Source organism: Balearica regulorum, chromosome 7 (assembly GCF_011004875.1).
Source record: "Balearica regulorum gibbericeps isolate bBalReg1 chromosome 7, bBalReg1.pri, whole genome shotgun sequence".
NCBI classification, from domain to species: Eukaryota; Metazoa; Chordata; class Aves; order Gruiformes; family Gruidae; genus Balearica; species Balearica regulorum.
The window spans coordinates 32,241,415-32,363,310 of NC_046190.1; the positions used below are offsets into that span (position 1 = coordinate 32,241,415).

Consider the following 121,896-nt stretch of genomic DNA (forward strand, 5'->3'; position numbering starts at 1 on the left):
TGGGCAAATTTTCCAGCAGTATGCATTGCCTTTCAGGTAATTGCTTATTTACGAGAACCAGAAACAGAGAAAATATTGCATACATCTCCATGAAACCAGTCACAGAAGTCTCTCCGTTGACTTCAGTTAACTTGGTCTTAAACTTAAACAGTGTTGGATGCATTTCTGTGCAGAGGACAGGATTCTCTGCCTGTCTTGAAGCCCTGAAGATTAGCATTTCAGCATGTTTTGCATGCTTTCCAATTCAGGACTGCTGAAGCAAGTGAATACACTCACCTAGAAATTTTCAAAACCATTTTCAGCTTTGGATTGAAATATTTTGGTCTCATTTTTTTCAGCTAAAAACTAATAATTGAAAGGTATTTGCACAGGTGGCCACCTTTCCTCAGGGGAACAGAAATGGGAAATTACCTGTGCAGCAAATGAAGAGGGGGCAATGTTAGCAGTCAGGTGGAGGTCTGATTTGGTCAGTTTTCAGGCAAGGCTGTAAGTCAGGAAAGTCTACACGGCACCTGCCCCTTATAACAGTGTTGGCTCCAGCAGCAGATGTGGTATCTCGCTTTTCCAAGTTATAACTTCACCCACACATTTTTCAAAGTGAGTAAACTCAAGTATTTTTATTGACGTAATACATGAGATAATGGTCTGAGAAATCCAGTATGCTATTGAAAGATGACTGTTATTGAAGATCCTGGCTGTTCAACTAGACACTTTTCAGAAATGAATCGTGAAACTGCTCATCCCCTGCCCCTTTATTCTTTAAGTGCCCATTGATTGAGACTACGATATGCATCCTCAAGCACAAAGGGTTAATTACTGTATACCACTATTACTTAAAATAATTCCAGTAGAAAAGGCAGCTGTAATAGCTTATTGTGTACTTACTTTCAAGAAGTCTGAGCACATTTTCTTTAGAAACCATAGCAATTTTAATGTTCCTGGCAAACAAAGAAATAATTACCCTTGCAGTCATTGGAATCAATGATGTGCACATGATGAAAAAAACAACTAGAAAGAAAAGTATCCATTTCAGCCTACTTAGACTGCAACAAATTCCCCAAACTCAAGGTATCGTCAATTTTAGCAATAAAAGTTGATAATCCTGTCTCTCACTCCCTCTTTCTAATTTTATTCATTCTTTGGTAAAATATAGCTAAAATTTCTGTGAAAAAGCAAGGCCTTATAAGTACATACAGGCATTTTAAAAGCCGCCTCTCTATATATTCTGTGAGTCAGAGACAGGTAAAGGAAGCTAGAAAAACAGAGAAAATAGAGGAAAACTTAAAGGCTGAAGTCTTCTGAAATAAGCCTCTCCACAGCACCTTTGATAAAAATGTTCATTGCTGGGTAGCTTGGAAAGCATTCCTGCTTGTTCACAGAAACAAGAAACCGCCTTAAATGTGGGATTAATTCTAAGGAAGTTCACAAATCTCACTGAGAAGTTCAGAGAAGACAGGGACAGACTGTCCCTGTGGTAGGACAAATGCTTGCACAAGTCTGGAAAGCAACGGTAATAATCACGGTAACAAATAATAATCATTCCAGGTTTTTCTTGGTTTTATTCTCTTGTTCCACAAACTCAGAAATGCTAGAGAAAGTGTTTAGCTCTTCATTAATTCATTTGCAGTGATTCCTCCAGCCAAATCACAAAATACCTACTGAGGTGACAGAGAATATGTGTCTCCCATGGAAATGCCAACAGCACAGAACTATGACCTCAGCAGAGAGAACTTGGTATGTACTACTGAACTTCAATGGAAAATCAGGCTGCTACTACTGCAAACCTGCTGTTCAGCCAATGTCTCTCCCTGATGAGTATTTCCCCTGGTTTTACCTCAGATGACCTTTTTTACTGAGGATGAAGAACAATCATTCTCCCATGTTAGCAAAAAGTGCCCGGCTTAATACTGATATGCAATAAGAAATTGCTCCTCGGTCCTAACAGGATCAGGTGGCAGTGAGCGTCAAATATGCTTTGCTCATATACAAGGTCAATGGTCAAGCAGACTGTTACCTCTGAAGTCACTGGTAAGTTCAAATCCAACACATACGCAGAATTTTTTATACAAAGGAGAGAATGGGCTTGAAGAAGTCAACACCAGTAAGAATAAAAATAATTTCTTTTCTTGAGGGAAGATATTGTGTGTAAATGATCTCCCTTGTACAATTAAACCTTTTTTTTCCTCAGCATGCTAATGTAAAAGGACGGACAACCTAACAAAATGGTTAGCAGAGGGAGTGGGAAATAATACAGCTTATTGTATTTCAGATTAGCTATGCTTTCACGGAAAAGACTGCTCCAGCATGCTGAACAAAACACTATTCCCTTGTGAGTTAGATAAGAGAAATTACCTTCTCAGGTTTTAATTTTAAACTTAAATTTACGAAACACTAGTCCATGCTCCATTAAAGATAGCATTTGCCAGTATAGCCAGCAAAGCAGGCATGCTTACAAGCTTTCAGAAGCATATTTTTTAAAGGAGAAAAATCATTGGAGTCAGCCTTTTCCATTGTTCACGCAGTTCTCCATTTGGCAACACTCCAAAAAAGAACTGGCATAAGAACCCGTACAATCTGTTCTCCTTAAATCAGACAGAGGATTGGTTTTTTTCTTATTCTTCAGTATATAAGGACTTTTTGCAAGGGGAAGGGACAAAGTGGAAGTCCGAGTGCTTTGCTTCTTTTCCCTTTTTTAAATGTTTTTTATTTTTTTTAAAATATCATCCAGATATAACCATAGATCAGATCAAAGACCTGCCCTGTCCAATAGCCCAACACAGCCTGTCTGATAGTGGAGTACATCACAGAACAACTACATGGGCAGGACAAATGTGGTGTTACTTCCCCAAAATTCCCTTTCAGTGTCCAACAAATGGCAGTTCAGAGATTTCTGGAGCCAGAAGCATTGTCTTAACATGTACAAGTACACAGTGGATTTGTCCCATTGCTCTTCTGAACTCATGTAAACTTTCAGCATTCAGAACATTCTGCATGTTGTGTGATCAACTACTGATTTTTGTCAGTGCTGAACTGACCACCTGCTGATTTCATTTGATATCCCTTAATTCTTGTATTGGAGGAGAACAAAAAGTGACAAACTGTTCCCTATTTCTCCTCTCCATTATATTCTCTCTCAGCCACCTCATTTCTAAGCTGAAGAATCTTTCTCTATATCACTGATTGTACAGAACTATCAAGACCTCCTTAACATCCTCCTATGTATCTTTTCCAGTTATGCCCAGAAGCCTATTTCAATGTTGAGGAGAGAGAACCAGGAATAGGCACAGTATTCTGGATAGTTTGAATTTGCACTATTTCTTTCATAATATACCTAGCATATTATTTGCTTTTTAGGATAGTACTGAGAATTGAGCTAATAGTTTCACCATACCATCCAGCAGGATGCTAAAATATGATTCCTAATTGGAAACAGACATCTCAGCAGCCATCATTTTATATGTACAGATAGGATTTTTTTTTTCTCTTATGTGCATCACTTTACATTTATCTACACAGAGTTTCATCTGCCATTTCTTTCACTCAGTGACTTCAGCTCATAAGATTTCTCTTCAATTCTTTGCAGTTGGCCTTTGTCATTAATAACTTGACATTCTTAGGACTGTCAATAAACTGTCACATCTCTATTCACTCCATTGTCAAGATTATTTTGATCATGACCGTTTTCAAGATTGTATGTCGAACAGCACTGACTTAAATACAAACTTCTCTCTAATGTCACCAATACTTCTCCACACTTTGAAACCTGGATCATCCATTTCTATGTTCTTTCCACTTTTTAACCAATTATTTATCCATGCAAGGACATGCAACTCAGTGGGCATCTTCATTCCTTGAAATCCTTTCAGTGAAGGATAACTAAAGGATAACTAGCACCTTTTCAATCTTAAGGTAATCTGCATCATTGGGATTGCCCTTAACCACTTCCTTTTTGGCTACTCAAAAAAAAATTGACAGATTTGTGAGGCATAACTCACAAAAATTACGCTAACTCTTCTGCCTTGTCAATCCATTTCTGCAGAGTGAAGTCCTTTAGAGCCTTGTCAGTGTTTCTCCTGGTCACAGGGTCGATGTTGATGTGCATTGATACAGGTTCAGTTTGTTCATGAGACCCCAACTAAAGAGCCACAAAACTAGGAAAGAAAACACTGCAAGCACTTAAAGGGGAAAAAAAAAAAAAAAAAGAAACAGCAATTACAGAGACTTCCAAATAAGATACCCTATTGATTTACTTTTTTTTCTTTGTTTTTTCTTTCTACTATAGCTTAAACCCAGCTCCACTTTTATGTATGACACTTTCATTAGTCATGACAAGTCTTTGATCTTAACTGATAGACAAAGACATAGAATAGCAGAGTATTGAAAGGATCCAGTTGGCTTTCCTGTAGTAGTGGAGATGACATTTGTCCCTGTATTACCATAGAAACTGAGTCGTCAATAATAGTACTTGCAAATAATATCTCATCCAAACACACTGTATGCTACCAACAATCAGTATTTTCAAAGTATCTGACAATGATCATCATGCTGGACAATTTCACAGGAACAAGAGGTTGGAGGAATTTACTCTTCCAAGATTGATACTTTAATGAGCACAGCCAAAATTACCTATTTATCTGCAAATGCGTGTTTCTGAAATGCACCTAGAAATTATCTCTATATTTTAATGACATGATTAAGCAGCCTCAGTTCACTAGTACTTGCTCACAAGTCTTTGATGAAATGTTTAAAGAATGTTTAGAGACGTTGTTCTTCTCTTAACTATTGTAGTAGCATGGAAGTGGAACTGTGCAAGTAGTTAATTTTATTTATTTTGCCATTAGTTTTAAATTATTTAACTGGTTAAGGATGATGCACCTTATTATCTCCCCAAGCAATACAACTCCAGTTAAAGATTACATAAAACGGTATCTACTTCAAGACACCACAGAGAATGCACAGAATAGATTGCTTGTGTCTCCATATAATTACTGCTTAGATTTTTAACTCAATACATAACTCAATGTATTCATGCCTGCATATCAAAATTCAGAGAATTAGACAGTCCCAGGCAAGATATATGGTTTTTGGGTTTTTTCTGAGGTACAATAGCAGCCAGATAAGGAACTCTGAAAAACTGATTGTTCTTCTTTCCCCCAAATACCAGACAGAACATCTGAAGTCCCAGTAAAGTTTTCCAATTTCCTTTAAATGTTATGTCTCTCGCTTTTATCCACTTCTGAAAAATTCCCTCAATGTTTAAAATATCGCTCATCTTTTTAATAGAAACAACTCAAAGATTCATATAAACTGTTGCAGAAGAGTCTTTGCAAAATAGATGCTGGAGAGCAAGCGAGCCACTGGTAACAGTCTTATTTCAATGGCTTAGAGTTTAGGCGCAGGTTTCAACATATCTTACCAGGTTAGTCAAATCACCTCATCTTACAGTTTGGGTTGCTGGACTGATACAGCTGCAAGGCACTTACCTTCTCTGTATCAGGGTAGGAATGGTAGACTTCGGCAACAGCACAACACAGGCATTTGCTAAACAAATGTATGTCTGAGCTACAGTCGTTAGTAAAGGTATGTCTCTAGCTTAGCTTAACCGGCTTTGTAAGTGAATCGAGACAAACCAAATTAAAGTTCAGTTAATTATGTCTGATAGCCTCCACAAAAGGATTAATGTGAAGTAACTATTCTACTCCAGAAGATAATTCAGACTATTTCCTTTTGCTTGTGTCCTCCCCACATGAAGAAGCCATTTATAAATCAATCACCCTATCCCCCACTCAGCTGAACTTTTAAGACTATGTGGTTTAGAAACACCAATAATTCCATCAACTCCAATAATCCAACCTATGTGCTTAAAGGTATTCACGTCTACATTAACTAAATTAGGCCTTATGCATATTTTACATACCTTTCTCCTCTCCTTGGCAACAGGAATTTCTACATTTATACTCAAATTAGAGTAAGGTAGCAATGCTGTGTATTTAAGTGTTCCACTCTAGGAACCACTATTCACATCTTGTATTATTACCAGCATACTCAAAAACCTGTCTTTTTAAGAGAAATGCTCTAGTCAAAACAGAAATTATGGTTTCATGCAGAGATTACCAAGGGATATCCTTTGGTCCATGTTGTGAGACAGTCCGATCAGACCCTTGCAGCCTTCCCTTCCAGCCTCAAATCTCCAGGAAATCCCTGGAGTTGTTACAATCACAAATTTCAATTTAAATAAGCAGCAGAACTTATGGCAGCTGCTGCCCAGTAAGGATATAGCCTTTCTTAAGCTCTTCCATTAATAAAATCTGTTAGAAACCAGACAAAGCAAGCATGTGCACTTTGTGCAACATCAAATTAGAAGTACCAAAATGTCTTCAGCTCCTTTTGGGTTTGCTTTTGCAAAGCTGGAGAACAAAGTCTGTCAAATGTTCATACCTTTAAAATGTATCTACTCAATGAGGAGTGTGAACCCAGAAAAAATTCTAGATGTCAGAAGATCAGGTTTTTAATGAAAGAGAAATCAATCTGTCCAAACCCTACTGGAAGACATTGTTTTTAACAGTCCTGTGACACATGGTAGTACTTTAACGGATCTTCCAGTTGCCTGTGTGTCCAACCAGTCTGACTTCCTAAGCTTTTAATCATCAGTCCATCTGACCGGATTGGTACTCATCCTACATCGACAGCCCTTGGACTCCCCTGGAGCCTGAGTGTCTGAAGGCACAGGCTGAAGTTGCAGCTGTAACACTAGTATACTGTGAAACCATCTGTGCAGTCTCACAGCAACTGTTCATCTAAATGTCTTCAAAATGCAACACTGATGAGTCTTTTCGCTTCTGCTCAGTAGGTGATAAGAGGGCATTTTACCCCAAGCTGTGGCCCAGATGTATTGGACACTAAATGCATTACTTTTATTTTTATTTCATTTTAAAGCGAGAATTAATAAAAACTACCCTTTGAATGGCTCAGCTCAATTGTCTGTTAGCTGCCATGGCAGTTGCTATGTGGCTGCTGCTAGTCACTCCCTGACACTAAGCTACTACAGGCTCATTCATAAACCTCCAAGGAATCTTCAGGCCACAGGTCACTGCTTATTTTAAGAGTGAATTTTCTGTCTCCATTGGAAAATGCCTGTATTGTTCCCTACCACCTCTTCTTCCCTCTGTCCCTCCCAGCTTCCCAAGCTGACCTTGTTAATGCCCCATCTGGAAAAAAGAAAGTTTTCACAGGAAGTCACTGTTTCACTAACTGACATATCTGTTCTCTCCTGATATTGCCTGAAAAAATTTATTCTCATGTACATACTTATCTTCCTATTGCATGTAATTCTGTGTCTGAGTGGTTAATGCAAGTGTAATGATGCCAATTTCCAGCTTGTCAGAGTGATACAGGTCAGTGGCTCTCCTATTTCTCCTCTTTACTGAGCTGACTGTTATAAACTCACCCTAGAGATGGTTAAGCTGGAGGAGAGCAAAGGTAAACCAGGCAGCAACTAAACCAGAAACTATGGAGAGCAGAAAGAGCTGGGAAGGCTGGCAAAGCAGTTCACATCATCACAAGCAGGTGATTGGTTGCACAGTGAGACTCCATGTTATGAAATATTTTATTCATTTACTTTCACTCCACTTACTGTTCCTTCTTACTCTAAACCTCAGAGTTTGCTCTGCTTCCTTGGTTTTCCTTTTAAGTGTGGAGCAGAAGGTGAGAAAGCAGTATATTGTTATTGTAACAAGATGAGTTATCTATCTGAACACTAGAAATTTGCAGTTTAAGCACCAGCAAAAGGATGTTTTGTGTAGTTTCAGACTTTCTTCTCTGTCTAGAAAGGCAGTAGACCCTCCAGAGGAGTGTTTTGCCAGAGCTGGGCAGTAATGCCAACAAAATTGGGCTACAGGGGTATAAGGAATAGCAAGTTTGTAGAGTTCAATGGCATGTGGAAAACCTCCAGGGAGCATTTACCTCATTTACAAGATGTTTACCAACACCTCATGGAGCTTAGAAACAGTCAGCATCATGGCTCCAACAACAGAGGTAATTTTCAGTGCAGAGATGAACCACCATTGGCCAGCGCACAGACTGAAAGGTGGATATATAAGGTAAGAGCTCAGATTGAGCGCTGGCAGCCACGGAGAATTCCAACTACAGCCTAGTACTCATCTGTCAACAGCTTAATGGCAACTACCTGTTCCAGATAAGAACAACCCATACAGCTAGCTGAAGAAACATCTCTTTTTACAACCAACCTGTGTAGACAGGCTGTCTTGCACTCCCCTGCCAGAGATGGATGAAGAGAGTTGAGGCAGAGCATTAGAGCTTTTTTTTTTTCTCTTCTTTCTCTCAACCGTCTCAGGAGTCTTTCTTTCAAAGGATTCCAAGGAATTCCCTCTGTAGATGAAACCCAGTGCTCTCTGACAAAAATCAAGCAAATCGTACTTGTACTGAAGATAGAAGATAGACACAGCAAGTCACTGCAATTCCACACAAGGGGCCGAGTATGTGTAACTGATGTATCAGGAAAAGTCAGTAGGTTTTTGGAAGTGACTTGGAACAGAACTCAAGACTACATAAACAACGCAGACTCAGATAATTTCCCTTAACCTAGTAAATCTTTTCCACAAGAGAGAGCACAAATGTACACAGTGAATCAGAATGTGCCAAGTAAATTGCATTTGTTTTCCTCAGATTAAGACAGCAAAGGAATATTTAGTGGACCCTGGGTTAATCCAATGCCTGAGTGCAGGTTTATTGGCCAAGTCACTTTGGTTCTCCTGGATCCCAGAAGACCTTTGAGTCTGCTCCCTTTCCAGTATCTAGAAAGGCATCATGATGCCATTTCACAATTCATGGAAAGAAATGTATTTTCCTCCTCTCGTAATCTTGTAAGGTCCAAACAATTATACCTGATGTCAGAATTTAACCACAGGTCTGACAAAACCAGCTAGTCTCAAAGACACAAACACCTTAAGATAACAATCTGTTTACAATTCCTGTTCCGATTTAACACATATGTTTTGCATTTCCCCACGTGGAGTACAATGCCACAGCAAAAAAGTGTGTCTCAAAATATTTGACTTTAGGAATTGGAAACCTGCCACATTTTAATTTGCACTAAGAGAAGGAACAGCAAGATAACATCTAGCATGTTTGAGCAATTTTGGAAGATGCAGTAACTAAGGAGATCTTTGGACTTTAGTCAGACATGAGAGTCTGGAAGCATAAGCAATGATCATGTTTTTGAAGCTGAAGGGTTTGACTTTCATTCCCCACTGTTGGTAAAATACTGCTTTACGACAGACAATGTGTTAGAAAAGGCAACTCAGATACCTGTAGGGACTACAGGGACACAGAGTAGCATAATCAGGTCAAGTGTGAGAAGTTCTCTCCCTTTCTGGAGTGACGAATGGGATTGCAGCCCTTGTTTTGGGATAGGCTCAAGGTTCTAAGGTCCCAAAAGTTATTCGGCCTGAGAGAAAGTTCAGAGATGTCACTCAGGCGCTCCTACCCTGGCCCAAAAGACAAAGTAGACCAATACAGTTCCTTTGTCTGCTGCTACCACTTCTAGAACTTTGCAAGAAAAGAACATGCCCCATCTGTGTTCACTTACAGAAACAACAGAAATCACTACAGATGGCAAAGACAAGATGCCCCAAACTACCAAGGAACATAGATACATAGATAAGTAAACCTCAATGCCCTCTACCTAGCACCCACCTTTGTCAAAAGATGCATTGCCATATTTTTTCTGAGCTTGCAGCCTCATCCAAGACACTGACTGGGAGAATACATAAAAACACCTAATAGTTTCCTTCAAAACCAACAAAAATCCTGTTAACACTCACATAAAGTGGCCAGTAGACAGCCAAAATCAGAGCACAGTAGCTGTATCGTGCTTTCTTGGATAAGCCTGTAAGAATGGGGGCAACATTACAGACAAGATCACTAAAAGCAAAGTGCTAGGCACTCTGGCCCTTGGCCAACAGCACAAGTAATAGGCCATGGTCTACTGCAAAACGATTAGGTTAAGTTTTATGAAGGACGACTGTCCCAGAGCCAAGCCTTTCCCACCCTAAGAAGAGAGAAGGAGAATATACAACAGCTACAGTAACTCTGGGGAAAGTGACACTGTGCTAATGGGTTTTGCTGAATTCAAATGAAATGGCAGGATAAATCTGCTGAAAGAAAAGTTATTCTACTCTGTGCTGATAAGGGCTTGGTGATTTAAATGCTCATCAGAAGAAGAACCACTGAGGTCTTGAATTGACTGTTTGGAAATAAGTTGAGGAAGCTGTGATTTACAGAGATCCCCAAATTTGCCTCTCTAGGGTTTGTTTTTCTGTTTTGGTGGTTTGCTATTTTGGGCTGGGGTGGTTTTTGTTTGCTTGGTTGGTTTTGGGTTGCCTTCTTTTTTTAAAGCTAGTAGGAATTTAGTTTTATTAGTTATGATAAAATAATGGTTTGGGCTTTTTTTTTAAAAAAAAATCTGATAACTATGTGACTGGTTTTTTGTTTGTGTCTTTGACTATGTTTATCTTTTGCCTCCAAAACAACAACAGCCATACATTATACTTTACACAGCCTTGTCTTGCAACCTAGTATTTATAGCATTTATATCCTAACCTTTTATACCAGCAAGTGTTGAACTGTCTCTCTACCCTTTACTTGACTATATCAGATGCAGTGAGAACAGGGTGGATCCCAGAGGTATTATATGCTCAGTAAAAAAAAAAATAAAAATCACAGCCTTTTTATATGTCACTGGTCTTATTTCACATCTCATGTCACATGCAATGATTTGTGCATTTCTTTTTTTTTTGATCTAAAACTGCCTAAAGTCAACCCACTGATGTTCCTCCCCACCATCAGATAATTCTAGTCTAATGGGTCTGATGCACAGAGCATATCTGTTGCGCACATTGATGTTCTTCACAGGGAATAATGGTTTCTATGAGGTTAGTTTTCTGCCAGTTTAGCTCTTGGAACCGAGCACCACTGCACACGTAGGATAGGATATCACCTAGGAGAAGGAAGGAGGGGAAAGCAGGTAACTATTCATTAGACTGTGTCATCAATCTGCATCTCTCAACAGCTTGACTAGAGACAGAGGGTTTCAGGAAGACTCCACTGTACTTCCTGAAGGGACCTGGTCACTGAAACTTCAGCTTTGCACTGTTGTGGCTCAGAACGCCACCTTCCTTCTGTTTGATGTGTCACAGTCATCAATGAAAGACAGCAAAGCGGCCAGAGAGCTGCTCTGAAAAGCACAGATACTTTGGTGGTATGACCTTGCTTATCAGTAGAACTTAATAGACAGACTGTAACTGCCTGATTCCAAATGCCGCTTGCACTAGCAGGAATGGGAAATAAATGGGATCTGACAGTCTCATCAGATTACATTTGCACATAAGGCTTGGTAGTAGAGATAACTCAGTGGGGTTTTCTTTTAAACTACATATGAACTTTGATTAAGTAAATGAAAAAAAAAAAAGTAAATCTTAAATCTAAGCGTCTCTAAAAGCAAGCTGGGAAATGGTTGACACTAGGAGCCACCAAATAGGGTCACTGTTGCTAATGCATTAGCAGACAAAGCACCAGTGACTGAAGTTGTCATCATAAAACATTTCTTAAAGCCATTTGCACAATGAAAGCACTAGGTAGTGTTTTATAGAGCTTGGGTTTCTCCCTGTTCTCATGAATCATGGAATGGCTGCCATTTCAGGAAACCATTCCAAAATGGTTTACTCTGAGTAAAGCCAGGCTATGACCAGCACAATTTTCTTCCTTCTGTATTTCTCTTTTCTATTCTTCCTTCTCACTCATTGCTTTACCTCTTGTTATAAGAAAATCACATTTTATGTTTTATTATTGTAGATGTTACCTTCAAAAACTGCTAGATGATGCTAGAATATATACATATGCAATACTATGCTAATACAGTGGTTTAGGCTACAATCCTTGTCCCTAGGTTGTCTTCTGATGCAATCACCTTTGTGACCGCTTGTTGTATATAAGCCAGAAAGCTGCGTCCAGGATAGCAGAGTCTTATTTCCTCATACTCTGGGGCAGGGGGGAGGCGCACACAAGGACTGAGCTATAATCACATCAGGGCCTGGGTCAATGAGATGAACTGACCCATACGCTACTCAGTGAGAGCATGCAGGCCACAATTCACACGCAAGCATGCAACTGTATGAGTTCTATACTCCCAAGTGCAAGCCATCCTGCATAAAAAGAGCATCTTCCAGACACCGTTGTGTTCTTTCTCAATGCAAATATTCTTGGAAGAAGAAAAAAAGAGGAGGAAGCAGGAGAAAGGAAAAAGCCCAAACAAACAACAAAACAACAGAAAAAAAAATCTATTCCAAAGCAGGTCTACAGCAAAAGAGAATTTTGTCAACAGATACCCAACTTGTCTGTGAGTTATGTTACCACTCTAACTGATGTTGGTGACTTTGGAGTGGTTTGTGTGGGGAGGTCTAAACATGATATATCATAAATATATGTGATTATGAGAGAGACAGTTAAAAAGAAATACTGGAACACACAGACTCACTCTGGAGCAGTTGGGATTACACAGTATAGACTTTGTCCATAATCTACCAGAGCTTTTATATGAAAAAAAACCCCAAACCACAACATTTAAAAATGATATTAATATACTTGACTCTTAACACTAATGGGTAAGCATGTGGACACTGAGGGAAAAGAAAGCCCCAAGCAGACTAAGCCCAGCTTTAATTACTGTTAATCTGCAGAGACATTCACATCAGAAATATCACGCTGGCATTTTGCTGTTTACCAGCTGCAGATCAAGCTCTGTAACATTTAATCTTTGTAAGTACTTGCCCTTTGAAAACCTTGCTTTCCCTCATCTTTCTCTCAACAAATCACCTCCTCTGCTCATACTGCACAGCAGTTTCTGCCAGCCTCTCCCTGACTAGTCCCCCACAGAGAGCTGAGGAGCTCTCTCCTTCCTAAGACATCTCCCCCCTTTCTACTTTTTCCATCCCGGGGTCTCACACCAGTGTTGGTGATATCAGCTTTACCTGGACAAATGAGAACCCTGGGAGGCCAGAGCAGTCATGGACACAGTCCTAGTGGTAGGCACTATGTCTGGAAAACGACGAGAATTTGCCCAGCAGAATTGTGTAACTGTCATTAAAGATAAAGTGCCCAAAGAGCTGTTGAGATCAAAGCAACATGTGGACCAGCTTAGAAGCACACAAGCCACTTCAGAAAATCTAGAGCTACTTTGTTCCTAGATAAAGGCAAAGATAGCACCACCTTACTTTAATAAACCTACATGTAATCAGATGGCAAGCACCAATGACCACACAGGAACAATGTTTATCCTTTAGGCTAGCAACATCAGAGAAGGCCAATACCTCTTCACATTCAATTTTGCCAAGCTACTGTGTCCAATAAGTTTTAGGATAAATTGATTTGTTTTCAGCTTCTTATCTATGGGAGAATCACACAAATATAAGAGCTGTTCAACAGAAAATTTCAGAACACCAAGTGCCCCTGAAATCTTTCAGAATAAAAAGTAAAATAAGAACAAAATTATAAAGCTAATTCACTTCTCAGAAATAGAAGTCTTGGTTAATTGTGCAAGATTAATCCCTTTTCTCCAGGAAAGTAAGCCTGTCATCACATACATCCTATCTCTTATGCTCTTCCGGACTCATAAGTAACTGGACCTACCTCCAGAAGAGCACTAGAAGTTTCAGTTATGCTTCATGCTTTCCAAGACCAAAACTACACGGAACCATTTTCACTTGACCTCTCCTTTTCCAACATGCTATTTTTACATTTTTGAAGAAACCACATATAATCATGATAAAAACATCTATTAATACCTATTTCTATAGGTATTTCAACTCAAGACTTTTAGTAAAAGGCTGTGTGACATTTCCAAGGAAGAAAATCACTGGCATTAGATTTATCAACTTCATTTTGTACTTTCAACATGAAGTATAAGAGAAGATCTTAATTTCCTGGGAAAAAAGAAATAAAAATCATTGTTGCCCTGCTGCTACTTAGACTGAGATGAGCATTTATTCTTCGCACTAAACACAAACAAATTGAATGGGGAGAAAAAGCCCTTAAGATTAGCACATTTTATCAAAAAACACAATTGCCAGCAGAACTTCTGATCAAAAAGCATGTCAGAAGCATAACACCTTTATTAGCTTTATTGACACTGACATTATTATCTGCAAAACACCAATTAAGAAAGATTTTAATTATTTTTTCCTCTGTTAAAAAAAATAAAATCCATTTGTTCAAACAAGTCAAATTGAGGATTCAGGTCTTTCTTTAGCAAAGCATTCAAGCACATTTCCAGCTACTGCTCTTTACCTATAATTGTTTTTGCAGTAATGCTGTGTCAGCACATACCAGGCAATGTCTATTTCCCATAGCTCCTTTTTAGATAAATGGCTGTACTCTGAGAGAAAAGCTCCTTTTAAATACAGCAGAGAGCACCTAAGTACCAATAAACCATCCAAATTCGGATAACTACAGCCTCTGAATGGTCAACAGAACTTTCCAGAGACGATGAATCCCCAGGTCAAACAGCTGATGAACTCAGCACTTCATTATCTGCTTTTCCAAATCACTAACCAGACCAGCAGAGGAAGTGGCAGCTAGTACAAGAAAATCAAGCTCATCTGGCACTCATCAAACAAAGGCTCCATTATTCCCAAACCAGTCTTCATATGAGGTTAATTCAGCTTTAATGTCAACACATTCATATTTCACTCGTTTCGGTCAATTTGGCCTGATATATATTGTTAACTCTATGTCAGCTAAGCACAACTTCTCTTGCTCCCACACATCTGCACACCCTGTGGCTATGCTTTTATCCAGGTGATTAAAAGTAAAAAATTAATTTTGCCACACCTGAGTGTCTCCATCCTGTTCCACTCTATTCCTCCTTGCAGGTTCTCTTAGTAAAAGTGTAATGTGGATTAAACAGCAATACTAGGCTGTAAACATTACGCTCTGCTAGGCCCTACCTTATGCTCAGGCTCTGCTGGCTCAGAAGTTTACTGCCTTGTAGAAGACAGGGTACTCACTCCATTGCACACAGCAGCTCTCTCCACAAAGCTCTCTAGAACCTCACCGTGAGCTGGGGGATGCTGACTCGCAGGGAGGCGAGAACTGGCTATATCACATGGCACCAGGAGTAGCTGCTTATCAAGGATGCTTGTCCCAGGAGCTCTGGAGCTCGTCAGAGACTGGCATGGCCTTGTGCAAAGCAGCAGTTTCCTTGTCTGCAGAAACACATCAGGAGTCCTACTGAGTTTGGAACCCTCCTCTTCCCCCATCCCATTTTTAACAGCAACTTCCCACTGTCTTTTCCTGAAGGTCCCTGGCAGACCCAATGGTAAGAATTACTTTTTATTGTGCAATATGTAACCATGGGTCTTTCAAGTATCTAACAAAAACTGAAATATCCAAACATGAAGTCTGGCTCCCTTTTGTTTTCCTGTGTGGAAACAGCATGTACTTTTCCCCACTGACAGTATTAAAAAGACTAGTCAAGAAAGAACATCACATATTTTAACTAAAACTGTCTTACTCCAGTGCTCTAGCCACAAATGTGCTTACTGTTTTATTGCTATACCTTATCTTGCTGACAGAAGTTTCCATAACAGCCATAGGATACAAAATGGGAAATATATGCTCCGAATGGCAGCGGTTCCTAAAGGGTTACTGAAAGGCCTAATCATTGCCTTCAAGTAATGACTTGGAAATAAAAGCCTGACCCATAGAAGGCTCTGGGAGTCTCCAAGGCTGGGAGAACACGTGCAGAGAAAACAGGGATATAGATACAGAGAGGAAGGGAAGGCTGAAAGCTGCTCAGAGTGACAAGGAATAGTCTCCCTTGCACAGGAGAGAGGTCCCACGGACGCTCTGCGCTACCCCAAGAGGACGGGCCTGAATTACTGCAGTAGTCCTTACCCACCAAAGGAGAAGAAGTGTCTGGAGGCGCACAGGCAGTAACCAGGAGAGCTGCAGACTGGAGAGGGGCCCAAATCCAGACGTACGCAGTCCTCTGGCCTGTGCAGCCCTTTAGTTCTGAGAGGGAGGTACCACGCACAGTACTGGCATTGGCTTAATTCAGACGTGTCACATCAGGGGTGCCAAAGAAAAGCACTAACTTACCATAATGACCCCCTGCCACACACACAGCTATTCCCTCTCACTTGGGAAAGGTAAGAGAACTCACCGATACAGAAATAAATTTGACAGTAACCTTGAGAGTTGGGGAAATTCTTTTGCTTGCCTAATGTCTACAGAGGGACTTGTTGCACTGGGATTTCATGTAATCCAGCTGTTTGCTACTTAAACAAAAAATAATCTTAGAGACCTCAGACTTTGAGTCCCCTTGCAATTACAAAAGTGATTGTGTTTGAATAGGTGGCTTTCTCCTTCACTGCTCTGCTTCTCTCCACTCTGGTGACTTCTGCAGGAAAATCATCTTTTGGACATCACGGTTAGCTGCTCGAGGAGTTATTGGATTGTCAGAAACTCAGTATCTCAGCCTTACTGCTAGTACTAGTAAGGGGAGAAGAGCAATGGACTGCTGCAAAGACGGGCTCTTGTTTAGATACCTTTGAGAGCCCTTATGCACACTGGAAAAACCCCTATCAGCACTCATAACTAGGAGTCACTTAAACTTTAACTATTTCAAGGAATCACACTCCATGATCTGTTGGATTGCCACTGTAGAAACCATTAATGAAGACGGCGTAAGAAATAATAATTTACACTTGCATGTCCGCAAACCCAAGTCCTCAATGTGTTCTACAACTGTTAATGAAAAATACGTGAAAGACAAGGTGTTGTGTTTAAATATTAATGTGATTAATGTTAAAGTCCTTCCCAGTACAGAAATGTCATGGAGGGAAGATGACACCATCAAAACTGAATAGAGAGTGGGAAATAATACCTGGGGTAACAGAACGCACTTCTCTTCTTTTACAAGTGTTACTTGCCTAGTTTCACTTTAAACAGGAGCCAAAGGTATGAAGCTGTTATAATTTCATGCAAGCTTGCAAAGTTGAGCGTCCTTATAAAAAGAGCAATTCTACACATACTTTAAGCACAAAGCAGCACAATAATTAAATGAGTAATTACCTTCCCACTTTTAATCTGTCATGCAATTAAACTTAATTAAACATTCTCTATACTTCACTAATCTTATACAAACAGAAGAAGGCAAGAAGGGTGTGGTAAAGAAAGGGCATTTGGCATAAGGTTGAGGCCACTATTCTGCCTATAATAAAAAAAAAAAAATAACATTGAGCAGGCAGCACTTGATTCTCATGTAATTGCCTTGTTCCTAGGCAGAATATAGCCTGGCCTGAGCTAAAGACAAACAATAGACTGAGACAATACAATACCATTTAATTTTATGTAGCATTCTTATATGTAACATTGCAAAACGCTCTTCAGAAGAGAATTTCAAGGAAAGGAAAATGCTGGCATTTTAGAGCAGAGGGAGTGAAGAATTCCATACAGAAAGGCCATTGCAAATATAGAACAAAATCTTTAATGTAGACATAAGTCCAAGGTTTCTCTTTTCCCCAGCAGAGGAACATTTGCAGAGAAAGAAGAGAGGAAGGGCCAAAATAAGACATGGGCATTTTGTTGACAGGGAGACAGACAGCTGTGGTGGAAGAACAATTGTGAACTTGATACTACCCTGGTCTGCAATTCAAATGAGCTCTGTAAGGGCACAGCCCACATACTTCTGCTAATTATTTATTCATTCACAGACAGGCTGTATCACATATACTGTCTCTACCTGCATGTTACTGTTACGTGATAAAATTAAGACAAAAATAAGTCCTCTCGAATAACAAGAATTCTCTCCTCCATCACTCTAAGGCAAAAGCCAAAGAAAAGTACCAAAACAGGTACATCTAGCAGCAAAGCCTGACCACACCCACTCTGTAAATAGAATGTTTGTTAAGTCCAGGTGCCCTCAGATTCTGGCCCACCCTCATACCTACATGTGTGCATGTGCCTTTTTTCCTCTTTTTCTCCACTTCTCTTCTACTGAGTCCCAGTTCTGAGTACTATAGAAGCACTCTGATAACATCTCAGTCAAAAGTATCTGGGAACATCAGTTTTGCTGTTTTCCACCCTCATTTCTTCTAGCATCCCAAGAAGTTCCACAGAATCGAAACCTGTCATTAATATTAGCAGAGGGGACTTAAACATGGCTTGAGCCCATCAGCACAATGATGGGACAAAAGCAGGATGCTTGAAGATCAATTGCTGTTATCAAACTATGTTAAGTGTCATTATGAAACCAATGCGGGGGGGGGGGGGGGGGGGGGAGAGGAGAGTACCAATACTGAGCAGCATTCCAAAACACTGAGGGTAACCGAGTGCTGAGAAGCCTGAAAAATACTGTGCTACACACCCATCCCTGCTGCCCCATACAAAGATAACTTTTTATTTATTTGCCATTGTGTGATGATAAACCAAAAGTGTGGTTAAAATGTATCAAGTAAAATTTAAAATTATGTTTGTTTCTCATTCTACCTCCCCACACCAAATAAAAAATTATAGTTTGATAAAGTCTAAAATACAAATTGTCATCTGCATATTTGGACAGGAAAAGCTCAGGGAGAACATGAAGCAAATGTTACTACAGTGTGTTCCCCCATCATGAAAATCTAAATAAATATGCAAAAGTGAAATATTTTCATCTGTTCCTCTCAGTATCAACTTTAGTTCAAATCACAAGTAAGGGTATTTTCAGGACATCTAACAGCCAGAGTCTGTTTGCAGCGTCCCAACACACCACCTGTATTGCCTATGCATTTCAAAGACACATCCCATGGAAAAAGAGCACTACTAAACAAGGAAAGTTACATTAGAGCAACAGAGCTCTGAAAGTCTTTGAAACAACTCCTAAACACCCAGGATTTATCTCATTCCACTTTCAAAGTATCAAATTATTTCCTAATAACAATTCCTAACATTGCAAGTAAAAAAAAAAAATCACAAATTTAAAAAAAACTGGTAGAAAAAGGTTTCTGATCTACCAACCAGTAGAGCCTCAAGTGATTTCATTTCTCTCTGGAAGACAATACTGTTTCTTATGCACTGTAGGCCAAAATAAGTAAACAAACATCCTGAAAAACAGAGGGGCAGCATTTAGGAAAAGACTGTTATGGCTACTCTGTGCTTGCTTGCAAACAAGAATGACAGCCCAGGGCACATTGCTTTTGGCTGCTCTGACCCTGCTGTCAGTCCTGCGTGCGATCAGAGGTAGGCAGTGCCATGCAGCCCCTGCCAGGCACACAGCTGACAGGGCCATTCCTCCAGCTCCCTTGCTGCATGGCTGATTTAGAAGCTGAGGCCACTGGATCCAGCCCCAGCTGCTGCACAACTGCAGGGAGCCTTCAGGAGCCTCCAGCCTCAGGGGTTTAACCCCACCTGGGAAGTTCCAAAGGACATTTTATTTCCTGTCTGGGACATTGTATCATTTTGTTAATGGACTGGAAGTCAACAACCCTCTATAGCTGCCAGCGTTAAGTGCTGTGTGATTTCAATTTTGAATCAACAATATAGAAATGGTATTCAAGTTATGGTTTCTGCTTTATAATCCATTGCCTCACCCATACCAGCACGTCCAAAAAGAAATGCCAGCAGACCAGAACTTGCCCACAACTAATGTGCCCTTTGTTTACCAGGATTTAGACTCTGGTTTGGAATTACTGGTTTTCACCTTTTTTCCCCTGCTTGTTTTGTTTCCACATTTTTCTGTTAGATTTGGTAATATTACCTTAACTCCTCCTGCTGCTTTCTGACACGGACGCAGCACAGGTCCTTCAGCCCCGCGAGTGTAACTATCATCTGCTACTGAGGAACTTTGTTCAGATGGACAGCTTCCATGTTACCTTATCTGCAGGAGCAAAGGAAATAGTCACATGAAACTACCTGGTAAACAGGAATCCAAACACAGCACACCTCTGCCCTGCCTCAAGGCAGTGCTATGGCAAAGCATGGCCAACTAACCCATGCCATCCTGCATTGCTTGTCATACCCATCCCAACTCATTTAAACTTAGTTTCAGCATATCCAGAAAAGATGCCAAAGAGATAGCTTCCCTGATGCAATTTCCTTTTTGCGTGGTTTCCACGAGGGTCCTGACATTTTCCTGCCTATCTGCAAACATCAGAAAATCTACTCTCCTTCTGGACTTACAGTGTGAAATGAGGTTGAGGCACAGCCAGCACAGGGTTGCGTTTAATGCTGCGGGGGCTGCCACAGGGATGGGTTTAACTCTATTGGGGGTGGTTGTCTCTTGCTGGTAGGGGCTAAAAGTATGGTGGGATTTTTATTTGCTGGGTTTCAGGGAGTACATTGATTTATATCAGCAAACTTTGCACGACCACTAAAATACTTACACAATGAACAGTTGGAGCCTGCTCACCCTAGACAGCAGCGTGCCTCCCTCTCTGCAACAGCTGTTTCCCCAGGATTGCTCAGAAGGTATAAGCAGGTTTTGTTAAAGATACCTGCGTTTTTCATCAATTGTGCTTTTCATACTGGTTCTCCAAAAGGCACAGGAACTATCAGTGTGTGGTTAGGTTGTACAGCACAACCATGGGAAAGCTAGAAGCAAAAAAATATAGAAATAGTTAGCTCGGGAAGAATCTAGAGCTCCTCTAGTGCAACCTCCCACTCAGTGCAAGGTCCTTTAAGGTCAGGTTAGTTAGCTGAGTTTGCTCTCAGGATAACCTATTCCTATACTTCACCACCCTTATGACTGATTTTTCTTTCTTAATAGCTAATGAGAATTTTCCTTGTTGCAATTTGTCTCTGATGCCTCTCATCTTGTCATTAAATGCCTCCAGGAAGATATTGACTCTGTCTTTTGTACACTCTCCCTGCCATTAGATTGCAATACAATCTTCTCGTAGCCTTCTCTTCTCCAGGCTGGAAAAACCCAGCTCTCAGCCTCTCCTGCTCCAGCCACCAACCAGCTTGACGGAAACTGTGGGCAGATGCTGCAATTTACCTCTGAGGAATACTGAATCTGTTAACAGAGCAGGATCTCTGTGAGGCTTTGCTCACTCTTTGCTGAGTATCCCTCATAGACTTTTAATCTCAAAACTTTTCTTAAGACTCCCCAGCTTTTAGATAACAGAGCCTTAGCTTCTTATGGAAAAACTCTGTGCTTCTGGGCTGAGATCATAGCAAGACAGACCAGAAGTGAAACAACCCACGTTGTCACTTCCACCTTTAGCGTGTAACTGCCATTCCACCACGGTCTTGTCTCTAATGTGTGTCTCTTTCATTGCACATGTAGGCAAGCCCTTGGACTGTGCTGTCCTTGTGACAGCTCAGACAACCTCAGCTCCAATTACTAGCTGAAGAGCTACAATAATACGCTACCTAGCTTACACTGGAAAACCACTATGACTTCACAATTAATAACTGCACTAAACATTAAGTGAGAAAATGCACAGACATGTATATTCCCTGCTTGAAACAGTTTCCCTGCCATATTAACATGTAGAACAACAGAGTAATAACAACTCCTTCTGGCTTCACTCTGATGGAGTGACATGTGCATAAGTTGCTCTCACAATTTTTGTTACTGCAATAATAAATACAAACCTGAAAGTGAGAAATTAAAAAAAATCCACTCAACTGAGACTACTTCTTGGCAATCAATACACTCTGAATGACCTAAAAAGTTGTGGTATATAAGAGGTAGTGTCACAGTTTAGCCCCAGCCAGCAACTAAGTACCACGTGGCAGCTTTCTCACTCCTTCCCACCATGGCAGGATGGGGAGTGGAATGGGAAGAAAAAGCTGAAACTCATATGCTGGGATAAGGACAGTTTAATAGGGCAGCAAAGGAAGAGGAAAATAACAACAACAATACTAATAAAAGAATATACAAAGCGGGTGATACATAATGCAATTGCTCACCACCCAGAACCTGACACCCAGCCCATCCCCGAGCAGCAATTCCCCCTTCACCACCCAGCTCCCCACCTTATATACTGAGCATGATATCATATAGTATGGAATATCCCTTTTGGTAGTTTGGGTCAGCTGTTCTGGCTGTGTCCCCTCCCAGCTTCTTGGGAAAATTAACTGTATCCCAGCTGAAAACTAGAACAGGTAGTCAAGTCCCACTGTCCATCTTCCTTTAAACACTGATCTTCATAACTGCTCTTCAATTGGAAGTGCTCGCTTCCATCACTGATGCTGCTCAGCTCCACTCTCTTTCCCCAAAAGGGAAGGAAGAGTGAACAGACTGAGGCAGCCTTTGACTACACACTTTCACTTACAAGGCAGTTCTTAACATTGCCTCTCTGAAGTCTCCTCTAAGCTGATGTGAGACGATTCAGGAGCATATGAGGCAAGACTACAGTAAGAGACAGAAAGCTAACCTCAGGCACAGAGCAGTTGCACAGCCAAAAGAAACTCACAAAGCAAATAGAGGCCACTGCTGAATGCGCGTTAGATGCCCACATGCTTTAACAGGACATGTGAGCTGAAAGCTGTTTCAGGAAAGACACAATAAGGAAATGCTGAAGATCCAACTCAAGGCAAAGAAAGAACATTTTTTGGGAAGCTTCCAACAAAAAGCTGTAGACAAACAAAACTCCTTCATGCCTCCTATGGCCACTGGGATGTTAAGTGACTGTTCTCTCCACTTGCTGTAGGAGCGTGGGCATCTGTGGACAATGAGTACTCATTAACATAGATTCATTAAGTTGGAATTAAGGACATTGTTCATCACAGCAGCATAAATGCCAAAGAGTGAGAGAAATCGTGCATTAGGCAGCATTTGTACTGATCAGAAAGGCAGGTTTAAGCTGCAAACAACTGTCCAAGAAAGGATTGGCACAAGTCATAGGTCAAAGCTGCAGATGGACCCAAGTCTCATACAGCAAAGCAGATTCATTACTGACCCAGGCTCAGTTCTTAATCACGACAGTAATCTAAAGGTGGTAAGTTTGGTGTATCACAGTTCTAATCCTTTACAGCAGCCACTCCACAGTTAAGATTTAAATTCAAGAGAATGGTCCAAAATGCTGGTAAGGCTTTTGTTCAGTTGGCAGCTTTTCATAATCTAAAACTAATCAGCAAGCCTGGATCCCTGAGGATAATTTGGTCAGTTTAGTTTACAGAAACAAAACTCAGGGAAAACAGAGGGCTCTGGTTGAGGACTAACCTCTGGAGAAGGGAAAGAAGATCTATGCATCCAAAGCCATTTCAGAGATGCGTCTGACAATGCCCGTATGTGCTGTCAGCCCTGACACACGGTCCTGCCATAACAACGGTGGCGGCAGCTAAGAGCATGGTAACAGGCACTTCCTGGACTGGGGAATGGCCAATTTATGCCACAGTATCTTGCACCACATCCAGGACTAAATAGTAGAGACAAGTAAGAAGCATATATTTGCAGCTCACACAGAAAGTAAGTTATACCAAGCTGTTCTACAGGGTGATGCAATGATAATGGCTGAGTTGTAAAGCACTGCCATCTTGTCTGGTTGGCTGCTCAGCCTGAAGTCCCTCAACTCCCTCCCACGGAAATGAAATAAAAATTTATTCTTGTGAACAGAAGCTTGCTGTTAAGGGGTAGTTAGTTGAATACAAAAAATGAATTTTTCCTGTTTCAACACTTTAACCTTGTTCGGGCATATTACTTTGACATATGATTAAATCTCTAGCTTGTTTGTACCCACAATTGATCTACATGAAACCTAAGAACAGCAACAACACATTTTTTCTTTTAAGAAATGTGCATGATTGATAGAGGGAAAAAAGCTACTATCTCTTGTCTTATCATCCTTTATAAAAGTCCTCATGATTTCAGGATGGCAACATATATTCAACCTACTCCGCTGGTAATATATCTGAAAATGTCTGAGTTGTGGTCCAGAAATACTGCTAACTTTATATCAGGTAGTAACTAAAGTGGCTCAGCATCCTCCTCCTCCTCTAATTGTTCCCACATTTGTGAGCATATAACATCTTCCCTCCATTAAGTTCTGTGAAGTCCATGAACAGAATGAACTGTATACACATTAAAAATATACCATCAAGTAAGAAGGAACAAGCTTCTAGCACTTGTTTTCACTCCAGGACTGAGAACAATAATGAAAACAAAACACAGACATCACTGGAAATAACCAAGTATTCAAAATCCAAAAGGAAATCAGTGAGTAGCTTTCAGAGATGAGAAGGTCATACAGTGTCAATCGCAAGAAGTGAACTGTCAAAACGGAACTGACCACTGATGAATCTCACACAAACATAAAAAAATTCATAACAACAAGCACAGGGAAAATCCTATAAACGTTTACTAAGCACTTTGCAGACTGCTTTGATTACCTTACGTTGATAAGTACACCTCAACACAGGTTTAACTTAGTTATATTGTAATTAAGCTGTCCAAAGCAGCCTCTGAAATGGACATCTATTAACTCTTTCAATAGTCTAATTAGGATTGCAAAACAAGGCATGCATCACAATGTAATAGAAGTCTCAGTCAGCTAAAAGCAGTAGCTGGCTGAAAACTGAGATGGTGTTACTTTTTTTTTTAAAAACACAACTTAGACAAATCCCCCAGCAAGCATTGCAACCTGTAATCTTAGGGTAATTCTTTTAAAAACAGTAATTTAAAATATTTAGAGATACAAATTCTTCAGTGAAGTCATCTGTCTTGCTTGACCCTGTCACATAAATTCTGAGTGGATCTCTCCAAGTGCTTCTGCAATCAAGTTACTCCATTCTAATGAGGTAGGGATTTAGCTTGTAAACGTTGTTCTCCTAGAAAACTTCTCTTCTACCTTATACCAAGAAACAGCCTCTCTGCCATTTGTCCAGTAGCTGAGGTCTCTCCAGCTCACTTTGTATTTGGCTAAGACACTTTTCAATTAGAAAACCAAGCTGAAAGCAAATCTGTATTCAGTTGTTTTCAAAAGTAGAGATCAAAGATTGCCCAAAAAGTAGTTGCTAGGACTACATCTGCCTGGATCAACTTGTGTTAATACTATCTCTTCCCACAGCAATTGCACCAATGCTGGCTCTGCAGATTTGCTGCTTTCAGTAGCACGATGAATGATGGCCATGCTGATACATTAGTACCACAGAGGCGCTTAAGGAAAGGCACAGGAGACAGGCAGTTTGTGTACTAAACACACTGCCACCGTTGCTCCTACTGTGCACAGCCACAATCCTGCAACACCACATAGCTGGAATTTAACTTCCCTTGACCTCTTCAGGTTTTCAAGTTCAGGATTTAGCTGCTTAGCTCCATTAGGAACAGCAGGAAGCGAGCAGTTAAAATCCCTAAAAAGGCTTTGAAAGGTACTTGAGAAGTGTTCCAGTGCTTCTGTCCAATTCAGCAACTGGTGGGAGGGAAGGGAGGCTGAGGAATGCTGGAGCAGTTAGAGTAGGAAAGGAGACAGGAGGAATACAAGAGCAAAGTTTGGCTGTTACAAACCCAGCAGCTCACAAAAGACCTTGAGGAAGAGTCTAGCAGCTCCCCTTCATGCTTAATCACATAGAGCCCTATTCTAGTGCTAAGCCTCCCAGATGTGGGAAAAGGTATTGAAACTTCCAAAGCTGCAGTTTATTCTGTTCTTCAAAGTCAAATCGATCTGGGGGTTTTGCCAGCTTTTTGCCCACCGCATCATGCATTTCTACACTTGGCCTGTGAAACTGCCTAAGCAGCTACCAAAGCAGGGAGTACCCTCCCAAACATCCCTGGCAGGAAATCAACAGCTGGGAGTCCTGCAACGTGTGTCTTGGCTAAGAACCTTCTGGGTTCTTGTTTCCCAGGGCCAGCCAAGAGCAGGGAGGAATGACTCCCAATACAACACTTTTTAAGTCCCAGAGAGGTGACGTGCCATTTCAACAATGTCTTTAGATACAGACGTGTCTCTACACTCCTGGGCAATGCCTACATTCTTCCTCTCACTACCTTAGAGCCTCATTTGTCTCTAGTCAGTATACTTCAATTGTTTTCTTAACCTATTTATAGATTACTTCCCCTGATCGATGTAGACTTCTGGATGCCAGGAACAATCTTTACGATTTTGCATTGAAGGACAAATTCAGGTTCATTGCTGTAGAAGCAGGTTCCCAGAAAGATAAGAGAGAACCATGTATGCTCTTGCAAAGATGGGCAGTTATTCTCTCAGTTGTTCAAGGACCTGCTGAGAAGGTCACTAATGATTCCCAACAACATAGTAGCAATTGGAACCAGCAAGCTGCAGGACCTACAGACATGAGAATGTTTGCCTCTGTTGCAAGAGGGGAAGAAAAATACCAAAATATGCAAAATAAGACACAAGTTTCATGGTCATTTTATAGCAAAAAACTTCTTATGAGGTTTTGGGTTTTGTTTTGGGTTTGTTTTTTTTTTTTTTTTTCCCCCACAGTGATTTCTAAAGTCTAGTTCAACCATGAGTGCAAGGAGACAGACATCTTTTTGATGAAAGAAGTTCTGGGATAAGGACTCCACACAGTTTTTCTGCCAACTTTGTCAGGAGGATTGTAACAGGTTTTTGAAAGCAAATAATCACTCTGAGATATAACAGACACCATGGACCTGTTTAGTCAGGGCAGCAACAGTTTAAAATACATCTGCACTTCTGAATCAAATGGCAAGTTTTCTGTCTAAATGAAGAACAGTGGGACAGTAATCAACACAAACTGCTAACGGCAACAAGTCTGGCCTCCTCTGAAAAAATAGTTCAAACCACTCCACTCTGTACTAAGGGGACTGGACAGGAAGAGACTATCCAAACGACAAACAGAAAGAGGCCTGATGGAACGCATTTTCCCAGCCATGCAACAGAGAACACCTCTGTAAAAGACATACATAGATCATGGTTAGTAACATCAAAAAGCATTTTCACTTCAATGCTTTTATCACACAAACAAAACAGTTTTGTGCTTTACAAAAAGAGGGAGGATCTCTGGTTAAGGCAATTATTGTCCCTGTGAAAGAGCAGATTCACCTGAAGTACAGGAAACAAATTCATACGTGTTGACCTAACAGCTGTGCAAGCCAAAGGAAGTACAGTCCTAGAACTTTGCTTAGAGTACAGATAAAGGAAGTTCAGTCAAAAGGGCAGAATTCGAAATTGAAGACCTAAGCAGCACTGCCTCAATAAATATACAAAGCACTCATTTTGCCCTAATACCACTGGTGCAGATGTCACTGATCAGAACCCATTTACATATGTTTGTTAAACACAAATTGTGCAACTAAAAGCAAATCCCTGTTTGATCAGTAATAAACAGAAATCACACCCCACTCCCACAAAATTGCCAGCAAGCACAATACACACAGTGACTAGACCAAGGAGTTTATGAGGCAGTCCAAGGATTTGCTGACGTATGTCACTAAGTAAGCCTAGCTCAGCACAGGCCGACAGGCTGTAGGCAAGGGATGATTCCCTCCACCACTTCCCCAGGTATCAGATGACAGTAATATTCCTTCACAGTGCAGTGGGCTACTCACAAAAAAACAGAGGTGTGGGGAACCTGTAAGCTACATTTGATCTCTCTCCAGATTTACTCTTGCACAGCCTTTTCCATAAAGGTCTGCAAGGAGCAGGATCTGGAATTTCTGTCCCCAGTGATAACCAGCCATAGTAGTTGCTCCTCCCAGTTCATAGCTCCTGCAGATATTGCAAGACAAGGGACAACACAATGTTCTGCAGTCTTCAGCTTCTGCCCAATGAACGTACACCAGTGCCGACCAGGGGACTAAACAACAGTAGGTGTACATGCTTGTTAGATATTACCAGTTTTTAGCATAAAGCTTCTAATGACTAGTAGAGGTCAACCAAAACTACCTGGTCATCTGGCTGTTGCTAAGGATACAAGTAGAAACAGGTATTCCTAAGAGAATTTCACTTTGTATGTTATTCTAATTCATAAGCAAATCAATATCTTGATGTTCCTAGTTTTTCTTAGTTTCAACATCCTGATGTCACTTCAAAATACCTTTTCTCTTTGTCTGATGATAACACCTTCCACATACTTGTACAAGTTTACCCTTGGCTCCAGTGGTGGGTTGACCCTGGCTGGGGGCCAGGTGCCCACCAGAGCCGCTCTATCACTCCTCTCCTTCTCTAGACAGGGGAGAAAAGTACAACGAAAAGCTTATGGGTTGAGATAAGGACAGGGAGAGATCATTCACCAATTATCGTCACGAGCAAAACAGACTGAACTGAGAGAGGGAATTCATCTAATTTATTACTAGGCAAAACAGAGTAGAGGAATGAGAAATAAAACCAAATCTTAAAACACCTCCCCCCACCCCTCCCATCTTCCCAGGCTCAACTTCACTCCCGGCTTCAACCTCGGCCCCCCCCCCCCCCCAGCAGCACAGGGGGACAGGGAATGGGGGTTACGGTCAGTTCATCACGCGGTGTTTCTGCCGCTTCTGCATCCTCAGGGGGAGGACTCCTCTCATCGTTCCCCTGCTCCAGCGTGGGGTCCCTCTCATGGGAGACAGTCCTTCATGAACTTCTCCAACATGAGTCTCTCCCACGGGCTACAGTCCTTCACAAACTGCTCCAGTGTGGTCTCTTCCACGGGGTGCAGACCTTCAGGAGCTCTGGCGTGGGGTACTCCACAGGCTGCAGGTGGAATCTCTACACCCCCTCATCCTTCCTCCCTGGGCTGCAGGGGGACAGCCTGCTTCACCATGGTCTTCACCACAGGCTGCAGGGGGATCTCTGCTCCGGTGCCTGGAGCACCTCCTGCCCCTCCTTCTGCACTGACCTTGGTGTCTGCAGAGTTTCTTACATCTTCTCACTCCTCTCTCCGGCTGCAAAAACGCTCTGTAACTGTTTTTCTCTTTCTTAAATATGTTATCACAGAGGCGCTGATTGGCTTGGCCTTGGCCAGCGGCGGGTCCGCCTTGGAGCCGGCTGGCATTGGCTCTGTCAGACACAGGGGAAGCTTCTAGCAGCTTCTCACAGAAGCCACCCCTGTAGCCCCCCCACTACCAAAACCTTGCCACGCAAACCCAACACACTCCTTTCAGTGTTACACACATATATCCCTTTGAGAACGTGCACATGCACACACTCGCCCCCACTTCATACTCCTGTCCCCTCAAATCTATTTAATCAGTATATTCTCACGCAGGTATACAGTAGCTTCCCAGAAGTGCTTGCAGGATCCTGGCCCCAATCTCTGGTATGGCTCTGTCCTTCAAGGCCTGCTCAACTTTGTTTCCATTCTCTGAACTACTTCCAATTTACTCACTACAACCTAACAGTGAAAAAGGGGGGCTTTGGCTCTGCTTCAGATGTAGTTCTCTGAGAGCCAGTACACTTGACACTACCTGTAGAAGGATAACATAATACTGCTATTGGCATTGACCAGACTGTACAGAAAAATAACTGCAGCACTGATTCTGCAGCCTTCCTGATACTTGGTTCTGAAGCTCTGCAAATACATTCCAAGATGACACTCTTGCAACAAGCTCCATATAAAGCCCAGGAGGCAGCCAGTAATTTCATATTCTGCACAAGGGTTGAAAAGCGTGAGGTAAATGAGACCTGAACTCTCAGTATTAACAAAGGGCTGAATTTTGTTCAGTGAGACTAGCCTTAGAGTATCTCCACACCAGAGGAAAAAAAAGTGTGAGATCACTTAGCAGACTACACAGGCAACCAAACACAGCAGTTTGCTAATTCTGAGTGCTCTGCATTGCAGTATTAATGAGGGGAGGAAGTTACTGGGTTTATTTTAATTATTATTTTAGTAGGCTTTTCTCATTGCCAAGTAAATATATATATGTATTTAAATCAATGATTCCCTCCCCTCCACAAATGCATAGGTTCTTATATCACCAGAGTGGCAAATCTCAGATACTCACAGGTAAAGTGAAAGATCTAGGATCATTCAACATACTTAATGAGTTTAGGTTTTTCTCCCCTGATTAGACACGGAGAGTATGTCGAACAGAGCTGCAAAGCTTGGCTGGTTGCAAAGACTGACATGACATAGGGTCATGTAAAGCTCTGACCTACAGAAGTTGTAAAAGGAAACTAGCTGCTTCACTGTGTAAATCTTCACCATCAAAACAGAGCTCAAATTGACAAGTTCCAGTTGATTTCCCTCCCTGGTCTCCCTTAATTACAAAGTCTTTTAATTACTACATACACATGAGGGGTGGAACCAACTTAGCTGCTCCTCCAAGATTTAATTACCAAGCTCACGCCAACAGTGACCCAGCTTGGCCCAGCACAAAGAGCGCCCTACTCTCACAGATTTCTGTTCGCTAACATGGCCTGTCTCCAACACAGCACCATCTTGCTGATGCACTCAACCCAGGAAAGCAATTACTGGTGGAAGCGGAGAGAAGATCTATCTGCCTTTTCCTCTTCCCATTCGAGCAAGAGACAGGCACAGCTGTTCAGTCACACAACTAGAGCGCTGCAGATGGCAAGGAAAATCTTTGCAACCTTCTGCACAGGCAACGTCCATGTTGATTCTCTCCCCCACTTCTCAGATTCTTTCCTTGTAACTCCCCCAAAAGGTGGGGTACGACGTTCAAAAGACTCTTGAATGACTCGTGTATGAGCCTGACCCAACAGCATGCTTTTTCCCTCCTGAAATACACACATGGCTGGTGTGTGAAATGGACTTGGGCAAGAACAGAGACACTGGATGATAGCTCAGTACCCTGAAAGCGGTTACATTTGGGAGGGTGCCACAGAGGAACCCATGCCACCTCCAGGCCAGCAGCCATTTTGCTACAGGTGATCGTGCCTAGAGCCCTGAGGTAGAATTAGTAGCCCTGGTGGGTCCAGCTGCCCTGACTCAATACACAGCCTATAAAACTGCTAAGTAGTGGAGGAAGGAGACCACCTCAGTCCACATCAAACATAACAATGAACCCAGAAACAATGCAAATAATTTCATTTTCATCTTTACAGCATGCTCTTGCACACCCTGCACTCCACAAGACCAGAGCGCAGTAACAACCCGCAAACAAAAGGTAGGGAATAATATCGATTGAAAAAACAAGCCAACACTGCTCAGCCCCTCTGAACAGCGCATCCAGTCCAACTGCAGTTCTGTTGAGAAAATACTGCTCTGCAAATGTTCAAAATGAGCTTCAGGTCGCAGCTTTATGGGTCTCAAATTGCAACACGATAAACAGCATGTACAGAAGCCACCACAGTCTATCAGGAAGGATATTGAGAGCTTCTGGCAGAGGAACTTCAGCAAACACTTAGACTGAATTTATGATCTGATCCTTCAGTTCTCTCCTCCAGATATGACTAACTCTTGGCTTCTTCACACAAGCTGTACTCATTCGTGAGTACGGCTTTTGGAAAAGACAGAAGGGAACTCAACTGAACACCAACCCAAAACTCTCAATTGCTGTTTTACTTAATGTTTTCTATTAATTCTTTTAAAAAAAAAAGTTAGCCTCATGCATAAGAAAGGAGAAGAACGAGCATTAAAGGCTGCTAAAAGAATAATTCACAGCTGTGAACAGAGAACAATAAACAAACTGGAGACGTGTTCAGCCACCACCTCCCAGAGCTGAGCAGAATTAAAAACCAATTAAAAACCACACACCTGTCTCCTAATCATTCAAATGGGAAGTGAAAGACAATCATAGGGCAAAACTTGTCAGGAAAAAGCAGGTCTTCCTGGACAACCTTTTATGGCTGATCATGTAGCAATTAACTTACAAATAAAACAACCCAAAAGTCACTATAAACCATTGGTTATGGTTTAACAAAGCAACATACCCCCCCTCCTCATTGATCATCTCAGCACAGTTAGCATTTGATTCATGAAGCTGTGCCTCAGGTTGCCAAGAACAGAGCTGCTCCTTAATTAATAATAATGAGCACTAGCTCAAGAGCCTCACACTTATCAGACCCCAAAGGAGCACCAGATGAAGCAGGAATCTCAGTGGGCAACTTTTATTCAGCCAGAAGCAGAAGCACAAAGATAGTCTTTACAAAAGATGCATTAATCATCTTTGATGTTCATCCATATTATCACCAGCATTGTCAAAAATAACACCTTTTGGGGGTTTAGTAAAGCATTGGGTACCACAGCCCATAAAACTACCTGAAAATGAATTCGTCCATAAGTTTAACAGCCACAACTCGGTAATAAGCTATCAGACAGTAGTGAACAAGATTACTGCAGCTGAGAAATAAATCGCATTTGTTTTTCTGTGGCAGAATCTGTGGAAATGAGGGAAAAAAATGAGGCCATTGCATGAACAAATAACATGACACAAAAACATTTAAACAGAAATACAGAGTGAAAGGCCTCTGCGTGCTTACATTAGACAGGAATCATTCTGCCTTCTGGTTGAGGAGACCCAGCAGCAGCTATATTGCACACCAGATCACCTGTTTGCAGAATTAAATCTACTAAAGCACAGGTGGCTGATGCCAGGTCAGAATTTTTGTCTCCAGCTCCATCCCCAGAAAAACACCAGCAAAAATTCCAGGTCTGCCACCGAGCCAGAGTCAGCAGTTTGTTTGGCTCAAAGCGCTGGCGCCCAAACAGGGAAAAGTAACATCTTTTGATCAGGGCACTCATGTTGGTAAGCTCTTCAAGAGTCTGTAAGGTCATATTTAGTTGGTGGTGAAATAAATACAAGCATCACCTGAATGATCGATGCTGTTAAAGGAAACTGAACTGGCTTCCATGGAACATCTGAAGCACCAGGACAAGAAAATGAAAACCATTTTCTTTTTCAGAGCTGAGCAACCTTTCTTTCATTCCTATTATTTACGGGGAAAGTAACAGCCGTTTGAAAGTACCAAGAAACCTTTTGTACCTTTCAAACCCCACAGGAACCACACCCACGGTAGGTAACACACACCGCGAATCCTTTGCAAGAATCCGGTTGTCCTAGCCCGGCTCGACACCAGGCGCCAAGCGGCACACACCGGCAGGCTGCGGGCCTGCGGCAGTTCTTCCAGGAGCCCCCAGGGGCACCGGCAGCCGTTTACCTGCGGCCCTCCCCACACGGCGGAGATCCTTGGGCTGTGGGAGCAAGTTTCCAATAATCCCTGACACTGGTACAGCTGGGCATGTTCAGCATCATGAGACTCATTAGGTTAATTGTAACAGGTGGCCATTGCAACCAACAGAGCCAGAGCACCAGCGTGCATCCAACATGAGCTTACAACTGCTGAACAAAGAAATAAGGAAGTCCGCAGGACACGACACCTGGATAAATCGCCAGAGATTTCCATGTACCTTCCATCACGGTGGGAGGTCACCTTAGCTTTGAGATACAGAGAATGAACTTCTAAACATGCAGGAGAAAGCCCAGAAAAACCCAAGAAACCCAAACCAACGAGATAAAGCACATCTGAATAAATGGTCCATTGTGGGAAACGGTCTGTTTGACCCATGGCCCTTACCTTCCAGCAAAAGAAAAGGAAAAGAGCAGCACAGCTCTGCACACAGCCATCAGCAGCCGGGCCAGCTGATTTGGGTTCAGGGCTGCAGGTTTCTAGCAGAGCTCACTCAGGCTCCCCGCCATGGCAGCAGGCTCAGCTGCAGCCACTCGGAACACAGGCAAGAGCCAGAGGTGTGATGGGAGATCATGCATGTTTTAATGCAGCAAAATAAAGGAAGAAAACAGAGGTGGAAACCTTATCAAAGCTGCAGCTTTAAAGAGACTTATAAATGGCTAACTTAAAATTAATTCAGACAGTGTTTGTTTCATTTCTCTACCAAACCACCCAAACCCCAGAGCTGAGGAGAATTAATTATTCCCCTACCTTTGATGGCAGAGGCTGACAATATGGCTTTAGACAGCAAGGAGACATCTCTGGGGAGGAGACCCAGGGCTGAAAAGTGTTTTCCTTGGTTCCACTAGTAAGAGGTTAATTCACTGTCAGTCTGCACTCTGCTGTTGAAAGACTCGTGTCCTCTGTAGTTACATGATGAAAAGAAACTCAGTAATGCCCATGGCTCACTATGGAAGAGAGGAATAAGGAAGCACTTACCAAAAATCAAGTAAATAAGTTCCAAGACCAAATGTAATCTAGGACTGACAGGAAAAGCAAGTGAAATGACATGGAGATCAAAAGTTAGGTTAAGAAAATTGTCTGTAGATCGCTTCAAAAAAGAGAGGAGGGGAAAAGATTCACAACACTAAGTTACTGGGCTGATACTGTTGCATATAATTACAAATAAAAGGAATCCACAGGTGCAAACGGCTAGGGGCACTGCAGAGATGCATGGCAGGTGAGAGTCTGTGTACACATATGAAAACATCCTATGGGGAAAAAGGCAAAGGATAAAAGTAGTATGGTCATGTCTGCAGAGCCGCAGAATCCCAGCTGTTTCACCCCACTGTTTTCCCAACTAAACAGGACAGATCGGTCCGTAGCGGAACTGGAAATGTCAAAGGAGAAGCAATAACTTTCTGGAAATGGGATCAAAATACTTCAGTAGATAGAACTGAAGCTTTTCTTCCAGACCCTGTACCAGTATCACTGAGTATGATACCACTGGAAAGACTGAAAAAATTAAAATGAATCTACCATCTCCCATTTTATCTTTTGTTGGAAAATATATACACACAGCCATCTTCCAGCTTGGCTAGGTATGCTGTGCATCCATGTTCTTCCTTTAAAAGTTCAGAAATATTAGTTCCTGCGGGCTCTGCCCTGTTGTCTGTGATTCCTTTTGCAAGGGCGGAGAGATAGAAACATTTATTTACGAGAGACATGTATGCCGGAACATGATGTGGTCAGCAGGTGCCTCAACTAGCACCAACCTGAGCTGATTTATTTTTTTTAGCTACCATGCACTGTCATTTAGATGGGACGGGCACAGTTATAAAATAGTTGTTCTGCTTCTGATCTTGAAGTTACTGGAGTCTCAGGCAAGTCTGCGCTGTATTCTGCTGCACGGCAAACACGCTGATTGCATGGCCAGTTCTTCCTCCAAGAGATTTTACAGGATTTGATGTTACAGCTTTCTTATACAGCTTCAGCAATGCAGCTCCCTTCCAGCCTGCAACAGCAACTTGCAAACCTTTCATAATGGCGTAAGTCAGCACTACCTTCCTGTTCCTCATGCGTAAGTGGGATCCACCAACAATAACTCATACTATAGCATCCGTGGAACGTAGGAGAAAAAGCCATCATTACTTTTAAAAAAAGACCAAAACACTCCCTCTGCTGGATTCAGCCTGAAAAAATGAGTTATTCTTCAGTAATGGTGCAAAGCACCACTATCCTGAGAAGATGTCACAGATCTAGCAATAGAAACCACGTTTGTTGAGTACCATGTTGTATTTCTACAGAGCTTACACCCCAGGCACAAAGCATACTGTTAAAATTAACGTACATTGTCAGTTAAGAGTGATTTGTTTGCTATTGGGCAAAATAAGAATACCAGTTTTTCAGAGAAGAGGCCATGGGAAAATTTCTGAATAAGCACTAAAAAGCAAAACGTTGTATGAGAATGTGGTCACAGGCTAATATGGACTCAATTTACTTGAGGGTTCAAAGGAAAATTTTCAAACTGTTGCATTTTAGGAGTCATTAAGAACCTTTTCCTTGTGTACTGGAATAGAACATTAGAAAAAAAATGGTTTTCCAAGGTTTCCCTGAGCTACACATCAAACAAACAAGCGAGTCTCAACATAAAGCCCCAGGTCTAATACATGACTGATTTAATTCCCCGAAAAATTGCTTGCTTGTATCTATCCTAATTCAGAGCAGTAACATGTAATTCGTAAATTCTTCTAACCTTAATTCACACTCGCACTACTTGTAGGAGTGTTATCTTTAAATTAATACGATCACAACAGGCCTCATGTTTCATAAAAATAAAATCCACGTAATTAAGTTTTGTCCCCGAGTTTGTTCCACATTAAATATTCTCCCAGGATTTCAGTGCATTCTCAGTGGTAAGCAAATTAAACCCAAGTTCTTAAACACGTTTATATGTAAAACCCACCTCCTCTGCAGAATGGAAGGCTTGCTGCAGCACGGCTGCTCACTAGCCAAGTCCTAACAAATCAACAGATGACCGAGAGCACTGGGAAATGAAATATGGTAGTGTAAGCATGCAACACAAGGGATAGCTTCCACTGCTGAAGGTCTGAGGAGGAAGTGTTACCTACTGGATACTAAATTCAAGGAACCTCAGGAATTTTTTTTTTTTTTTTTTTTTTTTAAAAGATGTAACACAAGTATGCTCAAGAAATCAGGCTCATTTAAAGCACACTGAAAACTGAGGACTCCATAGCAATTCAATTAAATAATGCTGATTATTTAGTCCATGCTATATAGAGTTTATGCACAATTAGACAGGAAAGAAAACACATACATTCTCCTTGAGTAATTTTCCAAAAGTGACCACCAGCACAGCAAATTGTTGCAGTATAGTGAAGAGAACACTTCTTCCCAGGCAGGAGGGATTGTCTCTGCAGGATTTGTGCACTGAAAAAGCAGTTAAAAATTTCTACAAGGGCTTGGAGCTGCAAACACATTTGCATATTTAGTCTTTATCTCCCATATCCCTCGTGGATTTTCAACCTAAGCAGTCAGTGAGCTGAATGATAAATACAGCCGGCTGAAACTAGACAAGCCTGTCACAGAGACCGAGCAGGGAAAACAACTAAATTCTTCTCGCTCGAGTTACACGGATGCTTCGGTTGAGGTTATCGATGCCTGTTGTACTTCCTTCACCTCCGAAGAGACGATTGTTTCTTTCAACTGAGCGATGTTGCTCCCGCTCGCTGAAAATAAGAAGTCGGTATCGCTTAGTTTGGGGCTGGCCCATGACAGCAGCCAGGACAGCGTGCGGAGAAGGCCGGTCTGTACCCTGGTCAGAAAGACACAGCCCCACCTCTGCCTCGGCGGGGGTTTGGAACCCGGAGGAGCGGGCCCCAAGACACAGCCCCACCTCTGCCTCGGCGGGGGTTTGGAACCCGGAGGAGCGGGCCCCAAGACACAGCCCCACCTCTGCCTCGGCGGGGGTTTGGAACCCGGAGGAGCGGGCCCCGGAGCCGTGCGGCCCTGCGGCCGCTTGCCTTGCACTGCCCTCTGCTGCTGCCAGCAGCCAGAGCCCGCCGGCTGCGGCCCTGGGCGGCCCCGAGGAAGGGCAGCGGCAGGAGATTCTGCTTGCGGAACAGATGAAAATGTGACTTCTATTTACAGCTGATCTGAAGAGGAAAAGGAGGTAGATGGAAGCATTTAGCCATGGTTCCCCCCCAGATAAAGCGTATCATCTTGCTTGATTTTATCCACCTGCTTTCTATGCATTTACAAAGGAAATAATAATGCTTAATTCTTGTCCTTTTCTGTCAATAGAGCTCCAAGGGCTTTACCGAGAAAGCTCATACTATTAGACCTTGTTGTTTACCCTGCAGACACTAAAACACGTTTGCTAAAGCCTGTGCAACTGATACTTGGTTTAGAACAGTTAGCACAATGTAGTGACCCATGGCTTTACTTAGAGTAACAGCTAAAACCCCCTTCGAAACATTTATCCTGTGACCATTAGTGTATTTCTAATGCCCCTCCTCAAATTTCTCAGTTTGTACCTACACTAGTCACACTCTGGGATAAGAGTCTAGGAAACATACAAAACACAGGTGATGCAGTGTTCTGTGTCAGAGATTAATACTGTAACATGAAAATAACCTCCATGACCCTTTTTCTCCTTTAAAAGAAATACAAATGTATGAAATTAGACAATATTACATAACAGAATAACAACTGTCAAAGATAATCCCTTGAGAAAATTAACACCCACAAAGCAGCTCAAAAGTAACTGTCATTAGAAGTATATTTGAAAGGAAATATGTATTTTGCATATATTTTTCAGCACCCTGCATGTCCCAGAAATGCCACACGCAGAGCTTTCAACAGCCGTTAATATAATATACGTAGATAGACCTGTACTAATTCTTTTGAAACAAGAAATTGAATGCCAGCATAAAATGCACAGGAGCATTATTAGCAGAGAGCTTGTATATCATTAAGCTTCCCTGCACGGTAATACCAAATCTGCAAGAGCTTATAAGCATATGGTTTGAACATCATAGACTTTCTAGAAACATAAGTTCAGATCCTGGCAGGATCAACTCAGCTTGACAACCTTCTGCTGTGTATCTTGCAGCAATAACTGCTTCGCGACTACTGTCTGATACAACATCTCACACAAAAAGGGCTCTCGCCTGTGACTGGGGGCTTCTAGGTTGCTGCCATAGTACAAAACAAACAACACAAAACACACCAACAACCCACAGAAATTACAGAGCAGCACTTGAGAGGGTTTACAAGCCAGGACTGAACTCAGAGAGTCACCTGTACTAGTTTGAATAACACAGCAGCTGGTTGCTTAAGTCACTTTGCCAAAAGTTGAGTGGAATTATACTCTTTTTTTTTTGTCCCACAGACTCACAACTTTTTGGATAAACACAATATACACCTTTGGAATCCCCTAGGAAGATGGGGACACAGGTTCCTACTACACCATGATACTGTTAGGGATACATATTCCCAGGATAACTTCCCTACAGGACATCAGAGAACTTGTCCACTGTGCTGAATGTAACTTAGAGAGAAACTATTCCCTTTCTTTTACACTTAATGAATTCCTGCAAATAACTGCTGTGGAACCCTAATAAGATGGAAATTCACTGGATCTGGTAGTGATAAAATAAATAGTACCAATAAAGTCTATGAAACTTGCCCTGCAAATAATTAAGATTTTTTTTTTTTTTTTTCAACTGAGCTTTGTGCATAGCTCAGGCTTTTGAAGACTCCTAAGCAGGCAAACACAGGGAGATTAATATAATATTCAAGAAAATACAGGAGGATTTGTTTCCTCAAGGGAATTTTTATCATGCTGTCAGCACAGAATCTTGCAAGTCTTGACTTTGCTAATACCAGTATTATGATATTATTCTCATTTTATATATGAGGAAACTAAGGCACAGAGATAAAGTTAGCATGGGATAATTAGTACAGTTTGTCAAACAGTATTAAATCAATTAAAATGGACTAAAGAATTGTAGGAATTGCTGGACTTTTATATTACCAAGCACTGAAATCTATCAAAGTGATCCAAGTCTTTAAATGCTCATAGGTTTTATATACATACACTTACATAGCTCAATTAGAGGTATCGACCATCTCTAGACTTACCACTGTTTGTGCACAAAAGCTATTCTATACTGATGATCATAAGGAAATAAGAGAAATTTACACAGGCTCATTTTCAAGGGTGCTTCTCTTTCTAACTGTAGCACCCAAAATAATGATGCATCAGGTCTCTTCAGAATAAAATCTAAACAATTGTTTTGATTGGAGAGGTATTAAGGGGACCCCATTAGGTCAGAATGTGAAGCTTCATTGAAATCTAAGTGTTTCTCCCAAATTGCTGCATTTCTATGGAATTTTCTGAAAAAAAGAAAACAAGCAAGTAAGTAACTGTTGGAGTGTCCCATCTCCTTAACTGTTTTTAAATGCCTGCCAGTTTGGGCTATTTTAGAGGCTTGCATCATAACACACTTTAAAAGCCAACCTCTGTCATGAAATGCTTTCAATAACTGAAGTGATTTTTCAGAGCCTGTGATGGAGAGAAGCATTTTCTTTAAACAGCTTTTTCAGATTTTGCTCTGCTTTGGAATAACCAAATTCAAAATAATTCTTAAAACAGTTTCTGTTCTGTAAGGCACTTCTGCCTTTAGCTTCACACTAAGACTCCCACTATATTCAGTGAGGACTTTGAGCAAGCACACAGAACCACCCCATGTATTGGACTAGACCTGAGGACTCTTACTGCTTGTGGTTTCACAGAAAATAACTAGAACTCCTAACAGAAAAGCCCCCTCTTGCCTTTTATACTGGCCGATTAGCATTAAATACTTGAATAACTCATTTTTAGAGCTGTGGCATTTATGTTCAGTGTGCTCCGCTAAAAGGCAATTCTCATTTGAAAGAGCAGCTAATACTCATAACTTAGGGAAAGCCGCAACCGCATGAATCTGGCTGACGTCGTGCACGCTTTTCAGTATTGGATGGGTCTAACTAGTTCAGCTGCATCCAGTCGCGCTCATAAAAATAAAGCATTCCTGTTCAAGGTGCCAAGGGTGTTGATTCTGGGTTGCAAAAGAAAGGAAAAGTCAGAAATTTCTCATCATCGAACACCTTCTCCTCACGTGTGGCGTCCTGCCCAATGCCAGTAGAGCAGATCTCTTCCAGCATCAGGAGACCATTGCTGTCAGTCCTGCTGGCAGACCGTAGCTCATTGCTGCCACAAGGCCTTTGCCTCTGGATGGGAGAGGGCAGGGAAGACAGGGCAGCTGTGAATTACAGCTTTTAGGAACACTATTTACACAGTCATTGCGTCAGCCTTTTAACATCTGATGATCACACCGATAGGATTAGACACGACTGCAACACAGTCTTGTCCATCGAGTAACAAAGAGCTCACTTACCCGGCGGAACTACAAGGCAGGAGGATCCGCAATATGTAACTACCTTTTTGGGCCTCAGTTGAGAAGGTACCCAAAACATGTGTTTGAAGCTCAAAATAAAACCTTAGGTTAAGGATTACAAGGGTCTGTTTTTAAATGGTCTTACTTCAAACTACACGATTCTCCCTTTACCGATCCCCAAATTTCGATGTAAATTTCAAACTTGAACTTCCATCTACTGAAACAGGTCAGATGAAATTAGTGGAGCAGATTACCTTTTCTCTCAAGAATAATAAACTGTTCAAACAATGGGCAAAATACTGATATACAACTGGGAGCTTTTTATGAATGTTTACATGTATGCATACATTGCATCAATTTGGACTCCTGTGGGGAAATAACTTTCTCAAATTAATGTCTTATGATAATAATTTTAATTAGTTAATTACAAAAGAAAACTCTGTGACATACTCTTCTCTCCTCAACTGTGCCTTAGAGGTGAGATAACATACCTTTAAAAAGCAGCCATGTCAGTCCTTGTTCATCTGGAGAGTACATTAAAATGTTTAGCTTTTCTATGTGTCTTTTTTTTTTTTTTCCTTTTCTTTATTCTTTAGCAGAAAGTCTCATGCTAAAAGCCTACAAGTCTGTTGGAGAAAGACAGTTCCATGGGAAATCATGAGCATAAGCATAATCTACTCCTCCCCAAAATTCCCTGTCTACAATTCTATAATTCTGCACAGTCTATGACTTAAACATACATGAAGTGAACAGTCAGGAGAAATAGGTACTTATTAGAATTATGACTTTTATTTTTATTCACTAGAGCAACATTGAGGAAAGAATTTTTACATACAGGTTTTTAAATCAACTTTACAAGCAAATTCCAATATACAGTATTTACTCTGGCCTGGGTTAAAAAACAAAAACAACGAAGCAGATAGTAAGGGTACCTCTTGTTTCAGCTAGTATTGAATTTAAGACTTCACTGACACTGGAATTATATTGTTTTTATTGTGGTGCTTTTACAATTAAGTAGGCAGTGAGCAGCTTTACCACAACAGTGACTGAATTTTCCTTGACAGCATAGTTGTAAGATTACTATACTGAGACCTACCACCAGGATCATGTATTAAATCCACTCTGCTCAGCAAAAGCCACTGTAACGAGATAAGGAATAGCTACGGAAGCCCAATGCAAGAACAGATTTCCATTTGTATGGCAAGAAAAATGTCCATATTAAGAGGATTATGTGCTGTGCAAAACCAGAAATACTTCCCCCCAACATGCAACCTACCGAGTATGACACTTTAGAATGTGCATATGGTTGTGACATGCAAACAAAGGAAATCACGCAAGTGGTCTTCAGTTTTCTAGCATCGTTACAACAAATCAGCATTTAGATCAAGGATGAAATCAATTTTACTGACCTATGATGCAGTCTAGTTGCTACGTCTAGTCTTGCTGCTACGAGACTTAAGTTGAGGAACCCATTTGTTTTGGAACTACATGAAAAATTCTGGGCCATTTTGGATTTTCAGGGCCTTTGTGATTATTTTGAGAAAGCCTAAGAGATAATATTGCACTTCTTGTCTCAAACAAAAACATATGCTGGGAACATTATTTTTGAAGGGCTATGCTAGTCCTGGGGAAGTTTTGCCATCGGCCTTGATTGGCAGTGGGAAGCGCTAGCTTCAGGGAAGGGGAAGGTAATCATCTGGCTGCATCATCAGTGTTAAGATTCCACAGTTAAATTAAAGTCATTGCACAACAAAAACTCAGTACACTATATGAATATTTTTAAACATGCTAGAGTGCATATCGATTCTGTGAAAGGGATGTGAAGATACCTTGGAAACGGCAACACTCGCAGGGAAATTAGTTTCAAACAAAAGCCACACACAGCAGGAGGCATCTAGATTATTTTAGGCACAACTCCAAGCAATAAAGCTCATTTAAAGTGCAATTCTGGTTTTTTTGTGTTTATTCACTTGTTAAAATGCGTAATTGCCTCTGTACACACATACTGAACAGTAGTTTAATACTTTTGTGAATATTGCACAAAAGAATGAGAAATCAAAAAACAAAAAAATGGCAATAAACCAGTTTTAGAAACCTAAAGAAACCCTGAAGATATCAAATCCTTTAATTTACGCATTTAGGATAATCTGCACCAGTACTAATGATATATCCGCACCTTCCATAAGGTAGCTACGTTACCTGAAAATACTTACTTTAATCCCATTTGACAAGCTCTACACAGCGCCCTCTTATCCATCTCCCCCCCAACCCCTGTCCTTCACTGAAGCGAAGTTCCAAAACTTCACTACTTCTCTTCCAGTTGCCCATCTACTGACAGGCTTTGCTCATACTCTGGACTTACTATACATGCAACAGAACCTTCCCTGGCAAAGTCTGAAGAGCCAAAACACGTAGTTGTCTTTAGAGGGATGCGAGGTTAGCAGCTGAATACAAATACAACTCAGGCTAGCATCTGTCTCATCTGTGATCAAATCCTGCCGTCTCCAGCTCAATGCCTCACTAATCTGTCAGAACAAAATGGGGAAATGCTATAACAAATAATATAATCTACTTATGCTTCTTTAACACAGAAAAAAAACCCAAACTACCATAGAATATATTTTTGTTCTTCTGGGAAAAAAAAAAACTAAAAACTATCTTCATTTTTATGAAAACCCTGATCATCTCTTTGCTTCATTCCTTAATTTTCAGTAAAGGTGCAGATAGATATCTATCTATACTTTTAAATGTAAACATAAACATTTTAACATTACTAAATCAGGCTGGTGATATCTCCAGAATAAGAAGCAAAAGAACTCATGGTGAAATATCTCTGTCAATAGCATTAAGTGTCAATCATCTTTTTACAGAAAATAATTTACAACTAAAAATAACATCAGCTTCTCTTCAAGGAAAATAAACTTAAAAAACACACCTTCCATAGAAATCTATATGGACCAGAAAACAAACCAGGAATCTGATCATTCCCTCAACAGTTTTTAAACTCCTGAGAAACAGTTAGCTCCCAGGAGCTAGTTTTGGGGAATATAAAAAGACAGCTTTATTTTCTTATCAAAAGCAAATACTTATACCGAAGGCCATCTAATTCAATGCTTTTCAAGGAAAGAAAGAATTTTTCCTGGAGAATAATTGTTACAGCAGTCTTGAACTGTAGATATTTTGATCCTGTATCAACTGTAACAATTAACATTACCCTTGTTACTTCTTGCTTACATTGTCTCCGCCCCAGTTAACAGGAAATCCTGCAGGTCTCTCAGTGCAGATTGATATAAGCAGTTTGGAAATAAAACCTCTCCCCTGCCCATTTTACCCGCAAGCTTTTCAATTTTCCACTTCATTGTCAGTTAAAAGAATTTACAGTGCGACAAATCCAAAAAAACTTTCTTGGATTTTAATTATGTACTGAGAAATTCAGGTGAAATAATTATGTTTTTTTCTTTCTCCCATCCAAATAAGGTATCCATCAGGATAGTCCTAGTTAAATGGTTTATATTACAGAGGTTGATTATTGAACTTTTTTATGAAATGTCTATACCTATTCACTTTAATTCTCCCAAAGAAAATACTGTAATATGCCAATGTCCTATAGCCAAAGCCTAGAACAAACTATTACTATGTTTCATTTTACTGACATTATTTGCTGTTCAGGAACAGATCTTGAGCTAAGTTATTTTAACAGCCTTCTGCTGATAATTTTAAAATCAATTCAAGAACAGAAAAAAAACACAATTTGAAACATCCAAGAGACAGTGACGGGAAAGAAGGAAAGAACTGGAGATGGGACATAGCATTAAGTTTCTGGAAAGCTTCACTGGATATGCATATACTGAACTCACAGCACACGTGTCGTGGTCCCACAGTTGCACCATGATGGGCATGTATTTCCAGACCACTTTCAGAAAAAATACTTCTCCTAGACAGCAGAAAAATGTTGGGTTTTTTTCTTCTTCTTTATTTCCTCAAAAAGCTCCTTCCCAGTTATTATGTACTTCTTTAGAAATTACAAAAACAAAATTTACAAAAAAAACCAAAACCAAAATAAACATCTCTGAAAAACTCTTAAGAGTACCAGCTCTGGATTAGGACATAACAGGATTGCTCAAAGCAAATAAGTGGGGTTATTTTTTTTAAAATAGGTTTTAATACAAGTTTTATTCTGTAAAATAGTTTCAAATCCTTACATATATGGCGAAGTTTGTGCAAAATTTCAAGTCAGGTACTTTAGAGTCTTTCCATATTAAACAGAAATCAATAAATACAAGTAGTACAATAAAAGTTAAAAAATATTAATTAAAATGCATGTTGTGCAACCTCAACATAGGTGTTATGGACCCCTTACTCCCAGAGGCTCCCTACTTACCAATTCATAAGAGCCTGTATTGGAAGGTTTTGCACAAGTATCCTTAGCACTGCGTTTCAAGAATCTACCCGGTAACGTGTCTATTCAACACAATAAAAACATACCACAATCTTTTAAGAAATGATGATGTTTAAGAGAGAAGATTCATTTCACCCTGTGAAATCTGCTTATTGTCTGTGAACAGTGAAAATGAGATAAATAAAGAACAGAGCAACTTCAGATTACAGCAAAACAAAACAACACAACCCACCCAACCCATTAGATTAAATAACATTAAATATGTCAGTCTTGAGATAATGATAAATACAAGGATTTTTGCATAGGCCTCTGGAATACAGAGTCAGAAATATGGCCAATAAAACATCAGCTAGTAAGTCTAATTTTCCACCACTCTAACCTAACGAGTACTCAGAAGCAAGAAGTTAAACTGAATGATAATTTCATTGTCTACTAACTCAAATCAACAGAGGTAAGAAGTGATTTCTGTTGTCCTGAAACACATAGTGCAGCGTTCTGGTATTTGTGGTCACAATAGACTTCAGTATTTGCTTAATTACTAAGAACACTGGGCAATACAATCTTTAATACAGATCTACAATACCATAAAACACTCTCAAGAGAAGCTGCACAGCTCATAACACGAGCCTCAGAACAAAACAGGATGGAGTATGCAAATATTAAAGAAAGACACTATTTTTAATATTCACTCAGGATTTGCAGGCTGTAGGTGAAGCAGCCTCAAAGGCAGTCAATACATAGGAAGTAGTTTAATGTATGGCATCGTTCAATGAGATGTAGGTATGTTCTCAATGTGTCTTTGGTTTAGGGAGGCGGGAATGCCTATTAGAGGGCAAACTATCCGCAGCATGCAAACCGGTATTCTGTGTTTGCACATTTTCCTTTCTCTGTACCAGTGGCTTTGGGATGTTAGTCTTCAAACAGGTGTTTTGAGGCTCTGCAGATACGGGTGTGGATTTCTGACTGCTCATTTGCTTAGATTTAACAAAGGACATAGTTGGCGGGCGAAGTTTAGATACTTTCTGACTCTGTTTACCCTTTAGGTTATCCTGACCAGGTGTTGACTGTAGCTGAGTCGAACCACTTGGTGGTAGAAGCTCAGGTTCCTTGGAAGCAGCAGAATGATTTGCAGATCGTGCGACAACGGCCATCGTAGGAGGCACTAAAGCATTTGGGGGCTTTGCGATTCTTAAAGTCTTTGGCCGCGAAGCCTGGTTTGTGAACGAGGGTTGACCTTTCACAGCTAATTCAGTCTGCACCGCTCTAGCATCAGCTCCTGTAGAGGTCTGAAAACAGGACCGAGACGGTAATGTTCCTTCTTTATTACTAGCCACCTCTCCAGGGTCTTCAGTATTTTTATTTTTCAAATTTTCCAAATATGATGCATTCTCATCTTTTATGTTTAACTGTATGCTCCTTAAAGTGTTTACATCATTCAGGCTATTTGTGAGAGAGACATTTGCAGCATTTTGATTCTGATGATTGCTATTTTCATGCAGACCATGTTTAGGATATTCACTGTGGGCCTCGATATGTGGTATTTTTATTAGTTTTCCCTGGGCGAGGTCTGTGGAACTGGGAAGGCTGCTGGAAGGCTGTAGTACTTGAGGCTGTTAAAGAGAAAAGAATACAATCACCTATTAGGCAAAGAAAACACCAGGTAACATTCTGAATCCAGTGTGCACTGACTGGATGCTTGATAAGGGCTGTATATCTGGTTTTTTAAAAATCAAAACTTTGACTTTGGCAAAACAGGATGGTTCATGGGACAAATGTGACTTGTAGCTTAAGTGGAAAAAATTATACTAGCACCAAGATACACAACAACATAAAGACAAAAAAGAAACTTATTAGCTTAAAGAAACATGAAAAAGGCATGGTTGATGGTTTCACCTAAATCTGCAGGACAGCATAAGAATGGCACACGAGTACTGATCAATTCTGATTCAAGTGCTTAATCAACAACTGCAACTGCTATCAGACTGTATCCATCTTTTAATTTCTATTCACTGCATACTCAAGTTAACTATCCCAAACCTTTTATCAGTGTTCTATACTGTACAGGCAGGAAAGGAGTTTAATGGACCACATGAATTTACAGTGCGTTTTCCTCACCTTACTCAGGTCAGGAAATTTGGTACAGGTATGTTGTAATTAGGCTACTGACTATACTTAGGTAACCCTCATCTTGAGCGGATTTCAAATGGGCCAATAAAGAAACCATCTTCAACAAAGCAGTACAACAGAGTACATGTGAAGCTAAAGATCATACAGTACTACACTGATAATCAAGGGATAAAGATAACTTAATGAAGACTTTACATTTTATCAGAAGATACAATCTGATCAGATATGCATCAGACAAGACAACTGCTGGTACCTCTTCTGGGTCATTTCTATTTTCTCTTTGCTCTTCCCTGAAAAAGACTTTAAAGGTTAATGTGTGTGCTAGCTTCAGACACATCCTAGACCTGCAACGTGTATACAGATCTTGGAAGAACTATTAAAAATTCTGCAATTCATGGCAAAATCCAAAACCTATTAAAACTTAAACTACAGTTTTAGCAAGATTCAGGTTTGGCTGATTTTCTCATTTTCTTCATAAAGGAGGGGAACTGAACTACTATGAGCTAGTCTTGTCCCCAAACTACTTGAATTCTTACCAACTGATAGATTGCACATACATAGTAAACAGGCTTACAGTATTTGTTTACTAGTGAAACATAGTCAGTAAAAAAAGAAGCAATGTTTGTCTTTAAGGGATTTGACTAAAAAATGTCACTTCAGTCACTCAAATTATTCACAACTTCTAAATGAGAAAGGCAATTATTTGTCTGGTCTTCTAGCTGCTCTTAGAATTAGCAGGAAGAACGTAATGATAGCTGTGCGTGCCAAAGTCCTTTTACATTTCTACGATGATAGCACGTCTCAGGATTCTTTAAGCTTTTTTTGATCCTTTGATCTTTTCCCTGGCAGGATTACTACTGAATACTGAAGCCTCAAAATTCTTAATCAAGAAAAAAAAAATAATGGTAATGAGAGAAATATCAAGGTTTCTCAATCAAATTTTTATTTACTAGCAGTTTATCCCTTTGGAATATACCAGTTCTACCTATAAGCAAAGGCAATATCTAAGCTGGACCAGTGATGTTAGCAAGTGATAGACAGGTAAGTACAAATATGTTGAGCAGTCTGAATATGATTGTTTTGAAAAGAGGGAAGAGGAGCAGAAGAAAAAAAAAAAGAAAAAAGACTTCAAAATGGTGTCAAACAAGTACCAAAACATTATTCCTTACGTGACCAAAACTAGCTTAACTTTGTGCATCCTTCTTAAGCAATCCTACAGGGAGGAAGTACTAAACACAATTAATAATTCATTACATTGAGAGAGTTACAGCTTAAAAAAATGAATCCTCCAGATATTTTTGTCATTTTTCAGTGTTTATGTAGTGGGTTACAGAAGTCATTATCCTTCCAGCTTAGGAGCTGACAGATAGATGTTAGCCAAAGTGATTTGAAACCTCACCTCCAAAACCAAAACTGCTAAAAATGAGTGCAGAAACCAATGCACTAGAATACCTGATTCCTATACAAATACTTCAACAAATAATTCAAATTTTCTAATCCTATTTGAAGTTAAAAATTAGTACATTTCCAAACAGTATTGTGTCAAATCCTAATATATAAAAATAATTGTCAGAAAACTTTTCCCCTCACCTAGGAAGGGTTTCTAAATGCCAGTCTTCAGAAATGCAGATAACTAATCTGAGCACTGCAAATCCTAACTTTATATCAAGTAATCCGAGTTATACTAATCAGCAAAATGAAAAATTTCGAAGTTACAAAAGAAACTAAATTTGTATGGCAAGTTGAATTAAACACAAAACCATCTGAAATACAGCAAAGCAGCAAACTTTCGATAATGCTATTTTGAGTTCTTTTGACAAAAACTAGGTATTATTTGAGCTTTTCCATTTGGACAATTTTCATGTTACATATAAGAATAGCCAAATACATATTTTCCTCATTATCTTCCATAATCTGAAAAGGTCTAAGCAGCTTAATATCCATAAAGTTAGCTATTGAAAGGTAGAAAACAGCTACATGCTCAGAATTGCGAGTTACGACATCATCTTCACTAAGTGGTTTTAAATACTGTACTGTTTTCTAATTTTGTATTTCTACTTAGACAAAGTCTGTCCAGTTATGATTACAGATTTTAATCTCTTGAAATTGTTACATGCATTAACATTCAAGATGACACTGAAAGCACTTCCAAAATATGCAAGTAACAGTTCACAAGGTATCTAATACTGAAACTGTATTATCTTTATCTAGAATTTACATCTCTGCCTTACACGAGTTTTCCTTTTATTAGGGAAGTATTAATACATTATGACCATGTTATTAGTAAAAAAAAAAAACCCACAAAAAAACCCCAGCTAGCAGAACGACTAGTACTTGGTGAATTCCATCACAAGGATGGGGAATAGAAAGATAAAGAGGCAATATACCCTCTAGGCACAGTATTTTGTTTCATGGCAGTCTTCAAGAGCTTGTCATCTGCATTGCTTCGGGTGCGCTTTTGATAATATATCAGACTGATCATGACTTGGTGTAGACTGTCATACTAACCAGACTTCTTTTTTTGTCCCATAAAGAAAATATTCAGGTGGACAGACACCTGCATTCCTTTGGAATCCTCCTAAAATGTAAAGTTGGACTCTAAAGCATTTCAAGTACAATGTAACTGAAGAAAATTAGTTTTCCCCAAATTGAAAGTACATTAGACAAAACGCTTTGTGCACATGCTCCCTTTTGCACAACAAAACCAGACTTTTACTATACTGGTAAGAGCTTCCAAGACCTGCATATATTGATGCACCAATCAAAATTACTTACAGTCCCTACCACATTAATTGGATTTTTCTCTTATTTATCTCAAGTAAAACTGGCTGTTACATCATCCAGAGAAAAATGACAATATATCCATGAAGAGGATTATCATTACTATACAGTTATTGAACCACTGAGATTGTATTAGCTTTGCGTTGGAGAACCGAGACAAGTATGTTATACTGATAAAGAAGTTCAACGCCGTCATGACAGCGATATTCATTGTAATATCACTACTTTAAAATTCCCTTTAGTTTTTGATTTAGTTATTTTGTACCTCTAACCTCAATCCCCATCTCGATTCCCTATGTAATACCTCTGTAGGATGAAATAAAGGCATTTTCTCCCTGCAGTATTCTGAGGAACGAGGGAAGCGAAGCAATGAGAAATCCGAGAACTGCATGCACATCTCCAGTAGACATGCATCATGCATAGGGCAAAAAAACAACAGTGAAAATGCGTGAGGAGAAGATGGGAAGAAATCTGAAGTTGTACTGTACCAAGCTTTATCACAGAAGTAATGGACTAACTTCTCAACTCCTTGCCAATAGCATAATGGGAAAGCAGAGACAAGAAAAAGACAAGGACAATGATGTCAGAGGACCAAGACAAAACAATGAGCAATTGCCATGACAGAACTGCAACTTTTCACCATTTAAATTGCAATTACCGTGTCCCCCATTGGTTTTTAATCCACCTTCCAGAAACAAAGGTAGCAACAGAGTTTAAGTAATGCAGTACAAATATTTATAGCAAGACCTACACAGAATACCTTTGCTCTTGTAGCTTGAAATCTTTTAACACAGTTAATCTCTTACACTTCAAATACTGTTTAGAGCTGTAACTAGAATTTGTGTGTATGATTACAACTGTATACATCAAAAATATTTGCATTCACGCACATACATGTTAGATATCTAACAATGAACAACGATGTCATAAGATACAGCATATTACATATTTTGACCATGTTGCCCATACTGTTTAATAACCCATCTTCCTAGCAACTGGCTCATGAATTTGAAGAGGCACCAAACTACCATGGTTTCTTTCTGGAGGGGTGCAGGGACGAAGGGACACAAACCCCACTAAAGAAATTTTTCATTTTCTGATCAGTTCTGACATCCCCCATCTCACTGCCTTGACAGAGGATAACCTGTCATTTCACAGGCCTTCATTTGAAGACACAGCCTTGCTGAAAGGCTACACTGGAAAGCTCATTTTCTACCTGCAGAAAACATCAAGATTTCACACCTTAGATCCATAGCATTTGGGAATACCTTCATTTTGGTTTTGGGTTTGGTTTTTTTTTCCCCTTTTAGCTAGCTATATTATACCTATATTTCAACATTGTAAAACAGGATTCCACAGTATGGAGTATGTCTTCAAATAATGATACAAAACAACCCTTTTTTTTTTTTTTTAAAAACCACCATTCACCACAGCATGGGGGGGTAGTAAAATAACTGGTAATATGGCATAGCATAATTTTTTTTCTGCACAGTCTGTATAAAAATTCCAACCTAAAGAAAGATACTGTTTTTCTCAAAGAAAAATGACTGAATATATAGCTCCATCAAGGCAGGCATTTCATCCATAAATACAGATATATGTGCAACAAAGAGACAAATATGACTATATGTAAAATTATTTGTTTGCAAATATATGCTTAGTTAGGTACAAGAGACATCTCTCTTGTAATCCAATCTGCAACCACCCAACTTGGGAGAAGGGTTCTTAAAAGACATTTCTTCATATAGCTCACATTTCTCTGAGCAAAGTCAAATACATGTAAAGGACACTAATGTAATGATTCCAGGACATTTTCAGTAATTTGTCACTCTCAACACGAGACATAGAACTTCCAAGATAATATCTGGAAGCAACTTTGTTCTGCTAACACCATTTCTCTGTATACCCTACAAAGAACCTCAACTGGTCAATAAAGATTTGGACACATTGCTTAGTGTTAAGCAACACACCCTTGCTTGTTTTTTTAAGACAGACATGAAGCAGCAAAGTATGCACACTGACTATAAATCAGATCCAGTCAGTGACTTGCTTTCTGGTGATAAAGAGCTATGTGTCACCTGCCAGAATTGCTTACATTATCTTTATTTGTAATGCTTACACACAAAAAGTCTAAATATTTTCTGCATGAAGTGCACAGTAAACAGAGATGTGAACAACTGCAATGCTTGAGTAACAAAATAGTTTTCATCTGTGTTTCTGTGGGGAGAAGCACTAGGGGCCTAGAGAAAGTGGTATAATGTTGTATTACAGCAAGAGTTCATAACTGGTTCAATTGACAACATGTATTCTAAATGCTATGTTTCTAGAGCTGCATCATTAAAGCTCCAGAATACAAATGCAAAAGTTTTAAATTGTATTGAAGAAAGTTTGTTATGTCATCAAATTATATCCTATGACTAAGAGAAAACTAAAGGAACATTACATAAGAATTGAGTTCAAGACACATATGAGAGTTACAGGAATAAAAAAAATACAATTTTGTTCATAAAATGACAAAAATCAATGTACTGATGGGAAGCCATTTATGAAATATGAAATATTGAATTGTTTCCAAGGCTGTTGAAACAACATGAAGTTAATAAATGTGAAAGTATTGAAAGTTAATTCTCATTGAAAGTGCAAAACACAGCTCCAGTTCTACAGTGTGTTAACGAAGTGCAGCGTTACGGTAAGTTCTCAGGGCGAGTTAAGCAGTAGGCATGCTGACCTTGCAACTGGTGCTAACAGAGAAGAACTGTAAGCATACAATAGTATTGTAATACTACGTAGCAGGGATATATTACTTGTCCTGCACAGCAGCAGTAAAATCTGATTGCAGTATATAAACAACTAAATATGAAGAGTTTACAGATTTATGCCCTCAATCTACAGCACTTGTAAGCGATCTATGTATCCATCAGCTATCAACAACACAGGGAAGAAACCTGCAGTATTCACAAGTGCAGACGGTGTTTTAGGTTTGGGATCCAGAAGTTAGAGAAGAAATGCTTGAATTCCATTATCTCCAGACAGAAAACACAGCAAAACAAAAACCGAGACTATTTCATGTGCCCATCACCACCTCCATATTACTGCAAAAAACACTAACGTTGACTTTAAGGCTGTTTTCCTGTTCTCAGTGGTGATGCCAAGCTCACCACTTGCCTCGAAACCCCACATTTGGCATTCTGTACTAGCTCAAAAACCAGCAGACCTAGAACTACTGAACCGAGGGAAGAGGTACTGTGGGGAAAGAAAGATGCTAGTGATAATTCCAGTAGTGTTTCTGCTTTATGGGACTCTTCACACAGTGGTAAAACATTGATTTTGCAAGAGTATCAGTAAAAGTGTCCAAGAAGCCTCCTAATTTATACTGAAATTTTTCTTCTCAGTATTTATCTTTTGATCAAACCTAAGAATTAAAGAAAAAGGCTAGGAACACTCAGTTACAGGAAACATTTTCCTAAGAAATAGGTTAAATATAGTTTAGGTTAATTAGTCAGCGCCCAGTTTTCATCTGCTTTATTTCCTTTACTAGTAATTCACAGAATTTAATGTACAAATGTATACTAAAAAAATCCAACCTGCTTTAGCCATGGAAGTTCACTATGGAATCTCTGAATAAGAAGCTGCTGCCATTAGCGGAGGAATGAGGTGGGTGCCCAAAGAACTAATCTGAGATTAGCAAAGTTTTCTTCTTCACTTAAGCAGTCAAAGTGAATGACGTGACTACAGAGGCACCCATCTGGCAGCTCAGACACCATCCACCCATTCTAACTCTGATCAGTAAGCCCCAAACCCATGACATTTATATGCTCCTCAGGTCTAAACCTGATCTTTTTAGACTCTCTGCTGACAGGACAGCAAAGTAGCCAGGCTGTACCACTGCTGGCCCTCTACCCAGAAACAGAAGATGAGATGATCAGCTTTAGGGGTTCTACGTTTGTTACACACACACACAGAGTCCCACATCAAACACCACAGGAAAATGAAGCACATCCCTCCACTCCATAAAGAAAAGCCTATGAAACAGGCTGTGCATTCCTGATGAGTTGTTTAAATGAATGTTGTCACAGAAACATCAAGAGAGTATTTGCAACAGTTTACAAAATACAAGATTTTTTTTTTTCCCTTGGAATTGAAATAAATTAGGATTATTGAAATCTGGAATATATGCAAGCTTAGTTTTCCAAGGTGTGGCTTATTCTTCAGGTGTCCATTGGCCCTGGAAATCTTATTTTGTTTCCATAATTTTACTTTTTCCTTTATTTCTTGTCCAAATACACTCTTGGGCTTTGCTAGACAGTCAAACACACTGTAATTCTCAGATTACAGTACATTTTAAAAATATAACTTCAGCTTTATGAACTAGTTATATTTCTTGGAACAATTACGTGTTTATAATGCAATACCAAAGCACAAAATAAGACTTACCATTTCTCTATGTCTACGTAAGCATACAGTTTTAAAATCAGCAATTGTCTTTTGTTTTGCAGATCCAAGCCAAGAGAACAAGTGCATCTTATATCAGCCCACATTGTAGCTAGCATATAAGGAACGTTAATAAATCATGCAAGTTTTGCAACAGCCACTTCAATGTATTAGAAGCCTTTTTACAACAAATACCGAGGGTGGATGGAAATTAGTTTCAGGGAAGCCATTCTGAAAAGTTAATAAAACTTCTCATGAGAGGCAATGAAAACAACACTTTCTCACCAACATTTTTATGTGCGTCCACAACGTATTTATGTAAATACATCCACATATGCACGCGTGCAGACTTATGAGCAAACAAAACACATAGACAAACAGGATAGTATATTACAGCCATGGAAAAAAAAGGGAAAATGCAGCAAGCAAGATTTATGTTAAGACAAGACTGGAAACAAGGGCCTACTCAGGTTTGCCTGAACAACTGCTGAAGTAAATCAGCATTTAATAACTGTTATAAAGCTATAAGTTGTAGCTGCTTATACACTGGCTGAAGGAAGCATTTTGGTTAGCCACAGACTATTGTGTATGCCTGTAAATTTGCCTGAGAAAGGAGGCTACTACGAGATGAACGGTGCGTGCAAAGGGGAAGCTTCTACTGGAACACGGTGAGGGAGATGAGTGAGAGGTACAGACTCACTCTGTCTGCGGTGCGGTGGAACAGTCCGAGGGATGCCCTGGAATGAGCCCTGCCAGGGAGAGAAGGAGGGAGCAGAATACCCACCCTGTGCAGAAAGAGAGAGGGGGAGAAGTATAATAAAAAAGAGAACAGGGAAAAAAACAAGACACCAAAAAGCCACACCATTCTTTTTCCCCAGAAAGGTATCATTATATTTCCCAGTTGTTCTACTTTGTAAAACCAAATGCTAGATGCCGCTAAAGCCCAGAGGAAAAATGACATCATGATGCCCTGAACTAGTCAGAAATTTTACAAAATACCTCCATTTTTATTCAATATATGTGCACAGATTTCTGTTAAAGATGTTTCTAAGGAAGAAGTATAGGAGCTAAGTTTTTCATGTTAAAAATACATGCTAGAAAAATCATATTTTTTACAACTTTCAAAAATGTTTTAAAGATGCCTCACCAAGCAGTAAGTTGCTTAATAATAATCTACCGGAAAACCAATTAGCTTTAATTTAGAACAAAAAGTTTCTGATGTATAGAAACAGATTTTCTAGCAAATCCTGGTGCTTTAGAGTCTACTTCATTCGTATTTTAATAGCGTTATTAAATGTGAGAAAGGAGAGGCAATATATAACTGTTTTCCTTGCACTTTGCTCTTGGAGCTTGAGCCTTCTGTTACAGGATCAGAGAACCGTGCACGTCAATGCCACGCAGCGTTTGCCTGTCAGATGTTTCAGATCACCACAGAAGTGACACATTGTGGTTGCTACATTCTCAAAACAAGAAAGTAATTTTATGCAGCCTATCATTTTCTTCATAGCCTTACCTTTAAAAGAAATCTATCCAAGCTGGAACTCCCCTCTTAAATCACATAACCTTGATTTCCTATTTCAACAAGACAGGTGTAAGTCTTTACAGTCCTTTCACCATTTAGCAGCTGAAAACTTCTCCTTTTATGAATTCTGGAATATTAGTGCTAACAGTAACGACTGCCATTGCCTCCTGGCTACCAGCAACCAGCAGGTATCAACAGCAACCAGTTGTAGCTACTCTGTCAGACAGCAGGCATAAGATATCTGAATGAACATCTATATCAATGAAAACAGGAACACAGTTTACCCCTCCTCTCTAGTTTCTCTGTTGGCATGTCTGCTGCAGATCATACTGCCAGGGCTGGACAAATGATAAAGTGTTTTATTTCCATGCTTCTTTTAAAATAATGTTAAGCGTCACATCATTTCTATATAGAAATATTTGGCTTTTAGTTATCCTAGCAGAATTTTAAACACTTCCCTGACCTTCCAGTTATCCTAGTCTAGTTCGATTTTTTCCACCACTATTCCAAGTTTCAGTACTGCTAAGATGTAACATAATAATAAATGCATTTAGGCAAGTCTTAGATTTGCTAGCCAGAACATTTTTAAATCAGAACAGGAAATAAAGAAAAAATCTGACAAGGCTTCTTTATTCTTTTTCAGAAGATGAAATAAAACAATTATTGGAACAAAATCCAAGGAAAAAGTGAAGGAAGTTCTTTAATCTGATTATCTCTAGGTACAGATGTTGATTACCTAACATATTCTTAGAGTCCTCCATCAGCAGCCATTAACGTCAACACAATTTTTAGACTGCTGCATGAAAGAACAACAGTACTAGCTTAAGTCAAGTGATATGACAAAATAACATAATATGTTGCATTAGCCAAGTAGGTATTAAATACAGAGATATTCCTGGGAATGAGATTAACCAATCAGTGATAGATGAGACATTAACAAAAGCTTTAGATTTTCACAGCGCTGTACAAAAGAACAATTCATTTTCCAGGCTTGTTCCCATTTCATCCATAAATTGTGTCAGGGTCATGGAACAACAACGACAAATTCTTTCCATTCTCTAAGTGCAACCCAGTCTCCAGAGAGTAAAAAGCACAGTATCATCAGGCACAGGTCTCACCTTGGAGACACTTGTTCAAATTGGCAATGGGCTTTTTCCAGACTACATTGAAGTTTTTAATGCATTAAATTAGGAAGGGAGGTGAAAATTTTATATCCTCTCCCTTTCTCTCTCTAAAAAGAGCGAATTAAGACAAGCCAGCTGAGCTACATAACACTTATGATACTATTGTAAAACCAAAGAAATATTTAGATGCCTTGATACATTCCAGTATTTTTTTAAGCATCCATATTAGCATTTCAAAGCACAGCACTAAGTTCTCAATAACTCTTCTTGGTATTTAATCATTACTCTGATTAGGGAAAGTAAATGAGGAAAGTGCAAGTAACTTCCTTCAGCGTTTTGCCTGCTAAGCTGAACTGCTCTCCTGGCATGGTTCAGCCCTCTTCTCCCAAATGCTGGAGAACATTCTATAATCTGAGAAGCAGAGAACTAGCTCTTCCTCTGGCCAGGAGTCTTGAGAGTTTACACTGCTCCACACAGGCAAATGCCAAATAAATGCCGGATTTCTTATTTATTAAAAAAATCATAACAAGCACTGTTTAATTGTACATCAAATAAGGTAATTAAAATTAACATAAATTGAACCAAGTAAGGACCAGGAAATACAGCACCAGGATTTATTAGATGGTTATTATGAATTACACTGATTTTACAAATTATAAAGGTTGTACCTATCTCTTAGATATAGCACATTAAGAGATAAGTATCTGCAAATAAGCTTGACTTATGACATGATGACTTTTATTAGTATTTTACAAAACTCCTGCAAATTTACAAAGCTTTCTCCTTTAAACAACAACTCATATCTATCTCCTATTAATAAAATGTGTGCTGAGGTTCCCAAGAAATCCAAAGAACAGGAAAAAAGAAACACACACTGATAAGCATGTCTCCTCAGATTATGGTACATATTCAGAACACAGAAAAAAGTGGCAGTTTCCTACTAAAAATAGGGAAGGAAAACCTGAAGTACCATTTCTTTTACGCATGATTATTAAAAAGTCTATAAAACTCATAAACAAGCAATGCTAAAATCAAAAGATGAGAACATGACTTACCTCATCTTCTATTAAAAACAAAAACAAAGCACCAAACCACATTTGATGGGATTCTTGAACCAGTCTGGGGGTTCTGAAGCCTAGTCTGATGCAAGTCTTCCCACTTGCACTTTAATGTTAGACAACAGTCAAAACAGTTCCTCCCCTCAGCTGCATGTGCATCCAGCCCCTAATCTTAAATCCTATTCTTATTTCCCAGATACTGTAATTGTGAAACAGCAAAAGCATCCCAAAAGAGAAATGATTCAGAATTTTAAACACCATCAAAACAGGAGACTCGGGAGTGAAAAAATAAGAGCAGATGAAATAAAGCAGCCTACAAACCAGAACAAAGTGATGAATGTTCTTCACAGATCCTGATGATTTGTACAATTGCTGCTGAATGCTTTATGAAGGTCTGACTAACTGCATTGGAAAACATGTTTGTTTTTTTAAAGGTTATGATGAAGATACCAAGGCCAGAGTTTTCCATTGCTATGAAGATACTTCAACCTTAGAATAAGCAATTACATGAACAAAAGCAATTGCTTCTGCCAGAAAAGGACGAGAGAAATATTTTTAAGCTATTGTTGCACAATAATTTTAGGCCAACAGCCAAATACTCCAGCTCTTTGCCCAAAGATACACCGATATCCAAAGCTGTTACTGCTTTAAAAAGTCTTTTCTGCTGCAGAAACAGAAATACAGGGAAGATCCATTTTTATCCATACTGCTGAAGTCTTGGAACAGTTCCAAGAAGTGACTTTTGCTGTGTCTCACCTAGCATTGCCAGTTGTCTCATACAAACTCAGAGCTCCACGTCATGAACAAACCTAGAATGACATACTTCAGATATCAATGCAAACAAAATGTTTTTGCAGTCTCCTCTTGCTAGCCTAGCACCCAGAAAGAGATTATGAATGAGCAATTCTGATGTGCAGTAGTCTTTTTGAAATTACTCACGCCAAAAAATAGAAACCAGTCTTATGTGCTGCTTTATACTAAACCAACAAGAATTGCTTGTGAAAGGTTTAAAGGACCTCTCTTCCGTGCATGTGGCTACATGTTATGCACTGTTACTGTACCAGAGCAAGAAACATGCACAACTCAACTATCTAGACTGTTCTTCCTCACCAAGAATGTACATTATAATGGATCAGCAACTGAACAGCAGAGTACTGGACAGCAAGACAAACCTCGGCTGAATGCGAAGATAAACACTAATATAGCGACTAAGCTTCAAAACCTGGAAGTTTTAGATTCACAGTTGCAGAGTCAAAGCGTATAGAAACTTTAAGGCTAAGGTGGAAGGACATACTCGAAGACAACAGTACACAAAGACAGCCGAAGTATTATGAACGTTCATCAAAACAATTGACATGAAAAGCTTTGGAATGTCAAACTGGAACAATACTCAAATGGAAGGCAGAGAATATATCCCAGCGCAGAGATAGAGAAGAGATGTAGCAGATAACCAGAATATGCACGCTTCCAGGCAAAATTAGTTGCTTGTTGTCATTTTACCAGACACAAGCATGAATTTGTACATACATTTAGGAAGCAAAACTTATTCTCATCACCATATGCTATTCCGAGACCAAGGAGAAAAATCAGCTTTTACTGTCCACTATCTACTGCTGCAGGGCATGAAGAGCACCCATGAACTAGGAGGAGTTGTGTTATGCTTAAGGAACTGGACCTCAGGCCAGAATCCTTTACAGACATCTTCATCCATATGCAGGTTTTGTAGTTTGCTTGTCTTTTACTTCTCAGCATCTGCAAACAACCTTTCCAGTTTGAGAAGCCAAATAATTTGTCAACATGAACTTGACATGTAACCCCTTTACCCTCAAAATCTTTAAAAAAAGTCAGTATTTAGTATTATAGAAACAACGTTGCAAAGCCTGTGAGACAATTGTGGTAATGGACACTCGCATTTTTCTTCCTTGTAAGCTTTGTCCACCAACATTAATTTCTTCAGGTAACTTTATGTTCAATATCTTCTTCCAGGTTTTGGTTTTCTGGTGTTCTTGTTTGGGTTTTTTCCCATGCTAGTTAAATGATAAGCGTAAATTAACTGGAAGTGAATTCAGTGTAACAGAGCTAAGAGAAAACCTTTCAGAAACATCATGGTCTACCTCATCAGTGAATACTTGTACAAGCTTTTATCCTGAGGATGGCTAACCAAAAATAATCTTTCTCTCCAAGTTATCATCTATACAAACAGTCAGAAATGACATAATGTAGTTTTGAGCACACTGTCAGGACACTGGTTACAAGAAACACCATGTAGCAGACACAGTGGCTTGGCAATAGGTTAATTCCTAATATGCTCAATTTTCAAAACATTTATTTTCAGCCACTAGGTTTTATTACATGGAGTACTAAGTTCCAATGATTAACCTAAAGTTACATAGCTTCCATTTATGTACATATTTACCTTTAAATAGAAAAAAACCCCTAAAAGTACTTTCAAAAAACTATGTGGTCCCTACAGAGAATAACGCCAGACAAGTTTATAACAACATCAGGATGGGGCATTTTCTAGAAATAGCTAGTAATAAAGGATGAGCAGACAGAGAACATGACTTTTTAGAAAGAGTATGTTTAATGACATTCACTTGCCTATTTACTGGGAGAACCATGAAGTGATCACAAATACTAGCTATTTCAAGTGGACAGAAGAACTGCAATAAATTAGTGCAATTCATATGGTCTTAAATTCCTAACTGAACTCTTCTAATAACCAATTTCCACTCCCACTATTTCCTCGTTTATTCTAGCATCTATTCTTTACGAAACACCGCATTAACTACGTTTGTTAAGCACATTTCTGGAAGCATTTAAAGTATTTCTTGGAACAGTAATATACTGTGTGTTCCTAGACTGTTATTTGTGCTTCAGGAATCAACACATAGTATCAGTTCTGCCAGAATCTGTAAACTGTGAGAATAATCTTGAAGGTTATGATAAACTAACTAAAGTAACTTCCTGATATTCACCATCATTTAAAGTAACTGACAGGTCAACACTTCGAGGAAAAAAATGAAATAGCTAAATATTCATCAGCTGGAACAACTATTAACAAGCTTAAAGAAGCAAAAAAACTTATACGCCTCAAAGGAGATGGACTCTCATTCCCAAGATTTCAATTATAATTTTTTTTTCTTTTAAAATGTAGTCTATATAAAAAATTAATAATTTCATAAACATTAACTATATTTCATGGTTCATACAACATTTAGGACTAAAATCTGATTTCACGTAGCCTGCGCTCTCAGACCATTATATTAAACTGAACAGGAATGTTGTTAAAGAAAAATAATTATTGTTTTTGAGAGGTTTTTTTAGTGAGAATACATTTTACTGAAGTGTCCCCTGCTGTTTCTGTTTATCCTACTCTTGCATCAAGAAAATAGAGTCAATTATCTCCCCTTTCTATTGCAAGTGACATTTTATGTCATTGGGTTCCAGATCAACATTGATTTCATGCCAAGGCCTTTTCTACATTTATACTTCTATTAAGCCACGCGAGGAAGCATACAAATGCATGTTAGCAGAGGAACTATTAAACATGAAAGTTGAGGTCTGATCAAAAGAACTGGAACTCGCCTACAACAGCAAGACTATCCTCCCCCTTTAAGAAATCCCACAATCAGGAGCTCATATCAATCTCTGTTTGCTTATGGAAAGCCTCCATATAACTTACAGATAATGCAAAGGAGAAGGCATTAAAAAAAAAACATTCTGCACAAAACTTTTCAGCTATCATTTACAAATAAAAGTTCCTGAAAAAACATGCATTTTGAAAATTTGTCAGTATTTAATGAATTTTCCTAATTCCTTATCAATTTTTATGAAAAACTTTAGATGTAAAGATAAAAATACTGAGAAGTTTATAATGCACATCTAATGAGCCTAAGCCTACACATATGTATGTGTATCATATACATACACATATACATATATCCACACACATACACACACCCAACCCTGAATGCAGAAGTCCTTTTTTCTTTTTTCTATTTTTAGAATTATATTATCCTTTAACCTGAATTTCCTCATGATAAAAAAAGTGTCTTTTTGAACAAAACTACTGAATAATTTAGGAGAAATATACTTCCACCTGACCAAACCAGACAATTGGGCTAAATGACTACTTTTACCTGAGATATCAACTGGCATTCCCATCTTCTCCAATATCTTTGTCTTATCAATTAATACCACCAGTCGCTCAAAATAAAGCTTCTGTAGTTAGCAACTAACTTTGACAGCTACTAATCTGTTTCTGAGTTTACAAGGAAAATGATAGGAAAAAAAAGGAACACGGAAACAACAATAGCCACTAACCTAGTAATAGTATCAATACAGAAACACATCAAATGAACATCACAGATAGGAAATTAAAACTTGGGAAAAAGAAACAATACAAGAGCTCAAAATCTCCAACATAAAGAGAAATAAATGGGATAAAGACATTAAACACACTTTCTGGGACAGAGATGTTGGAGCAAACTAAAAACTACATGAGGTTATGATCTTTTTATATTGGGTTCTTATCAGACAGCAGACAATTGGAAAGCCTCGACAGGACAGTGCTGTTTGCTAGCAACTGGTGAACATACAGTATGGTGGTATTTCTATTCTAGCACTATATATTTAAAAGAATAATTTTAGAAGGTGAGCAGGTGTGATTTATCTTTATTACAATCTTACATCAAGTAACTCAAGGCAGGGTAAAAACAAAGAAACAAAAATTCTAACCCATTTTTAACCTTTTAAAGAAATCTCTTAGGATTCTCTAGCTACAGCAGTAGCTTCAAAGACTAATTGCTGGTGACTGACAAAAGCCTTGTTTATCATTCAAAGGTAATTCCTTGTTATTATATAATATCAAAAGTGTTGTCCCTCCCCCAGCATTCTGTTAGTGTTTCATGAAGAATGTAAGTTTTATATAACAGAAGCAAATATGATCCATGCAACAACGTATGGGAATGAAGATGCCCTTTGTCAAAGTGATTTTTCACCCAATAATTTTTTGAATGAGTCCCGTTCTTAAAATAAATCATAAAAATAAAAATAAATATTTTTTTAATAAAAAAAGATTAACTTTGGTATTAACAATTGTGGACTGAAACTTTAGAATAGACTGCTGCTTTTCCTCAACAAATGTGAGAACATTAACAATGAAACTTTAACCAGAAAAAAACAGATACCTATGACTTTAAAGTCAGGATACAGGAAAATATCTTATGTGTAATTACATATATAGCTTGGACTCACTGTAACTTAAACAGTGCAAAGGGTGATTATTTTAAGAGGAGACTTATAAAGTTTAAATACTTATTTTAAAAGAAATGTTTGTAATAAATGTTTAAACAAAAGGGTTGCAAAAGAATGTGAGGGATGCAGAGCAGGAAGGATACCACTCTCGTACAGCACAGAATCTCTTAAACAAGGCCAACTTGTGTGACGGCAAAAGTAGTAGAACTAGGGAATGAAATGCAGAAAGTCATAACTGAGAAGGAATGGCACATTTTACTCACAGAACTCCTCCTCCAGGAGGTTTGCGTAAATTTATCAGCATACGCACACGTCGCCCCTGTAGGTTTTTGACTGTCTTTCTGGCAGTTACATCTAGTAGCCTTAATCACCCCCAAAAAGAGAAAAAGAAAGGAGAATTTGTTAGAAAATAATTAACTAAGCATCTTGAAAAGCACAGTCAAGGCCCAACGTTCAAATATCATGCACTGCTTGACGGTATAGCACAATACAATTAAGCTGTAGAAAACAGTATTTACAGTGCTGCACAACTGCTTCTTTTCCCAAAGTATGTTTAGAAACAATCTAGAATACATGTTGACTTTTGGAAAAGGTTTTTGATTCACTTAAATTTCTGAAGCACCACATTCTTTAAGTCACCTTTCAATAATTATGAATACAAATTTTATCCATCTTTATGGTAGAGTTCCTCAGCTGCAACAAAGTTTACAGTTACTACAATAATTAGGTATATGACCTAGCAGGGAAGGAGATATTTCCTTGAGGAAATCTTTGAAAGCAGAACAATAGGCTGTCTTGGTTTCAGCTGGGATGGAGTTAATTTTCTTCCTAGTAGCAGGTATAGTGTTGCGTTTTGGATTCAGGATGAGAATAATGTTGATAACACAGTGATGTTTCAGTTCTTCCTGGGCAATGTTTACACCAAGTCAAGGACTTTTCAGCTTCTCATACTGCCCCACCAGCAAGGAGGTGGGGGGTGCACAAGAGGCTGGGAAGAGACACAGCCAGGACAGCTGAGTCCAACTGGCCAAAGGGATATTCCATCCCACATGATGTCATGCTCAGTATATAACTGGAGGGAAGCTGGTCAGAGGTTTAGACCACGGCTCAGGAACTAGCTGGGCATTAGTGGTCTGCAGGTGGCGAGTAATTGTGCTGTGCATCACTTGTTTTGTATATTCTTTTATCATCATTATTATTATTTTCCTTTTCTGTCCTATTAAACTGTCTTTATCTCAACCCACATGTTTTACTCCCCCCCTCCCCAACTCCCTTCCCCATCCCACTGAGGGAGGCAGGCAGTGAACAAACAGCTATGTGGTTGTTTTAACTGCTGGGCAGGTGAAACCATAACACACGCCCAATACTTGTTAATTTTTGAGATACTTTATGCTTAAAGTGCCTTATCTTTGCTCATTGTTATTTCTGAACAGCTTCTAGAATTATGTTCAAAGTGTTCATTTTGGAAATGAAAAATATTTTAACAATTGTATAAACATCCTTGCTTAGTGCCACACATACACATCATGACTGGCCTACAGAATTAAAGATCCCAGGTGTACAGCTGCAAACACTAGAACATGTAGAATCAGTCTGCTAACTGAACCTTTACAGACTCATGAATCAGGTGGGTCTAGACACAACCCAAATCTACCTTTGTTATAATCAAAGTGTAGGAAAAAAATGAGACGTCCAGCTCTTAAAGCCTTCACAAGAACTACCTATTGAAGTTACTCTCTGCAGTGCACACTTGGGATTTTATGAAACATTTAGCATTATACTTACAAGTTTATGCTCTAATTGATTGATTGTTTCATCCTTTTTCTTCAGTTGATCTTTAAGCTGCCTGATCTCATTCAGCAGATCGTCCATCTGCAATAGAATAGTGGGCAATAAGAGGTTTTCCGTAAAGGCTACGCAATCTAAATCATAGAATCATAGAATGGTTTGGGTTGGAAGGGACCCTAAAGATCACCTAGTTCCAACCCCCCTGCTGTGGGCAGGGACACCCTCCACTAAATCCACACGTCTACAAGGCACATTACATCAGATGTCCACGGAGGACTGGCAGTAATAATAGCACGTTTTCCTCCTCTTATCAGCACGGTAAGATGGGCTGTAGGCATATAACATAAAGAGCGCAAAAACTTGACTAGAAGTCTCTTAAAGAGACAGAGTTGAGCTGATCCACTAAATTTTCAGGGTACCTAAGTAAATCGGCTGCATTTTTGATGCAGTAATTCAACCGCTGTATAAGCAACTGACGTCATGTAGATGAACATCCTTAGCCATCAAATACTGCCTATAGTCCTCTTCATCCAACCACAAAAAATAGTGAAGCCTAAAGGTTAAGTGCACTGCTATTTAAAAATTATTAACTAAAGTGACAGAAATAAGAAAAAATAAATTTAGATATAAGAATAATTTTACACATAAGCACAACTGTTTACAGAATGCAAACCACACAACTGAATTGAATACATCCTACTAAGAACTGAAGACTTAAAATAATTATGCAAAGTTCAGAGACTAAAAAAATTAGTAAATATGCAAGAGTGAACTTATTTTTAAAAATGATTTTTCATCACAAGGTAATTTTAACGTATTTTATAACTATGCCATTATACCTAGGACATAAATTAAGGGGCATACTTCCATTAGTAGCATACATGTACTATTTCAGTTTCACTGAAGATGTTACTAGTTACTGCTTTAGGACAATACCCAGACTGATAGGTTGTGCAATTTTTCAAACCATATGCCAGTATCAATTAAAAAACAACAATTCAAGTTGTCAGTTAAACCTAGCACTTTTTTGTTATGAAGTTAAAAAGCAATACTTTTTCCTCTAGGAATTAAGACTAAGATTCTACAATTTTGAGGGAGGTGACCATAGGAGGACAAGCACAACAAATACATTAGACAAAGAGAAAAGAAGGCCTAAATGTTAACAAAGGAGAAACTAAGGTTGTTAAAGGATGATGCACATGGATCTACAGCTTTGGCAAACCTCTTAAACCCTGAAACCAGGATTTGGACAGACAACCTTCAAACAGGAATAAGACCGTAATTGCTCTTCCCTTAAGAAGTATTTCTAATTTCATTGTATCTTCAGCAAGTATTGTTCCCCTCTCATAAGCGCAGGATCTTTCTATACTGATCTTACAGTAAGAGCCTAAAGCAATGCTATAAAAGCTTACCACTGTAGAAAGCACAACTTTACAAGTCTGTGATCATAAAAGATGATCCTTTATGGAATATCCATTGTGACTGCTTCTTCCATTAATACCCATTCTAAACCAATAAACACAGCTTTGACTTTGTGGGGTTCACGCTGGTTGTAAGTTATGTCTGCAATACCTGCATTATCTCAGGGAAAACTTACTTTAGATAAAAGATTTTAAACTGAAGTCAACAATAAATGTAATGAAACAGAGCAAATAATTGAGTAAGTATGGTACAATTACACTTCAAAGCAAAAATTGTCTTTTCAAATTTTAACACTTATCAAGTAAGCAGAAAGTTTTTTTAAAGAAGTTACACTACAGCTGTTAATTCCCACATGACTGCTACAAATACCAAAAGGCAAACATCTTAATTATTTAAACCATGCTAACATTTGTAAGAATGTATTTTAAAAGGTCAAACAAACCCTTCCATTTTAACAAAACTGAAAAGATGAAGATATAAACATTTGCTAGATTTGCGTTTAAATACATGAAAGAAGCAAGAACTACTTCACAATGACACAGAAGTTTTCTGTTTGTGTTTTTTTAAACACAAATAGGTTTGCACCTCTCATTCTGTAAAGTCAGCATCATTTACCTTAAAAGTTGACTCAGGTTCTTGTGGTTCTGGACTTGATGGGACTGAGAGCAGGATGTCCTGGAGTGACACGTTTTCATCATTCTATCAGAGAACAAAAACCAAGAACAAAAGAGTTCAAACTACTTGCTGAAACGACTCTCTTGCAAACTTGCTTTCAAGGATGGAGTCACAGCACCTCTCTGTGGAACCTGTTACAATGTTTGATCTCTCTTACTGTGAATTTTCTTTTTTTTTTTCCCTCCTGAGAGTAAAGCCTCCCTTGCTGCAGCATGTGTACAGTGTCCAAACAGGGCCATGAACAGTCTCCCTCTCCTCACAAAGCTGAGGAACAGCTGCAACTATGTCAGAGTGTGTTGATTTTGCACAAAGATCTGGTAAAAATTGGCCATTGTGTTCAAACATGTTGTATCACAAAGGAATAGTGATGCTCTGCAATTTTAAAAGCTTTGTTTCCTTCAGTATCCATTCAAATAATATGGCTGAGCAATATCAAAATATACAGCCAAAATATTTCAGCTAGGAATTCTTAACTAAAAAAAGCAACATTTGCTACTGGGCAGACAAATACAAAATTAATTCACAGTCATCAGAACTAAATATCAATTATAAAAACTGAAACTACACAAAAGTATTCTTTCCTCCCACGACAATCATGAATTCTGAAATTAAGCACAAGAAGCAGAAACAAATAACCAAAGACGCCAAAAGATGATTGCCTGGGTATATCCTGAAGCACTTACACTCTCGTGACACAAACTCCCACAACCATTACGTGCAGTACTTTAAGCCTGTGGCGCTGAACCCCGAAAAGCTTCAGTTCGATTACAGAATCAAGTCTCAGACCGAACAACTGACTGTGCATTCTCATGGTAAGTCCTCAGCTTTGTACCGTGACGTTGTGTCCAATCTCAGTGTGACACAAACTTACAGTACAATTACAATACAGTTATTTTATGTCCGTAGAAGACCACAACCTATATTCCCTTGCTGTAAAAAGATTCCCCTCTTTTCTATCTCTTCCATCTGCTACCTTCCTAAAAAGAAAAAAAAAAAAAAAAAAGAATCTTCTACCTTACAGAAGGTAGAAGGGTTCTTAGGAGGGGACTTTCTTTACCCAATGACCTCACCACCTAAGATTGCATTTGTAGAATGTAAGAGCAGCACATCTCAAAACCTGTCGGAAACTGCTATAAGGCTGAGACAGCAACTGCCCAAAACCACAAGAATCAAACTGCAGCTGAAATGCTGAAGATCAATGAAGGGAAAAACCCCACAACAGACCTACCTATGTTCTTTATGTCTATGAGGTATCTTTTTTGGTTTTAAACCAGAAGAAATACTTCTTATATGTTTTTAACTAAACTGCAGAGAAACATCAAGGAGATTGTCCAGATACAATAAAGCAAAAGATTAAAATTAATTTTTAACAATTTAATTTTTAGTTTTTCCTATAGTTACTGATTACTTGCAGCCAAAATATAAACAACCATCACCAGACTTAAAGATAATCCTAAGAATTTCATACAGTTCCAAATTGCATTTACTGTACTATAGACAGTTAAATTTAATTTCCACGCCCTAGACGTAATTTTATCTCTTGCAGTTTTTTGGTGTTCTGTTGTTTGCTTGGGGCTTTTGGGTTTTTTGGGGAATTTAGGGGGTTTTTTGGGTGTTTTTTTTGGTTTTTTTTAAACTCTTAGCTTTTTTTTTTTTTTAAGTGACTATTACTTGTCCAACACACAGTTGTATTCAGTACACAAGTAGTTGCTTGTCCCTTCTGGGCAGATCTCCAGCAAGTGACAGGCTGATGAAGCAGCAGTTTACAGTCTATGTTATGAACAAGTTCTAATACAATATTAGATAAATATTTGAAAAAATATTTCAAATATTTGTTCATACTTTGTTCAATATATGAACAAGTTCTAATACAATATTAGATAAATATTTGAAAAAAAAATTGAAATATTTTGCACAATAATATAATAAAAACAAACATTACTCAATCCCAAACATTTCTAAAATGCTAGAGGAAAGGAGCAGCAATTATCGATTTCATCAACATTTATTATTTTAAACAACAATTCAAACAGATACACACACTCAGGAGACAAGGTACATCAAACAGTCAGTGTTATAATTGTAAAGGGGTAATCACGGGAATGGAAAAACACAAAACAAGACAAACTATTTCACACAAAAGTATCTTGCATGACTTTTAAAAGCTCTATCACCAATACCGCTGGTATATCTTTTATTTTCCATTGAAATGCATAAGTGGAGTCATAAATCATTCTACAACAGCAGATTATGACCTAATTGCAAAGAAAATTAGTATGTCATATATTCTCTGGCAATTTCAATCAAGTACTCCAGCCCTATGCCATACTTGACTACCATTCACTAGCAATGCGAGAACTAAGTTAATTTGCACCAATTCCCTTACCACTGCCTTAGTTATCTTAATACATATAATGAACACCGTGCAACTGAAAAAAGTAAGTTCTAACACTATCAGTGGGAACTTAAACATCCCATTGTGAACATCCGCTAAGATTAGTCTATGAAACTTTTCTTGTTCTGCTTTTTCTTTCTTGTTCATCATGTTGCTAAAATGAGATGGGGGAAGGAGAAAAATCAGCAGAATAAGGCTATCCATGTCCAAAACCAAAGAGATTAGAATTAGCAAAAAGACAATAAAATTAGCAAAACAAATGGTACTCGTTATACGCACATGCTGATTTTGGTAGCCTAGAAATTGTATGCTAAGATATCATCAAATTCCAGAAACTTGGAGACAACACATAGTTTTAACCTTTACGTAAAATTACTATCAACTTTATAAAGCTTATCATCGTATTGCAATAGGCAATAGAAAAAGCTGCTAGCTCTTGCGCTTTACCTGACCAACATCTTTACAATATTAGAACACATTATTATGATATAATCATGTCTTTAGAGCAGTTGGACTAGTCCCATTTGTGCCAAATGTAAAAGATGTTTACAAAACCAGTAACTCTGGTGTGTTGGGTTTGCGTGGCAAGGTTTTGGTAGTGGGGGGGCTACAGGGGTGGCTTCTGTGAGAAGCTGCTAGAAGCTTCCCCTGTGTCTGACAGAGCCAATGCCAGACGGCTCCAAGACGGACCCGCCGCTGGCCAAGGCCAAGCCAATCAGCGCCTCTGGGATAACATATTTAAGAAGGAAAAAAAACAGTTAGGGACAGCTTTTGCAGCCGGAGAGAGGAGTGAGAAGATGTAAGAACATCTGCAGACACCAAGGTCAGTGCAGAAGGAGGGGCAGGAGGTGCTCCAGGCGCCGGAACAAGATTCCCCCTGCAGCCCGTGGTGAAGACCATGGTGAAGCAGGCTGTCCCCCTGCAGCCCATGGAGGGAGGATGAGGGGGTGTAGAGATTCCACCTGCAGCCCGTGGAGGACCCCACGCCGGAGCAGGTGGAGGCACCTGAAGAGGCTGTGGCCCGTGGGAAGCCCGCACTGGAGCAAGCTCCTGGCAGGACCTGTGGATCCGTGGAGAGAGGAGCCCGTGCCAGAGCAGGTTTGCTGGCAGGACTTGTGACCCCGTGGGGATCCCACACTGGAGCAGTTTGCTCCTGAAGGTCTGCACCCCATGGAAGAGACCACGCTGGAGCAGTTTGTGAAGGACTGCAGCCAGTGGGAGAGACTCACGCTGGAGAAGTTCATGGAGGACTGTCTCCCATGAGAGGGACCCCACGCTGGAGCACGGGAACGATGAGAGGAGTCCTCTCCCTGAGGATGCAGAAGCAGCAGAAACACCGCGTGATGAACTGACCGTAACCCCCACTCCCCGTCCCCCTGTGCCGCTGGGAAGGGGGACAGATGTTGAAGCTGGGAGTGAAGTTGAGCCCGGGAAGATGGGAGGGGTGGGGGGAGGTGTTTTAAGATTTGGTTTTATTTCTCATTCCTCTACTCTGTTTTGCCTAGTAATGAATTAGATGAATTCCCTCTCTCAGTTCAGTCTGTTTTGCTCGTGACGATAATTGGTGAATGATCTCTCCCTGTCCTTATCTCAACCCATAAGCTTTTCGTTGTACTTTTCCTCCCCTGTCTAGAGAAGGGGGGGAGTGACAGAGCGGCTCTGGTGGGCACCTGGCCCTCAGCCAGGGTCAACCCACCACATCCGGATAGTTTGTTAGCCATATCAAAAACAAATGCTTATCAAATGCATTGAAAAGTAAGTTCTACTTGGAAACATAAGCACCAACAAAACATTTCACTGATTTCCTTAGCAGAGGATTACTTTTGAAAAACAGCAGCATTAGAAGTTTGTGTTTGCTCCTATTGCCTCAGCAGTAACATGGTTCTCATTTTATGTGCCTTTATTTTAAAAGGAAAAAATACAACCAAAAGAAAAATCAAGCTCTTTGACTGAATACACCATAATAGTTCCTGGAATATATTTCAACATTATTAACATGTGCTTTCTATACAGCATACAGATAGTGCAGCTGTTCTCACTGGCTACCCTTGCCATTTTCCCTTTTCCCCTTACTTTCTTTGGGTGATATTACTTGCAGGCTTTAGTTAAAACAACAAGTAAAATAAAGAAAAACTATAGAACTTCTAGAAAAATAGAAGAAATGAGATAAAGGATATTCTCTCTCAGAAGAAGTCTCCCATATTGCCTTAGAGGACGATACAAAGCTTAAAACTTAAACACAACTGTTGTTTTCATTATACTCACATATCTTAAGTTCTTCTATGATAAAAATCAACCTATTAGAAGCAAATGCATTTTCAGCAATTATCTTCTGGTTCTCTAACAGTATAAGCTGCCTTTTAACCCATAGGATTTTGAAAGAATATACTTCTAATAGCATACTAGTAATTTCATCTTGAGTATTCTTTCAACATTCCAGCATCTACAGTTAATGAAGTTGAAAAATGCTAAACAAACATTTCTAAAGTTTACCAAGGTTTATTAGAGTTTTACCAAGATCTAGCCTTTGATTCTCAATTCCAAGTTTTCTTTGCTACAAATCACTCATTTAAATAAACTCTTTTGCTAACAGCATTTGTATAAAGACACAAATAGAAAATTCATTAAGTGTCCATCAAGTAGAGGGTGCTATTTACCTGCTGACTGCTTGGCATTTTGAGCGTAGTTTCATTCAAATATCACTACAAATGAGTGTCATACAGTTTTCATTGCCCACTGTCAAATGCTGTTATAATGATGGTCCAAGAGCTAACCAACTGTTTAAACTTTAAATTCGCTAATTTTATTTGCTATTGTTTGTTAGTTTCTTTGGTTCTTTTTCTTTCAAGCACATTTAAGTCACTGAGGTGAACTATTTTGTGGCTAAGAAAAAAAAGTAACAGTTCTAGGTGCAATTTATACAATTTAAGACATGACACAAACCTTTGTATTTCATTAATTAGATCTGTTTCTTACTTGCCTTCAGGCTTCTTACAACAAAGATAGGTATCTCTTACAGGTCTCACCAGATGTGAAAAGAATGGAACATAATGAACACATACTTCAAAAGTACAGAAGTGACTTACTAATTTAAAACCTCAGCAAAAATATATCGGTGCATTTAACAATTTTGCACTACAGACCATTTTTTCATTTGTACCTCCTTCCTACAAACGGGCTAGTCATATCTGATCAGTTACAATGCAGATTTATGCTTGAAAAATAGAATTTCTTTTCCATTCATGAAAGTTAACTTGAAAAGAAACTTTTTTTGTAAAAAACTTGCCTCCCCTAGAAAAAAAGCCTTCACAGATCTCACAGTTCTGTGAACTGCTTCATGTTTTAGTCCCTCTTAAAATATCAGTAAGGGCTTATCTGAGATAAGACAGAGTGGTTGTGAATCATTGCTGCCACTGTTGAGAGGAAGTTACTGCAGAGAACGGTCAATCCTTGCCTAGATCAAAGGTTCCAGAGCATCAGAAACAGTGAAATTCTTATTTAAATACTGATGTTCTAACACATTAGCTCTGTAGCCTCAACCTAGAGCAGCAAGTTTAAGAAAACTGAGGAGGAGGAGGAAGGAAGAAATTTTTAAGATCAGAAGACTTATTTACTATTAAGCATGCAAATGAAGTACCTTAGTCAATGTTTAAGAGGCATAACATTTAGATGTCAATTATTACTAGACTTCCAATGCATTTCCTTCTCACAATACGAAGTCAGTGCTCCAGTTAAGCATTAAGTGAGAACATTCACCACTAGTTCAACATCTCCCTGGAAATAATTACAACTGCATTCAGTGCAAGAAGAATGCACATTTTTCATTCCATAGAAGCTAGTATAACATTGCTGCAAAATCAAAGAAGGATATACTTACTACAGTGAAAGTTTAAAAAAAAACCAAACCAAACAAAACTCTGCATGAGACAGACTCCTATTCCTGATCTCACTGTTAGAAGATACAGAAAGATGGCAGTACGTGAGGAGTAAGCACACAGCATGTGCACTGCTGGCATTGTTATCCAGGTCACAAGGAGTTGAGAAAGGCTAGACTACTCAAATAACTACTTATTTTTTCCAAGCAGAACTGGGAACAGAACACCAAGCCCATGCTGTTGCAGCTATGTAGCTAGTAATATTCAACATAATTTATATAAGGTTATGTGAACTACAGTCACAGCAATGAATCCAGTATAGCACATTAAGACTCCCTAGACATCTGCTAGGTATGCATTCATTACATGATATCCTCTTCAGTAAGCCACACTACAGTTGATTAGATAATTGTATAAAATTGAATTTAATTACTATATCTTACTATAACCATTCCTGTGAGACCTCACGCCTAAGACCTGACTACAGCTCTATTTCTACCTATCCAAATTAAATACTGCTACAAGTCATAACTGGAAAAAGGTAACCCTTACGCATTTAAATGTATAATATAGGTGAAGCAAATATAAGAACTTCTGCTTCCTTTACTAATGCTAGTGTTTGAAAGGAGCTGACTTTGTATCTTGCTTTTTTACATTTTGTAAGAAGTGGTCCGCTGCATGACCAGGACTGAGATCAAGTCCTAGTTCAGTGTTCAGACTGCTAAAGTTCATGTAATTGTTTTCAAAATTCTATTCCTGTTCTTTACAATAAGTAAAAAAGAACTGCAATATTTTTACTAATTTCTGTTAGTGTAAAGCTCACTATTTTCTGGAAAGGTTTAACACTTCAAAATAATGAAAAAATATTTCATACAAGTTTTACTCTAATTGTTTTAGTAAATAAAGGTAGTAAAGATCTCAAGTCTTCCTCTGTAGCAAGTTATTTACTTTTACGTTACTACTCATATTGTTTGATTAAAAGGATGGATAATACACAGGAGAGTAGAGTAAACATTCAGAAGTCTAGTGATGAGTTTTGGAAGCAGAAAGCCAAAATGGGACTGTTAGGTCAGGAAAATAGAGAGAAGTACGCTTGACAAAGTTTGAAGGGAAGAATACTACTTGTTATTACAAAACTTGCTATTACAGGGAGGGAGAGGGAGAAGATCAAGCTTTTGGCAAGAGAAACAGCAAATTTTGAGGAACGTACAGATTAGGAGTAACTGTTTTTTCTGTGAGTTTAAGGTTTTTTGAAAAACTTGATCTGAGCTACTTGAGGCAAGGTTTGTGTTCTGTAACCTTTCAGAAGAGTCTGGCTATTATAAACTAGATCAAGATTTACAACACAGTATTTTGCAGGGCCACACACTATCTGGCTAGAACATGCATGCCTTTATACAATGAACTACACATACACAGATCATCTATCTAGTTGTTAAATTGTCCTTCTGTTAAAGGCATTAAAAGCTCTGGATAAAAAGTTCCCTGCTATCTCACCTTCTAATTGCATGCTTGAGGCTGCTGGGAGGCACAGTTCATGCAGTCCACTACTCAGACACAAAGTTCTAAGCACACACCTTCCCTCTCTGACACTACACTATTTGTGTTACAACTGTATTTGATTTTGTCACTGGGAAAACATCTCCAGTATTCTCAGTTACCATAAGAAGCAAATGCTCATATTTCTAAAAGGCACAGCCATACTCTTGAATTAGCCTCGAGGTTGATCTGCTTTTTGATTTGCTGTGTTTTGTTTCAGTGTCTTGAGTTTGTGCTCTAAAAGTATTTCCATTACTTTATCCTGTCATAAAAGAACAGCGGTAAGTCCAGTATTAAAGAGAACATCCTACAGATACTTTTCAATGCTAATCTGTAAATGCCTCCAAAGAAAGCCTCATGGACCTTTTTTTTTTTTAAAAGTAGCAAAGGAATTTTTGTAGCTGAAATGCCATACTTTGCTGAGTCATCCAGCAGTTTATCAACTCCCACAATTTGCCAAGTTTTAAGGTGAAATGAAAAAGCTTCTTAAAAGCTTATGACAATTCAATGATCTCATACACTAGAAAGGTTAAGTTTAAGCACTTCCAATACAGATGACCCAGTAGGATTTGCTAAGCTTCTTGTCAAAACACACAGAAAAGATGAAAAGAATGAGGAAAACAAAGCCTTAAGAAAAAGCTATTAGCATTGACTGGCTGAAAGCAAGTTTGATCAATGGGATTGATTTTAATATTTTTTAATACTTTTTTTACTCTCAGCTTTTTAGGATCTTATTGAATAAAAGCTTGTCTTCATATCCACTGATTTTTTTTTAATTTAGCATTATTTCCTCAGAGAAGCAGAATAACAATATTTAATATTTTTTGCAGTCAGTGAAGTGCTGAAAAAGCAGAAAAAGTACTATTTGAAATAGCAATAAAAAGTCCATACTTTCTTGAACACTGTAATTCAATGTACAAAGGAAATTACAATAGCCTAATAGGGCCAAACAGAACATTAGCCCATCTAGGCTCACTCTCCAATAAACTTTACTGCTTTTGTTCCATTTAAACAGCTCACCTGGTGCAGTAATCTCTTCAGTTTCAATAACTGAGTTTTTACAGCTGTGCAGTCTTGGACCATGTGCCGAAGGGTCATTTCATCAAGCATCACAGTATTCTCCGGTAAGCCCACCAGCTGTCTCGGAGACTGGTAAAAATTTGGTGCTCCATAGCTTTCAAAGTGACCAATAGGAGATTCTAGGTAGTTTGATCCCCTAACAAATTAAAATAAAAATAAGTAAAAACACAGTGATGCCAAACCAGAGCTAGAGAGTATTTAGTAAAAGTCTTATATAACATAGGCTATATTCACATATTGTGGCATACAGTAGGAAAGAAATAAACCAGAAAATGTCAATGCTATTTCACTTAAATGCTGGGCTTTCCTTCCAATTTGTGTAAGTCTCTTGCAGACTAACAACAGCACCCTAAAACCAGTTTGCTCATCAGGACTTCTATAAACTCTGTCATTCAAACTAGCCTATAAAAACTATAGGATTACATTTATTTTAAAAACAAATTAATAAGAAAAAGCTGTCCAAACTTACAGAATGCAAGAAATAAGATAGTGGTATGTTTTCCCATGGAACACATACGGTAATTTAGTCAAGCATTTATATTATCATATAAACACAAGTAACAAATATTTGGATTAAAAAAAACAGTGACAGAAACAAGAGGTTTGAAAAGTTTTGTTATAAGTCTCAGTGATGCTCCTACTCAGACATGCTATTTACAGACGTACAACTATTCTGAAAATATCTTGTACTCAGCATCACTTGAGACCCTTCAGCACCAAAAGGGATTTCACATCGCAGTATTTTAATTGTTTGGAAGAAGAGAGACAAGTCCTTTACCTGTTCAAATCATTTTTACCATGGATATAGTGATCAGTATGGCCAAGATGATAGTGATCCTGTGTATTCCATCGCTGTTGTGGTGCTCTTTTCCAGAATCCTTCCTGATGTTGCCTAGCATTTCTGTCTTGTCTATCATAACGGCTCATATTTTCACATTCGTCTACAGAGAGCGTAAAGAAAAAAAAATTAATAAATTTGTTCTTATGACCTTGTAAATAAAATATTTACTATGTGCTGGTGACAGCTGCAGTGTAAAATCTGTGGGATTTTTTTTTTAACTGATCCCTCCCCCAAAAAGTATGCATTTTAGAACTATCAAGCAGACTTCTGTAATGATGTCACATTTTTACTAGCATATAAACTTGTTACAATAATAAGAGTAACCTGTAGCAGAAACTACAGAATTCAGTATTTCCGGTTTAAGTAGAAAACCATTTGGAGGAGGTACAGCTATGAGAAAGAAAAAAATTCCAAAAGTAACATTTTCCTGTCTTTCTTACTGACAGTATCATCAGGCCTTTAAAAAGTTCAAGTAGCATACAAACACAGAAAGACAACATTTTAAAGAAAGGTCAGTACTTCATTCCAAAACAGAACAATTTCATTATTGAAAACGTATATATATACACACAGAAAAAAAACCTCAGCCTATTCATCTTGCTTGTTTTTCAACTTGAGACACATCTAATCTTTATTTACCTGGACAACAAGCATGATTTCAGAGAAGCAAACAAAATAATCACTTTAAAACAGTAACTTCTGCAAAGCAAAGCACATTCCACAAACTTAAGGGAACAAAAGCTATATTTGGCAACAGCTTGTAAACCACCAGAAACAAAGCCAAAACAACTGCTCTCCGTGCAGTCAGACACGGCAAAAAAAAGTCATAAACTGCTATTCTGCCATTGCAATTTCTCCTTCACTTACCCAAGGAGTTTTTCCTCACATTGTCAGTTCTTTGCTAGGAGAATAACTCTACACAAGAGAGCATTGTTTTATTCGGCAGCCTACTCAGACATAGCTGCGCATAAGACGCTCATAAACAGGCCTTCCTTCCTGCTTAGTTCCCAGCCTGCGTGTTGTTGGGAAGTGAGCCCAGTTTTACCCTGTGATTTAAAACTGCCATCCTCACTCGCTGCATACTTGTTGAGCTAGAACTGTTTCTATAAATAGTGTCCAAACACCATCCCAGACTCCAAAGTGAAACAAGGAGAGTTTCTGTAGACCTGGGAAGTCTTAAGAGGCTGACGTCAGTAAAGTCACACATAATTATGAGAAAAAGTTTTGGCAAAAAGTGCAGTTAAATATTATTGTAACAAATACTCATATCTACAATTCAGGTTTTATCACCTAGTTCAATAACCAAAAAATTAGATAAGAAAATAAACTTGTTCACCTAAAGTAACACAAGATTTATTTTCCTTTAGAAGCATCATTCTACAGCTCGTAACACATGAAAACTCTAATGGATCTATTCAAAATAAGCCCTCAGTAAGTTCGTAAGTAATTTCATTATGATGATTTTCAGCTTTGGAAAATGAAATTGAGACATTGAGTAAAGACACATGGATATTAACAACGAACAAATTTTCGTTGTGGTCATGTTCACTTCAGGGAAATCCTGGAGGTGGCTTTTGAATTCTTCTTTTCAGATTCTCTTTGCTAAAAATTCAGTGATTTCAAGATAAGCAGTGATTATAGAAGAGATACCTGGCTTACTCCACATTAATTTTATATGGAAACCCACCTTCTTTTAAAAAATGTCAAAAATAATAGCAATTAGCTAATATTGATCTCAAACAGTAGTTTTTCCTCCTGAATCAGCAGCTTACAAAGCAGATGGTTATAGTCACAAAACATATTTCAGCTACACAAACATTATTGATACTTAGCTGTAGAAGTAGGAGTAGATTTAAGGTTATTATATTGATGCAATTAAGAAAGTAGTGCATTAAAAGTCATATTTAACTCGTGTCTACATTAAACAGCAAACTAACATGTTTTTTGTGGCAAACATTCACTTTAAAATGCATGCATTTTTGAAGGTTTTTAAATTAATAATTTGAAATGGAACTACTGATGCAGATGCAGTGCATGTTTTATAAACAAGGAAATTTATGAGAAATTGATTTACCCTTTAAATTGTTTCTTAGTTTTTCCCAACAGAATTAGAATTACCCTTATTAAAAGAATACCTGCTAGGCTTGGATTGTTATCCATTCTGGAAAATTAAAAAAAGTAAAAATAAAAACTGTACACCTCTCTGGGCTGAAAAGTTGAATACTAGCACTATTTTCAATAAGCACCTTCCACACAAATACTTTGGCAAACTTATTCTGAGATTTAAAAGATTAAGTACTGCACTTCATATGTTAAAACATGATGTGCCACCAATGTGGTAGATGGAAGACTGCGTATTTATTTACTGTTAACTTGGCTTCATATCTAACATACACACAGGAGTCTTCACCCAAAGACGATGAAGGTACTCTCGAAACACCTGAATTTCCCCAAACTTCAGCAAGCAGCTGAACAGTACACAAAATTTTCTCTTTCACTGCCTGTCTGTATAAGGTAGGGCATTACAGTGCTCCACATTTAATGCTTCTCTTCATTTGAAGACATCTTACCCTCCACTGAACTTGGAGGTTAAAGCTAATACCCGTATTCACGTGACAGTGACAATTCTTATAAGTAGGTCAGGAATGACCACAAGCAAACACCTCAAACTTTTCCAGGCCAGGATCTGAGAAAGTGTCACAATAATTTGCCTTACCTAGTTTGTTCTAGTCTGCACTTCTATTATTTTAATGGCATCTACGTACCACTATCCTCCCCATCAAAATTTTGCCAGCATTGTCACTGACAACAAGAGTGCATAAAAGACATCTTGAAAAATCAGATTTAAATCTTAAGTCTTCCTGTAGCCTGAACTGTATAAAATATGTTAGGAGACACTGTAATTTTGTATAAGAAAATGAATAATCTCAAAAAGAATTACATTGTCATTTACCAAAGCTGAAAAAACGTTCTTCCAACATTTTCAAATATAGCTGAAGCATGAGACTGAAGGACTAACTTATAAATTTGGAATTCATTCTACTAAAATAATTTAAAAAAACCATGTGCAACAAAGTTGCATCTTTGTAAAAGGCAGTAATTTCTAGAAGACTTTGAGAAGTCTTCAAATGCAACAGCTGTATCTGGGGGAACAGAAATACCGCACTTCTTACATTTAAAAAAAAAAAAAAAAGAGTTGTTACTTAAAGAAAAAAACCACCACAATTTGCAGAGTGCATTGGCTTATTAAAGCAGAAGTTAGAATAATGCAACTCACATCTGTTAAGCCCACAATGTAGTTTCACAAAACGACTGCTTGGCTAATTTACTAACCTTTATCATGAGGTGGGTCCTCAGGCAGGTCCACATCAAGCATGAGATCATCATCTTCAAGATCACATGAATCAAGATTATTCAAGATATCCTGCAAGAAAGAAGATGTGAGATATAGCTGCTTCCGTTATATTTCATTTACCCTACTGGCATAAAAAATTTATCTCAAAGCTTTTTCATACTTGTATTCTACACATACCCAGTGCTACCAGCAGTCTCCTCTCTTTGGAGGCCAACATCAACCTTACTTGAGACCACCTATACAAACAACAACCATCACACTTCTAGTAATATGATACAATAACAGTGCTAGATGAAACAAAGATGGATTAGAACGTTTTTCTGCCTTATGCTTATGGATCCAAAGATTTTTCTATTCATTAACATCCTGCCTTCTCCCCAGTTGGAAGCATTTTAAAACTAAATTATTTTGCTTAGAATTCAAAAACTGCTTTGTGAAGAGATGTTAAAATCACCTTATTTTAGCTCTTATAGCATACTAATCATAATATCATTGAAAGGAAGTGGGGGAACCTACGGTATCTTGACTTTATGGGCCAACAAAACTTAATTAAAATCAGCACTAAGTTCTCCCACCTGCTGTCTTTAAGATTATTGTTCATATAAAGCTGTTTCTAATACCAAGAACAGGAAAAAACCCAAGCGGTGAAGGCTGTAGAATACTCAGCTTATTGAGCACCCAGACGCTGCTAGCACCACACTACTGAAAAGCTGCATCAGGCAAAGTGCGGTGCTTGATCAGAGAACCCAGACTATGTTTTACTTTATTATTCAAAGAAAGCTAAACCTATTAATACCAAGTGATGATAACACAAAGTAGCCTAAGGAAATTGTTAACAGTTATACAGCTCTAACTCTTGAGCTCTCCTTTCTCTTATCCCACAAATAAAAGCCTCAGCTTTAAAGCCCAAGATCAGACTCAGGCGCTTCACATCTTCCTCTTTCCTAAGAGCAGAAATGTAGATTTTTCTTAGGTTTAACAGCTACACCTAAAGATGATTCAGGGGACTAATACTGAAAAATTTACCAAATAGTAAGTAAAATAAGTGTTTTACTAATTATTTCTTACTGGATATTAAAGTGATCTTTAAATACTTAACTGAATACTTGCATACAGACTATCAACACACAGAACAACAATATTCACTTGGAAAGCTATTTCTTTGCTGGCTACCATTTATTAGATTCCCTTTGTCAAAGACATATAGGTGAAAAGGAAGAACATTAATAGGCCTATGTCTAAACTATTGCTCCAACTGTTCTTCAGCAGTCTTCCTATAGTGTTCACAAAGGACTACTGTATTTTATTACAAATGGTGGAAAGAGCTAAGTATGTTTTAAGACTTTGTGACACATAACATTAAACATTTTACACTTCTGCAAGGGAAATTATTTATTGACTTAGGAGAGTATGAGATGAAAATAGTTAATATGCGCTCTATAAAACATGAGTACTATAAAGTAAAGATTGAATACTTGAAATAGGACTTTGAAATATAACAAAACCCAGATGGTTCTATCTCAAGTATTTTGTCTACATATAGTATTCTAAGTATTTATGGGAAAAAACAGAAAAACAGGGCATTGAAAATAGTAACAAAACCAACTATGGAAAAGCTTTAGAGAGAAATGGAAGTCATTTAAAGGAAATGTGGATTTAATATTTGGGAGAACAAACTACCTGTCTATATTTACTTCTTTTTTGCTTCCATTAATTTACATTCTTCCAGGAATTAGAAGATTTTTAAACAACATGTATTCTTTAAACTATTCTGCAAAATGTAGGTGTTTGAGAGGCAGCTTTGGTTTGTTAGTTGATAAATTGCCTCTTTGCCATGCTTTGATCTTCCAAATTAGTATGAACAAGCATTATTTTCTTCTACTGCGGCAACCTTAATGAGCACGTCGAACAAATTACAAACAGTGGCCACAAACATACAAGAAAGTTGAAAACATTTGCCATTGCTGTGAAAAAGCATTTAAAAAAGCATAATATAAAAACATAGTATGTCAGTGTTAACTAATAAACCTAGATAAGCCACTTTACTATCTTTGTATCAGAACTTCAGAAATCTAATGATGTCAGAGAAGGTCAGCATTTGAGATGCCAAACATACTTCTCTGTCAACAGCACATTTCATTATGCTTCCCTAATTATACATTCCTGCACCACACTGAGGCAACTCCATGCTAGAAAACACAACTATGAATATGAAGTCTTTGTAATAGCTGGGCCATACGTGAATTCACATTGAGTATTTCTCAATGCTATCTTCTTGGGAAACATAATATAAAAGTAGATGTCAGCAATGCCATCTTGAAATAGCTGTAAGATCAAGTACAGGTTTCAACACATTAGTACGCATAAAACCTACATTTACAGGCTTCCATTGTTGTTCTTACTACTGTATAATGAACTGAAGTTAACTACGTGGCAGTAACATTGTTAATAATGTGTGCCTAACAGTGATTATCATCATGAAGTGATTCTGGGACACAAGCTCAAACACAACAGGAAATGAAAAAAATTCTTCAAAAGTGCATCAGGTCCAACCCTACAGAATATTACATGTTTCAGCCATTATTAAAAGTTACAGTAAGAGAAGAATCCTATTTTATTTGCATAGTTGAAAAGAATAATGCATATTAAAACAGACATGTAACTTCACAAGGCTGATTAGCACTAGGTTTTCAAGATGGTACAACCTAGAGAGGCAAGTGTAAGGCTGGCAAACAATTACACCACATTTAGCACGTTTACTTCAATGTTCTGCAATTTCTTCCTGTAGTGATTGCTCTCAGGTGCTATATCTTACCAAAGGTTAATCAAGCACCCACCAACAGGTCACCTACAACAGCCCAGGGTTTTTGCCTAATTTGTTGGATCTGTAGAGTTCAGAATCCCTTTCTCAAGGGGCATAAGTTCTAAGACCAAGATTGGGGTACTGTAGAGCCACTGAATAAGTTCAATATAAATTCATGTCCATCACAGTGAACTGGAATAGCAAAATACTCTTTTTAAAAAGTTCAGTTTCTAAAACTTCCTCATGCTGCATACATCATAAGCTCTCTCCTCCACTGAGAAGCAGTATTTTTTGGTCCACCAACTTAAGTTCAATTTAGCTTAACATTTAGACCTTGGCAAGAGGCCTGATTCTCTGCTTTCTCATTTCTTGAGCTAAGTACATAATGCAACTAAAAATAAGTTATAATGTGCACAAATTAGAAGGACAGATGTCTACATTTCCTATCAAAACATAAAAAATGTGGACCAGTGAAAGCTTATGACACAATGTATGTTACACTGGAATTAAAGAAAAAAAGGAAGAAGCCAGGCATTGGGGTTAGTACAGAAATACAAAGCAATTCCAGATAAGCAACCCTCAAACAAATAACTTTGGAGAATGTTTACAGAATTGAGAAGAGCCTGAGCTCAAAATGCCAATTCAGTACCCTTCTTTTCATGCAAAGGTACACTCTCTTGCTTCAAAAGCAATTGCACTGAGGCAGTCATGAACTGTTGGTGAATATTTGGAACAACGTTTTACCCTCTTCCACAATTCAAGATCTCAGACCTCATTCGTTTGTTCTACTTTTAGAAAGTAGGCTGTTAAAGGAAAATAACTAATTATTTTTGTTACTGATTTAGTGAGTTAGGTCTTGGTTCCAATAATAATCATGCACTTCTGAAGATAAAAATAGAAGCAAAAGCTCACATGCAATTTAAGTATTCCATAGTGATTACTTAAATTGAATACACATACAAATTTCTTCAGTTTGATTTGCTCTACATCCTGATTTTTTAAGCCTATATGCACAGTGTCTTTGATCTTTTGCTCAAAAAAGACCATACGAGCAATGCACATAGATCATTTAATACAAAAGATTACAACTCCTTAAAAACTTCAAACAACAAAAATATTAAAGGATAGATATCACCACTTTGGGGAGAAAAATGGAACTATAGAAAACACATCTAGAAACTCAAAATTTGGCAGCAAAAGATAATGTTTCATCCATAGCCCCAGTACACAAATACCTGTCTGGCATGCCTAGTTTTGATATATTCACACAACACTTTCCCAGGTTATTGACAATACATTTATAGAAGCTTTATCTGACATTAAGGGAACCTAATTCAGTAAAAACTTTACTGTGAAATCAGGTTGGACATTATGAAAAGTAAACATGCTAGGCTATTTCCAGTATATATGTTCAAAGTTGTTTACTTAAAGAACAGAGCAGTAATTACAGGTCACTGTTGAATGACAGCACATTATAGCACCTTCCATTTATTTAGTTATATTTTAATCTCTTTGTACACACAAATCATCAGTAAGTTAGAATCAGACTTCAGACTTGTTGTGTTATTCTTATAGTACCACGCTGTATTCCTTTTGATGAAAATGTATTACAGCAAGTATCAGTAATGACCACTACAACATCAAGGTTACTTTATGACTCCCATTAGTTAAAGGTGCTTTACTTAATTTGAACTTTGTTAGTCTTTATGGCCAAATTTTAAGCCCAATTTTTCTACATCTGCCTCAATCTGATTTCCAGGTTTCAGTAACTACATCATCTGTCCATGTAAAAACTTTTTCTTCAGTTTTTATGTTAAAAAGACCTCACGGACACATACTGGAAGAAAGCTTGACATTTACGCTTCTCTGACACTTTTCTGAAATTGAGAGCTCAGTTTGGGCCAAATATGGGCATGGATAACCACCTTAGAATATACTGAAAAACTAATTAACATATCAGAGCAATTTAAGCAATGGCTTAAATAATGACATTTAAATCATCCTAAAAAGTAAGAAAATATATGCATAAATAAAAAGCCCTCTGAATAGAATTCTATCAGAATCTCAAAAAATACCAGAATTACTTTTACAAGGCTTTTGGATAATTACTACAAATTTACTACTTTAAAATTCAATTTTACATTAAAAAACAAGTGTTAGAAAAACTAACATCTGTATTACACCATACTTCTCTAAACTTAGAAAAGTAATTGTCAAAGTCACTAACTTGAAGCAGACATATGTCCTTGTGACATTCCGTTAAAAACAAAAAGAAAAAAAAAATCAAACATCCTGGTCAGATGTCACCTTCATTCTTTTTCTGCTACCAAAGAGACCCTATTTAAATAAAATGTTTGGTGTCTATGTTAGCATGACAATGGAGCCACAATACTGTGTTTAACATGAGTCTGGTGCTATGGCAATGAATACACTACTACAAATTTAGCAATATTGATTTCACCTAATACCACACAAGAGAAAAGAGTAATGTAAGTCTTCCTGGGGAAAAAAAAAACCAAAAACAAACAAACCAAAAACAAACCAACAAAAATCCCCCCAAAAATCGAAACCACAGAAAAACACCCTCTTAAAACAACACAGGATGTAGGGATTGACACTGAGATAGAAAGCTCAATTTCTGGTCCAATGGTGAAGGCTGTAAGAAGCACCTGGTAGTTTCAAGCCAGTTGTTCAGTTGATTCACCCGACAGTGTGAGTCTTCATGCTTGCACCATTAAAAGGACAGAATAATCCCTGTACGGAGGGACAATTCAAGACATCCTTCTAAAGCACAAGAGGATCCTTTAGAACAGGACTACGATAGTGCATTGTATCACTAGTGTTTTTTACAGGTACAAATTCAGTTTCAGAAATTCCCCATCCTATCACTTAGCAACAAAAGGCAAAGCTCTGAGATCATGCTATTCACAAAAAAAGTTAAGATAGCTGAACAGACATTGTACCTTTTCACACAAAAATTTCCTCAAGTCCAACAGTCTTAAGAATTACAGAGTAAGTAAAGCTGCTTCTACTTTATTTCTGAAGTTAAAAAAACCATCACAACACAGCCTTGATACACATCTCAACAGCCCAACGGCATCATTAAGTCCTATCACTATATGAAGCAGCAAAGATAGAGCTGAATAGGAGGCCAGCTACAATATACTTAGCTTCCAGGATTTACTAGGGAAAAGAGCACAAACACTACAAAAACATCACATAGAAATTGATTCACAAGAAACTAGTCCTGGTCAACAGAAAAACACTGCAAAATGACGGTCAGCTTTCAAGCTCGTTTTGTGAAGAGAAACCTGGGTATGTCTCCTTAGAACCTCAAAAAATACTTACTCTCAAAATGAACCTGTCTTATATGCTTTTGTTTTGTCTAAACCGGAGGGTTTAGTTGTGATGCATCAGAAGGGCAAGTACTCCAAAAATCTAACAGAAAAGGAGAACTAAAGCCTTTGCAATCATTCCTTCACAATTTGAATTCTTGTTGACAAAAAGCGTCAATGGAAAATACAAAAAGTTCTTCTCATACATAAAAATATACACTAGACTTTTACTTATAATACAACAGCTTTTCTTAGATTACACTTTCATTACGTACAACATTTCATTACTTTCATTACGTACAACAGCGTAACTAAATATTTTTACTTAAAGAATCCATCAATAATCCTGCCAGTATGGCAGAAATACCCACAAAGAAATCTTATATTAACACTATTTTAAACCTTTATATTAGTTACTCATGTTGATTCTCTTTGTATGATGAAAAAAATATTAAGGCACCAGAGTATCCCAGATGAAATGTACCACTACTTTTTCATTAGTGGTCACGTCTCTGCAGTTATTAAGATCTCCCAGTTGGATGATTCTGGTGTGACATTTGAACACTACAATCAACACCTGGTTGTACTTTCAAAACAGAATGCCTTTTATTGTCTACAAGAGTTCATTCCCTTGTTTGAAAGTAGGGATCATTGCAGCACATTGGTATAGTTTTGCAACAACAAAAATAGAATGTGTTTATTTGAAATGAGAAGAAATTGTACTATTTGGCATCTGAAAGTGATTCATGTCCCTGTAGCATCAAAGGGTATTACAAGTCTTAGGCTATACTAAAAGGGCACTGTTTCTTATTTCACACATTCTTTTGCAAATAAAACCTAGATGTGCGTTATGCTCAGAAAAACGTGCAGCTTTAGATTCATGAAATTCCACAGACATTTTCACACTCATTTTCTATGCAGTTGCATATCCTGCACCTCTTCTAGCAAGATGCTAAAAATGAAAGATTTTGCATTTTCCATAAAAAGATATTGAGGAGGAAAAAAAAACAGGATGAAGAAAGACCACAGAAAAAAGTTCAACAAGTAGAAGGTAAGCATGAGTAAAAGGAAAGAACTACGAAGAATCTGTCCAAAAAACTCAAGGGAAGTAAAGAGCTTGAGGGTAGTACAGAAACTAACAAAGTATCATTTCAGGTACTTGAAGAATGAGAAAAGGAAGTGGCTTTTAAAAACAAACACTAAAGAGACTGAGTAAATCAGTTATCTGGAGGGCAGCTAAAGAGTAACTGCAAAAGTCAAATCCGATTCAAGGCTGACAGCAGAGATGACGGAGACTTCCAGGGTCTTTTTCAATGCTATTTTCAGCATTTGACAACACCCCAGATAGCAACAGAGAAGAGATAAAGAAACAGAAATTCAATACAAGTCTCCAAAAAGGCAACGTTAACTAAGAACTGACCAGAACTGTTAATCGAAGGCAGAAAACAGAGACACGAGATAAAGACACAGGAAGGTGCATACTGTACTACAGGTATGGTATGTATATATAGGGCTGAAGAGAAAAACCCACTGTAAACAAACTCGTAAGAAAAGAGGAAACCACACAGGGAAGAGAAAGGATAGAACTCTGCAGGATACCAAAATTAGGCTAGGAAGGGAGTTATTTTAAACACTGTACAGTGCAAGTCACATTAAAGGTAATTAAGCCCAACATCCAAACAAGTATTTCATCATTTTGTTCATGCCTTGTAAGGGAAGGCTGCTGTGACAACAAATGCAACAAAAGCTTTGTTCTGAAAATCCAAGACATTTTATGTTTAACTATTTGATATAACAATCTTTAAATATTTACTATTCTTGAAAACATTTTTTACAGAGGTATTGTATGTTCTACCTAGGTTTACTGAAAGTAGTTAGGAAAATTATTAGGTTAAGTTATTACCCACTATATCGCAAAACACATCTATGCTTACTGCTTTTTTTTTTAATTTTTGTTTATTATAAATTCAGATGTCAGACTGTGTAAGCAATCTGAAATTTAACAGAATGACGAAGGGAGAGAAAGAAGAAAACTGGAAATATTAACCATTCTGTTGAGACTTCACAATTCATAAGCAAGAGCACTTTCCAAACACGCAGCGCAAGTTAACTCCCACAGCCACAAAAAGCATTCTTTGACTGCCCTCTAGCCTCCGGTAACGAACCAAGAAAAAAGAAATTCCAGCAAAATTTAAGAACTTTTTCTAACTTTTTTTTTTTTAAATACGCAGATGCTCTTAAGTAGAAAGTTTCCACTTTACTATCGAGCACAATAATAGAAAGCCATCAGCAGTAAGCATAAGTAATAAGAGAAGTAGCAGAGGCTGAGGAAAAGCAGTCCTTTCTGCTCATTGCTTCCAGTCTGTTTTCAGAAAAAGTCTACCAATACCAGAAGTTCAGCATTACTTTTACAGTTTACCTACAAATACTGGAGCATTTTACACTATGAAACAATACGTAATTTCTACAGATACTGTTAATTAGCAAAAATAATTGTGAATGATTCTCACTCCACTGACTTGCACTTGTATTAATAGTGTGAGGTTCAGCTTAAAGGAAAATAGGGAGGCTTCAAACTCCCAGCTGAGAAAGGAACCAAACCATGACCTCAAAATTCAGAGGAACACCATGGGCAGAGCTGCTACCAGGAGATCAATTAAGTTTGCTCTGTGTACTAAGTTTTAAATTATACCTTAGCTAGATTTTTTGAGTAATCTGAATACGACTTCTTACACAGCATGAATGTGTTCTATTCTTATACAGTCAGCTTAATAAACTTGTTTGTAATTAAAAAACAAAACTATCCTCAAATACCTCTTAACTATTTTCAAGTAATTCTATTTTGACCAATCTCTAAATGAGCTGCTAATAACACAGGACGCATCCTGTCACTTACTTGCACTGTTGCAAAAGTATATTCTAACTACATTATCCTGATACATTTCAACAGTGTGAACCAAGAACACAGAAACGTCAAAATGCTGTTTATTCAGCAGCACTTCATTTCTGGAAAAATGGCGCTTCGTTAAATTTCCAGTCTCATGAAGGACGACAATTAGAGTTGTAAGGTGCTATCAGATTGCAGTTGTTATCAATATGGCCTCGATGCAACGTTAAGTGTTCTTGAAAAGAAGTTAAAATGCATGCCTTATTTAGAACTGTGAGGACAGTAAAACTGAAATTGAGTGTACACGTTTCATCCAGAGGGACCAAAGCCGTATATACTACGAAAATAATTGACCCTGACATGTACAAGACTCTGCCTCTCCCCTAAGTTTCTGATGCTTTGCAACAGAAGATAATTCAGAAGAAGATTGAACACCAATGTTCCTATAACTTATTAGGACACAATTTTAGGTTAAAAGGAAAATTAAAAGGAAACTGTGTGCCGATCTAGGTTGTTTTAATCAAGCTATCTGTAAAATGCTCAGAAACCCAGTTAGATGGGTTATGTATGTCCCAATTTGTTTTACTTTTAAAAACCACTTTTCTTGTTTATACTGTTAACTTTGAAAAATACTGCAATTTTAAGACTACTCTTCTCTTTGGGCACATGTTTACCTGCTCATTATGGTTTGAAGATTTCCTAGGAGTAAGGAAAGCAACGTGTGAGACTTAATTCAGCAATACAGTTAGATGAAGTAAATTAAAAGTAAAGTAATTCTGAAGTCCTCCTGTTATTGAAAACCAATGCTACTTGGTAGAAAAAAGAAAAAAATCTAAAAGGAATAGCTATAAACTCACACTGTAAACATTAAAATGGAACACTGGATATGCAGTTACCAACTCATACAGGAAATATTACTTACAAGTTTATAAAATAAAAGTGCTAATTTCTACCATTATTTATTCTCATATTTCACACAACACATCAGCTGCTGCTCCCTCTCCACCATACAAATTCAAAGCAGCCATTGCCAGCTAGCACAAATGAAACACGAGAGTATAAGTGAAGTTGCCTGACTTGATTTTACCAGCCAAAACAGCATGAGAAGATTTACTGTGTCAGTTCTGAATCAAGCAGCTCTCAAAGGCATATATGCTTTCCCATCCCAATGGAAAAAAGGTAATTTGCCATAAAAGCTTGTTCACAAAATGTCATGCCTCTCAAACCAACATCACAAGAGGTTTGCAGTGTAATATAGTCATATAACCTCTTAATAATATTTGACAGCAGGGACACGTACATCACACAAGACAGACAGAAATGCCATCTCATTAAGTAATTCAGTTTCTCACTATCTCCCATAGCTGTAATAGTTAAGCTCTGAAGCTGAAGACTAGAGCAGTGGTGGGAGGTGGCTATTTTCACTCTGAAGGCAGTACCTCTGAAATCACAGTGTCTACTTTCATGACATTTCCTTTCTCTGCCACAAGCAGAAAACTGTCTGCCAGCAAACTTGGCCAAAAGAATGGTTGAGGCACCCTGCTAACAGAACATACTGAAACAAGTTTGTACTCTTAGTTCTGTGTTAAGACTAGTAATAATACAGACTGAGTTTTTACAAAGCAGTTGCACAGTTTTCAACTAAAAGCTTAACTGTGGACACGGTAATCCAGGATGCTCTACCACTAGTTTAATATGTGCACAAATATTATCTGTTCATAATGGAGACTAAATGCAAAAAAGGTGACACTGACTTTTGAGGCTTTGAAAACAGGAATAAGTAGTCTAATGGTTTTCCAAATATAAATGTTTAGGCATAACTGAAACTTTTTAGAAACTGATCTGAAAGACAAATGCCAGATTTCTATACTTGGAAAAAAATGGGAAAATGAAAGCAATTATAACACCGTAATGAAAACTATGAAGTTACAACAGTATAATTCAAGTGAGCCAGTGTCATTTTTGTCAGACTCTGGAAAATGATATGAGGATATTGGGACAAAAGAACATGGAACTTGGACATGACCTTATGAGCTTAGACGGAGGTTACCAGCAACACCAGTTTCAGATAAGTGGCACACAGATGCAGGCCAATGAAAAATACTTTCCAAAGCTGACATCTGTATTAGTTTCCAATCTCAGAACCACTGTATTTCTGAACAGGAAGTTTGAACCACTTTTAAAATTTTAGAAAACGTAGTAAGACAAAGCTCTTTCACACAGACATTTATAAATTACTCTGACATACTAATGTATTCTAGTATTGATTCACATACCCATAGGGAGAGACTGCACAGTTTCCTGCTCTGTGGTCCAGTTATGTCACAACAGTGGCCAGACAAACTTGGCAGCAGCAAGAAGGCCTAAAATGTCTGGGGTCTCACAGGCTTGTTAGGCAGCATCTTCAGGTGCCAAAAAAGGACCATCTACTTCAAAATCCAATTTACTCCAATATAAGTATGACAAGATTCCCCAAGACTAGAGCCACTACACTTAATAAATCTTTATAATATTTATTTAAATACTACACCACAAGAATAATGTCTTCTCCCACCTTTCAATCTTGTTCCCTCACTAAAGTACTGGGCATCTAGTCATGTAATTAGTTGTCACTGTACCAAATTCTCTAGAAAAGAAATGAATGAAAAAAAATTTAACGCCAAAAAATTAGAAGTGTGAATTTATTAATATCATAATGAATTCAAGTCAGAATGACACCAACTGAGGTGAAACCATCCTTTGGTTTCAGGCACAGAACAAATTCAGATCCTTCTTAAGGAAGTGCCCAATTGAAGAACACAAACTAATTTAAGCAAGCATCATAGGAGCACACAATGCAATTAATTCTCTTTATTAGCTTAACCTTTTGCTAGCCAAAGGACATGTATTCTAACAAAGGAAGAAATGCAATTAGTCAACGCTGCTCATCTGAGCACAGACTGCCAAAAAAACCACAAGTGTCTTTTTTAATATTGTCCTCTGCTTTGTGAAAGAACATTATTGTTCTTTGCTGAACCACGAACATGTAAAGTATACTATTCATTTTTAATTCATCCAGCATTCTAAAAAAAGGACAAATAAAACTCCGTAAGACTCACTCAAGGTCACAAAGTGTGACTGATCAGCAGTTGGGATATCTTTACTCATAGATCATTGAGATATTTTCTATACTAATAGCAAGTACAGCCAATCTATCTGTAAACAAAAATATCTGGTTGATTCTGTCTCTTAGGAAAAAAAGAAAGACATGAATAGCATGCAAGTCTTTCCTGACTGGAACATCTTTTCTTATGGAGGATTTTAATATCAACTTGCAGACAGAAAAGCAAATACATGAATAGGGAGAAAAAAAGCCTTAGATGTTAGAAGTCTAGAGGTTTCAATAATGGCTTATGTAAAGATACCATGAAAATCTATATGGGAGTCTTTGTTTCAATAATAAAATTATATGTATATATATTCTTTCATAGGAAAATGCAGATTTTGCAAAGCAGTTAACTTTTCTTTTACATTTACCATCAGCATCTTAAAATCTTAAAGACACTTCACTTGCAATGTGAAAAGCAGAAAAAAGGAATCAAATTTCAACTAGCTTATTAGATGGAAACTGCTTTTTATGTGTGCTTCTTGTAACTAGTTTGCACCTGAAGGGCTCATTTCAAGGCTGCTCTTTTTAGAAAGTTATGGCAAAAAAAAAACCAAACACAAGAGAAATGTCTGTGTTGAGAAAACATACATACTTGGTTTCACTACACCCTGTTAAAGGGATGAAAATGAAGCACAAGACCTTCTGAATACTCTGTACTGAACACCTCAATAAATCAATCACTGCTTCTTATGAAAAACTCTATAAGAATGCAACTGTTTCAGTATACTACTAAAATTGTGTTCAAGTCTGTAAACATTGTTTTTAATTCAGAGAGATTTTGTGCTGAAAATGCTTCCAATGGCTGTTATATAGTGCTGCTAGCACAGTATGGAGACTCAATATTTACCTGTTTGGAATTAGCATTGTATTGTTTCCAAAATAATTTCAGCACTTCTATCACAGTATTACATAGTGCCATCAAAAAAAGCACCCAGGGTGTTTTTATCTCAAATGGTAGTCTTTAAGGGATTCACACTTCATAGTCTCCCAAATACTATTTTAAAAGCAATCCTTATATATCCAAATAGCTGTTTTATTCCATACCTGTACATTATCTTAAGCTTACTTACACTTGTATTTTTATTATTACAGCTGTAACAAAAGAGTCCAAAATTTTAAAAGCCCAGCTTCTCATAGAACAGGAGCTATGGCTTTGGCATTAACCTCCTGAAGAGAATGCAAAAGTACAGAAAGGAAGATGGATAGAAGACAATACCTAGAACATTTCACTCTACAGAAGTAAATGTAATAGAAATACACACAAGTCTGAATTCACATTATAAATTACTATTTGAGAAATCAAGCTGGCAATTTAAAGCTGACTATAAAGTCATTTTGCAAAGTGAATTATTAAAGAAATTAAGGTAATTAACACTAAATTACTGTAAGAAATTACTGATTGAACTAAACAATACTATTTTAGCAAGCTTATTTTCTCCTTCTCCAAGTAGAGCATATTTCACTATACCTAAGCCTCTCGAACCAGAAAGCATTCTGCCCAGTCTCAAAAACTAATTCAGAATTGCTCTTTTCCAAGTTTCAATCACAAAGTTAAAAAGTATAACAAAACAAAAAAGAAATCTTATGAGATTTCAAAAACTACCTAGGAAGAAGAGAAAAACGTAACTATTTCACACTCAACTAAAATTCTGGCCACACATCAATAATAATAATAAATAAAACAGATTCATTCCAATGAAATCCAGATTTCATCCCAAGAGCAATTAAATTCTCAGTAAAGCAGCTAAACCCCATCTGTCTCTTCAAGCCAGATTTCAATTATTATTCCATAATCCTATATCCTTATAATTACATTTATGCTTACTATTTATATACCCAAAATACTGGCTTGCTTTATTTCAGCAAAAATTAACATAGTGCAAGCATTCATATTGTTACTAGAGTCCACAGTAAAAAGGGGTCAGAGGACTCGACCTCTTTTGTCTTTGTGACTACTCAAATTTCCTGTATAAACCTATCTGCTCAAATGAAATTGCTTTAAAAGAAAAAAACAAACCACCAAATCAAAACCACCACAACTAGTTCTCTAGAGAGACATCAAAGCTAATTGAATATTTTTAGTTTGAATTTTCACTTCTTGCAGACTATTATGCACTAGAATATCATAATGTCTTTAAAAAAAAGCACATACTTTGGAACAATACACACAATAACAACTGTATTATCTATACTATTCTTAATGTAAATAAGAACTTTGACTTTCCAAAAATATTCAAAGCTTCACTCTGAACAAACACATATTAAAGCCTGTTTCTCATGTCTCTACCTAATACAATGGACAGCAGAAAACAAAACAGCTCAAACCTTGCTACAGCAAAAGAGTGTTTCATTAACAGTTAAGCAAAGGAGCAATGAGGCTCCAGTTAGGATGCATGTTTTAGGCTACATTGCTTACATGTATATTGAACAGTATTTCCAGACAAAAAATAATGAAAACAAAAGTGTAGCAAGGTTGATATATTAGACTATAGCCTAAGTTCTCATTCCAAGAAACAGGAAAAAGCATTTATGTTTCCCGCACTCTGAAGTGAAATGACTTCAGTCCTAAGCAGATATCTGAAACATCATTGTAGAGATCAGACATTCTTGTCCTTCAGATGTGCAACTACCAGACTTCTACTGAGGGAATGCTAACCCTCGCACCTGCTAACTGAATATGCACAAGCAAAATACTAACACAGTCTCTCCCCCCAATGAAACAGTATTCATCTACAGGAACTAAGAGCTCTTAAAAATCTTGATTTCAGCTTGGCTCTGTAAATTGTTAAGCCTTTTTGTCTAATGAAGACAGTTACATTACAATCATGAAGCAATGCAAACCTAGAGACATAGCAAATGTGTACATTCACATTAAGGTTTGCTGTTTGAGTTTGGGTTTTTTTTTTTTCCTTTCTGTTATCTAACTCAATTTTTGTTTGCAAGGCTTTTTTGTTTTTAAATAATTGTAATCTAAGCTTCATTTATAACTACTTTTTCAGTAGCAGTGAAATGAAGAGACATATTAATTCTAACCCTTAACTTGGTCCCTGACCTAGAGTTAGCTAGCAACAGAATTGGTGAAAGCCTGTATTAACAAAACAAAAACCCAAAGCAAAAAAGCCCCACAAAACACAGCAGAAGTTGTACCTCACATTGTTGAGCAGCTTTCTGCCATGAATCAGTAAAGCAGCTAGGTGTTAAAGTTGAAACACAGGACATGAGCAAACAGCTAAAAGTTAAGTGAGAATACACATAGATTAATATTGTCTATGTTGCTAATTTACAGAGCCATCACAACACACTCTGCTAAGCATCAGTCTTCTCACACAGAACTGAGCAGAAATAGCATCAGTGATTTGGTGCTCAGCAAAGACCAGTTGTTGAAAGGAGTATAAGGAATGCCAATGAAACGAATGCTTGAAAACTTGAAGGGAGTTCAATTCTTAGAGTGTTAACCAAGTGATTTGTTGCCTTCAAAACTGGAAATGAAACAAAAGTAGGGATAGTGGAATAAGTTATTTTCTGTTACACAATTAGAGAATAAAAACATTTTCATCCTGACAAGGTCTCAAAAAAAAAACATGTCCTACTTAGCTGTAACCCCCCATGGCATCGTCTCATGAGAAGTTATGTAGATTTGTGTAACTTTTAAACCTCCAAAACTGGATTGTGCATTTTCTCCATAGCTGTTGGCTCAGTTAGTGAAGAATGGAAGGATTGTCCTAGAAGAGGCCAAATTTATTTTATTTCTCCCCCCCCCCCCATGTCCTTAAAACCAAGCTCTACTGAGAATAGCAAAGATACCTGCTTTTCTTCTCCCAAAAAAAAGAAGAAAAGTTTGAGTAGCCAGCAAGCTCCTTCTACTGCCTTCCTATTCTGGTTGCCATTCCAGAAGCCTAGTTCAAATCCCCTCTGCAAGAGTTGCCTTTTCAAAGATGGTCCACACACTTCTAATCAAGATTACCCATGAAGAGCTGCGCTGTCATCTATAGAAAAGTTTAGGAAAAACATTTAATATTTGTTGATACTAAGGATGATACAGATTAAAATACTAACAATACAACAGCAAGATGGAGATAAAACGTGAATTTTGCACTAAACCTTACCAATTACTCACCACCTAATTACCTGAATTGTTATTCGGCTACATAGTTTCTACTCACCCCAGCCTGATGCCATGGAAACTCCAGAACCAACTATCTGCTTTGGAGATTTCCCTGGAAATATTAATTCCAAGGGGCTGTCAGGCTGGCATTAGCTCAAGCACACAAAATTCTTAAATCTGACTTATCAATTGTATTTTGACACACAGATATTAAGTGCTTTTACCCTCACCACACCAGAGGATAGAAACCACATAGTTTGATCACATATATCCCAGCAATCAAAATATCTGATGTGCTGACTAATCACAATCACTATTCTCAACGCCTTCAGGGTTTTTTTTTTTAACCTGTCTTTATTTTCATTGTCTGCAGAGAAAAGGAAAAACATGAACAAAAGCTTACATTAACCTACCCAAGAAGATAATTCTTCAGAAATAATGAAAAACTATATCAGAAATCCTTCTGCATCTTCAGATTAAAAACAATCAGTGTTTAATTTTTACGCTAAAGAAACCAAATGTATCAAGCTTTCTACCAAAACCAACAAGCACAGGGAAAAAACCCAACAAAACCAAACCACACCACTAAAACACAATTCCACAAACATTTCAGAGCTACAATTTCCTGTCAAAAACCAAGCTGTCTGAAAATAGATTTCTGCCTTGTAAAAATAAAACATGTATTGTTGATGTTTCTCTCATTTAAGATAAAATTCACAGTACAGTAAGCACTGTAATTCTGAAACAACATTAACAGGATAAAAATCAAAATGTGTGGAAAACACACATGACTTTCTAGACTCAACAGTAAGTCTTACTTACAACCTCCTCCTTTCTCCACGTCCTCAAAACCTAGTAAATTCATTCTTCCATTTTTAAGCCCTCGCTAAAGGCTATTTACTTTCAATAAAAGAATAAACTAAAATAGTGAATACAAATATCAAAAGCTTCTAATGTACCTCTGCTCCACAAAGCTTACAACAGCTTCTGTCAATCAGAACACTGATTGACTATCAATACATACACAAATTAATGCATGGAAGTCACGTAGCAAAAACCTAGATACATAATCCAAAAGCACTGGGAACGTAGTGTCTTGCATTTGTTTGATAAATTACACTGTATGTATAAAAATATCCGTATTTAAGATTTATCAAGGACAAAGTTTAAAAACTTCCTTTTTTTCCCGGCACATGCATGCATGTGTCTGAGAAAAAGGGTGTTTGTTTTTGCAGGGGCCTACATTAAACTTTTTTGTCCCCTATAAACATCAATAAAACTACAAAACGCAAGTCTCAAACTGCTTTTCCAAGCTGGCCACAATTATCATGAAAAGTTAACAACCATTTCTAAATTCTTTTAAAGCACTACATCCCAACATCATAATTAAAGACAGAAAGCAGACCATACCACAAGCAGCTGAAAATATATCAGGAATTTGTATGTAGTTACACATAAAAAAATATAATTACATAGCTATGCCCAATTTTGGGGAGAAATCTATGTTCTGCTCTTGGGCTACAGCAGACAATCCTACTAAAATTACAAATCAAAGTCTGAGCAGGTGACACAAACCCTGTCCAAGTCCCAAACTGGTATCTACATTATTAAATTGGCAGTGGTGACACAGTATCCAGCGTGCCTGAAACACACGAAACATGACACATTGATTATACCAAATTCTTTTTGTTAGAAGTTCTGATTGTTAGTGACATGTTAATAAAATCTGAATTGCTGAATTCCAAAGTCTGTTTGGATAAAGGCATATGAACAGTGGAAAGCGATGAAGGACAGCCAGACAGTATTTTCCTCACGCCCACGGAAATCCCAAGGTTGGCTCCCTGACTTCAGCTGGAGGGCCACAGCACTGCAACAACTCTCCATCCCTTCTTCAGACTCAATGATGTTTCTTGCAGATCAGTTATAAGTTTTGCAATAGGAAAAAGGTTGTTATGCATATTGCGTATCACATTTGAGACGTACAAAGAGTCCTCCTACAGTGAGCTACAGTCAAGTATCTACCCTTAAAGATTCTACGCTTGAACAAACTGAGAAATCAAAATAAAGTTCAGTTCAAAAGGGTCCTATACATACACATTATAGAAACAAGACAACGGAAGAAGTCAGATAGGTTAAATATCTCCTACCAATCTCTAAAACCAGGAGTGAAAAAGGAAGAAAATAGCTATCGCCTATCATTTGCCAAAATTAATTCCTTTATTCTTTGTGAGCACAACCATGAGACTGCATAAGGAAGGACCTGTTCTGTCCTGACTTGAGGATAAGGAAAAAAAAAGTATGTAAACAGCCTAATCAAGGTCACCTGTCCAGAAACAGGAGTTCCTAAACAAGAAGTTTCAAAAAGCTATCAGCTACAGAGGAAAGAAGAAACAATTATCAAGTAAAAAACTACATTAATTCTGTTTTTAAAATATACTTAATAAGCAATAAACTCAAAACACTGTAATTAGGCAAGTTATACATATAAATACATACTATGCTGTTCATTTCTGAAGATTCATAACTTCCACAAGGATGGACACTTCCAATAGGTTCCAACCCTTCTTCATCCCACATATATGTGCCATCAGAGCTGTCAGATGGAGAAAGCTCAAAAGAGGACCCAGCTCTGTAATTCATCTCTGGAGAAATCACATTCTCGGCAGTATGCTTTGTGCTTTCAGTGTTGTCATCCACTGCTTAAAGAAAACAGGAATAGTCAAGATTCAAAAAAAAATAAAAAATCCAATATTCCAAAAAGAGAGATGTGTATTATTGCTGCCTTAACTTTTCTGAAACTGTACTGTAACAGAAATATCTGAAAGCACTCTACAGTATTGTTCCCTCATCCTAGAGGGGAAAAAAGCTCAAGCTGGTACAGTAGCTACAGCTAAGCATCCTTCCAACCTAAATCTCTGCTAGCCTTTTACACTGCACTAATTCACCCATCATGAAAGCTACTTTCCAGAATTCTGTATCTTTTTAACATATTAGAAGGTGGGTTCAAAAGTAGATCCTTTGGCTCCAATTTTTCAACTGTAATTTCTCTTAAAACAAGCGTATACTACAAGAAGCCCAGAGACTTGAAAACATGGCTTTTAAAAACATCTCCTATCTCTTCCACTGTTTTTTTTTTTTAATTTATTCCCACTACTTACGAGCAGTTACAGCTCTTCTCTGCCTACATAGGCAGGAGGCGACAAGGGGGAAGAAATTTTCTTAAAAGATCACCAGTCCAGAGAATTGAATGGCAAAGCAAGGACATGAGGAATACCACAACCATACCACAAGTGTGCTTAAAGGAAGTATCATTCATTCTTAACCCAAAGAAAAACAGCTCTTCAAAGTCATGCTTAGGAAAGATAACTATCATGCAGAAAAAGCACTTAGGAAAATAAATGGATCAGCATAGAACCAAGTTCCATTCTGAAACAATTCACAAGCAATGGGCAATTACATAAAACAACTTAATTTCAGTTACAGAATGTTGATTTAGTACCTAAAATTTCAAACAGAACAAAATATTTACCAGACACATTTATATCAAGCCAGTCATCAGCATTACAGCAAGATCCTCCACTTTCCTTGAGAGAAGTGAATGGCTCAATTGACGTTATACTCCCATGCTCTAATTCTTGAAGACAGCTGTCCTTTTCCTGTATTTGTATAGTTCTGTTTGGGTCTTCTATATCTATGAAATCATCACTGAAGTCTTCACTCAAATCATTTTTTTCAGAGGATGACAATGAAGATATAGATATTTCATCTCCATCATCACTCATACACATGACTTTTGACCCATGTTTTCCCATACTTTCATGCAGGCCGTCACCAGATTCCGTTCTTTGAGTATCACTCTCTATAATACTGTTTTTCTCAATTGCTCTATTAATAGTTGTTGAAATGTCAGAGTTCTCCATGATGCATGTATCAGGAGTTGTACTTTTGCTGCTATCCACAATGATATTTCCAGCAAATCGCTGCCTGGTAGGCTTCAGCAGAGAAGGCCGACTTAATCTGTATCCAAACGAAGGTGCTGACCCAGATCCATTTGACAGTGGGGGCTTCTTTGAACAAGGAGCCGACGTACCAGAGTAGGGCCTGGTAAATCCATACTTCATAGGTTCATTTCCATTGGGTACATCCAACTGATGTGCGTTTCTTGATAACAAAGTCGACCTCTGAGATGTCCTGGCAGCTAGATTTTGACTACGATAAGGCCTTGTAAGATCCACAGCTTTATTAAAGGAATGTGACCTGGTTAAAGATGCAGTGGGAAGGAAAGAATTCTGAATGGAATGTGAAAAACTTTGTGATCTTACCATTTTTTCACAGGAGAAAGCCTTGCTGTTGTCTGTAGATTGTGCCAGGCTTTCTCCTGAACTTGTCCTTGTGGCACTGGAATTAGCTCTCGGTCTCTGCAAACCTACCACCGGCCTATTTCCATAAAATCCATTTAAATGTGATTTTGGAGCATTGAGTCCAGAATATGAGGTCCTTCTTGACAGGGTACCTTTGGTGAATTTTGCTGAACTAGAGAGTCCAGGCAAAGACTTTGGGTTTAACTCCTCAGTAGAAGATACAAACATATTGGTTTGCTTTGCTGCCTTTGATGCAACTGAAACAGTACTGTTCAAACCCACCCTGAGCACATCATTACCCAATGCTCCTTGAGATTGAGAATACTTCTCAGAATCAATTAATTTTTCATTACAGTTATGTTTAGAGTTGGTGTCTCTCCCATTTTGATCATTAAGTTGATATTTATTTGATTTTTTCCAGTTGAAAGAAAAGGAAGACATGGGGACAGTGCCATTGTGCTTGTCGAAGTTTTTGCCACCATTATTTCCCGCTAAACTAACAGCCGTCCCATTTGGCATTGGTTGCAAGACACTTCCTAAAGTTTTCGTTCCATATTTCGGTAGCCTGGAAACCAAGGATGTCCTGATTTGATTTTTTTCTTCCATGAGCTATTGGGTACATTGGTCCTAAAGGGTGCTTGAATCTAAGGAAAAGAAAAAAAAATATTAGACCTTAATCAACCAAACATTAAACACCGTAATTTTATATACATTTGCATTTACATCTTTACTGCATTCCTGTGCCTAACTATACCATGGTGATAGAAAGTAACCCTTAAAAATTTTGTGAACGCCAGAGAAATAGCTGTCACCAGCAGTTATTTGGCAGTAACGTATTATTCAGTTCACATCTCCCTCCCCCAACTTTCGTTCTCTAGATAAACTGCCTTTTTTTTTTCCCCCTTTCTTTTGAAATCTATAAAATAAGTTTAAGAAGTGGTTAGTTTGGGGTTTTTTCCATTTACCTATTTTGAGCAGCAAACTGAATTTTTCAGCTGTGTTACAATTATTAAATTACATATTTAAGACTTAATATTTAAAAGATAGAACGTAGCACAAACCTGTAGTCACCAATGTAAAATTGTAAAAACTATAATGCAAAAATCTGACTAAAAGCTAATTTTTAATTATTTTTTTCAGTTTCCCCAATGTCTACATTACAAGATACAAAATAATCACTCATCATCCACCATCACCACAGCATTTTTTTTCCCAGGTCTTACTGATTTCCCCAATTCAAAACAAACATTCCTAGCCATTTTTTCTTCTTTGTATAGAAACTATAGTCTGTTTCGGTCATCATCTTATTCAGGCAGAAGACTTGAGGTACAGGGCACAGTTGCGTGAGGTCAGGGTGAGTGAGTCAATTCAGAAGTTTTACTTCTGTGCTGCAATACATGAACACATAACCCTAGCTACAAAAGTATGAGGTAAAGATATAATTATAGCATTCATGCATTCCTTTGTATCTTGAATTTTGCTTCCCTCCACCCAATTTGGAACACAGGGACTCCACGACAGTCTTTAATGAAGATTTGTTATATCTCAACTTATAGTTCTGTCATTTTGGTCTATTTTATATCATACTGATATTATAAACGTACATCTTCTTAAAGACATATTTTTGCCTTGAGAATTCTCATCTCCTTGCTTTGATATATTGCTTTTTGTTTCTCCCACACTCATCTACATGTTCATCCTACTATTTGGATAATTCTGTCTTTCTCACCTTTTAGTGATAAAGCACTTAGTCTGCTGTTTTGCCTGGCTATACAATACCAACAACTTGTCTAAAAGCTGTTATTGAAGACTTGCAATTGAGACAATAAGGCCTTGAGAAGTGTCCAGAAGTTCCAATGTTGCAGCTGAAGACAAGTTTTACTCTTGTGTTAAATTCTGCATTTACAAGACCAGGTTTCTGTTTTTTCAAGACAGTTGTAAAAGGATATCTTGTTTTTGCTAGCTTGGATTTTATGTTTTCATCAGTTCCACCTGCTGCTTTTACAATGGTGTAAAGACAGCGTTTCAGTTGTTCATATGTTATTCCCTGAAACTATTACCTGTTCTCTTTTCATAGACCTACATGCAGCTGGCAGGACTGGGAAAAAGACATGAAAATTTTTAAACCATGGCAATCATGATGAGACCCAACACAAAGCAAGTAACATTATATTTATGGAAGGTACAGAAAACATCTTGTGTAACCACAGCAAGCATTACCTTAAAGTGAGTCACTCCCTAAGCTGCAAGACCTCACTAAAAACACTTAAGATAAAATCAAGTGGCATTGAATTCATGAAAACTGAAGTACCCTTAGGATTTTGTAAATGAATAGGATGCCCCAGAGCTGCACTTCTGGAAGTAAATCTACATTAAAAAGATACAAAGAAAAATATACTCAGAGACATGGCTTTTTAGGGGCTCCTAACTAGTGAAAATACCAGAATCCGCATCCTACAATTGGTAATGCTCTTTTCCATTTAGAATCACACAAATCCAGAGTTTTCAAATAGTAAGTGAATTCTTGCAGACCACAGACATAACCCTCACCTAGGCGTACAAAGAAGCACACAAGTATTTCACCTCCCAGCAACAGCAAAACATTTAACGCATTATGTATAATAAATGCCTGTATGTGGCTTTAGGTGTCTAATGTTACACTTAGCTCAAAAACACTATTATGAACATCATCTAAGAAAAGTTTTCACAGCATCTCATTCATGTATCTGTACCCATAAAAAAGAAACTTGCCTACAGTATACTTGTATCCCTTGCAAATGAAAAAATCATTATGCTTTAATATCACATGTCAAAGATATTTACCTTATGTCATATATATAGTAAAGGCAATAAAGTACATCTTTTATTTTTTTAAATAACTCCATGCATAAAAAAATGGCCTTTAACATCATGACAAATTCATTCACAGCAAGCATCATACTGCAGTTAGAGTATGAGCCAACAAAAAGGCTCAAGTCTCAAACAAATCTTCCAAATTAAAAAAGTTAAATTAGAAAGCTGCTAATTTAACTTTCACACTTTATGGATAATTCCCTTTTCACATCTGTCTACCATCTCATAGGTGACTGCAAAATTTAAATGAGGCCATTTAATTAGATTACTTTAATCCTCCACCAAGTGCTGCAAATTAAACTTGAAAAGAAGACCTTTCAGTTCTCTAGGAAGGGTGCTTGCTCATTTATCCTTAATTAGGGAAAGACAAAACATTATCTTCAAGAAAACTGTACTGATTACTTGAAACACTTCAGATAATTAAATTAAAAGACAAGCAATACTTGTCTGTATTTTATTAGCTACATAACTGTAACTACTATGCCACCTCTTCAATTCTAGGTTGCATTCATTTCACTGAAATACAATGCCATCAAAAAAACCCGAAAACATCAAAGTATCATGTCTGGCACATGTTACTTTTCCCAGAAAATGGGAAATTTTCTTATTAAGTTCTCTTAAACATCCTCAATCCTGACATATTTTTACTACTAGAAATTACATTACCCTAACAATGAAATTCCCTTATCAAGGAGCACAGTACCTGCAATTTATAGTATGAGTTCTGCATCCCACAAAACTCAGCTTCAATAAATTTTAAAGTTGTATTCTGCTATATTATAAAGAAATTCAAAGTAGTTTTAGATTTCAGCAATCTATGGATTTTCTACAACAGACATTTGGGCAACCAAGTCTTGTATGCTTTGCCTTGGGAAACACATTATCTAGTGCACACAAGCCTAATCGGGAATTAAGCTAATTATAAAGAGCCTAGTCTTACATAATGATCCAGGGAAAAGGAATTAAAACTTACAGACTCTCTCTGAAGTATAATCTGAATTAACTGAAAAGCTGCTACATCCTTACCTTCAAGGATATTCAAGATCCTGGTGATAAGCGAAAGGATATTCATTCTCCCTCTCCTTTGTACTTTCTGTATAGGATTATTTACACTTCAACAAGATCCTCCAATGTTAGTTTCAACTAGCAAACAAAACACTTATTTCATTCGCAGTCTGTTACAACACCACCAGGAAGGCAGTTTCCTACACCCTAGCTTCTCAGCAAAGTTTAGTTTTGCATCTGAGACTCCACCCTACATGTTGTAGAATAATTATTACAGCAGAAGACAGCTTAAGGTTCATATAGTTCGATGCCTGGGCACCTTAAGACATTGTGATCCCTATGATCCATGACATCAGAGAGCTAACAGTATTTTCAAGTTCCAAACGGATTACTATGAGTGGGACCAAACTCCCCTTCTATTGTCATAGCAGTGTGAAATAAACAGCCATCAGATGAAACATCTGACAGACTGGTGACAGCAAGAGTAATTCTGCAGAACTATTGCTATGCCAACAGTTTCAGATGTATGTTTCATTATTCTTCTCAATTTTAAGACCACCTGAACAGAAATACCAAATAGCTAACTTAAGATGCTTATCTTAGAGCAGCTTCCTTCCTAATGTGAAGAATTTTTTTCTTGAGGCAGACAAACATAAGTTTGTGTAAGGATTGTGCTGGAAAACCAAGATAGTCAACAACACCTTGCTGCTGGATAACAAATATGGTATTTTCCTGTAGGTCTCTAAGAAGCTGGCAGCTCCAGTGGTACACAAGCTTCCTTACCTACCCAGAAACATTATGTCCCTCAGTGTCCATATATCAGCAAACACCAATGATTAATCAATTTCTTTGGTATTTGGTGTGGGCAGACTGACAGAACAACGGCTGTGAAGCTCTGAATAAATGAATTATTCATATTTCTGCCATCATGTTCTGGATATTACTGAAGCCAATGAAGTTTAATGATCACATTTGCCAAGCCAGACCTTATACTCCTATTATTTGCCTTCGGCAGAAGGCTTAAGAATTAAGATGCTATCTAATTCTACTTGTTTGGCTCAGTGACAGGCAATCTGAAGCAGCAGTTTACCAATATTCATGCATATTTATCTTGCCAACTCTACAGTGCTAGAATTTGCAGGGTGCTTCATTCTTTTTCATAGAAAACAAAAGCACATTTTTAGTATATGACCAGTGTGGACAGGAAGGCGAGAACATTCCTCCAATGGCAACCTAAATTATCTCCTCTAGTGACAGGCTTACGTGGCCACAGCATTACATTAGGGCAGAGAAAAATAACTGGTAACTACTGCCCAAGCAGTGCAGAAAATTAGTGAAGCCTACCTTGGGACCTGAAGAGCAAATGGCACGTTTGAGGCAGGCACAATCTACCACCTTAAGTAACAATTATTTCCTGTTCTCTGCACCACACTAACAGGAGAGCCTTGCTGAAATCTGAGACGCAAGACCAGCTCTTCAAGGTGCTATGGACGGGCTTCAAGATAGCTGCTCCTAACTTCCCACTGGTTTTCAGGATAACACAAAAAAATGATACAAACTTGCTAATTTGAAAAAAGCTTGTGTTTACCTCTAATTATCATCTGCTGAATCTAGATATACCACATGGCCTTTGTGATTTTAAGTGTGTGTGGCTTACAAAAGCAACCTCTGTACACCTCTGGGTTTTAACACCACAATTTTTCTGTTCAGGACACACAATACAGATCTTTTCAACAGTGATCCGTGGTGAAACTTAAGCATAACTTAACTATTTTTCTTAAAAATGTAATTTAAAAATGCATTAAGACAGTTATGTGAAAATACCTTATTTCAACCAGGGTAGGGAGGTATTGAATGACATAAGGGAAAAAATCAGGGAGGCCCCTGCAACAGATGCAGCAAAAGGCTTCTTTAGCAAATACTTAGGAATGCTGCAAGATGGGTAGCATGGCTGCAAGTCAATTTTCAGCTTTAAGAGGACCATGGGACCTTAACAGAATGACAGAAACTGGCAAGAGAGCTAGCTAGCAAACACCTGCTCTGAGCAGGACAAGCCCTGAGTAATTAAAGATGATTAATCTTGAGGAAATTGTGCATGTTGTAATAATTAAATTGAATCAGAATACAACTAGAAATTTTGATGGCTCCGAGATTGAACTTCTGAGTATTTACAAGTGTCATATATTCTTTTGTGTTATTTACCCTCCACAGACCAGCTTCAACTCAGTCAGAAGAGCCACCTTCTCTCAACTCCAAGATCCAGTAAGATTTATCAGCTCTGCAGTAAAACCCTCCAAGCCTTCCTTCCTTCTCCTGTCTTCAGTGTCTCCAAAACACCTCTGTTCTTGAATCAACTCCCAATGCTTTATGAAGGCATCTATGAATTTTAGTGTATTTCCCTTTCCTACATCCAAACCGCATAATGATTAATACCAGCTTCCTTGACAGTCTGTCTTCTGAAGGTACCATAAAGTATGGTAACAAATTCCAAGACACTTAATGATTAGTGATCTGTTTCTCTGAAAGCATTTTGTTCTTCTGTGTTCAAAGCTGTGAGATTCTGTTCCCACATCTCAGAGAGCTTAGAGGTAAGTCCTTTTCTATTCTTCCTCCCTCACACTTTGGCATGCTGATGTTCTACCCACTTGTAAAGTTTGATCTATCAAACACCAACCAAGCCAGTTATCCAAGCTGCTGTTGTGCTGCATTTTATTTACTGTCAATCAGAATGCACTAGGTCAAGGAATATAAGCAGAGCATGATAATGAATAGAGATAAAGGAAGGAGAGAACGAGACATCATAAGAGATCGGGGCTTCTGTATTTCCAACATTGAACAGTATCTTTAGTCAATACAACAAAAAGATGTGACATTCTTTGCAATCTTTAAAAGCATTGCTGTTATTCATCAAAATATGTTTCATTAATGCTTTGTAAGGCTAGAGGACACGAGCACTTAGTAGAGAAAAAGAAATAGGGAAATGCAGCTCTATTTAGTAGAAGAAAGCTACCAGAATACTTCCAGAATCAAAAACTCCATTCACATCCCTCAGGGCCACACTCTCAATACCCTCTGCCATTAATGCTATTAACACTGAGTATCAGGCACCTCAAGGAAGAAAAAAAGGGCTAAGTTCTATCCGTCCAGAAATGCACTTTGTAATAGTTTGCCCAGTTGTGCTTTGCATATTAGTAAAATAGAGACTATACATTTTAAACCCCTAATTTTTACATCAAACCTTACCAAAAGGTTGAAGCGAAACAGGATTTGAGTTATCATAAAACCCTTTAGATTTTATTAAAAAAAAAGTCATGCAAAATTTAACTACAAGTGAGACCTTTCTCAAATAGGTAAATTTGCCCTCATTTTTGGCATTCTTACATGACTAATAAGGCAGAAGGCAGTCAAGGTCCAGATACTTAGCCAGCTGCAGCAAGGGAACAGCTTCATCAGGACAAAGAAAAGAAGATGGAAGAAGATACTTGGGGGTAGGGATCTCCCAATAAAAGAATATCAGGGCCTGCAAAAAAGACGAGACTTGAAACAGTGCACTTCCACATTCCACTTAAATGTTAATACAGGCTATTATAGTTCATTCATAAATGAGATGTGAAACGCAACAACACTTACTCTTTTCTGCATTAGTGCTGACAGCCTGACTGTTCTCAGGGACAGAGGTCAGCTAGCAACTGGAATACAGCATTGCAGAGGCACAACTCCTCTCAAGCTGTCAATCATCTGACACGTCCTCTTGGAGGAAGTCCAATTCCTTTCCTCAAAAGATCTACTACTCTTGCCACAGCAGAAATAAAATATAGGTGTATTCTGACACTATCAAAATTCTGGAAAACACCTTTAGTAAGAATTAAAGGTGGCTCAGACACTGACAGACATTGGGGTTTCCTTACATTTGCTTTTGTGCACTCTTCCAATCACTCATCCAAATGTAATAGAGTTGTACCTTCTTAAATCTGAACTAGTGATGTCAGCTCTGTATCTGCAGATATAAACACTATGCGCTTCCTGCATAACCAACTCTTCAAAACACAAGATCCAGAACACAGTAAGGCTTTCACTGGAAATTCAGAGACCTCAAGGGGTAGCTGACAAAAAGCACTGCATTAAGCATGCTCACCCCAAGAACCGCTTTCAAAGCATTGTAAGAGGCAGATGGAATATACTGTAATAAACAAGAAGCAGAAACAATTGACATAATCATGACTGATGTACCTAGCTCCAACGCAGAAACACTTCTGCTAGAAGGAATTAAATTATGTGGATTACTTCATTCGTTATGTCACACAAGGAATAGCCTTCTGTGAACAGAACCAATTCAACACATTGAACCTTAGCAAGTCACGTAGACCAAGCTTCTTCAGTAGGGTAGCTTAACAGCTCTCAAATTCCAGAAGATGTATTGTTCTCAAAATCTTTGTTGGTGAAGAGATACAAAGAACTTTTATATGCTTCAATTCTTTGATGACATTACTCAGTTTAAATTGTTACCAAATTTGCAAGGGTAACAAACAGAAAGGGGAAAGCAAACTAAGAAGAGACATATACCATCTGACTGCCTTACGGACCTAATGCTCTGCAACGTAAAGACAAAGTCATACAGCCACAGAGAAGACCTGAACTATCGTATTACTCAAGCATTATTCCACACATGCTCACAGAAGTACTGTGACTATAAAGCACATCTCTATCTAGGTTACTCTTCTGTGCTGCCTTAACATGTGTTTGTATTTGGCAAGATTTCTATCCTGTAAGATAACCCATAATTGTGTATATGTATGTGCTCATGTACATACGTATTAGAAAGACACTGATCTTTCCCATTTGATGTAGATAGCTGCCTTTCAGAAAAGATTTAAAGCTTACATAAGTGTTTATATCATAAAGGCAAATTAAATTTTATGGTGTAGTTAGGATTGACTGAATAATCCCAAACATCAATCACAGTCTAGAATCTAAGCTTTCTAGATGTGAAATGGTGAATCTCAATATCCCAAAATTTCATTATTATGTCAGCATCAAAGCAACTGATAGCAGAAACAGGCCACTGCTTTTGCTGATGGTATTATTCCTTCAGAAACAGCATTTCACATTGGTAATTTCAATCTTTCTGAATTTATTCTTACAAGACAGATTAATCTGTCTCCGAGTTCAGACATAAAAGCAATGTCATTCTGCAAACGAGTAGGAATTACCTGCTGTTGTCTGGCAAATATTTGGCTTAAAATTATAGGAGCCTCCCTTTCCCTCAAAACTATCCACTGTCACCAAATGATTTGAAACACACCATTCCTGTCTCTTAACTCACTAGCAAAGACTTCACCATTGATTCAGTAACAAACTAAAGAGTCAGCTTCCAGTTACCGTTTTCTGCTTACTTATTTAGTAATGTACGCTACCTGGAACAGGATTTTCTTGCTGACAAGAACAAGAGGCTGGAAGCCAAGTGAGACTTTGAATACAACTGATTATAAATGGCAATAGCCCCTTTTAGACTGCCACCTTGTCCATCCTATTCCTCTAGTTTGTTTATTCAACTGGTGCATCTTCCCCATGTAAGAACACTGAGCTCTCTTGAGCTAAAACCCTCTTACAGTGGTACAAACAAACATTCTTCAATATATTTTTATATTGATAATACAATGACTAATGACAGAAACAACACTACCTATCTGAACCACTGGTGAATAGTTTATCTATATAGGTATCTTAAGATTAAGAATTTCCATTAGTTTAAATCTGCAATGAGGCTATGCTTACCAGCAATACATAAGATCTTTTTTCTTCCCTCCAGCCACACATGTTCATTCTTTCTACTGCTGCCTGAACAAGAATTCTAGTTATAGGTTAAGCTGAATGACAAGTAGAGATAATTGAAGGAGACTGCATGTAATTCATAGACTCACTGGTACTGAGATATCTTCAGTAAGCCTGAAGAGGTTCACAGGTGATAACTGAGCAAGACTAGACAAGATGAAGCAGAAGGAAGATAGAAGAAAATAGTTCTGGGAATTTCTTTTCTACATATTGCCAATGCTATTTCAACATAGTTTAGTTAGTTTGGGGTTGGTTTTTTTTCCCCAAAAGATCACAACCTTGAGACAAGAATACATCAAACCTCTGCTACAGATTTTTAAAAAATCATATTGTTAAGTCAGCCACTGCTGGATTAAAAAAAAAAAAGAAAAATACTAGAAAACAGACTGACAAAATCTTTAAAGCTTCTCTCATGAAAGGAAGCAAGTGAAGCCTGTATATGTTTTAATTATTATATAAATCATAATATTTCTCTGGGTTTGGATCATGGCAATTCAATGCCCAGATTCAATTCTCCACTTCAGCCATACAGTTCCAGCAGTAAACCTTATTTTAAAGGTGATGAATAAAAAGCCATATTGTCTCCTGTGGTGGCCTTAAAACAAATGCACTGGGAAGAGGATAAACAGGACAAGCATAGAATGCTACTTCCTCAACCTTCAACTATTTGAAATTCATAGGACACCCTGAATTTGATGTAGCTTGTTTAGGAACTCTCCACAGATCTCTCCTCCATTATCTTGTCCAACCTGTCCCTGAGCCCCCAAACTTTTTATATCCATGACTGCCTTAAGCAAGGAGTTCCAGAGCCCTTCTAATAGTTCTTTTGAAGATTATTTCATTACCTTGCAGAGATTCCTGAGGAAAACTACTTGTAAACTCCCTACATTGCAAGAACAGGCCACTGATTTCTGCTCTCCTTGCTATCAAACATACTGGTTATATCGATCAGTTTGTTTTATATCTATGCGCTTTCAAGAAGATACTAGATTACTTGTACTTGAAGTAGTCTGACTTCTCTTCAACATCCACCCTTAACCAAAAATACTGCAGCCATATACTCGCCTATTAAAGCTTTCAGCTGAAACCTGCTTATTTTTGAACCACATCTTCAAAGTATCATTTTCTTGCTATTGAATTTCATTGCATTAGTGCTGGACACCTACAGCTTCTGTCTATAATTCGAATGCTAGAAATCAGATCCCAATCTCAAAACCAAACTCTAAAAATATTCCAGTACCTAACAACTTTGCAAGTTTGCCACAGCATAACAAATATCAACATGTTTTTAACCACAGACTAGTAACCTCCTGTAAGTATTTTAAAGCGTGTTTTGTATTTTCTTACTGATTTTCTGATACACAAAGTTATATCTGAATCAAGTTCTATCTTTTATATCAACTCTATAGAAGACACAGCTGCTATATCTTCATACATTTGCAACTGAAAAAAAAAAAGATTCTCAAAGAAACTGACGTGTGTAACTTCAGTTACTAGTGACAGTTTGTCCATGGGATCAGTTTCTCCCACATTAGCTTAGAGTTTCACAGAGACAATCATTTCTGCTTGTATTTTACTTGAATTTAAAGGATGCTGATATGATTTGTTTTCTTTAATCAAGATCTCAAATTTAGTCATGGCAAAGTGTTAATTTTATAAACTACCATTTGAGAGAGCTTTCATGATTGGAAGATTTACACAGAGAGGGATTAGGATTTTTTTTAACTCTGTTTACTGATGGACCAGCCTATGCAGGATGAAAGATTCTGCTCCTTTCCTCAAGTATCCTGCTACTAACAGCAGTAGCTTTGGCCTTGCCAAAGCATGTTTGCTTTGCAAGTTTGCCTTACTGAGATGAAGGTTAGTTAAAAGCCACAGCTTTCCCCAAATCATCACAAATACTGATCAACACATCTACGTAACAATTTCATCATAGAAAATCAGAAGAAATGCACATAAGTAAAACCTATCTTTAATATGCTTTACAAAAAGAACACAAGTTGAAGTATCAATACAAATTCACATTGTAGTGAGAATCTCAATCTCTATCTATCTGGAAGAGATCCTTGAATCTCCAGCTCAAAGTACACATGATGTTATCGCGTCAAGAGAATCCAAGATACTCAGCTCTCCCTTGATGCTCTGCTTGTGCTGTGTGTGTCAGAAGCCATCTGGACTAATTAGGCTAAAACCATAGGAGTTCTTTTGCTTCAGGGAATAAATTCAGAAATTGTTTGCAATTTAAGGCTTATTCCAGATCTATAACTTGTTCAACCACCACATAAAAGCAAACCTTATCAGGCATTTTCCTCTGGCTAAGAAGCCAAGCCTCCTTGCAGCAAGAACCCTGCCAACATTAACCATACTTCTGCTTCAATCAAAGCCATTAAAATGCACTCTGCAGAAGACTACCTCAACTCATCACGGACTAAGTGCTCATGAAAATCTCAACAATCTGTAGTGAAAAAGGCATTTTACTGAGACCTTGTGACCAGGGATTGGCATCCCCCACCCTGAGACGACTTTCTTGCTTCACTTACTACAGAACATTATCAGCAGAACTGCTCCAGCTGAATCCTCCCTTTAGAACAGAGAATAGATAGCGAGCAAAGTCCAAGTCTTTGCAAATCAAGCTACTTTTGATCAAGGAGGAAAGAATATTCTCAAAATGTCTCCCAAAATGCACCTATTTGATAGAAGTTTCAAAGTGAGCTGGAGTATGTGTCCCATAGGTACGAAGAAATGCAACAATCTACACTGACTAGCTAAACTTCATCTTTGGAATAATTACTTTAATGCTGTTGGGATTTTATCGTAACATACATGTGTTCAGGTATCCAGAGATTTACATGAGCTTTTTTATTGCTCCAATTGAAACACAATACAGGATATTAAACCTAATTATCAAAAGTACCATTAGTATTTTGATCTTCTTAGCATCCCTGTTGGCAAGGAATTTAACCTGCTTGAAAGCTTCTAATTAAGGAGATGGTGCTGCCGTTTACACTTCCAAATAGTGGCTAAAAGAGAACACCACAACCACTGCTGCAACTGGCTACCTTTTATTCCTTCATCTCTCTTCCATTTTCAGAGATCCGCACTTTCTAACAATTTCAGGCAAGCAATGCTCATCTGAAGATTGATGGAATGATGGCTCCTTATTTAGAGAGCCGGTGCCAACACTTCTTTGTAACTGGTTTATTCCGAATAACCAATCCCTCTTAAAGGATGATCAGGTCCAAAAGTAAGCGAGCTTTTACATGAGCAGTGCCATTAAACTGGATTACTCATTAGTATAACAATACATTAAATGATATCATTACATTAACTGAGATCATTACTATTTGGGTTTTGTATATTCATATATAGTATTACTTTGATTCAGAAACACAAGGTGTTATAGTAGTCAAAAACATCAAATATAGAAATCTTCTAAGCCTGAAAACATTTCTACTGTTTAAACAGCTTTACAATTAGAAGACAATACTCAGCAGTTTTTGGAGTCCAAACATTGCAATTTCTATAATGAAAAGTACTAATGTGAGCAAAGATTAAACTTTGACTTTAAAAATATTTTTCTTCTACTGCAAGTTGTATATTCATGTAGATCTTCGGTTAACATTTAGGTAGCTGGTTATTACTAATGTTCTACTTGTTAGGCATTCACCTCTTCAGCTTCAAGGCATTAAATTCAAAACGGGCCCACAGAATTTAGAGTTACGTGATTATATACATGAGAAAATATCTGCCAAATTTTGTTCAGTACCACCAAAATCCATAAATATTTACAACCTCATACTAATATGATGAAGAGCTTTGTATTTTTGACTACTCCAGAAGAGATATGTTTAAAGTTTCAGAGAATACTTAAAGTGGTTCCCGGTTATAAGAATATAACAAAAAATGAGACCTTAGATCCAACTTTATTTCGCTTTTAATACCATCGTAACAAAAAATTCTATTCTGCATCAAATCGAGGCTCATAGCCCACAAACACCATGAACAAGCCCGATACAAATATGAAGCATCAATCCTACAAGTTGAACCACTTCCCCTAGAAAACTAGTAAACATCTTTATATGACGTACAAGATGGAGTACCAGATCTGCAACCCTTACCTTAATTTGTTGTTTGGCCTGGACACTAATGCTCTGCTACAACATAACGTTCCCATTCACTTTTGTTTTCTTTAACTGCAGATAAAGAGCTCGACTTCCTCCAACTCATAGTTAAAGGATGAAGTTGCCTATGTTTCATTGTGTGTCAAAGTACATTTGACAGAACACGATGTTATGGCGGGCTCTGGATGATGAAAGCAAAGTCTTAGCGTCATTAAAGCAACATCGTCATACTGTACATACTATTCCCTTGTTGTTATAGGATTATCGCTAAAGTAGGTATTCCACCATATTTTATTTTTTCAACCGCTGTCTTTGAGCAACCACATACTGGCTACTTTTGCTTCTTCCCCTTTTTGGGGCTATAAAGAGATCTTTGCGACCAGGGCCTTCAGCAGCCGCTTCCCAACAGGCCCGCAGGTACGTCTCAACAAACAGCGAACTGAGAGACGCAAAACCCGCTGCAAAACCGGAACGGACGGAGGCACACAGCGGCAGGCCTGCCGTGCCAGGTTGCCTTTACCCTCCCGGAGCAGCGCAGCTGACTAAGCCGAGCGCACGCCCCGGCCACCGCCAGCCGAGCCGGCACCGCCGCAAGCGCCCTGCCAGCCGGGGGAGGCCACACCTGTGGCGCGGCCCGCAGCCAGCGGCACTGCGGGAGCCTCAGCTGACATTCAGGCCGCCCCAAAGGTGAAGGCTGCGCCCGGCAGGGACACGCAGAAGGCTGCCCCGTCGCCCTTCCCCGGCCTCCCGCGGGCACCGCCGCACACACATCCCGCGGCCTGCCATACAGCGGCATCCCCCGGCCGCGGCGACCCCAGCCCCCGGCGAGAGGGCGGCGGCGCAGGGAGGGAGCAACGGCCGCTCCCCCCTCACCGCCGGCAAGGAGATCCCCAGCAACGCCGCGACCGCGACAGGAAGAGGGGGAGAGCGAGGGGCCGGCGGCACGCCCGCCCCCCTCCCGCCGCCGCACTCACCGCCGGGCCGGGCGCAGGCCCGCGCTGTCCCCTCCTCAGGCAGGGCCGCGGCGTTCTGCGCCCTCAGGTACCGCCCGCCCCGCCCCGCCCCTCCCCGCCCCGCCCAGGCCCGCGGTGGGAGGGCCGGCGCGCGCCGTCCCGCCGCGCATGCCCCGGGAACGGCGCCGGCAGCCTCCCCGCGGCCCTCGGCTTGCCCTGACGTCAGCGCGGCTGGCGCGCGCACGGCCCCTAACGGGCGAGGCGGGGCGGGGCCCCACGGCCGGGCGCGCGCGTTCTCTCTCCAACGGCTTTTCCCGCCCGGCGGCGGGCCGTGAGGGGCCGCGTGCCCCCTCGGCAAACCCCCAGCGGCCCAGTGCCAGCCGCGCCCCCCGCCTCAGTCCCCGCCTCCCCTGCGCCCGCTCCTCGCCAGAGAGGCGGCACAGGCCGGCGCCCAGCTCCGCTAACGACATGGCGCCTCACCCGTACCCGCCCGCCTGGCTGGCTGCAGGGCTGCCTTGGCACTGTGTCGCGCCGGGCTCTCGAGGCCGTGAGGCCTGCGGGACATATCTTCCAGCCTGCCCGAACAATTAGCCCGTTGACCGATGCAAATAGAAATTTAGTCATTGAAAATGTTAGGGAAATAGGCCCGTGTTAGGGAAATAGGCCTGCGAGCATCCTGGCTCTGGGACTTGGTACTCACAGGGAAAAGAGGGCTCTCAGACGTCCCGGCTGCACGAAAGGCCTGGAAGGACGCTTGCAGTCAGCAGAGAGCTGCAAATCCACAGGAGACCAGGCTTTCTCCGTGCTGGTGCTCACAGAAGAACTTGGGAGTTTAATTTTCTGTCTGTGCCAGGAATCAGAAGGCACTGACAGAGTACAAAAGCTTGTGTAAGGTGCACGAAGTTACTTGCCTGTGGTTGAGTGAGATGGTTTGGGATCATTTCACTGACTCAGTATTTATTTATACCCCAGTGCTTTTCCCACCCACCTGTGTTTCTGCATCTCCCGTGGTTTGGGATCTTGATGTATGTGGTGTCATATCATCTCAGCATCTGTATTGCTGTGCTTCAACTTCAGATTTTCAAAGTTTAATTTTTCTCAGTTTTGACTAGCAGTATTTCTAAATTTTTGCCTGCCTGCTTCACCGGGCCTCCCAGAGGCGGAAGGCGGTGCAGTAGCTGGTTCATGTAGAACCCCCCCGCCCTGTCACTGCTAAGCATCGTTTTCCGCAGCCGCTTACCTAGGAGTCCGGCGCGCTGCCAGGGTGTCAGCCCGGGCACTGCAAGTGCCTCCTCACCTTTGTAGACATAGAGTGTGCAGACTCGAGTACATTTGCCCCACAGATAGCAGAAAGGGGTTTTTTTAAGAAAAAAAAAAGGAACAACAGCCGAAGCTTTTGTATGTCTCTTTGCCTGAACTTAAACGTAGCGGCTACATTAATGCATTTATTCTTAGAACAATCTGAAGCATAATTACTCCCCTGTGGTACAGGAAGAAAAAAAAAAAGGCAAGCAGAGAGAGATTAAATCTCTTGTGCAAAGCTAAAGAGATAGCAAAGCCAGGAAATGAACTCAGATTTCCTGAGTCAGGCGTTACTGCTTTAACCACACAGTCATCCTCTTTCAGGCATTCTCAGCTTCTGAGCATTAAAGTAAACATCAACTGCGTTAGCATAGATTTCATTTTTCCCTACTTTGTTTATCAGAATGATTTCACTGTTCCCACTGAAGTTTCTTCCAACTAACTTTCTTCTCCATTCCCTTCCCAAAAGTAAAAGAAATGATATTACAGACTCACTGGGAGAGTCTTCAGTTTCCCACTGCCTTTCTGCAGGAACTGGCAGGTATTTCTTCAACCCCAACACAAAGCAACTGTGGGGCTGCCGTGGTGGATCTGAGGCAGGGACCCAAATGTAGAGGGAACAAACGGTTCCCTGTCATCATACTTTGCAGCTGGATCAGAGGACGAGGGAAGCTTGTAACCAACGCAAAGGAGGCACATGAGCTATGTGTACTGACCTGGAAGTAGTGGTATAACCACCTTTTTTAACTCCAGGTCATACTTTTATTATCTGAAAACAATTATGAAACAATTCTCTAAAAGAAAAATACATATATAAAAGAAGAAAACAAGCTAGAGATATTTGAGGACAGATTTGAGAGCCTCCACTATGTGTTCAGACATTTAGCAAATTTCCACAATGCTTATAATGCCTCAAGATTAAGAACCAGTCTTTAAGCAGATTTCTTAGTTTTTGAAAAATAACTTTAAAAAAGGGAAGCATTACATCCACAACTCCAGCTTCTGACTACTTAACTCAAAAGATAGTCTTAATACTCCTACCGATAGCCTACAGACTACGATCACATGCTGTATCTTTTCTTACCAGTTTAATATTTGATATGTCTTCAGCTTGAGGACTTTATATTATTCCATTGATTTTATACTAAATTAATTTAAATGGACTTTATATTACACTGGGAGATGGACTAGAAGCTTGTTTTATCCACTTCACTCACTGACCTGGCATTGTGCTGCCTCCATGAAAGCAGAGACACAGCAATGGGTGATACCGACCACCCAGAGAAGAGCTGGATGTGCAGACAGTGATTTTCACGCAAATATTCTCCCAGCCCCCGGCAGTCTGCAGGCCAGGGCCTTTATGAGGCAAGGACACACTTTCCCACCAATTTGCTGAAGTATGAGCAGGGAGCATTAGGGAGGGCTAGTTTTCCTAGTAATAGTTGAATAAGCATTTTGAGAGTATCTGGCTGTAACCTTGCTGGCTTCCTTAGTTTCATCTGACCTGCTGATAGTTAATGATAATGAGACAGTTGTACACAACTGGCCATACAGTATGAACCTTGTTGATTATTGTAAATAAGAATATTTTCCAGTTGGTATCTGTATCATAGACCGGCTTGAAGGGAAACCCTGTTCATTCTTTTAATTTTGGATTGGTTTCCATTTTATGTATTTCTGCAAACTGGAAGTGCATGTGTTTCCCTAACTCTAGTGGAAAATGAAAGAAGGATTATTCACATTTGTCCATGTGACCTCAACACTCTTTACAAAATCTGAACTGGAGATTTCCCATCCCCTGCATTACAGTGAAGCTGAGTTAGTCTGCTTGTGTTAAAGCTACCCGCAAAGCACGGACAAGCTCCTTCCACACATCACTTCATAAAAATCATCTTTGCCATGATGTCCAGAAAAAAAATCCTTGCTAGGTAGCTTATGTGCTGTGACTGCTGCTAACTAATCTGTTCACAATAATTTCATTTACCTTATGCATCCACATTATGTTACTGTATTCAAATACTTTCTACTTAGACTCTGATTTTATATTATCTGATACATGAACCATATTTTATCTGTTTGCATTGTTTTTAGTTCAAAAGGGCTAGGCAGCTAGGTGCCACCATTTTTTCCACATATAAGTAATAATTTATTCATTGCAGCATTTTACTTTTACAAAAACCTGTGTCATGGACTCTCACTATGTCGCAAACATTCAAAAAAAGGAAAACAATGGTTAGAATTAGAGAGTGTATGCTTCTTGGGGTATAGCTGATGAAATATATGACAGAGTGCAAGCAGGTGGATGGTTAGGGGTTGAAATTCTTCATTTCAAAATGTCTCAGTCTGTAAAATTTATTCATTGACATGTAGCAAAAAATGAGCTGTCATCTGTTTTCTTAATCAGTGTCTCTACAAATAGTTCTTTCATTGAGGAGTACATCCTTTATATTCTCCAGGTTTTAATTTGACACTAGAGATTCATTGTCTCCAGAATTACCTATTTAATTTTCAACTTCTTGTATTTTTTAAACTATACAAGTAACTTCATTTTTGTACTACCTTAAAACATACTAAAACAAGTATTACAAGTTGATGAACTTGTTTGCTGAGGTAAAATAGAAGGAAAACAATGGGCTAATGTCACATACAAAAATACTTACATGACTGTGCTCATACATGTGTATATTTATTATTTCCATGCGTGGTGTCCACAGGTAATGAAACTCTGTACCATCCCGCAATAAATAATTGTTTAAGAAGAAAATAATTAATAGGAAATTCTGCTTGGTGCAAGCTGGGGTCTTTACAATGGTTTACCATCACCGCATCTTTTGTGTACGTGTGGGAAAACACAGAGATGAGCTCAAACTCATTCTGCTGAAAGACGTGATGTCCTAGTCACATTTAAGACTAAAAGTGCTATAGTTTTCTTTATTACTTGAAAGAGGATCCAAATTAAGTACTTGAGCATTTGATATCTTTTCAGGCATTAGTGACGTCTACCGCTTTCTCAATAATATTTAGATAATATTTAAAGAGAATAGTATTTAAATAAAGAACTGTTCATTACCATTTGGTGGCTGCTTTGTTATTTAAATAATTGGCTCAGATGTCCACCCTGGATCTGCAAAGGCAATGTTGTTATGGTTTTAGCAAGTGAATGATGAACTGAGCCGTCTTTCTTACTCTTCTCCTTTCGGGAAAGGCTTTTTTGGTCTTAAGTAAAACTCCTCTGAACATTGCTTGAAGAATACCTAAATATCAGTCCAGGATGTCTGTTTTTAAAACTCCGTAATGTGTTACTCTGTGGCTAGCACTGCCACGTTCAGAGATGCTCAGAACGCGTCACCCTGTCTCCTCATGCTCACGTCGATGAGCACTATGTGCTTGACATTATGCTTTCTCTGCTCTGGCAGTGCTGTGGTAGAAGTGGCTTGAACCAATTCAGTAAACTCTGCCGTTAAAACCTCAGGCAGTCCCACGCGTGATGCTTCAAAACACTACAGATCTAAATTATTTCATCAGACTAGTTAAACTATTTAAATGGTCTAGTTAAAGCTACTTTATAAAATACTGCCAATTTTTTTCTGCACATCTTCGGTGGCCATATTCCTGCAATACATACCGCCTTTACAAACAGAAAAGCATTTCTAGACAGTGATTAAAATCATACTAAACACATTTCTAAAATCCAAACGCGCTGTCTTTTGTTTCTTTTTAAACACGCGCTCCTCAGCACCTAACTTAAAACAAATTAGTAGATAATATATTTCATTTAATTCTGATACAGTTTCTTCTTTATTTTTCATTGCAACTTAATTTGTATTCACATAGGCTGAATGCCCAAAGGAATACAAATGCCTAACATTTCCATTAAATCAGTGGGATTTGTGAGGATTCTAAAACATAAATTGAAACTGTTATTTCAGTTTCATTTACAGGTATGGAAATTATTTCCTTTTGTGTAACTAAGAATTATTCTAAATCAGGCCAGATAAACATTTTTAATGTATTTTATAACTGAAAGGTTGATTGATAATCTCAGAACTCAAAAAAATAGCCTTCTCGTGACACCGCTATGGCAATTTATCTAGTATGTTTGGGATTTTTTTTAATCTAGTCAGCACTCAGTTACACAACAGACAAAATAACAGACTTATGTTTCTAATAATGGCCTCCAAATTTAACAGAATGAGAAAAGTTGACTGGAATTCAGTGAAATCTCAGTAGAATTCAGTAAAAACATTCAAATACATTTGGCATCATATGGCTTATCTTTATGTAAACATTCTTATAAAGGATCCTGTTTTAAATGAGTGCTGATCCTAAACTGATTGATGTGGATAATTTGTATTTTTGCTAATTTTGTTACTTAATAACATTTCAGAGACTGCAATCCTTAAAATGTTTAACAAAGATGAAATGCATCCTTTTTTTTTGTTTGTATAGCTAGTGTCCTCCATCTTACAATAGCATTATAGTTTTTAATCCTGAGATTTGCAGAAGTAATAATCTACTTGTAATCAGCACACAGTGCAGTGGATGATGTAGCAATAGAGCTACACATATTGAGAGATAAGCTGTAAAAGGGAAGGAAGAATGTAGGAGAGGCATCCAGACAGTACGAGCACCACATTTATGTGTTTGGTTTCATGTGACTGCTCAGAGTTCGGCCTTCGTGCTGAGATTCATCCTCAGGAAGACTGTCAGCGTCACGGAGCAGCTGGAAGCGAGGAACTAACCATGCTCCTTCTGAGCCTTGTTCAAAAAACATTTAGAAATGACGTAAGCCACCTGGATGGTGTGGTGACCAAAGTTTTCTACGTGCTGTAAGCAGGCAAATAAATGCAATATACAGAGCACGGTTGTTCATTTATAGCCCCACTGATGAGCTGTACCTTGAACGGAGAAGACAGCTGAGACACACCAGTTCGAATCCAGGGAAGCTCTGTGTTATCCTCCCTGCTAGGGTTGCCTATAATTCTACCAGACCTGACAATGGTTTGATTATACAACGCTCCA

General features: G+C 38.4%; 1 protein-coding gene and 1 pseudogene across 12 annotated transcripts; one reads left to right on the forward strand and one right to left on the reverse strand.

Moving 5' to 3' along the window:
* Window positions 1-44,656: 44,656 nt before the first annotated feature.
* CCSER2 (coiled-coil serine rich protein 2) lies at window positions 44,657-116,409 on the reverse strand. 12 transcript variants are annotated; one of them, XM_075758782.1, is made up of 13 exons: window positions 115,594-115,694; window positions 114,617-114,800; window positions 99,977-101,452; window positions 98,944-99,143; window positions 80,148-80,238; window positions 76,752-76,914; window positions 75,914-76,109; window positions 67,025-67,108; window positions 64,985-65,071; window positions 63,463-63,561; window positions 54,937-55,021; window positions 50,294-50,333; window positions 46,251-46,507 (listed from the first exon to the last, which is right to left on the reverse strand). In XM_075758782.1, the coding sequence occupies exons 3-13, from the start codon at window positions 101,412-101,414 to the stop codon at window positions 46,444-46,446; spliced, it is 2,547 nt and encodes an 848-aa protein (XP_075614897.1). In that variant the 5' UTR covers window positions 101,415-101,452; window positions 114,617-114,800; window positions 115,594-115,694; the 3' UTR covers window positions 46,251-46,443. The 12 variants fall into 12 exon arrangements, with proteins under 12 accessions (XP_075614899.1, XP_075614893.1, XP_075614898.1 ...); XM_075758784.1 differs by lacking the exon at window positions 50,294-50,333 and having other exon boundaries at window positions 44,657-46,507; XM_075758781.1 differs by lacking the exon at window positions 115,594-115,694 and having other exon boundaries at window positions 98,944-99,146; window positions 114,617-114,756.
* Window positions 116,410-117,907: 1,498 nt separating this feature from the next.
* Window positions 117,908-118,134, forward strand: LOC142602671 (U2 spliceosomal RNA; annotated as a pseudogene).
* Window positions 118,135-121,896: the final 3,762 nt, after the last annotated feature.

Excerpts from the sequence above, each read along its gene's own strand:
- CCSER2 (XM_075758776.1), bottom strand. The coding sequence starts at position 101,414 with ATGGAAGAAAAAAATCAAATCAGGACATCCTTGGTTTCCAGGCTACCG. Across the intron at positions 99,147-99,976 it reads GCTTGATATAAATGTGTCTG|CAGTGGATGACAACACTGAA; the intron begins GTAAATATTTTG and ends GTTTTCTTTAAG. Across the intron at positions 76,915-80,147 it reads GGACCCACCTCATGATAAAG|ACGAATGTGAAAATATGAGC; the intron begins GTTAGTAAATTA and ends CGCTCTCTGTAG.